The 144,179-nt window shown below is 37.9% G+C and overlaps 1 protein-coding gene across 1 annotated transcript; it reads left to right on the forward strand.

Moving 5' to 3' along the window:
* Positions 1–3,082: 3,082 nt before the first annotated feature.
* Positions 3,083–120,498, forward strand: LOC149207448 (uncharacterized). The gene is made up of 7 exons (XM_089398042.1): positions 3,083–3,244; positions 3,437–3,792; positions 3,919–3,993; positions 4,549–4,743; positions 4,834–4,969; positions 5,180–5,962; positions 120,229–120,498. Exons 1-7 carry the CDS (start codon positions 3,083–3,085, stop codon positions 120,496–120,498), a joined length of 1,977 nt encoding a protein of 658 aa, XP_089254168.1.
* Positions 120,499–144,179: the final 23,681 nt, after the last annotated feature.

Genomic DNA, 144,179 nt, shown 5'->3' on the forward strand with positions numbered 1-144,179 from the left:
GTTTAATAGAAATAAGTGTCAGTTAGAAATTGATCTGTTAAATTAGGAAAGAAAAAAAACAAAGCTGTCCACAAGCAGAACTTGTAAATAATAACTAAACAGTTACTTAACAAACTATTTCTGTTCAACTGACAAATAGGGACAGTTCGAATTAACTGTAATCCCAACATATAAAAGAAGAGATGTAATACGAAAGCAGGGTTCTACAATTTCACGATATAAAATAAGAGAAACAGATCTATTTTTAAAAGTCGTTTATCTGTATACAAATATTGTCTGTCTGCTGAATGATAATTTTCTTTTCTGCATAATGAATCAAAACTAACAGTATTGACAACTAGAGGGAAGCCAAGGTGAGGTTACAGTGTTTTTTTTTGTATTCTCGAAAAACGAATATGATACAAAGAAATTAACTAACTGTAAAATTGCAAGCGGAAGATGACGTGAAGAAACTCAGTTTAATAAGAGTGTCACCACCAGAGGCTCGGGAATGAACAGAACCGCACACCAAATCAGAGAAGCAACCTACAGGAAAAGGTAATGCTCTCAAAACCAATGACTCCTCGTAATTCTTGTGTAATGAAGCAATAGCACAACTAGTTTTCATTTAACTCGACCCACATTTAATTACAATGTATAACTGTTGACAAACCCCCAAGTGTCGCGTCCAAGAATTGGACAAACCCTGGCCTAGGGTTTGAGAATAGAAACCTCAACATCCAATTGACAAACGAGTGACAGAACAGGTGACCGAGACCAAGAATATACAGGGAAACAACAACAGCGCCCGACAATAATAAACTACCAGACAAAAACTACAGAAAATTTCAAGAAACTAGCCGCATGTTGACAAGCATTGGAGAACCAGAGCCTACCGGAGTTTACGCCATCCTTTTAAGAACTAGAACCCCGAGAACCCACGAGCCCAGGTCGAACTGTGACCTATAAGAGCAACAACGCAATGTCACTATCTGTGCATTACCAATAAACTATCGAAATAGTTGCAAAATGAAAGGGTTTTGGTGCTAGTTACCTGCGCAAGTGGACCGAGTAGCCGAGAAGCAGAGCCAAGTCGAGCAACTGAGACAGAGACCAGATGAGCAACTCTGGCTAATACAAATTTCAACAGGGAAACTTAAATTGAAACAAGGAGGAAGAGAATACCTATTGGAAGCCGCCAAAACTTGGTGATTTGTCACCTGATAGCCGAGAGCAACGAAAAATAAATCAACTGAGCATAGAACAGTTATTATAGGCACCCATTAACCACAACGGAGTGACCAAACTAGAACAGAAGTAACAGCACGACAACGGTGACAGCACAACAAGAGTTGAAGACAGAACCAAGCAAGAACTCAAACTTCTTGACAATATCATGGTAAATAACAGTCGAACGAAACCCGAAGACTTACCGTGGGCGTTAACCAGCGAGCGTGCTAGCAGAAACGAGGAGGTATCAATCCATTGAAGTTTGGTGAACCCACAACCAGGTGAAGAGAGCTTACAGTCATAGAGCAGGCAAAGAACACATTCAAACCCTCACAGCAGTTGAAAAACAAAACCAAACCCTCTCGAATGATCAAAGAACCGGGATATTTTGCCTAAGAACGTGCGGAGGAGCCAGGCCCGAGGCACATCAAGTGGAGTTAAATGCGGCAGTAATTGCCCGCAGCTACAAACCAATACACATCACCAACTTTGCACGTGATCATCGGGAAAAGACCACCGTATTATGTGTTCGGCGACCGCCTATTAAACCCAAGTTACATAGAGTTGTGGGACCGTGAGGTTGGGTTACATCAGAGTGGTATCAGAGCTTTAAGCTGACTGAGGATATGGAAGTAGGATGACAAGGTCGTGGTCGAGGTGGCAGAGGTGTTCGCAGATTGGCAGATGAAGGGTTAAGAGAGGAGGTTAGAATTCTTGCTGCCCGTTTGGAGGCAGTAGAAGCAGGTAGATGGAGAGATCTAGAGTTAGGCAATGCTAGTGAAGAGGAAGTAGAAGAGGCAGCAGATGGACCGGAATGTGAATCCGCAGAAGTGAGATTGTTGAGATCTATTTTATTAGCAAGCAGTAAACCTACACCAGAACTCCCGACGTACGACGGCAGCCTGTCTATCGAGGTTTTGCTAGATTGGATTAGCGAGATGGACAAGTACTTTCTGTGCGAGGAAGTCAGCGAAGACTGTAGAGTCAAATTTGCAAAGACGAAACTGAAGGGACACGTAGCCCTATGGTGGGATAGTTTCCAAAACGAGAGGAGGAGATTGAATAAGGCACCGATCAAAACCTGGTCAAGTATGGTGGCCAAGTTGAAGGGCAGATTTCTACCAAGGGACTATCAGATTTCATTGCACAAGCAGGTGCAGAATATGAGATAGAAAGGACTGACGGTTAAAGAGTACACGGAGGAGTTCTATCGAGTGAATTTGCGGGCAGGATACACGGAGGATACAATAGAAAGAACAGCCAGGTATGTTAATGGGCTGAGGATGGATATTTTAGATGAAATAAGTATTTTATCTCCGAATAATATGGAGGAGGCATATCAAAGCGCAATAAAGGTTGAGGATAAAATTAATAGAAGGCAGAATGCCTGCAGAGGACGAGGGGCCAACAGAGGAAAAGGCCAGTCCTATGGTAGGGGCCGAACTACTAACAGCAATGAGGAAGCTAGCAGTCTGAAAACTTCTGGAACAATAGATAGAGGAGACAGTGCGAGAGGAGACAGATCGTCCTAGCACGGCAGAGGAAATGGTCGAGGCAGGGGGGCTAGTTATCAGTGCTATAGGTGTCATAAGTGGGGGCACTGCTCATTTGAGTGTCCAGAAGCAGAACCAACTGGACAACAGGGTGCGTATGTGGCGCAACCAGATGAAGCAGCAGCACTCCCTCAGGAGGGGAGAACGCTCCAGAGACGGGAGAAGCTTTGGTGCTGTATAAGGTGCTATTGAAACTAGACAAGGAGAATACTGAATAGACACAGCATAAAGCTCTGTTCAGGACGATCTGTAAGTCACTAGGTAAGTGTTCTAAACTAATAATTGACAGCGGAAGTACTGACAATTTAGTGTCCACAGAAATGGTGGAAAAGTTGGAGTTGAAACGCTCAAAGCATCCCAATCCGTATAGAGTTTCATGGCTGCAAAAGGGCCATCAATTGCTGGTGGATGAACAGAGCGAAGTCGAGTTTCAGATAGGCAAATACAAGGACAAAGTTGTCTGTGACATCATGCCAATGGATGTCTGTCACATATTGTTGGGCAGACCTTGGCAATTCGATAGAAAAGTGACCCATGATGGAGTGACGAACTGTTACAAATTCATGAAGGATGGAATCAAGCACACGCTTGTACCTATCAAAGAAGAAGAAGGAGCACCTGAGACAAGTGAAACCAAAGCATTGCTAGTGAGTGGGAAACAGTTTTTAAAACAGGTGGAGGATAGTAAGGTAGGTTATGCGATAGTAAGGAAAGCCAGGACAGTCCTGCTACATACAAAAATATTAGACTTACCCATAAAGATTCAACAAATGTTGGAGGAGTTTGCGGACATAGTTGTAGACGACTTTCCAGACAAGTTACCCCCCAAGCGAAGCATTAGTCATCACATTGACTTCATACTCGGAGCCAGCTTGCCGAATAAAGCGACATACCGAATGAGTCCCAAGGATAATGAAGAAATCAGGAAGCAAGTACAGGAGCTGTTGGACAAGGGTTTGATAAGGGAGAGCTTAAGCCCTTGTGCTGTTCCAACAGTTCTCGCTCCCAAGAAGGGAGGAGAGTGGCAGATGTGCACCGATTCAAGGGCCATCAATAAAATCACCATCCGGTACAGATTTCCACTACCACGGATGGATGATATGATGGATTGTTTAAGTGGGGCAGCTTATTTCTCGAAGATAGATTTAAAAAGCAGGTACCATCAGATTCGGATACGAGAGGGTGATGAATGGAAGACAGCCTTTAAGATCAATGAGGGGTTGTACGAATGGTTGGTCATGCCATTTGGGATAAGAAATGCACCTAGTACATTCATCAGGTTAATGAATGAGATGTTGAAGGAGTATATTGGGAAGTTCGTAATCGTTTACTTGGATGACATCCTTATTTTTAGCAGGACAAGAGAAGAACACCTACATCATGTGCGTAAGGTACTGGAAAAATTACAGCAGAACAAATTGCTGATAAAGTTGAAGAAATGTACTTTTCTGCAAAAGGAATTAATCTATTTGGGGTTTGTGGTAGCAGAAAATGAACTGAAGATGGATCCGGAGAAGGTGGCAGCGATAGTAAATTGGCCATCTCCGAAAAATCTGTTTGAGGTACGTAGCTTTCATGGATTGGCAAGTTTTTATAGGAAGTTTATCAAGAATTTCAGCAAAATTTGTGCACCCATGCTAGATACCATCAAAAAGGCCAGCCAACCTTTTCGGTGGACAGAAGCAGCAGAGTGAAGTTTCCAGTTGTTGAAGAGGAAGATTACTGAGAGGCCAATCCGACGGCTACCAGATTTACAGAAGTTGTTTCAAGTTTGTTGTGATGCTAGCGGGACAGCAATCGAGGCTGTGCTCAGTCAAGAAGACAAGCCTGTGGCATTCTTCAGCGAGAAGCTGAACGAGAGTAGGCAGAAATACTCTTCATATGATAAAGAGTTTTATGTTGTTGTACAGGCATTAAAACACTGGAGGCATTATTTATTGGGAAATGAATTCGTGCTGTTCTCGGATAATTCTGCACTACAGTATGTAATGCAGTAGCACAAACTCAACCACAAACACGCCAAATGGGTAGAGTACTTACAGAGTTTCAATTTCGTACTGAAGCACATTAGCGGGCAAGAAAATAAGGTCACAGACGCATTGAGTAGGAAAGCTCTACTTCTGCAGGAAAGCATTGTACAAGTGCTAGGTTTTGAGCACTTACAGGATCTATACCAGACAGATACAGATTTTAAGGAGGCCTATGAGGTGTGCCAAAACCCTTTAGTGAGAGACAATAGTCCTTGGTTGGACTACAATCTACAGGAAAAATTGTTGTTTAAGGGAGGACAGCTATGCATACCTGACTGCTCGATGAGGGAGAATATTATTCGTGAGAAACATAGCGGAGGTTTGGCCAGACATTTCGGCATGAATAAGACCCTCGAATAGCTTAGTCACTTTTATTTTTGGCCCAAGATGTGGCGAGATGTACAACGTTTTGTGGCCAAATGCAAAGTGCGCCAGTTGGCAAAGGGGCAGAGCCAGAACACAGGATTGTATGCACCATTACCTGTTCCAAGCAGACTGTGGGATTTAGTCAGTTTGGATTTCGTTTTAGGTCTACCAAAGACACAGCGAGGATATGATTCAGTAATGGTAGTGGTGGACAGGTTTTCAAAAATGGCACATTTTATACCTTGTCGAAAAACCAGTGACGCCACCCATGTGGCCCACTTATTTTTCAATGAAATTGTCAGGTTACATGGATTGCCTAAATCTATCCTTTCAGACAGGGACGTGAACTTCACGGGACACTTTTGGCGTACCTTATGGAAGAAAATGGACACACAGCTAAACTACAGTTCTGCATATCACCCGCAAACCAACGGGCAGACAGAAGTTGTGAACAGGAGTTTGGGAAACCTGTTATGCAGTTTAGTCAGGGAGAATTCACGGATGTGGGACCGGGTGCTAGCACAGGCAGAGTTTGCCTATAACAACTCGCCTAACCGCAGCACAGGTTTCAGTCCCTTTCAGATCCTGTATGGCATGCATCCACGCGGAGTGCACGAACTGCGGGACCTTGGATTACAGGAAAGGCGAAGTGCAGACAGGGAAGATTTCGCTAATGCGATGAGGGATTTGCATGAACAGGTAAAGATGAAGTTACAGGACAGCAGCATAAAGTACAAACAACAGCACAATTTGACGTGGGGGACGAAGTCCTTGCACATTTACGCAAAGAGCGTTTCCCCAAAGGTACGTACAATAAATTAAAATATAAAAAGATAGGTCCCTGTAAGATTCTTCGAAAATTTTCAGCGAATGCCTACGAGATACAGCTACCACCCGGAATAGGTATTTCACCTATCTTCAATGTAGCAAACCTGTTCCCGTACACGGCTGACCCAGAGGGAAAGGAAGAAGATGGAACCATGCAACCTACATGGCGTACCCAGGAAGACGAGGAAGCTTGGAAGAGACAGATGCCTTACGTTCAACCTCCCGAGATCGAAAGCATTCTCGACACTCAGGTGGTTAAACGAACTCGGCGGAAAGAGTATATGCAGTACCTGGTCAAGTGGAAGAACCGTCCCATCGAGGACAGTTCATGGCTTGACGCCAGGCAGATTGAACAGACAGGAACTTCCGTTGAGAAGCTCATGGACCGGAGCCATGATTTCTTTTTACCCCGGGAGCCTGATGCAGGAGCATCTAGCTCACCATGACCGGGTGAAGTCTCGCCAGGTTGGAAGGTTGACAAGTATCTGGAATGTTTTCTTTTATTTTCTAGTTTAAGAAGTCATAAGACAGATAGTCTGTTTATTTTATTTTAATTGCTAAAAGACAAATTTAAGTGTCGGTTAGGGCCATTATAAGTTTAATAGAAATAAGTGTCAGTTAGAAATTGATCTGTTAAATTAGGAAAGAAAAAAAACAAAACTGTCCACAAGCAGAACTTGTAAATAATAACTAAACAGTTACTTAACAAACTATTTCTGTTCAACTGACAAACAGGGACAGTTCAAATTAACTGTAATCCCAACATATAAAAGAAGAGATGTAATACAAAAGCAGGGTTCTGCAATTTCACGATATAAAATAAGAGAAACAGATCTATTTTTAAAAGTCGTTTATCTGTATACAAATATTGTCTGTCTGCTGAATGATAAAATTTTCTTTTTTGCATAACGAATCAAAACTAACAGTATTGACAACTAGGGGAAGCCACGGTGAGGTTACAGTGTTTTTTTTTTGTATTCTCAACAAATGAGCAGGCTACAAAGAAATTAACTGACTGTACAATTGCAAGTGGAAGATGACGTGAAGAAACTCAGTTTAATAGGAGTGTCACCACCAGAGGCTCGGGAATGAATAGAACCGCACACCAAATCAGAGAAGCAACCTACAGGACAATTTAATGCTCTCAAAACCAATGACTCCTCGTAATTCCTGTGTAATGAAGCAATAGCACAACCAGTTCTCATTTAAGTCGACCAACATTTAATTACAATGTATAACTGTTGACAAACCCCCAAGTGCCGCGTCCAAGAATTGGACAAACCCTGGCCTAGGGTTTGAGAATAGAAACCCCAACATCCAATCGACAAACGACTGACCAGAACAGGTGACCGAGACCAAGAATATACAGGGAAACAACAACAGCGCATGGCAATAATAAACGACCAGACAAAAACTACAGAAAAGTTCAAGAAACTAGTCGCATGTTGACAAGCATGGAGAACCAGAGCCTACCGGAGTTTACGCCATCCTTTTAAGAACTAGAACCCGGAGAACCCACGAGCCCAGGTCGAACTGTGACCTGCAAGAGCAACAGTGCAATCTCACTAAGTGTGCATTACCAATAAACCATCGAAACAGTTGCAAAATGAAAGGGTTTTGGTGCTAGTTACCTGCGCAAGTGGACTGAGTAGCCGAGAAGCAGAGCCAAGTCGAGCAACTGAGACAGAGACCAGAGGAGCAACTCTAGTTAATACAAATTTCAATAGGGAAACTTAAATTGAAACAAGGAGGAAGAGAATACCTATTGGAAGCCATCGAAACCTAGTGATTTGTCACCTGATAGCCGAGAGCGACGAAAAATAAATCAACCGAGCATAAAACAGTTATTACAGGCACCCATTAACCACAGCAGAGTGACCAAACCAGAACAGAAGTAACAACATGACAACGGTGACAGCACAACAAGAGTTGAAGACAGAACCAAGCAAGAACTCAAACTTCTTGACAATATCATGGTCAAGAACAGTCGAACGAAACCCAAAGACTTACCGTGGGCGTTAACCAGCGAGCGTGCTAGCAGAAACGAGGAGCTATCAATCCATTGAAGTTTGGTGAACCCACAACCAGGTGCAGAGAACTTACAGTCATAGAACAGGCAAAGAACACATTCAAACCCTCACAGCAGTCGAACAACAGAACCGAACCCTCTCGAATGATCAAAGAACCAGGATATTTTTCCTAAGAATACGCGGAGGAGCCAGGCCCGAGGCACATCGGGTGGAGTTAAATGCAGCAGTAATTGTCCGCAGCTACAAACCAATACACATCACCAACTTTGCACATGATCACCGGGAAAAGACCATCGTATTATGTGTCCCGTGACCGCCGATTAAACCCAAGTTACATAGAGTTGTGGGACCGTGAGGTTGGGTTACATCATGTTCTCCTTTTCCATGACGAGTCTCAAAGAAATTCCAACAATGTTTAATGTGGGTTTTCTTATGAAGATGACACAACCAAAAGAACAATCGTGAGGAATTGAATTGAATTGTGCATTCATCTCACCATATCCAATGTTCATTGAATTTTATTCCATGACCTTTCAATGAGTCGTAAATCTTATGAAAACAATGTTGTACAAAATTTATAAAAGTGATATTCTTTAATAACATGTCGATTCTCACTGGTGCTTTCTATATGATCAACATTTTATTTAGCATGTCTATATAGAACATGGAAAAGCATAAAGACATGGTGAGAATGATAATATTCACTTTGTATTTCATTTTTTACAACAAATGTGTAATTATCTTCAAAATCAACGGTTGATAAAATGGTCCTTGGTGGAAAAATTTCATAGGTTCGAATCGAAGGTCCTGCCATCAGACTCTATGCGAACGCTTAATGTAATAGATTTATTACACATAAAAGAATAAATTTATTATCTAATAGATTTAATATATTAGATTAATTATATTTTATGTAATAGATTTATTACAAAGATTTATGAAAATAATAGATTTTCTAGGTTATACATTTATTATGTTTTATGCAATCGATTTACTACATAGTTTTATGTAATTTTATGTAATTATATATTTATTACATAGTTTTATGTAAGTTTATTACACGAATTTATTTTACATAGATTTATTAAATCTAATGCATTCTATTGCATAAAAGAATATGCAAAACAATCACGACATTAAATTACATAATAGATTTTGTATGAAATTTATTTTATGTATTAAATACATTGCATTTTATATTAGATTTAGTATATTTTATGTAATAGAATACGCAGGAAAAAAATAGATTCATTATGTAATAGATTTATTATGCAATATGAAATATATTAATCATTTACCAATATGATTTATTTTATGCAATTACAAATATGATTTATTTTAAATAATTTTATATAATAGATTTAAAAATTTTATTTTATATGCTAAATACATATTTATTATATTTTATATAATAGATTTATATTTTAGTTATAGATTTATATTTATGTAATTAATATCTCAATTAATTTGAATTACTAAACATATTAATTAAATTCTTATGTGTAACATTTATAGTAGATTAATGACTATACATTAAATCACATAAATGTAACCTTTAAAACCATTATATATTAAAACAATGTTTTGCATTAAATCATTATCTTAAATTGCACATTATTATATAAAATTAATATACATTAAACTACACAATATTGTATTGATAACGTGTTAAAGACTAAAAAAAGACTATATTAAAATGATTGGAACCATTATAAGTTAAAACAATGTTTTCTATTAAATCAGTAATGTTTTGTATAAAATTAATGTATATTAAATTACAAATTATTATTATCAAATCAAAAAATGTATATCTTAATATCAAATTAGATATATCAAATTAAATGTACTAAATGCAAATTTATTATATTTTATGTAATAAATTTATTATACATATTATTTATCATGCAATAAATTTATTTTATATATATATATATATATATATATTTATTTTATATTTTATGTAATAAATTTATATTTTAATTACATGTTTATATTTATGTAAATAATACCTTAATTAATTTTAATTAATGAATATATTAATTAAATTACTATTTATAAAATTGATAGTAAACTAATCACTATACATTAAATCATAAAAAATACAGAGTAATGTGTAAGACCATTATATATTAAAATAATGTTTTACATCACATCATTATATATTATATTAAATTACAAATTAATATATAAAATTAATGTATTAAATAAAGTTTTTAGGTAGAAATTATATGAGATAATTTTTTGGTCAAAAAATTCTCCCATGTGATTTCTACCGAAAAACTTTGTTTAATTCATTATGGATCACAGACACTTAAATATAAAAATTAATATATGTTAAAATACACACTATTATATTGATGATTTTTTTAAAGACAAAATAATTTAATATATAAAATTAATGTATGTTAATTTATTTATTTTTGTAAGCGAGTGCGGGACCTTTACATTTTTTTCCAACATACAACATTATTCCAACATACAACATCAATCACCTCTTGGGTGGGGGGACCTTTACATTTTTTTCCAACATACAACATTATTCCAACATACAACATCAATCACCTCTGCAGGACTCGAACTTGGGTGGGGGGTGCAACAGCCATCCGCCCCTACCATTACATCATGCACGTCATGTGCTAATGTATGTTAAATTACACACTATTATATTGATGATTTTTTTTAAAGGCCACTATTATATAGATGATTTTTTTAAAGGCCAAAGAGCGACTACATTAAAACGATTTGGTCAAATTATAGGTTAAAAGGATGTTTTGTTAGTAAATCGCTAATATTTTGAAATACATTTATTACATAGATTTATATAATTAGTTTTAATCCACTCGTGTCAACTCTATAAAAAGTTAATAATGAATATAAATATTAAAAATTGTCATAGAAATTATTGATATTGATATTGATATTGATATTGATATTGATATTGATATTGATATTAATAATAATAATAATAATAATAATAATAATAATAATAATAATATTAATATTAATATTAATATTAATATTTGTGAATTCAATTTAGTCTTTTTAATCTACTAGTGTCAACTCTATAGAAAGTTAATAATAAATCTAAATATTTAAAATTGATATAGAAATTATTAATATTGATATGGATATTAATATTAATATTATTATAATTATTTCATATTTTAATATTAATATTGATATTATTGTTTAATATTAATATGAAACATCAGTAACAATATTAATATTATAAATTAATTAATATTAAACATCAATATCTTTGTGAATGTTAATTAATAATAAATATAGACATTAATGTTAAACTTAGAAATTTATATAAAAATAAATTATGCATTTATACATTAATGTGAACAATATCACTAAATATCAATATAAATATTTTTAATGAACGTTAAGCTTGATAACTTTAGGTTTATTTCGGTTCTACGATTTTCCATTAATATATTTGGTATTTATATATCATTTGATTGATGTAGCACTAGGTTATCGTTATTTTATAATGTGGGGTTTATAAGATTCAGTTTTTTAATATTAAAAAAATGGTTTAATGTTAATTAAACTATTAAATATCAAATGGTTTAATGTTAATATTTATATTGAAAAAAAAACTTGATATTAATATCAAAACAATTAATAATATAAATATTAACATTTATATTTTGATAGTATATAGTTCCAAATATTTAGATGTACTTCCAAGTCATATAATTCTTATAGTATTGTGTTCCAATTATATGGGTTTCCCATTATGATTCTAATATGAAACAGGAAAATTTAGCCTTTTTTGTTTTAGCCATTTGGAAAAAGTCATTTTTGTTTTTAGTCATTTGGAAAATTCCTTATACATTTAGATAAGTTTATACAGTTTGCAAAAGACCATATACACTTTTCATTTTTTTTTATGGTTGCCAAAAAATAACTTGTGCCTTTTTCATTCTTTTGTGTTTGTTTATATTATATATATGTTATGTTCCATGTTTATGGTTCCATAATAAATATGTTATTATTCATTTTATACATGTCATCTGAAGGCACAAGCAAGCATACAAGAAAATGAAATATCTCACTAGCATCATGTGACGGGTCTAATGAAAGTCATCATTTACATTATCAACAAAATAAGGACACAATAAATGAGCGTAGGAGATCTACATATCATAGAAGAGTGACTGAACCACTCTTCAAAATGATTTTCTAATTCCTCGTAAGCATCATACTATGGATTATATAATGGAAAGAACATTTCCCATTGATAGTTCATTGCTAGAATATGCTCATCATCAACATGATTTTGTTGTTCGATGATCTCATCACAATTTTCATAATATTGGGGAATATCTTGTAATCAGGAAGAACATCATGTCAATAAGATGCATTCAAATGTCCACCCTAACCCTTCTTCTTCTGCAATTTCATTTTAAGAGCAAGGCGAAAGTTTACAAAACATCCATGGTGGAGGCAATGATGACATTGCATGTGATTATTTCGATAATACTTTAATTGGCGATTTCTTTGATAATTTGGAGTCAGTTTCTCCAAACATAGGATCTTCCAATCCCCCTTCTCAAAGTAATGTTGTCCTTCTAAGAGAATGAGTCATCCCTGATAGCATTTCGTGTGGGACAATGAAGGTAACACAATGATATTTTGATTTTGGTTGCAATAGTGGTTGTTTTATTACATTCTTCTATTTACAATTTCTTTAATTAACTTACAAGGTATTTTCTTCTCTTAGAATAAGATACAACTCGTTTTAATAGACGCGTAGATATTGACTTCCCAAGTTTTTCATCTACTAATCTTGGAAGTGGAGATGAATCATGTCATAACCTTCCTCTGCATTCTCCTGGATAATCATATTAGAAAACTAATGTAAATGTTCAATGTATTTGAATTTTTTTTTCATTTTTTCATTTTTAGTTGGTTGGACATTCAATTTTACTGCATATTTTATATTATTTGAACATGACACAACTCATTTCAATAAAAGAATACAAATTAACTTTATAGATGTTTCATATACTCATGTTAGAAGTGAAGAGGAACCATCTCATAACATTCATCCACATCGCAAAAAAAAAGTAAATTTTGAATGCATTTGATATTTTTCTTATTTTTTCATTTATAGTTAGTTGGACATTGTATTTTGTAGCCTCTTATGGCAAAAACACAATTTCATCTGATCAGGTTGGAGAAATGGAATCCAAAACATCAAATTGTCAATCTAATCTAAATCTTCAATGTATTTGATTTGTTTTCCATTTTTGAATCTTTATTAGTTGGAAATTTAGTTCTATAATGTATTTTATTTTTTTGAAACAAGAAACAACTCATTTGAATAGAGGCATAAAAACTAACTCCCCAAATGCTCCATCAACTAATGCTAGAAGAGAAGAGAAACCATCTCATAACCTTCATCCACATCACTAAAAAAATGTAAATGTTGAACGCATTCAATATTTTTTCATTTTAATTTAGGACATGGTTTTTATAACCTTTTATGGTGAAAACATGATTTCATCTCATCAAGTTGGAGAAATAGAATCCAAAACATCAAATTGTCAAACTAATGTAAATGTTAAATGTATTTTATTTGTTTTCCATTTTTTAATCTTTATTGGTTAGACATTTAGTTTTATAATATATTGTACTTTGTTAAAATAGGGAACAAATCATTTGAATAGAGTCATAAAAGCTAACTCTTCAAATGTTTCGTCCATTGATGTTAGAAGCAAAGAGAAATCATATCATTGACTTGATCCACATCATGAAACAAATGTAATGTTGAATTCATTTGATTATTTTTTCATTTATAATTAGTTGGACATTGAATTTTAAAATATTTTATGAAAACCATAAATTTGGAAAGGCCCTATCATAGATCCATTCCACAAGTTTCAAATTTGGGAAGGGAATCTCATGTTGTTGAAGATGAAGTACATTTTAGAATAAATTTCAACATGGTTTGACAGATAGAGATCATATTCATTTTGATGAAAACATGATTGCAACGCAAAAAAAAGAATTGAGCAAAGATAGACAGATTGTCAGTTGTCTAAATGTGCCACATTTGGCAAGAATCATATCCCAGAATCTAGATTTTGAGAGATTCTAAAGGACTTTTTTATATACGATGGAAGAATGAGAGAGGTTACCATTATTTTCTTCGATATAATAACATGGATCCTCATGAGAAATGTCATATTTTAAGAGTTCTTACTCAAGTTGAAGAAATGTTAACAGCATGTGTGAATCCTATTTTACAAGTGACACATGCCTGAGGTGGGAAATATAAGTATAGCGGCCACACAATTAACTTTCCTTAAGATATTTCTACAACTGGACAAAGTCTTCCCAACATGTTGAAGATTTTAAATTTCTAATTATGAGGAGACATGCCGATCAGTGTAAATATTATAAATGTTATGTCATAATATCTCTAGTGATGGTTGCATTTCTTTTCAAAATCCAACATGATCAATATTATTGAGATGTTGTGATTGACTATGATTCAGTGAATTCTTTTCTCAAAAGATCAAAAAATGTCTTCTCAAGGATTAAATTTTATTATTATTATATTGAATAATTTGAGATCAGTGTAACTAATAATGAAGGGTTGTCTGCTTAGTGTTTTCCTTCTCATCCTTCTTCTTTTGTTTCTCACATACCAAATGAACAAAGAGAAGTGGAAGAAATTAGATTATTTCTTGATAATGTTGATTCTTCACCTGTTCAAGAAAAGGATTGGCCCAATATTGGACCCTCTCTAGTCAATGAATATAATATAGAGGGATTATTAGATATGGCATTCCCCATATTGTTCCCTAGTGGTGATGTTGATTGGTTGAAACCATATATTTGTAGTGTTGAACTTCATGAGTATGCATTGCATCTTATTAGATACTATGATCAGAGATTTGGAAGCCATCCTCGATTTTGATATTACCTATTGAACATGATAATGTAGCATCAGAGACAAGAAAATGTTCTACTTTTTGTAAAGAAGCATTTACATGATAACTCACTTACAACAATTGAAGAGTTGTGTCACCAATTTTATGATTTATGATATAATAAGTGGTTGAGAATCTTATGCGGTTTGGTTCTTATCTAAGAGGTATAAGGGCATATTGGACTAAGTGTCAAGCTGAATTCACTAACATGATTACTCAGTCAGGATGTCCATATTTATTTTTTTACTTTGAGTGCAGCTGACACAATGTGGCCAAAGTTGCATAACCTCATGCCCATACATTCACGTTCTCTTTCTTTAAATTAACATCGTATGAAAATTGAGAATTTTATCCAATACCCTCATATTGTTGCCACATTTTTTCACCATCGATTCAATATATTTCGAGAGGAAGTTATCCAAAAATATCCTTAAGCTAAAGACTTTTGGCAAAGGTTTGTGTTGTTGAATTTATTTTCTATCCTTTGTCAATTTTTTATTATGATTCTATTTATATTGCTTGTAGTAACTATATACTCATTTTCTTCATATATCAGTGGCAACACACAGGTTCAACACATATCCATGGTTTACTATGGTGACATACATCATCGCAACATAATGGTTCCACACAGCCTCAATGATGACCCCTGCCTTTTGAATACCAATAATATTTTCTCTTGTAATCCTCATAATGATTAGGAAGAAATGTTAAACTGTGTCCAAAGGCACACAAAGTGTTGTGTAGATTCTTATTTGTGCAAAAAGGGAACTATCCTCACATGTCACTACAATGGTCCATGTGATCTTTGTGATGAATCAAGATCGTTCATAGATGATCACGGAAGAAAAAAATACGAGCCAACAAAAAATGATGATAGGCTAAATTTACATAACGTTGACATTCTAACTATGTGGCATGCAAACGTTGATTTCCAACCAGTTCGCTCTCGGTATAATGTCTTGAAATAAATTGCTAATTATGCATAAAAAGCAGAAAAAAGGTTTGAAAGTATCATTATATATTAACTAGAATTTTAAATTCTATTGGCTCTATGGATCATGCTTTATGGGCATACATAAGTTTTCATGCAGAAACAATTATTGACCATGACATTGGAGCACAAGAAATATGCCATATGTTTCTTAAGTTACCTCTTGTTGTTTGTAGTCGGAAATTCGTTTCCTTACATTTTGCAAGAAAGGTTTTCAGGAAAATCTCAAGGGATGGCCTACAATTTTCATCTGAGAATACTTTTGTTCAACATTATCAGAAGAGACTTTTTTTTCCTTAAACACGTACCTTTTATAGAAACAAAAATATCTTGGAAATTTCATAGCAAGCGTAAACAAGATTCATAGAAACCTAAAGATGTTCATGCTATTGTTCGATTTTGGACACGGTTTTATTCTATATCTAGTGAGGCTTCACATAAATTCAAAACCTTTTGCTATACCAAATTTGTGTGAAGCCTCACTAGGAATAGAATAAAAACATGGCCAAACTCGAAAAATAGCATGAAAGGCATAATAATAATAAATTGGAGGAATTTAATGATTTCAACATATGCGTGTTATGGAAGGAGACCAAATTGTTGATTCAACCTCATATTGATCAAAATCCATCATTTGTCAACAATATTGAAGATGGAGAAGATAGTGATTTTTCTAATCAAGAAATTAATATCGAAGATGATTTTCAAGAATGGTATCTTTTCTCTCACTCGGTTCCACTAAATGATGTGAATGTTTCTAATCTTCACACCCTTTGGCAAAGGGAATTCGATATATCCTTTGACTGTAAAAGTACAACTATTTATGATGATGTTGGAGAAGAAGATATTAATTTAATAAGTGGTCGATAATCAAGGGATGATATTTTTGACCTTTCAAATAGAACATTTGCATCTCCAGATTAATTGGCACAAAAACAATGACTTGCTTTTGAAATCATTTTAAGGCACTTTGCTGAATTTGAGACTTGTGAATCTCTTCTTATGATTGTTCAAGGAACTGCAGGAACTGGGAAGTATTTACTTATCCATTGTATTTTTGAAGCTCTTTTTAATTTGTCAAGTAATGGAATAATTCCTTTGCTTCTTCAAGTAGTGATTTCCCCTGTAGTGGTTTCATATCTTTAAGCTAACTTTGTGTATGATGCAGTTGGTTATGTGGAGTATATATTTTATACACCTATGTCTAAGCCACCTCAGTTTCCAATGTTCATAACTTTTCTTTTTGATAAGTATGTTGGTGTTCCATTTTATGCAATAAATCCAAACATTGTACCTATCATACCAGTGATAAGAGGAAATCAAAAACAAATTCCTTTGAAGATGGCATGGGATCTTCAGTCCAAAAGTCACAAGGAATGATTTTAGAATGGTCATCAATTGTTATCAAGAATAAAGAGTAGTGAAGCTTAACCTTCACAACCATATCAAAAGTGAAATCAATAGATATTTTATGCATTACATGACCTTTCTCTTCTCAGTGTTATGCCAAGATGAAATATAGTGGATATGTTACAATTAGGAAGAAATAAGAGGAGCGATTGAAATCTATATTGCTATGACATGCAACTAATAATATTGTAATCTACTTATAGAATGCTTTTTGAATTTATTTTATTGTCATCTTTATTTACTTTTAATATAATAATGATTTTCACATATTAAATAGATTAATACATTCATGATATTCATAGTAATATTTGAGAAAATTGTTTCCATCGTTTTTCATGTTGTTCAACTTACTTTTATTTTTTAAGTGGTTATTGTTATTTTGTTTACAAAGAACCATTTAGACATAAAAAACTTGTTCTATGAGCCATTCATTACAAGTCGAGATTGAAGTCGATATCGCTATGACATGCAACTAATAATATCATGACCTATTTATAGATTTTTTTTTTTAATTTCTTTTATTTTCATCTTTAGTTACTTTTAATATAATAATGATTTTAATATATTGATGAGATGAACATCATATTCATTTTAATATTTGAGAATTTTTTTTACTATATTAATGAGATGAATACATTCATCATATTTATAGTAATCTTTGAGAAAGTTGTTTACATCGTTTTTCATGTTATTCAATTTACTTCTTTTTTATTAAGTTGCTATTGTTCTTTTGTTTACAATGAACCATTCAGACATAAACAACCAGTTATATGAGCCAATCTTTAAAAATCAATTTAACAATTGGTTCATATTGATATTAATATTGTGAATTCATATTATATCATGCAATAAAAAATTATGGGCTAAATTATATTAATATTAATATTTTTTTTGCTAAGGCAAGAGTGGATCCTTCTATTCAATTAAAAAAGGGAAATAGTGTACAATAGGCGACCTCAGCGGTAAGGCCCACCAATATGACAGGCCTACCCCAAAACATGGTCTCAAGACGACAAAGCAACCCAAGGACTCGGGCCCATCAAATCAAACAAGCAGTCCAAACCTGACCGTTGGATCTTGTGTTGCAGATCCAGCGGATGAAAAACACATCGGGTGGCCAACAAGCACACCTGTTAACAAAAAAATCGGACCCGAAGAACCCAATGTACCATAATCTATAATCCAATCAGGTCCGATATTGACTTATCTTCCGATCACTTTAACCACCCGAAATCCACCGTTTGCGCGTGATCCCGGAGAAGTCAAGTGAACAGCACGAAACATAACCATTGTTGTGGACCCACCAACATGCACGCCAAATCCTGGCCGTAGATTAGCCTCGCTAGATCCAACGGTTCAGGATCATATCGCGTGGACTAAAAGCGCCGATAGTTAGCGCGCGATGAAGGCGGTAATTCCTCCCCGCCCTTAGCCACGTGTCGCATGGTGAGTGGAATCACTCCCAATTGAGAAAAACCACTTTTGGCTTGATGAGCACGCGATATACTGGAAACCACTTCAAGGGCCATAAAGCTATTTACAGGGATAAACTTTGGGGTTTTGCGTTCACCGCGGAAATCTGGGCTCCGATGCAAGGGCCAAAGGGAGATGAAGATCCCTCCATCCATCCGACCCCCTGAGACATCTGGATTGCTGATACCTGAGGTAATGAGGCCGACATAGACCTGCATCCTCAAAAGGATCTCACTTATATCAAAACACTTCATGAAGAAACCAGATCAGCTGGACCCCGTCTCTGTGGCTCTGCGTCATCATGTACTGTCTCTCGAATTTTCCTGATACTGTTGTCGGTCGCTGAGGGCCCTGGATGTGCATCCCTCCTTCAACCTGTCATCCGTTAAGTCCTCCCACCAGCAGCATAAATCGATATGCTTGTTTCAGACCCCCTCATTGGCCAGCCAGTCCGCAACTTTGTTGGCTTCCCTACGAACATGCACCAACCTGAGGGTTCTCAGCAATCTTAGGTGTGCTTGAATTCTTTGATAGACTTGCAGAAGTCTCCAGTGTTCTGAGATTTTCTCAGGAGTAGCGCCAACATTTATCCTTTTCACTGAGTTAATGACTAATTCTGAATCTGCCTCAATGATGACGTTTTGAATGTTGTACTTGAGCAGTATTTCTAGGCATGATTCCATCGCCATGAGCTCAGCCATATTGTTGGTAGCTTTGCCTAGATAGTTGTGGAAGATGACTTGTATGTTTCCTTCCTCATTCCTCAAGACCCCTCCATAACCAGCTTCTCCTGGATTCCCTTTTGAAGCCCCGTCTATGTTGAATTTTAAGAAGCCCTGAGAAGGGGGTTGCCAAGAAGACTTTTCTACTAAAGTTATCTTGCTAATCTGCATAGGACCCTGAGGGTTAATAACCCTGAGCTCCAACTTCTCCAAAATTCTGGCCTCTCTTTGTCCAATGGGTTTACCTGTAGCTGCACCTCCTAGGATATGAACAGTTTCTTTGATTTGTTTAAGGACTAGCTTGAGGATGTTGCTCACCGGACTTGCTTTCTCCTTGAAAATCCTATTGTTGCGCTCCTTCCAGACATTCCAAATTAGGAATCCTAGGGTTAGCATCCAGGCGGAGTTTAGGATCTCATTATCCGAGAAATTTTTCCTCCAATTCTTCAAAGTAGTGATGATGTCATTAACATCTCTATCTATCTGCTCAAAGACTTCTCTAACCCAATTCCAAAGTGTTGTGGTGAAAGTGCATCTATTCAGGAGATGATTTGTAGTTTCTTCCTGTTGGCTACATAAGTGACATCTTGAGGGGCCAACAAAGCCTCTTTTTCTGAGATTATCCCATGTCAGAATCTTGCCCTGGTGAACCAGCCATTTGAACAATTTGACTTTCATCCAGTGAGGATTTTCCCATATTTCTTTCCACATTTTATCTGTGTTTGATAGGTTCAACCCTGCATCTATCCTTTTGGCCTCCTTGAGGTTGAAGAGACCTGCCTTGTTCTTTCCCCATCTCAGTTGATCATTCAAGTTTGAATTTAAGATTTGTCTCTTGTCTAAAAGACCTTTAAGGGCTATAGCTTGAGTATGCAGCATTCCCATTCCTCTGTAATCTGGAAGTTTCCATGTTCTCCATTTCCCATTGTTCCTTGATTGGTCCCAGTAGTCACTTACCCATCTCAATCCTTTGTTGATGGTATCAGTGTGAATGTCTTCTAATTCTTCACTTCGGAGATTGTCCTCCTGCTGCCAATTATCCTCCCAGAACCAAGCCAGGTTTCCATTTCTGATCTCCCAGAAACTGTGATTTTGGACTAGGGCCCTGTTCTCCCATGCCCTATTCCAAATTGCAGAACCTTTTACTTGTCCTGTCATTCTGATTAGATTCTTCTCCTACCATTCGCTAGCATATTTTTGCTTCCAAAGTTTTTCCCAGGGGGCTTGTATTTCTTTTAGCCATCTCCACCAGATTTTGGCACCAAGAACTCTATTAAGAATTCCTGGGTCATGAAGACCCAGGCCACCATGGGACTTAGGTTTGCACACTCTGTCCCATGCCACCAGGGCCCATTTCTTCTTTTCTTCACCTTTACCCCAAAGAAAGTCTCTCTGAATGTTTCTTATATTAGTAACTACAACAGTTGGTGCTGGGATGGCAGATAGCATATAGATAGGGATACGTAGGAGCACAGTTTTAGTGAGAATCAGTCTCCCTGCTAGATTTAGTGCTCTATTTGTCCATTTTCTAATCTTTTCTTTTAGTTTATTAAGTACAGGTTCCCAGATATCTTTGTGAAGCGGTTTGTCAGTGAGAGGAACTCCCAGGTACTTCATAGGTAGTGACTCCCTTTGAAAGCCTAAAATTATGGAAATATTTCTTTGAATTGAAATATCCGTATTGAAAAAGATAATTTTAGATTTAGTAAGACTTACCTCTAAGCCTACTACCCTGGAAAACTCATTCAGAATATGTTTGAATGCTTTGGCTTCCCTGATAGTGGGTGTGCCTTGAAGCATGGTATCATCCACAAATTGCTGATGTGTCACAATGTCCCAACCTTAAGTGAGCCTCAGACCCTGAAGCCTCCCTTCCTCCTTAGCAGCTCTGATAGCTCTCCCTAACCCTTCCATCATTAGAATGAAAAGGAAAGGAGAAAGAGGATCTCCTTGCCTGAGACCTCTAGAAGGCTTGAAAGTTCTTGAAGGAGAGCCATTGAGAAGGATTGAACAGTTGGCGGTGGTTACTAGCGCCATAACCCATTTAATCCAATTGTGATCAAAGCCATAGGCTTTTAATATTTCTCTTATGTATGACCAGCTAAGCTTGTCATAGGCCTTTGCTATGTCCAGCTGCATAATCATTCCTACCTGTTTGTTGGTAATGAGTGAATGAACCATTTCATGAGCTGGAATTATATTATCTAAAATTTGTATTCCTTCCACATAGCCCATTTGCTCCTCTCACACAAGGATTGGGAGGAGAGGTTTGAGGCGGTTGGCAATGACTTTGGATATAATTTTGTATATCACATTACATAAAGCTATAGATCTAAATCTGTCTCGAGAGGTGGCCTTTTCCTGTTTAGGGATTAAGGCTATTCGTTGAGTTCCTTTAAGACTGTCTTACATCTTCGAGAGTCTTCCACTACCTCCAGGATGTCCTGTTTCATTATCCTCCAACCAGCTTTGAAAAAATCTACATTAAAGCCATCCGGGCCTAGTGTTTTCCCATTTTTCATCTCTTTCACGGCTTCCTCTATTTCTTCCTCTGTTACTGGTCCGTTTAGGTCGAAATTATCTTCTCTAGTAACAAACTGAGGGATGTACTGAGTAAACCATTTCATGCATTGGTATCTGTCTTCCGAGGTTTCCTCAGCAATTTTCTAAAAATGCTGGAGTAGAACCTTCTCCATCTCTTCATGAGTGTTTCTCTCTATTCCATGCTGGTCTGTGTTAGAGTCGGTCTTGTCAGTCCTCCGTCAGAGATCAAAACTCTTTCTTGCATTTCATTTTTAGGTGTCTCATTCCATTCACTCAGCTGCATTCCGCTAGGGGCATGCCATAATCCGACGGAAAAGGTCTTGTTAGTCAATTCCCCTCATGTCTTGCACCTGCTGGCTCAAGTCTTTTGTCAAGGTTCACTAAAGTCCATGACAATCAATGTTCGGTCTTTTAATGGACAAGAGTCATTTTCAGTCATTAGGTCTAGGGATTAGTCAATTTCGTCTTCAACCATGTCCAATAAAGCCATGCAGGCCAGAGGGAGGCCCTTACAAAGTTATGATTCAAAGAGTTTCATCGTCATGTTGACAGATTACGACTGTTCTTCAAAACTCTATTTTGAAGAAAAGTCAAACAGTTTGTCATTTGTGATAATCTTAAAAAAAAAAGTCTCCAGTTGATTTCTTCAGGTGTAGTCATGGTTTCCTTGGCCAAATGCCATGACGTGCGACCCCTGCAAAAGTGCCAAAAATTTTCATTATTTTGGCCAAAAATTCAAAGGGAAAAGTGAAATTCAATGTTGCATTAAATCAGTGAAAAGTGTCAAAATGAAACATTATCAAAGTGGGTTTTGAAGAAGCAAAAATTAAACCCATGACTCCAAGATCTTTATATACAAGTTTCCACAAGCAACCAAATCATTGTGCACACCAAGGTCATAGAGAAACATAGCAAAGTGATTGAGAGTGCAAAGCACGCGTTTGTAGTGAGTTTGGAGTTGTTTTCAGGAGCACGGTGCACACACAGAGGGGTGCGGTGCACATAGGGAGTACAGCGCACAGAGCGCGACCCTGCAGTGCAAAGTTAACATGAGCTCGATGCATATACAGAGCATGGCGCACACCCACAAAAGCCCTGATTTGTGCCAAACTTGCAACAAATCTCTTTGAAACCCTTCAAATCGACAGGTAGGGTCTATATCTTGGCTTTCTCATCAAATTTTGTGAACATATGGTGGTTCATGGCTATGTATAATTGCAATAAAAAACGCCTAAACCCTACCTCTTGAAAGCATCAAAGCCATTGCTCTAGTGTTGAAAACTTGTTGCGTTGATGCCAAGGCTCCTCTTTCACCTCTCATTTTTTCACTCCTTTCCATTGTTCCCTTCCCCCCTACCCCATTTTTCCCTATTTTCCCTACCCTAAAACATTACTAAACCCACATTCCCTATCCCTCCACTCATTGGTCAATGTAATTCCCAAAAACCCTACCCTATAAAATCCCCAAACCCTCCTACATATCCCTAACAAAATTTCCCCCCATAACCCCTATTCCCATCATACTATTCCCCTTCGTAACACTCCCTTTTGCATTGTTCCCATTGGTGGCAGAACTTACAACAACACCTAGTTTCACTACCATCATCAAGGGGCAGTCCAAGCACAGTCCATAAACAACAGTCATGGCATATGAGGATTCATCAGAGTATGAGGTGGAAACTCAAAGTGATTCAGCCTTGGAAGAACAAGCTCCCCGGAGACATCATAAAAGTGGAAAACATGTTAGGGATGAGCCAAACACCCTCACAGAATTGCAGGCATGCCCTCTTGCTATGTCATGTTTCCAACACCTATCATGTTTTGAGTTTTGTCAAAGAGTGGCCAATGTTCAAGTTCATCATGAGTTGGCCCATCTTTTTGTGCTTCACCTACATGGAGATCACTCTATCTTGGTCGCAGTCACCTTCACACTGACACCCGAAACTGTCTCATTAGCAACTGGCATACCGAATGTTGGAGAACCATGGCACAAGAAATAGAAGGTTGATTCGTAGCATTATGAGCCTTACATTAAGGCCAGTTGCTTGAGGTAGCTCACGAGAGTCTTTCCATTCCGATATTTGAAAGATGAATATGCTCCACTCATGAGGTTGATCATGAAGTACTTCAGCTGTGAGGGGAGGTTCTCTCATTTATATGCCTATCACATCAGGTTGCTCATGCACTTTACCAGGGTACGGATGATGAACATCCCATATTTTATTTGCAGTAACATAGAGAGGATGAACACCTTCATGCAGCACAAGACCCCTCAGCAGCAACTTAACGGTGTTTATCACTTTTCTCTTATTAAGACTTTGGTAGCTGGGATTGCAGGGCATTACTTGGGATGATTTCATCTTCCGTGACCTCTTCAGCACTTCACAGGTATTATCAGAGGTTAAGCATGAGGGTGAACCTTCTCGTCGGTATGAGTGCCATGAGACTGCTAGTGTGCCAGTTTTCATCACATATCAGAAAGGCACCAAACGTATGTTTGCAGTGGCAAAGCAAGTGTTATCTCCACCCGGGGTGGAAGGAGCCTCGCTTCCTCCATGTCAGGCGGAAAGAGTCGATTGTGCGGACACAACCAACCTCCCTAGGAGCCTAAGACTCTCTAGTGACAAACAAGACAAATAAGATCTATCCTTCTCTAAACATGCATTATGATATGAGATATCAAGTGTTTTGTTCTTACCATTGTCCAAACGTCGTTGTAGAAGTCCAAGCTTTGTTGATCTGGATGAGCTCCTCCTTTTCTCCAAAACCTGCAATCACCAACAGCCAAACCATTAAATAGCACCTGATTATAACATAAAACAAAGCATATTCAACATGTACACCAAGGAGTACATGAAATAACTCATAAACAACAAGTTATTGAGAAGAATTGACTCATTTGCATTAATAGGTAACAAAAAGAACAAATACAACTGAGCCTTGGTGTTGTACAAGTCCTTCCCAGGGTCCATCAAGAGTTCTCCTTTACTTTGACAAAGCACACCCACTTCCAAATAGAACAAGCAAAGATGGCAATCTCTCCTCACAAGCTTCTCAATGGGAGTCCTAATTCCTGCAGCATTTACCCTTAGAAAATGTATAGCTTCAACCTCTCCTCCTTCTGGCCCAATGCCTGTATTTATAGTGCTCAAGAGGAGGTTAATCAGGTCCACCATCAATGGGATAATCCCCTCTTTGGGTGGGATAGCTCCCTTATTGATGGGATAAGTTCCTCTTTGATAGGAGTGCATGAACCATCTGGAGGTGCCCAATACACGTCGAACAACCTTCTAGAATGCTCTAGAAAGGACCACAAGTAACTTTTTAAAGATGAAACTTGCGCATTCTAACCTTTACAGGGGGACGCACCTGTCCCTTTACATACAGAGCGTCCAAAGACACAGCTTTTGTGAACATTGGGAGCGTCCCCGCAGGTAAGGTTGAGAGAACCTGCGTCCCCAGAGATAAATACATTTATACAATACTTTCTCTCTTTTTTGGAGTTTGACATGGAGAGCAGAGGCATAAGACTTGCCTAAGAGGGTAGCATGACTGTTGATTGAGCCATACTAACTGTAAATAGTCATGGTGACATTTTTTAGTGTAACAGATTGCCCCCTAAAGTGCGAAGCCTGGAATAGATTAGGGTTTATAATATCTAGGAAGGGTGAAGCGCTTTATCATTTCAAGGATTATCCCGTGGAGAGCCTGGTCAGAACCTGCAATTTTCAACACAAAATACATGTATAAGATTATATCATCACTGAGGTAGGCATTCCCATACTCAGATTAAAACTTTAACTAACAGACTAACTACTCTGATACAGGAATGATCTTGCAGTACATCACAATCATAGACTTTTTTAGACACAGTATGGGCGCAGCCATCCGTTTATGATTAGTCTACTTAGATAATGAATACAAAACTCGTCGCAGCCTGGATGGTGGAAACTAGATCCAGGGTCTTCATTTCTACTTCCCGAATTGGTACGATTCTAACCATGCGAATAAATGAGTTGATAAGGAATTTAGACTTCTGTGATCCATAACATTGTTTAGATAATCTTCGGCAAAATCACATAACCAATCTTTTGTCGACGCGTTTCGAACCAACCAGTGTGGTTCATCGTCAGGACAAGTTGAAGAACCAATCCGGTTTAGCTGATTAAATAGAGTGTGCAGAGATTCCAACGGCTAATTTGACCTAATGCTCTTGGTCAAACCAATAATTCAATTATTAACATTTCTATAAATAGCCAAAACAGGTAAATATGTTAATTATATATAAGATCATACAATATCCATATTTATTATTTAAATATAATGGTCATAAGTTTGTTAAAAAAACTATAATTATTATTATTCTAGTAATATTACTTAAGGATAAATAAATGTTACTCATAGAATATAGTTATCTTAGGTAAAATATACCATTTTATTATTTATTATTTAAATATGATGGTCCATTCAAGAATAATATGTTTATTAATATATAGCTGTAATTCAAACCTCTAAATAGGTAAATTTGTTAATTATATCTAAGATTACAATCATTGAATAATCTAATATCCATGTTTATTATTTAAGTATAATAATCTATAATTGTTATTATTCTAATAATATTTAAATGTAAATAAATGTTACCATTTTATTACTTATTATTTAAGTATAATGGCCATTCGAAAAATAATAATATACGTTTATTAATAAATCATATATATTTAATAATTCATAATTCTAATATTATTAAAAACAAACAAATGGAATTCTTAATAAATATTATAATTATTAGAATAAAATAATGTTCATGTTTATTAATACCAGAATAACTAATATTATTGTCATATCATATATATATTTATTTATACTACTATCTAATTATCTTTTAAACTTAATGGTCATTTGGTAAACTAGGTCTCCTTTAATATTTAAATTACTGATTTATATTTATTAAATACTCAATATATACTCAATAATCTGTTATTCCATTATTAAAGTTAATTATGTCATTAGGTAAATATAATATTACTATAAGGTTTAAAAGGGGTTTTTTATTAAGACATTAGTAAAGGAAGCATATTTAATCAGAATAATGGAACCAAAAAATCTAATCCAATAATAATGTATCCAATAGTATCATAAGCGGGACAAGGTTAATATCCTGAAACTTACTAGGACTAATCTGCCAAAAACGAAACTAAAGGAGGGGAAAGACGGAAACCCTAAGACTAAACACAAGGGGAATGAGGAGGCTAGGAAGACAAGGCTGGAACCCAACAGCTGCTAATCTTCCAGCCATCATCCCTATTAAGATTATTCGGCCTTTTTTCAATCTCCAGGGCCTCTCTAAACTTGCGATGGTGAAACTGCGCAACTTTGGCAATGACTTGAGCCTCCTCTATACACACATGATGCATAGTCTTCCCCGCATGTTCAGCCAGGGCGGAGGACTTGGTCCTACCATGTCTCAAGTCAGCCGAATGCTCACTAATCCGTTGATTGATAGAGCGACCAGTCTCACCAATATAAGGGGTCCCACAGGAACAGGGAATGACATAGACGCCCTTCATGTCCTTAGGGTCAATCGGGTCTTTCACAGACCTGAGGGAGCCACGGATAGTGTTGAGAGGTCTAAAACTAGCGGGCACATCGTACCTCCTCAGAATTCTCGCAATCCTGTCCGTGGTCCCCTGGATGTAAGGAAGGTTCACACCCATGATATGATCTTTAGGAACCTTTTGGATTGAAGGCTCCTTCTTGGCCCTGAGGAAGGCTCTACGACCGAGGTGCCTACTGTAACCATTCTTCTCAAAGACATCTAGGAGATGAGCCTTTTCTGTTTCCAGGCTCTCCTCATCCGAAATTCTTACAGCACGGGTGGCGAGCGTGCTAAGAACCCCTAACTTCTGAGCGGGGAAATGATGCGAAGAAGCATGCAAGTATTGCTCAGTATGCGTCTTCTTTCTAAACACCTGATGAGAAAAGGAACCATCCACCTTCTTAGAGATGAGAACATCCAAGAACGGAAGACAACCATTATCTTCTTTTTCCATCGTGAATTTAATGGCGGCGGATTGGTTATTGAGGTGACTAAAGAAACGATCCAGCTCGACGGGACCATGGGACCAGACAACACCAGTGTCATCAACGAATCTTTTCCAAAGCTTTGGTAAGAGACGAGAGGAGGCCAAAGCCTTAGACTCAAAATCCTCCATGAAGAGATTGGCGACGACAGGGGACAAGGGGGAGCCCATGGCAACTCCGCAAGTCTGCTCATAGAATTCTCCCTCGAAGCTGAAAAAGGTAGAGGTAAGGCACAACTCAACTAACTTAGCCGTATCAGGGTCGGTTAGCTTATTAATAACGCTCATGGCCTCATTAATAGGAATACAAGTATAAAGAGAGACCACGTCAAAACTCACCAGAATGTCCTCGGGCTCAAGTTTAATTCTCTTAAGATCCTCAATAAAAGAAGCTGAGTCTTTAACAAAGGACTCAGTCTGCCCAACCAAGGGTCTTAACTTTGCAGCGAGAAACTTGGCCAGGAGGTAAGTCGGACCACCGATGGTATTGACAATGGGTCTCAAGGGGACCCCATCCTTATGGATTTTAGGAAGACCATATATCCTAGGAGTGATGGGGTTTCCCTCAATAAGCTTCTGGGCAAGAGGAATCGTGGAATTACACGACTTTATCGCAAGAGCGACCGCTCTGGAAACTTTTTTGAGGGGATTTTTAGAAAGCTTCTTATAACTCCCACTATTACAAAGATGGTCAAGCATCTTATTTCTGTAATCCTTCCTATCCAGGATAACGGCAGCCCCACCTTTGTCAGCTTTTAAGACCACGACGTCACGATTTTCGTTCAAGCTCTTCAGAGCTTCAAACTCGGCCTTGCTGATATTGCTACGGGGAGGCTTAGCCCTCCTCAGGGTAACGGCACAATCCTGCCTGATCGTGTCTTTAATCTTATCAGGAAGGTTCTTAATGCCAAATTCCACATCGCAAATGATGTCTTCAATCGGGATTTTTCTGGGTGCTAAGGCAAAATTAAGACCTTTCCCTAAAAGACTAAAAACCGCAGGCGGAAAAGAAAAACTCGACAAATTTACTACCTTATTGCCCTGAGGGGGGGAACTTGAATTACCCACCGACAAAACTCTACGATCAAGGTTAACATTCCTATTTACCACACTATTACAACGACTCTTATTATTATTATAAACCTTATCATCTACAATTATATTATTGCTTTTACGTATTACATATTTATTCTCACGATTGTTTATAATCATATTATCATTACCTTTATTTATACTATCATTATCATTACCTTTGTTTATAATAATATCGAGCTTATCGTTATCACAATCATTTTTATAGAAATGTTAATAATTGAATTATTGGTTTGACCAAGAGCATTAGGTCAAATTAGCCGTTGGAATATAGCCGTTGGAATCTCTGCACACTCTATTTAATCAGTTAAACCGGATTGGTTCTTCAACTTGTCCTGACGATGAACCACACTGGTTGGTTCAAAACGCGTCGACAAAAGATTGGTTATGTGATTTTGCCGAAGATTATCTAAAAAATGAGTTGATGTCGAACATGGTAGAAACCACTTGATTACCAGTCAATGATGTAAACTGTTAACAAGCGTGAGAGAGACCACCAGTAATGTCAATGGTTCTCAAAGTACCCAGTACAATCCATGAGATGTGAATGAATGAGTTGATGTCGAACATTTCACGGAATCCTTCGGTCAAAAGTCAATGATGTAAACTGACGTCAAAGGCGAGAAACCTGCCATTGATGCATGCAGACTTCAAGGTACTGACGATTTCTAAGTCATCTCTCTAGATAATGTGCTGATGTCGATAGAAAGCGACCCGTTGCAGGCAAGCCTGCAACACGAAATCATTGTTCAAGTTGAAGAAATGTTGCTGTAAGGACTGACTCAGGGATGGTCAAATGGATGACAAGTATTTTGTAGATGAAAGTTTTGCTTGCAGACCTCTTGAACACATAACGACACGACAGATGGCTTGGTGACGAATAACTCAAAGTTAATCCCGGAACCCGGCTGAAGACTTTCAAAGTGGTTTGATCAACTGTGAGGTAAAAGATTTCCCAACCCAGGTGAATGAAAAGTGTCGTGTTCAAGAGTGGTAATAAAGTTTCTTTTGAGACAAAAGGTAACAAACAGGTTCATTCTTCTCTCTTTTCCCCCACCATTTCTGGCAAGTACCTCTTTATTTTTAACAAGCTTGAGGAGGATAACATATGCTTGATTATAAGCTCATCCTTCGGATGAGTCCAACCTAGTTTTGATTCGAACCCTAGGAAGGAGTGGTTCGTTCCTGTTTTTAATTGAACAGGTCCTTTACTGTGAAATGTTTAACGAGCCCAGTATAGGAGAAACTCGGTGTTTTTCAATTTTAGAGAGTCTGAAAAACTTAAGAAGACTCCAAGTTGAACTTTTTCGTAGATTTGTGTCCCTCAAGCCCGAAAAAGTATAAAATAATACCTGGGGGAACCGCTTGATCTTGCGACCAAGGAGTACTTTCATAATTAGTGCCACTGACCTGAAAAGTAAAAAGCGATCAAGGACACGTCGTTTTATTTCCTTATCGAGTTTGAAACGACAAAAACCCGGCAATCTTTTCCTGATTTTACGGTCAGAAAAGAACTATAAGGGGACCGTCTTTTAATTCCGTTTTAACGAGTGTAAAAGAAACGCTCGGCAATCTTTTCATATTTTAGGAGTCAGAAAAGGGCTTAAAAGATGACTCTGATATTTTGGTTCGTGAAAAATGACAATTTTCCCTCTAAATCCCTTTGTCCTGCACAAAAGCAACACATTACTCATACCTGTTTAAGATAGGCAAAAATACATCGAAAAACATCTTTTCATGGTAAAAAATGAACAAATTCATCCAAAAAACCTATAAAAAGACTTTTTACCATGTCATTTTTACCATTTTACTGTTGAGGTTGAAAAAAGGGCTTTTGGCAAGAAACTTCCCGTGGTCGCTGCGGAAAATCCGACCGTCAGAATCGAACGCCGTCTCTTCCAGGTATTTTACAACATCCTACTCTTCATTTCTATCCGATTAAAATTGTTTTTTAGGTTTTAGTTTTGTTTTTTGGGAGGGTTTAGGTTTCAAAATGCGCTCCTCGGTGGACGCAGGTGCCCTTCGGGTGACCTGCGTCCCCCGACTTTTTCCTATACAGGAAAATGGTCGGGGGACGCAGCCCACCTTCAGGCCAGCTGCGTCCTGACGCCATGTGTTCCAAACGCGGGGTGCGTCCTCCGTGGAACGCGGAATTTGAAACCCCAATCCTCACAAATAACCATTCAAATTTCCCCAAATTAATTCTAATCATTATTTGTTGGTGTGTAGGGAACTCACCATGCTGGATTGGAGAGAAAGAGAGCACGAAGAGGTTGATGAAGCTGCAATAGAACACCAACCTTCCATGGATGCCCTAAAAGCATGCGGGTTATACAAATACTGGGCCATACCGGGCATGAGGGCTCAGGTAAGATTCTTAGAATGGCTGGTTGAGAGATGGAACGTTCAAGAACAATGCTTTTACATCGAAGGGCACCAGCTCGAGATAGAGCCCTCTGATGTATACTTTCTCACTGGCTTGCCGAATAGAGGTGAGCAACTCAATCTAGCCGGGACTAGGCCGGGTGGCCAATCCCTTGTTAGTCTCCGGGAAGATTGGTGCACACCCAATTCACACCATGCGAAAGGCGTGGAAATCAAACACATCTCTCTGCGTGAACTCAAAGTTATTGCTTTCACGGTTACCAGAATTTGCGGCGCGGCCGCTTTGCACATTGCTTCTGGGTCCCAAATGCGGATGGAAATTGACTGTTACCAAGGCACCATTTTCAACTGGTGTGATGCTGTGTCGGCTAATATGAAGAGCCAACTGACTAAGGCAAAGAACGGACGACTGAAAACTTTTGGATATGGGCCTTTAGTCGTGGGCTTTGCCTTAGAGAGAGTTCCGATGCTGATCCCTCAGCAACTCACTGTTGATATCTTGGGTCCTCGGGAGCCAAAGCTGGTACGATGGGTTGTGGTGATGGCCCGGCATCCTGACGAGGGCGCGGCGGTTGTTCGATTCTCTGATAGTTACTTTCACTGGTTAGAGGACCAGGTTTTTTCGATTCAGGACTTTCCGTAAGCCGGAGTAGATTTTCGACATGATCCGGACATGGTTCTTCCATAGGGAGAACAATGGGATGACAGAGGTACTTTATTTTTCACAAGTTTTCAAATTATGTATTTTTTTCTTTTTTATATATATCGTCTCAAAACTGACAGTAAAATTTTCAAAATGCAGATGTTGGTCCACAGCGCCCAGCCAACCTCCGGCCTTTTGAGAGGAGACATCCAGTTGCACCGGTACCGGCCCCACAGGACGCGGCTGCAGAGGTACTAGCTGAGTTGGAGCATGATCTAGAGCGTCTGACGGCAGATATGCCTGAGACTACTATGGATGACATTCCTATCAGACTTCAGCGCTTTGTAGTCGCAGTCCCTGGACCGTTTAGGAGATTTTTGCGTAAGGTAGCCCGTGCAATGGTGTCGTATAGGGAGCACCACCAGTGATTGACTAGTCACTTTTGTAGACACATATGACACTTTTGGCTTTTTATACTTATCATTTTTGCCGATCATAAGGTGTTTTTCAACCTATGATCAAAAACGATGTATATTTTTTGACACACTCCTATCTATATATATATCACTATTACCGGCTTATCTTGTTTAACATATGTGATGAAATGTTTTTAAATTTACTTGCATGATTATTGTAAATGTATGTCCAACATTCGAGAAGCAATTGCATCTGCTAATGTATTCAAAGACCTTGGAATATGCTGATATTCAATGTAATCAAATTCACGTTCCAAGAGACGCACTCTCAAAAACAACCTTAATAACACAGGATTTCTAATGGCATAAACTCTATTAAGCTGTAATACAACGAGTTCAGAATCTAACCTCACTATCAAACGTCAAATTCCAAATGAAATAGATTCAGATAATAATTCAACCACTGCACTGTATTCTGCAATGTTGTTCGTTGTTTGACCGAGGCTTACCCCATGCATAGAAACTAACTCGTCAGAGGGTGAATAGATAACCCAAGCTGCGGAAGAGATATTCCGTGTACTACGACAAGCACCATCAGCAAATCCAATGTATGTTTGGAGAGGCGTCGACATCTGCAATATCAAGAGTAAAACCAAGATAAGCCAGAATACCGACGAAAAACACACTCTCTAAGCTAAGCACACTGACTAAACTAACAAACATGCTAGCTAAAAAGAAAATCTAACCTATCTAAAAATTTCTCCATACCCACCATTTAAGCATAATACCTCTTTAGGTAAAGTCCATTTCTGGGTTTACCCAAAGAGTCCCCATCAAAATCAACCAGCTCATAAGCCCCTTTTGCTAGCTTTCGCTTTACAATGTAGGGTCCATGCCACATAGGAACGAATTTTCCAGCACCTAGCTTATCGTTAGCTTGATCATATAATAGTACTAGGTCTCCCTCCGAAAAACTTCGAGGGGTCACATTTCTATCATACTGAGCTTTCATTCGCTTCGCGTGAGTCTCGATAGCCAATGTAGCGTCACGTCGAGTCTCATCTAATTTAGCCAAGTACAATAAACGTTTCTCCTCTTCGGAAGTAGCTGGAAGTAATTCGACAGCCATTTGAAGTGATGGGATTTCGCATTCAATGGGTAACATAGCTTCCAAGCCATAAACTAGCTGGAAAGGAGTGAACCCTGTTGAATTTTTCACTGAGGTTCGGTATGCCCATAGCGCTGAAAATAACATGTTGTGCCAATTCGACCGATGAACACCAATGGTTCGTCGGATCATGATAACCAAAACTTTGTTGATAGACTCAACCAAACCGTTGGCTTGCGGATAATAAGGAGTAGAGCTATTGTGGCGCAAACCAAGCTGGCTTGTAAGCTCAGTCATCATGGTGTTTCGAAAATGGCTCCCATGGTCAGTAATGATTGCTTGTGGGACACCAAACCTAGTTATGATATGATTGAATACGAAAACTGCAGCTGTTTTGCCGCTTGCGTCGAATGTAGGCATCGCCTCGGCCCATTTCAATTGCATCTGCTAATGTATTCAAAGACCTTGGAATATGCTGATATTCAATGTAATCAAATTCACGTTCCAAGAGACGCACTCTCAAAAACAACCTTAATAACACAGGATTTCTAATGGCATAAACTCTATTAAGCTATAATACAACAAGTTCGGAATCTAACCTCACTATCAAACGTTGAATTCCAAATGAAATAGATTCGGATAATAATTCAACCACTGCACTGTATTCTGCAATGTTGTTCGTTGTTTGACCGAGGCTTACCCCATGCATAGAAACTAACTCGTCAGAGGGTGAATAGATAACCCAAGCTGCGGAAGAGATATTCCATGTACTACGACAAGCACCATCAGCAAATCCAATGTATGTTTCGAGAGGCGTCGGCATGTGCAATATCAAGAGTAAAACCAAGATAAGCCAGAATAACGACGAAAAACACACTCTCTAAGCTAAGCACACTGACTAAACTAACAAACACGCTAGCTAGAAAGAAAATCTAACCTATCTAAAAATTTCTCCATACCCACCATTTAAGCATAATACCTCTTTAGGTAAAGTCCATTTCTGGGTTTACCCAAAGAGTCCCCATCAAAATCAACCAGCTCATAAGCCCCTTTTGCTAGCTTTCGCTTTACAATGTAGGGTCCATGCCACATAGGAACGAATTTTCCAGCATCTAGCTTATCGTTAGCTTGATCATATAATAGTACTAGGTCTCCCTCCGAAAAACTTCGAGGGGTCACATTTCTATCATACTGAGCTTTCATTCGCTTCGCGTGAGTCTCGATAGCCAATGTAGCGTCATGTCGAGTCTCATCTAATTTAGCCAAGTACAATAAACGTTTCTCCTCTTCGGAAGTAGCTGGAAGTAATTCGACAGCCATTTGAAGTGATGGGATTTCGCATTCAATGGGTAACACAGCTTCCAAGCCATAAACTAGCTGGAAAGGAGTGAATCCTGTTGAATTTTTCACTGAGGTTTGGTATGCCCATAGCACTGAAAATAACATGTTGTGCCAATTCGACCGATGAACACCAATGGTTCGTCGGATCATGATAACCAAAACTTTGTTGATAGACTCAACCAAACCGTTGGCTTGCGGATAATAAGGAGTAGAGCTATCGTGGCGCAAACCAAGCTGGCTTGTAAGCTCAGTCATCATGGTGTTTCGAAAATGGCTCCCATGGTCAGTAATGATTGCTTGTGGGACACCAAACCTAGTTATGATATGATTGAATACGAAAACTGCAGCTGTTTTGCCACTTGCGTCGAATGTAGGCATCGCCTCGGCCCATTTAGTAAAATAATCAACCGCGAGGATGATATACGCATGCCCCCCGGCCGAGTGAGGGTTACAAGTAATAAAGTCGATACCCCATTTGGCGAATGGACCAACGGCAATTATAGGGTGGAGAGGAGCAGGTGGAGTGCGCATCTTGCGATCAAACACTTGACAGTTGTGGCACTTCCTGACGGCAATGATACAATCTTTAAACATAGACGGCCAGAAATAGCCAGCGCGCAACACCTTCTGAGCTGTGGCATACCCAGACATATGACCGCCACATGCTCCAGAGTGACAATCATTCAAAACTCTCTCAGCCTCTTCGTGAGTTAAACAACGTCGAAAAACTAAGTCTGCCCCCCGGCGATAAAGTGTATCTACAATAATTTTGTATTGCTGGGATTGAAACCGAATTTTTCGGCGTTCTGCTTTGGAAGCTTCAGGCCGAAAGGTTTGGGTTTGGAGATAGATGATTATATCCCCGTACCACGGATCTAAAGTACTGATAAGAAACAAAGATTCGTCCGCAATGGACTCCTCTGCCACAGTCTCTGTGTCAGCATGCGGGAAATAACACATCAATTCCGCAAAAACTAATGATTTCTTAGACTTGGACTTCTCGAACTCCAAGTCGAACTCTTGCAGGATAACAATCCATTTAGAGTACTTGCCCCCTAGCAGTTGTTTTGTCAAAATATAAATCATAGGGTTGCAATTCGAAATAACTGTAGTTTTACGGAGAAGAATGTAGTGACGGAAACACTGGACAGCTTGAACGGCTGCCAGGGCCAATTTCTCCACATGTGAATATTTTAACTCAGTGGGATTTAAGGTCCTACTAAGATAATATATCACATGTTTCGCTCCGAATTCATCTTCTTGAACTAACACCATTCCAATGGTGGAATGCGAAGCTGCGAGGTATAAGAAGTAGTCCTGGTTGTAGTTGGGAGGATGCAACAACGGTGCATGGGTCAACGCGTGTTTAAGTGCATCAAAAGATTGTTGAGCAATCTCGTCCCAAAAGAATTATGCGTTCTGTTTCAACAACCGTGTAAAACCTTTAGTGACCTCGGCATAGTTTGGGATGAATCGGCGTAAAAAATTTGCTTTCCCTTGCAAACTTTGGAGTTGGCGCAAACTCGAAGGAGGAGGCAATTTGATGATAGCTTCGACCTTCGAGGGATCGACGCGAATGCCGGTTTTTGAAACAACAAATCCCAGCAATCGACCTGTTTCTATACAGAAAACACACTTGTGGGGATTCAACCCAATTCGATAATGCCTACACCTCATAAAGATTGCTCGTAGGTGGACAAGGTGATCAGCTCGATGTAAAGAATGAGCAGGCAAATCATCGAGATACGGTTGCACAATGTGCTTGATGTCGTGAAATGCATAAGACATCGCCCGTTGAAAAGTGGCTCCAACATTCTTAAGCCCAAAAGGTAATTTGCAATAAGAAAATGTCCCCCATGGACAAATGAATGCCGTTTTTGGTTGGTCGGCAGGTAGAATATTGATTTGATTATAGCCCGAAAAACCATCCATAAAGGAAAACATTTCACTTCCGGCACAATCATCAATAATTTGATCGATATAAGGTGTAGGATAGTTGTCTTTTGGACAAGCTCGATTAATATCCCTATAGTCGATACAGATTCTTATTGTTCCTTGTTTCTTGTTGACCGGAACAATATTCGATACCCAATCCGTTAACGGGATTGGATATATGAAACCTGCTTTCAACAGCTTTTCGACTTCTGCTTTAATCGCAGCCGCTTTTCGAGGGTGAATCTGACGCAACCGTTGCCGGACGGGTTTAGCATCCGGGTAGTTCTTTATTTCATGAACAACAATGGCAGGATCGATTCCCGGAATTTCCTCGTAAGACCAGGCAAACACATCGCGGAATTCTTGGAATAGGGCCTTGTAAGTTTGGATTTCATCTTCTGTACAAGCGGCACCTATATGAATGTTTTCCTCAATTCCGGACTTCACTGAAATATCAATGGGAATAGTACGAGAAATATTCCCTAAATTCAACTCTGAATCAGAATGTTTCGTTGGATCCTGAGTGTCTTTGACATATTCAGCGGTAAAGATAGATGAAAGATCATTTTCAAATGCATCATCCTTAGGTAAAAACAAAGATCTGTGATGGAGATCCTCACACGGTAGATCGTCTACACTTAGGATTTCGCGAAGTTGTTCGTCAGATGACACGACTTCGGGAAACGCTATCCGTTCTAAGGTTGAGGTGAAAAGTGATTCTTCACTGACCACATTCATTTGGTCGATTTCGGTTGAACGTGAGTCGGTAAAAGACATGACAGCTTCATAAGCAATTTCATATGGACTCAAAGGCATAGCTTCACCGAATGAGTCTATCTCAAAGTCAGATGGGACAATCCAAGGATCATCATAAATAATGTTTTCTGATGTAATCATATGAATTGTTGCAAATGAAGGGTCTGCGTTGATTGGAGGGAAAGGAAAAGTTCCCAGTAAACCGGAATCTTTAACTAAACCTACACCAACGTCCCTATAAGGGATTGTCGTCTTACCGACATGCTGGATACTCTCTGAAGAGGCTGGGATGGATGAAAAGTATGCCAGCTGATCAATAGTCACGATCTTACCGTCATATGGAAACTTAATTACTCTGAAGACCGATGAAACGACCACTGTCATAGCATATGACTAACTTCAACCCAAAAGAAGGTTGTAGTCTAGAGGGGCATCAACCACTTCCACATCTAGACTAATGGTCTTACCTTCTACCCCTATAGGCAATTCTTGTAGAATACTAAACGGACGGAACCCACGGCCATCAAAGGCCTTAAGTATGGTGGGGGATTGGTTCAACGAAGGAGAACCAAGGGATCTCCAACATTGAATCGACATAATACAGGTAGAGGCTCCCTCATCAATCACAGTCCGATGAATAGGTCTGTTTTTGACTATCACTGGAATTTGGAAAGCCATTTGATGGGGGAGACGTGGTGTACTATTTTCTAGATCAAAGATTATCAGGTTCGGGTCCTGAACATCGACAGCTCCGATAGCCGACAAAAGTAATTTTCGTTGTGCTAGGCATGATTGCAGCACTTCTAATGCTGACATTGCTGAGGGTGAAACAGCCAAGTCCTCAACAATGTTGTAATTCTGGGCTGCTCTCGCATGTGGATTGAAAGCAGACCTTCGAAGTACACCCTTGGCGGGCGGCTTAATTACTAAGTTCGGGTTAGGTTTTTCGATCTGTAGTGGATCGGAACCAGGAGCTGAGGTTGATGGGATAGAATGAGAAGATTCTGCTTCTTTACCATCAACAGGAGCCTTACTACCATAATCTTGCGATCGAGTCGCAATCCTCACATGAGACATCATCAAAATGGGTTCTTCACTGGCATTCGAAGAAGAACCTATCATCTTATTCTCCTGCTCCGGAAATGGATTTTTTAACACAGCAGGAGTGGGAGAACCTTTGACTATTTTCACAACCTCGGCCCGATGAGGGCAATCTCTCGTAAAATGATCCTCTTCACAAATAAGACAAGGATATCGAGGTTTGCGCTTTTCGTCATTGGTTTCCGACTTTTCAGTTTTCTCCTTCGGAGCCTTGTCTGCTTTAGCCTTCTTCTTTCCTTTCTTCTTTTCACCGTTTTTTGATTTGGCTGTAGATGACTCTACAGCGTGAATATCGGCGGTAAGTTCAGGAGAAGACTCTCCTGTCGGAGAATCAGACAAAGTGATAATTGGAGTAGTTGAAGCCTTGGAAGACTTCTTCTTGCTATTTGTATTCACGATACCAATCATACCATCAGTGGCATGAGATCCCGAAGGAGCAGCAGCGATTTGATTCGACTTTGGAAGATCCGGAATCTTCTCGTGTAACGTACCCGACTGAGTGTAAACTAAGTCAAGGTATTGTGCCTGAGCAATGACTTGCTCCTCAGTAACTACTCCGGCCTTAGCTACATCTTCAGTAATCTTCGGTAATAATGATTTGACAAACCATTCAGCTAAGATTTGGTCCGGGATAAAAACTTTCACTAATCGCCTTCGACGTCTCCACTCATGAATGTGATCAGAAATATACGTGGACGTTGACTGTTTTAGTGAAGTTAATAACTCCGTGTCGTTATCGTATCTGACCGGCAACTGAAAGTGAGTTAAGAACGAGGTAGCTAACTGGCTAAAGTTGTAAAAAGAGGCCTGTGGTAACTCAATGTACCACTTGGCTGCGAGACCAATGAGTGTACACTGGAAAAGACGTAAGCGGATCGAATCATCCGAGATAGAATTTGAAGCACACCAGAGGTGGTAAGTCATCACGTGATTGGACGGATCCTCTCCAGACTTACCTTCAAACTTGGGTATATCACTGGGCAACTTATTTGGCATTGGCGGCCAGAACTGAAGATATTGAATTGGATCGTTTGTTAGGCGCGTCAAGTCTGGTAAATCCAAAGTTGCGATAAACGGTAACTGCCGGTTAGGATCTCTAAAACTCTGGGTCACAATACCAGCCCCAGGAGGAGGATATCCAGGATAACTAGGAACAGGAGTCGCATTTGGGATATTATATCCTCCTGGAAAACCAGGATTAACCGGACCGTACTGGGGTTGTTGATGTTGTTGATAAGTGTACCCAGGATACGGTTGATACTGGTAAACCGGTTGTTGGACAGCTTGCCCATGTTGGTACTGTCCCTGGTACGGAGGTTGAACAAATTGAGGTTGAGTAGTAACAACCGTACTTATACCAGGCTGACCTACAGGCATCTGGACCGTGGTTTGAATCGTAGATCCAGACAACGGTAAAGATGTCTGAGGGGTTGTTACACTAAAAAATGTCACCTTGACTACTTACAGTTAGTATGGCTCAAATCAGCAGTCATGCTACCCTCTTAGGCAAGTCTCATGCCTCTGTTATCCATCTCAAACTCAAAGAAGAGAGAAAGTCTTGTAAAAACTATGTTTATCTCTGGGGTCGCAGGTTCTCTCAAGCCTTACCTGCGGGGACGCTGACCATGTTCATAAAATCTGCGTCCATGGACGCTCTGTATGTTAAGGGACAGGTGCGTCCTTCTGTAAAAGGCAAAATGCGCAAGTTTCATCTTAAAAACGTTACTTGTGGTTACTTCTAGAACATTCTAGAGGTCGGTTTGATGATTTGGATGCGCCTCCAGTTGGTTCATGTATCTCTATTAAGGGGGAACTTATCCCATCAATAAGGGAGCTATCCCACCCAAAGAGGGGGATGATCCCATTGATGGTGGACCTGAATAACCTCTTTACAGCACTATAAATAAAGGCATTGAGCCAGAAGGAGGAGAGGTTGAAGCTATACATTTTCTTTGGGTAAATGCTGCAGGATTTAGGTCTTCCATTAGAGCATTTGTGAGGAGAGATTGTCTTCACTTGATTCTACTTGGGAGAGGGTGAGCTTTGTCAAAGTAGAGGAAAACCCTTGATGGACCCTGGGAGGAACTTGCACAACACCAAGGCCAGGTTGTAAGAGTTTCTTTGTTTCGTTATTAATACAAACTGGTTTATTTTTCTCAATAGCTTGTGTTAATGAGTTATTTCATGTGTTCCTTGGTCTGCATGTTGAATATATGTTTTATTATATGAAATGCAAGTGCTTGGTAATTGTTTGATTGTCTGTGGTTGCAGGAATTGACTTGAAGGAGGAGCTCATCCGGATCGTCAAGAACGAACTTCAACAACAGCATTTTGGAATAAGGTAAGCCTAAACACTTGTAGTTTTCATATTGTAAAAGGTGTATTTAGAGAAAGATCGCTCCATTTTGTCTTGTTTGTCATTAGAATGTCTTAGACTTCTAGGAAGGTCAGCTGTGTCCGCACCCTTGACCAATTCCGTGTGACAAATTGGCGACTCCGTGTGACAAATTGAGGTTGTTACTACTCAACCTCAATTTGTTCAACCTCCGTACCAGGGACAGTATCAACCTGGGCAAGCTGCCCAACAACCGGTTTACCAGTATCAACCGTATCCTGGGTACACTTATCAACAACCTCAGCAACCCCAGTACGGTCCGGTTAATCCTGGTTTTCCAGGAGGATATAATATCCCAAATGCGACTCCTGTTCCTAGCTATCCTGGATATCCTCCTCCTGGGGCTGGTATTGTGACTCAGAGTTTTAGAGATCCTAACCGGCAGTTACCGTTTATTGCGACTTTAGATTTACCCGACTTGACGCGCCTAACAAACGATCCAATTCAATATCTTCAGTTCTGGCCGCCAATGCCAAATAAGTTGCCCAGCGATATACCCAAGTTCGAAGGTAAGCCTGGAGAGGATCCGTCTAATCATGTGATGACTTACCACCTCTGGTGTGCATCAAATTCCATCTTAGATGATTCCATCCGCTTACGTCTTTTCCAGCGTACACTCATTGGTCTCGCGGCCAAGTGGTACATTGAGTTACCACGGGCCTCTTTTTACAACTTTAGTCAGTTAGCTACGTCGTTCTTAACTCATTTTCAGTTACCAGTCAGATACGATAATGGTACAGAATTATTAACTTCGCTAAAACAATCGACATCCACGTACATTTCTGATCACATTCATGAGTGGAGACGTCGGAGAAGATTAGTGAAAGTTTTTATCCCGGACCAAATCTTAGCTGAATGGTTTGTCAAATCATTATTACCAAGAATTACTGAAGATGTAGCTAAGGCCGGAGTAGTTACTGAGGAGCAAGTCATTGCTTAGGCGCAATACCTTGACTTAGTTTACACTCAGTCAGGTACGTTACACGAGAAAATTCCGGACCTTCCAAAGTCAAACCAAATCGCTGCTGCTCCTTCGGGATCTCATGCCGCTGATGGTATGATTGGTATCGTGACTACGAAGAGTAAGAAGAAGTCTTCCAAGGCTTCAAATACTCCAATTATCACTTTGCCTGATTCTCCGACAGGAGAGTCTTCTCCTCCTGAACTTACCGCCGACATTCACGCTGTAGAGTCATCTACGGCCAAATCAAAAAACGGTGGAAAGAAGAAAGGAAAGAAGAAGGCCAAAGCAGACAAGGCTCCAAAGGAGAAAACGGAAAAGTCGGAAATCAATGACGAAAAACGCAAACCTCGATATCCTTGTCTTATTTGTGAAGAAGATCATTTTACGAGAGATTGCCCTCATCGGGCCGAGGTAGTGAAAATAGTCAAAGGTTCTCCCACTCCTGCTGTGTTAAAAAATCCATTTCCAGAGCAGGAAAATAAGATGATAGGTTCTTCTTCGAATGCCAGTGAAGAACCCATTTTGATGATGTCTCATGTTAGGATTGCGACTCGATCGCAAGATTATGGTAGTAAGGCTCCTATTGATGGTAAGGAAGCAGAATCTTCTCACTCTAACCCATCAACCTCAGCTCCTGGTTCTGATCCACTACAGATCGAAAAACCTAACCCAGACTTAGTGATTAAGCCGCCCGCCAAGGGTGTACTTCGAAGGTCTGCTTTCAATCCACATGCGAGAGCAGCCCAGAATTACAACATTGTTGAGGACTTAGCTGTTTCACCCTCAGCAATGTCGGCATTAGAAGTGTTGCAATCATGTCCAGCACAACGAAAATTGCTTTTGTCGGCTATCGGAGCTGTCGATGTTCAGGACCCGAACCTAATGATCTTTGATCTAGAAAATAGTACACCACGTCTCCCCCATCAAATGGCTTTCCAAATTCCAGTGATAGTCAAAAACAGGCCTATTCATCGGACTGTGATTGATGAGGGAGCTTCTACGTGTATTATGTCGATTCAATGTTGGAGATCGCTTGGTTCTCCTTCGTTGAACCAATCCCCCACCATCCTTAAGGCCTTTGATGGCCGTGGGTTCCGTCCGTTTGGTATTCTACAAGAATTGCCTATAGGGGTCGAAGGTAAAACCGTTAGTCTGGATGTGGAAGTGGTTGATGCCCCTCTAGACTACAACCTTCTTTTGGGTCGAAGTTGGTCATATGCTATGACAGCGGTCGTTTCATCGGTCTTCAGAGTCATTAAGTTTCCACATAACGGTAAGATCGTGACTATTGATCAGCTGACATACTTTTCATCCGATCCAGCCTCTTTAGAGAGTATTCAACATGTTGGTAAAACGACAATCCCTTATAGGGACATTGGTGTAGGTTTAGTTAAGGATTCCGGTTTACTGGGAACTTTTCCTCTCCCTCCACTCAATGCAGACCCTTCGTTTGCAACGATTCATATGATCACGTCAGAAAACATTATTTATGATGATCCTTGGTATGTTCCCTCTGACTCTGAGCTAGACTCACTCGGTGATGTTATGCCGTTGAGTCCGTATGAGATTGCTTATGAAGCTCTTATGTCTTTTACCGATTTTCATTCAACCGAAACCGACCAAATGAATGTGGTCAGTGAAGAGTCATTTTTCACCTCACCCTTAGAACGGATAACGTTTCCCGAAGAAGTGTCATCTGACGAACAACTTCGCGAAATCCTAAGTGTAGATGATCTACCATGGGAAGATCTCCATCATAGATCTTCGTTTTTACCTAAGGATGATGCATTTGAAAACGATTTTTCATCTATCTTTACCTCTGAATATGTCAAAGACGCTCAGGATCCAACGAAACATTCTGATTCAGAGCTGAATTTAGGGAATATTTCTCGTACCATTCCCATTGATATTTCAGTGAAACCCGGAATCGAGGAGAACATTCATATAGGTGCCGCATGTACTGAAGCAGAAATCCAAACTTACAAGGCCCTATTCCAAGAATTCCGCGACGTGTTTGCCTGGTCTTACGAGGAAATGCCAGGAATTGATCCTGCCATTGTTATTCATGAAATAAAGACCTACCCGGATGCAAAACCCATTCGGCAACGGTTGCGTCAGATTCACCCTCGAAAAGTGGCCGCGATTAAAGCAGAAGTCGAAAAGTTGTTGAAAGCAGGTTTCATTTATCCGATCCCGTTAACGGATTGGGTATCGAATATTGTTCCCGTCAATAAAAAACAAGGAACAATAAGAATCTGTATCGACTATAGGGATATCAATCGAGCTTGTCCAAAAGACAACTATCCTACGCCTTATATCGATCAAATTATTGATGATTGTGCCGTAAGTGAGATGTTTTCCTTCATGGATGGTTTCTCAGGCTATAATCAAATCAATATTCTACCTGCCGATCAACCAAAAACGGCATTCATTTGTCCATGGGGGACATTTGCTTATTGCAAATTACCTTTTGGACTTAAGAATGCCGGGGCCACTTTTCAACGGGCGATGTCTTATGCATTTCATGATATCAAGCACATTGTGCAACCCTATCTCGATGATTTGCCTGCTCATTCTTTACATCGAGCTGATCACCTTGTCCACCTACGAGCAATCTTTATGAGGTGTAGGCATTATCGAATTCGGTTGAATCCCCACAAGTGTGTTTTCTGTATAGAAACAGGTCGATTGCTGGGATTTGTTGTTTCAAAAGCCGGCATTCGCGTCGATCCCTCGAAAGTCGAGGCTATCATCAAATTGCCTCCTCCTTCGAGTTTGCGCCAACTCCAAAGTTTGCAAGGGAAAGCGAACTTTTTACGCCGATTCATCCCAAACTACGCCGAGGTCACTAAAGGTTTTACACGGTTGTTGAAACAGAACGCACAATTCTTTTGGGACGAGATTGCCCAACAATCTTTTGATGCACTTAAACACGCGTTGACCCATGCACCGTTATTGCATCCTCCCAACTACAACCAGGACTACTTCTTATACCTCGCAGCTTCGCATTCCACCATTGGAATGGTGTTAGTTCAAGAAGATGAATTCAAAGCAAAGCATGTGATATATTATCTTAGTAGAACCTTAAATCCCACTGAGTTAAAATATTCGCATGTGGAGAAATTGGCCCTGGCAGCCGTTCAAGCTGTCCAGCGTTTTCGTCACTACATTCTTCTTCGCAAAACTACGGTTATTTCGGATTGCAACCCTATGATTTATATTTTGACAAAACAACTGCTAGGGGGCAAGTACTCTAAATGGATTGTTATCCTGCAAGAGTTCGACTTGGAGTTCGAGAAGTCCAAGTCTAAGAAATCTTTAGTTTTTGCGGAATTGATGTGTGATTTCCCGAGTGCTGACACAGAGACTGTGGCAGAGGAGTCCATTGCGGACGAATCTTTGTTTCTTATTAGCACTTTAGATCCGTGGTATGGGGATATAATCATCTATCTCCAAACCCAAACCTTTCGGCCTGAAGCTTCCAAGGAAGACCGTCGAAAAATTCGGTTTCGATCCCAGCAATACAAAATTATTGGAGATACACTTTATCGCCGGGGGCAGACTTAGTTTTTCGACGTTGTTTAACTCACGACGAGGCTGAGAGAGTTTTGAATGATTGTCACTCTGGAGCATGTGGCGGTCATATGTCTGGGTATGCCACAGCTCAGAAGGTGTTGCGCGCTGGCTATTTCTGGCCGTCTATGTTTAAAGATTGTATCCTTGCCGTCAGAACATGCCACAACTGTCAAGTGTTTGATCGAAAGATGCGCGCTCCACCTGCTCCTCTCCACCCTATAATTGCCGCTGGTCCATTCGCCAAATGGGGCATTGACTTTATTACTTGTAACCCTCACTCGGCTGGGGGGCATGCGTATATCATCCTCGCGGTTGATTATTTTACAAAATGGGCCGAGGCGATGCCTACATTCGACGCAAGCGGCAAGACAGCTGCAGTTTTCGTATTCAATCATATCATAACTAGGTTTGGTGTCCCACAAGCAATCATTACTGACCATGGGAGCCATTTTCGAAACGTCATGATGACTGAGCTTACAAGCCAGCTTGGTTTGCGCCACGATAGCTCTACTCCTTATTATCCGCAAGCCAACGGTTTGGTTGAGTCAATCAACAAAGTTCTAGTCATCATGATTCGACGGATCATTGGTATCCATCGAACGAATTGGCATAACATGTTATTTTCGGCGCTATGGGCATATCGAACTTCAGTGAAAAATTCAACAGGTTTCACCCCTTTCCAGCTAGTTTATGGCTTAGAAGCTGTGTTACCTATTGAATGCGAAATCCCATCACTTCAAATGGCTGTCGAATTACTTCCAGCTACTTCCGAAGAGGAGAAACGGTTATTATACTTGGCTAAATTAGATGAGACTCGACGTGACGCTACTTTAGCTATCGAGACTCACGCGAAACGAATGAAAGCTCAGTATGATAAAAATGTAACCCCTCGAAGTTTTTCGGAAGGAGACCTAGTACTATTATATGATCAAGCTAACGATAAACTAGGTGCCGGAAAATTCGTTCCCATGTGGCATGGGCCCTACATTGTAAAGCGAAAGCTAGCAAAAGGGGCTTATGAGTTAGTTGATTTTGATGGGGACTCTTTGGGTAAACCCAGAAATGGACTTTACCTAAAGAGGTATTATGCTTAAAATGATGGGTATGGAGAAATTTTTAGATAGGTTAGATTTCCTTTCTAGCTAGCAAGTGTGTTAGTTTAGTCAGTGTGCTTAGCTTAGCAAGTGTGGTTTTTCGTCATTATTCTGGCTTATCTTGGTTTTACTCTTGATATTGTAGATGTCGACGCCTCTCCAAACATACATTGGATTTGCTGATGGTGCTTGTCGTAATACACGGAATATCTCTTCCGCAGCTTGGGTTATCTATTCGCCCTCTGACGAGTTAGTTTCTATGCATGGGGTAAGCCTCGGTCAAACAACGAATAACATTGCAGAATACAGCGCAGTGGTTGAATTATTATCCGAATCTATTTCATTTGGAATTCGACGTTTGATAGTGAGGTTAGATTCTGAACTTGTTGTATTACAGCTTAATAGAGTTTATGCCATTAGAAATCCTGTGTTATTAAGGTTGTTTTTGAGAGTGCGTCTCTTGGAACGTGAATTTGATTACATTGAATATCAACATATTCCAAGGTCTTTGAATACATTAGCAGATGCAATTGCTTCTCGAATGTTGGACAGACATTTATAATAATCATGCAAGTAAATTTAAAAACATTTCATCATACATGTTAAACAAGATAAGCCGGTAATAGTGATTTATATATAGGTAGAAGTGTGTCAAAAATATATACATCGTCTTCGATCATAGGTTTAAAACACCTTATGATCGGCAAAATGATAGTGCAAAAAGTCAAAATGTCACATGTGACTACAAAAGTGACTAGTCAATCACTGGTGGTGCTCTCTGTACGACACCACTGCGCGGGCTACCTTACGCAAAAATCTCCTAAACGATCCAGGGACCGCGACTACGAAGCGCTGAAGCCTGATAGGAATGTCATCCATAGTAGTCTCAGGTATATCTGCCGTGAGACGCTCTAGATCATGCTCCAACTCAGCTAGTACGTCTGCAGCCGCGTCCTGTGGGGCCGGTACCGGTGCAGCTGGATGTAGTCTATCATAAGGCCGGAGGTTGGCTGGACGCTGTGGACCAACATCTGCATTTTGAAAAAGTTTACTATTAGTTTTGAGACGATATATATAAAAAATATAAAAAATACATAACTAGAAAACTTGTGAAAATAAAAAGTACCTCTGTCGTCCCATTGTTCTCCCTGTGGAAGAACCATGTCCGGATCACCTCTGAAATCCATTCCGGCATAAGGAAAGTCCTGTATCGAAAAAACCTGGTCCTCTAACCAGTGAAAGTAACTATCTGAGAATCGAACCACCGCTGCGCCCTCGTCAGGATGCCGGGCCATCACCGCAACCCATCGTATCAGCTTTGGCTGCTGAGGACCCAACGTATCAACAGTGAGTTGCTGAGGGATCAGCATTGGAACTCTCTCCAAAGCAAAGCTCACGACTAGAGGCCCATATCCAAAAGTCTTTAGTCGTCCGTTCTTTGCCTTGGTCAGTTGGCTCTTCATATGAGCCGACACAGCTTCACACCAGTTGAAAATGGTGCCTTGGTAACAGTCAATTGCCATCCGCATTTGGGATCCGGAAGCAATATGTAAAGCGGCCGCGCCCAAATTCTGGTAACCGTGAACGCTATGACTTTGAGTTCCGGTAGAATGATGTGTTTTATCTCTATGCCTTTCGAATGGTGAGCCCCAGGTGTGCACCACTCGTCACGGAGACTATCAAGGGATTGGCCACCCGGCCTAGTCCCCGCAAGACTAAGGTGCTCACCTCTGTTCGGCAAGCCAGTGAGAAAGTATACATCCGAGGGCTCTATCTCGAGCTGGTGCCCTCCTATGTAAAAGCATTGTTCTTGGACGTTCCATCGCTCAACCAGCCATTCCAAGAATCTTACCTGGCCCCTCATGCCCGGTATGGTCCAATATTTGTATAATCCGCATGCTCTTAGGGCATCCAGAGAAGGTTGGTGATTTATTGCAGCTTCATCTTCCTCTACATGCTCTCTTTCTCTCCAGTCTAACATGATTAATACCCTGCACATCAAAAATAGTAATTAGAAATTGATTTGGGAATTTTTGGTGGTTTTTTGAGAGAGTTGGGGTTTTGAAATGCGCACTTCTCGGAGGACGCACCCCGTCTTTGTAACACAGGGCGCCCGGACGCAGCTGGCCTGAAGGCGGGCTGCGTCTTCCGACCATTTTCCCGTATGAGAAAAAGTCGGGGGACGCAGGTCACCCGAAGGGCACCTGCGTCCGCCGAGAGGCGCATTCCAAAACCAAAACCCCCCCAAAAAATAAAACTAAGACCTAAAAATTAATTCTAAACGGATAGAAATGCAGAGTAGGATGTGTAAAATACCTGGATGAAACGGCGTTCGATTCCAACGGTCAGATTTTCCGCAGCGACCACGGGAAGTTTCTTGTCAAAAGCTCCTTTTTCAACCTCCAAAGTCAAACGGTAAAAATGACATGGTAAAAGGTCTTTTTATAGGTTTTTTGGATGAATTAGTTCATTTTTTACCATGAAAAGGTATTTCTCGATGTATTTTTGCCTATTTTAAACAGGTATGAGTAATATGTTGCTTTTGTACAGGACAAAGGGATCTCGAGGGAAATTGTAATTTTTTCACAAACAAAAAATCAGAGTCATCTTTTAAGCCCTTTTCTGACTCCTAAAAAATGAAAAGATCGCCGAGCGTTTCTTTTACACTCGTTAAAACGGAATTAAAAGACGGTCCCCTTTTAGCTCTTTTCTGACCGCAAAATCAGGAAAAGATTGCCGGGTTTTTGTTGTTTCGAACTCGATAAGGAAATAAAACGACGTGTCCTTGATCGCTTTTTACTTTTCAGGTCAACGACACTATTATGAAAGTACTCCTTGGTCGCAAGATCAAGCGGTTCCCCCAGGTATTATTTTATACTTTTTCGGGCTTGAGGGACACAAATATACGAAAAAGTTCAACGTGGAGTCTCCTTTAGTTTTTTCAGACTCTCTAAAATTGAAAAACGCCGAGTTTCTCCTATACTGGGCTCGTTAAACTTTTACAGTAGAGGACCTGTTCAATTACAAACAGGAACGAACCACTCCTTCCTAGGGTTCGAATTTAAACTAGGTTGGACTCATCCGAAGGATGAGCTTATAATCAAGCATATGTTATCCTCCTCAAGCTTGTTAAAAATAAAGAGGTACTTGCCAGAAATGGTGGGGGAAAAGAGAGAAAAATGAACTTGTTTGTCACCTTTTGTCTCAGAAGAAACTTTATTACCGCTCTTGAACACGACACTTTTCATTCACCTGGGTTGGGAAATCTTTCACCTCACAGTTGACCAAATCACTTTGAAAATCTTTAACCGGGTTTCAGGGATTAACTTTGAGTTATTCGTCACCAAGCCATCTGTTGTGTCGTTATGTGTTCAAGAGGTCTGCAAGCAAAACTTTCATCTGCAAAATACTTGTCATCCATTTGACCATCCCTGAGTCAGTCCTTACAGCAACATTTCTTCAACTTGAACAATGATTTCGTGTTGCGGGCTTGCCTGCAACAGGTCGCTTTCTATCGACATCGACGCATTATCTAGAAAGATGACTTAGGAATCGACAGTACCTTGAAGTCTGCATGCATCAATGGCAGGTTTCTCGCCTTTGACGTCAGTTTACATCATTGACTTTCGATCAAAGGATTCCGTGAAGTGTTCGACATCAAAACATCTATTCACATTTCACGGGTTGTGCTTGGTACTTTGAGAACCATTGACATTACTGGTGGTTTCTCTCACGCTTGTTAACAGTTTACGTCATTGACTGGTAATCAAGTGGTTTCTACCATGTTCGACATCGAATCATTTAATCACATGGTTAGAATCGTACCAATTCGGGAAGTAGAAGAGAAGACCCTGGATCTAGTTTCTACCATCCAGGCTGCGAGGAGTTTTGTATTCATTATCTGTGTAGACTAATCATAAACAGATGGCTGCGTCCATACTGTGTCTACAAAAGTCTATTAAAATGATGTACTGCAAGATCATTCCTGTATCAGAATAGTTAGTCCATTAGTTAAAGTTTTGAATCTGAGTATGGGAATGCCTACCTCAGTGATGATATAATCTTATCCATGTATTTTGTGTTGAAAATTGCAGGTTCCAACCAGGCCATCCACAAGACAATCCTTGAAATGATAAAGCGCTTCACCCTTCCTAGAATTACAAAACCCTACTCTATTCCAGGCTTCGCACTTTAGGGGGCAATCTGTTACACTAAAAAATGTCACCTTGACTACTTACAGTTAGTATGGCTCAAATCAGCAGTCATGCTACCCTCTTAGGCAAGTCTCATGCCTCTGTTATCCATCTCAAACTCAAAGAAGAGAGAAAGTCTTGTAAAAACTATGTTTATCTCTGGGGTCGCAGGTTCTCTCAAGCCTTACCTGCGGGGACGCTGACCATGTTCATAAAATCTGCGTCCATGGACGCTCTGTATGTTAAGGGACAGGTGCGTCCTTCTGTAAAAGGCAAAATGCGCAAGTTTCATCTTAAAAAAGTTACTTGTGGTTACTTCTAGAACATTCTAGAGGTCGGTTTGATGATTTGGATGCGCCTCCAGTTGGTTCATGTATCTCTATTAAGGGGGAACTTATCCCATCAATAAGGGAGCTATCCCACCCAAAGAGGGGGATGATCCCATTGATGGTGGACCTGAATAACCTCTTTACAGCACTATAAATAAAGGCATTGAGCCAGAAGGAGGAGAGGTTGAAGCTATACATTTTCTTTGGGTAAATGCTGCAGGATTTAGGTCTTCCATTAGAGCCTTTGTGAGGAGAGATTGTCTTCACTTGATTCTACTTGGGAGAGGGTGAGCTTTGTCAAAGTAGAGGAAAACCCTTGATGGACCCTGGGAGGAACTTGCACAACACCAAGGCCAGGTTGTAAGAGTTTCTTTGTTTCGTTATTAATACAAACTGGTTTATTTTTCTCAATAGCTTGTGTTAATGAGTTATTTCATGTGTTCCTTGGTCTGCATGTTGAATATATGTTTTATTATATGAAATGCAAGTGCTTGGTAATTGTTTGATTGTCTGTGGTTGCAGGAATTGACTTGAAGGAGGAGCTCATCCGGATCGTCAAGAACGAACTTCAACAACAGCATTTTGGAATAAGGTAAGCCTAAACACTTGTAGTTTTCATATTGTAAAAGGTGTATTTAGAGAAAGATCGCTCCATTTTGTCTTGTTTGTCATTATAATGTCTTAGACTTCTAGGAAGGTCAGCTGTGTCCGCACCCTTGACCAATTCCGTGTGACAGGGGTGGTAACAGGGACAGTAGAAACTGGAGCCGTCGATACTCCAGAAGTAAGTATGGTATATGTGGCGGTAGTTGTAGCAGCCGTTTGAGATGGAGTGCTAGGTGCAATGGGCGGCTGAGTAACTACCGAAGTTACAGAAGTTTGAACATTTGACTGGACAGGTTGCGGTTGCTGGGGTGGACCAGAAACTACGGGTTGTCCAGCTTGAGGAACCATCTGTATACTTGGCTGCAACACCTGTTGACCCTGTGATGGATCCCACACTAACATTCCAGGGTATTGACCCGTAACAGGTTGAGGATACTGAGATCCGTAACCGGATTGAGGGTAGGATTGATAATTGTAAGGTGCAGTTCCCATACTTGGAACATATGACTGACCTTGAGGCGGTTGATAACCTTGACTCGAGTATTGACCTTGAGGTTGATAACCTTGAGGTAAATACTGATACTGGGGTTGACCTTGACCTTGAGGTTGGTACCCTTGAGGTTGATAACCTTGGGGTTGATACCCTTGAGGTTGCCATCCTTGAGGTTGCCATCCTTGAGGTTGATATTGATACTGAGGTTGACCCTGGGGTACATATTGAGGCTAGGGTTGACCTTGAGGCACGTATTGCACCATAGGTACATACTGACTTTGAGGTTGCCCCCCAGACCTGATTTGTGTACCTTGAGGTTGCCCCCCAGGCGTTAACTGCGGTTGCCCCCCAGGCGGTAATTGGCCACCTTGAGGTTTGGAAACGGGAACTGAACCTGACATCATGTAAATGTCTCCTACACCCAATGGTATATTACCACTGTTTCCATCAAATAACCCATGATCAACGGGTTGAGGAGATGCCCCTGCAAAGGTACCAGAAAGTGATTGATACCCAGTGGGAACAGAAGGACCGCCGTGTAAGAAAGATTCAGGACTTTGAGTAAACATGGACGACTGACCAGACATATTTACAGGAGTATAAATACCTCCCGGTGGAAAAGGAGTACGAGGTGTAGAAAAACCTACCCCTGAGTTGTCTAAAAAATTGGTTAACGCAAGGTACCAAGAAGTACTTCTAGGAGGACTGTAAAAGATGGATTCACGCTCCCTTAGATCAATAGTAAGTTGACCTTCAAGGTTAGAGACACCTATTTCCTCTTCTGGAGCAAGTTCTTCTATAGCAATCAAACCAGTAGGAAGATTTTCGGTGATAATTCTTTCTATTCTCGGTGAATCTGGAACACTAGAAGTTGGAGTAACAGGTTCAGATATTTCAGGTTCTTCGCCTGTATCACTAGTAGACAAAAAACTACCAACAAGCTCAGAAACTGTAACAACTTCGGGATTATAACCTGTCTCTAAACTTTGGTAATCTGGATGGACTACCAAGGAAGATTCTCCTTCTTCAGGTGAACCTGCTCTACTGCCACTAGGAGGAGTTACAAGGACCTTCAACCCTTCCGGAATGTCTTCAGGAGATTCACCCTGTCATTTATGGAGTTTTCTTAACAAATCTATTCCGGTAACAATCTCAGGAGACTTGCCCCGAAGTCTACGGGACTGTCTCGGTAATTCCGCCACAGCTAAAAACTTTTAACTACTACACACGAAAACAAAGTAAAATTTCAAATCAAACCACCTAAAGTCTCTAAAGAACCAAACAAATTTGAATCACACGCCTACAGAATCTAGGGCGTCAAACCAAACACAAACAGTAGCCTTCCAGACCGAAAGCGCTAGTTGGTGATGAAACCCAACATCGCCGGATTCAGTACAGAAGTGGCGGGTGGAACAGTTACCCCGACAACCTGCTTAATGAATAGACTAGACCAAGTTCCTCCACTTTAACCGCCTTGAGTGAAGTGAACCCCCCAGAAAATCCAAGTGAGTATAACCGACGTCTGCTCCAGGTACAGTGGGATCTTCCCTCCACCGTCACCTCAGTAGAATCCTAAAGATAATGGTCACTAAGGTTACCAACCGCAACAAATGCACCTGGGGGAACAGTCTAAACTCCGACAGCACGCAAGGGCAGAGTATCAAGCTCAATCCCCTTGCCGGCTCCTTGACAATAATCCAAGGTTTACCGACAAGTGACCCCTGGCTCCTCGACAATGGTTAATCCGAGGTTTACCGTTTGTAATCCGTGCGTGTCTGGCGTCTTTCCCAACGAGGGGGGATTGATCCCCTCACTGGTTCGGACACGAGCTCGTGCTTCTCCTTTAAGAGGAGCTTTCCCAGAGTACAAATGAGACAATTGGATTTAATCTATCACAAGATAAGCTACTTGTTTGGTTTTGTTGTCTTGGAGAGTTAATTACTCACCTACTCCAAGACACTAGCCTGATCTAAATTGGTGCTTCAGAGCCCTAGTAAATAAAAGTTACTACGTCGATTTTACTTGAAGCGTTAATTTTATGGTTTTTCTTTAAAGACAAAGGTAGCGGAAGTGAAACCAATGGTGTGTAGACTCGACTCAAACCACTACAAAGATGCACCTAAGATGATTTACGCTACTTTTCCTTTTTCAATGAAATTCTTAACTAAGAGAGTTGAGAGAATGCAAATTTTAAAGTAAACAACTTTCTTAATAAAGACAATCAAAGAAACAATGCTCTTTTCTTTTCAAGCATACAAACATGACCACTCGTTACGTGCACGAAAAACTCTTTTTCTTTCAAATCTTTTCAAAGCTACTTGAAACAAAACTTTTCAAAGGAGATATTTTTGTATTTTCTCTTTTAATAAAGCATATAAATCTATTGTAACGAAAATCAATCTTAAAAGCTATAAAAACTATGAAAACTTGACTCACAAGCAAATCAAAAAGGAAATTACTCTAAGCAAACCTAACAAGGCAAAAGCTTACAAAGATGATTCTAGGACGTTTTACTTGACCAAAATCAAATCAAGGACTAGCTAATGCAGAATCAAAAGACTAGTCAAAACAAAACTCAAATCTTTTTGTTCTTTTGTAAAATGGAATTCAAGACTTAATCAACAAGTACTTCGAAATTCGCCAACGAGACAACTCAATGGTAAGTTGCTCACACAGGTAGACTTTGTGACAGGTCTGACTTCTAAGAATGTTGACAAAACCAGAGAGATCTAAGGCTTGACAACTTCTACCGCCAAAGTCACTACAAGACCTACTCAAAAATCAAACCCTAGGGCTTAAACTTCTTTGAAATCCACTAAAACACTCAATGCTATAGAAACAAGTTCAGGTGAAGATTTTTGACAAGGGACTAATGAATCTGGGCAGTAAAAACTAAGAAAAAACAAAATCTAAGAGTAAAAAAGCAAAAAATGGAGTTTTCTCAAATTTTAGCAGGGGGACGCAGGCGACCCGTTAGAACAGGTGCGGGCCCGCTCTGTGCACACAGTAACAGTGCGTCCAGGGACGCACTGTGCAATACTCAGAGGGTGCGTCCTACTGCAAAAATCAAGAAAAACTAAAAGGATTCTAACTCTAAGCTAACCCACCCAAAGACAAAGTCACAGAGCCAAAAACCAGAAAAATAAACTAATTTTCTCAGAGCAAAGTTCATACAAAGGAAAAGACTTTTCACATTAATGGAATCCCCAGTATGGTCGCCAATTTGTCAGGCGGAAAGAGTCGATTGTGCGGACACAACCAACCTCCCTAGGAGCCTAAGACTCTCTAGTGACAAACAAGACAAATAAGATCTATCCTTCTCTAAACATGCATTATGATATGAGATATCAAGTGTTTTGTTCTTACCTTTGTCCAAACGCCGTTGTAGAAGTCCAAGCTTTGTTGATCTGGATGAGCTCCTCCTTTTCTCCAAAACCTGCAATCACCAACAGCCAAACCATTAAAGAGCACCTGATTATAACATAAAACAAAGCATATTCAACATGTACACCAAGGAGTACATGAAATAACTCATAAACAACAAGTTATTGAGAAGAATGGACTCATTTGCATTAATAGGTAACAAAAAGAACAAATACAACCTGAGCCTTGGTGTTGTACAAGTCCTTCCCAGGGTCCATCAAGAGTTCTCCTTTACTTTGACAAAGCACACCCACTTCCAAATAGAACAAGAAAAGATGGCAATCTCTCCTCACAAGCTTCTAAATGGGAGTCCTAATTCCTGCAGCATTTACCCTTAGAAAATGTATAGCTTCAACCTCTCCTCCTTCTGGCCCAATGCCTGTATTTATAGTGCTCAAGAGGAGGTTAATCAGGTCCACCATCAATGGGATAATCCCCTCTTTGGGTGGGATAGCTCCCTTATTGATGGGATAAGTTCCTCTTTGATAGGAGTGCATGAACCATCTGGAGGCGCCCAATACACGTCGAACAACCTTCTAGAATGCTCTAGAAATGACCACAAGTAACTTTTTAAAGATGAAACTTGCGCATTCTAACCTTTACAGGGGGACGCACCTGTCCCTTTACATACAGAGCGTCCAAAGATGCAGCTTTTGTGAACATTGGGAGCGTCCCCGCAGGTAAGGTTGAGAGAACCTGCATCCCCAGAGATAAATACATTTATACAAGACTTTCTCTCTTTTTTGGAGTTTGACATGGAGAGCAGAGGCATAAGACTTGCCTAAGAGGGTAGCATGACTGTTGATTGAGCCATACTAACTGTAAATAGTCATGGTGACATTTTTTAGTGTAACACTCCATCAGCATCACAGGAACAGGACAAAGACGATGAGCCAATGCATGGTGAGGGGCCTTCAGGTGAGCCATAAGGTTAACGAGAGACCAAATTTGTTCTCCTTCATGATGATGAGACAGATACAGAACCGACAAATGCACAGCTTAAAGAGATCATCGAGGAGCAGCAAGCAGAGATTCAAGCATTGTCCCTTGATTCAGAAAGAGCTAAAAGGAACATAAAATATCTGGAGCAGAGGAACAAACAGCTGGAGGATCAGCAAGCAATCATGGAGCTACAAAACATTCGTGAGCATCGCCAAGCTGCACAAAGGAGAAGAGTTGAGCTCACGTCATTGGAGCAAGAGATTAATGAGGATCAGGAGGCCAATCTCGAGAGAGTTAACATGCACTTGGAGAGGCTACTCGACAAGGCCGACAAGGACCATGCCTTGTTGAGACACATGGCTTTCCACTACATGGCGCGAAACAAAGCGTGCAAGGCCCGAATTAGGAATTTGAAGGCGAAATTGAGGAAGGCAATCAAGAAGCAAAAGAGGCAAAGGGAGCTCGATAAACTTCAGATATTGGCTGAAGCCTCTTTGGCCTAGCATAACACTTGATAAGGAAGCTCTAGCCTAAATTTCAAGAAATTTGGGGCAATTTTGGTCACATGGCAAATTTTTTGTCACAACACAGGTTTTTTCCCCTGTGCGTCGCGCCACTGGCGCGGCGCTTAGGATTGGGAGCTGCAAATCATAAATGGTTTGCATTTTTGGATTCAGCATGAAGAATCATGACTGCTGGTGCATGGACAAGAATTTTGGGCAAGTTTTGAGTCCCCAGGAGGTCAAAAAATGACCTCTCTGCCCCTATTTTGACACACAGGAAGTAGTCTTGGGAGAATGAAGTTTTGGAGGGGCAAATTAGCACCAAATTCAGAAATTCCACTTGGGTTGGAAAGTAGACAGGTAGGTCTTTCCAACAAGCAAACTTGGGCACAATTTGGACTCCAGAGGTACCTCAAAATCGACTCCAAAGTGGCGTGGCACATACGCATATAGAGAAAAAGGCCAAAATCACTTCCGCTCCACGAAATTTCAATTCGCGACTTTCTCCAAGTGGGCCCACTCATTTACACTATATTTTTCTCATCAACTAACGCAATGTTTAAAAAGTATTTTCACTAAAGGTGGGCTCCTATCCAAGTGGCAAAAGAAGGCGAGCAGTCACCCAAGCCATCTGTCATTTCTGTAACACTACATCTGTAACTAATGGTTGGCTTTCCATCTCCAGTTTGTAATCATTTGAAAAACTCCCCAACTGTGGGTAATTCTATTTCCCATTGGCATAGTCTATTTATTGTATGCAACACTATTTGCAAAGGGTTTGAATTTCTGGGAAACTGTGGGAGAGACACCCAGGCACTATACATTTTGACAGAGAATTAATGAAAGATTGCAGCTTTGGTTCATGAGATTCCTGTGGCGTGAGTTTAGAAAATGTATCTTCTTTATGTTTCATATGTATTTCGTTATGTTTCATATTTTCATTCATATTCATTTCCAGTGAAAGCTTTCTAAGTAAAAAAGGTAGAATTCAGTGCACTGCTCTGCCTTGGGATAGTTTTCACGTTCTATGTTTTCTTCTGTTGAAAAGAATTCATGTATTTATGCCCTTTTCACACTCTTAAATAATCTCTCCACCTCATATTATTTTGAAATTTAATTGCTAGACTTTCCGCCTATCTTGCCTCACGAAATAATCTGCGTCTTTCAGTTAAGTTCTCTGCTCATGTTTTTCCTTCGCCCCACACATCCCAGAAAACTCAGTCATTCATCAAAATACCTCTATCACATTTTTTTACTAGCCTAAATAAATATTCATTATAAGTCATCTCAGATCCTATTGTTTATTTTTCACTGAGCATGACCCGGAGGGAGCCCTCTCCTGTTCTGGTAGGGCTAGCTACCAGACTGAGCGTGGTTTGTGGTTACCCTGAACTTTGCCTTCATTCAGCCTAAGGTAAATTTAGGTGCTAACATAGTGGTGACTCCACTGGGGATGAAATTCTTTGTTTGTTAGTCTTCTCCGTTGCATAAACGGCAGGCTTAACCTACGAACACCCCATACTTCTGATAATTCTAAGCTTCCGGATGATAAGTTTAGGATTTGATAGGCTGAGTAAGTTGTTCATGTCCTTCTGATTTTTTCGAAAATAGAACGCTGGCTTCGAGATGATATACCAGAGCCAATCCAGATCCAGATCGTCCTCATATCTACGAAAACCCTAGTTTGATTCCAAGACTCCTTTGTCAAGAGAGCTCTATTACTCCCATGTTCAAATCCCATTCATGTCCTGACATTTTGAGTATCTTGAAGAGCTTGAGTTTGACGAACGGTTTGAAATATCATTGTTCGAGACCAAATCCGGAAGGGCTGTTGACTGAACTGTCCCCAATCCACAGTTTCTTGTAGACCTAGAAACTGAAAGGACTAACCGGTCAATTGACAATTATATTGCGACAGCTTCAAACTGAAATTGTTAATTCCCTACAAACTGCACACACTCATCCAACACCTTCAAGACCAAATCCACCAAGAGTGATGGCCGCCCGTTTTGCACCTCTTGTGCTGCCTCAAGTTCTAGATGATATGCCCGCAGATTATCAAAGAAAAATCCCTTTGTTTGAAGGTGCCCCTCACAGCGTTACCGCTCAGCAACATGTGGACAGAATGTTAGATTTCTATGACCTTCATGAGATTGATGCAGAAAATGTAGCAATGAGACTCTTTGTATAGACATTTGCAGGTGAAGTTAGGAAATGGTTCAGAGGTTTTCCAGTTGCACGTATCGCTACCTTGGCCGAACTGGAAAGACAATTTTTAGACCGCTGGGAAGTGAAAAAGAATCCTCTTCAAATTCTTGCTGAGTATGAGCAGATCAAACGAAACGTTGGTGAGTCAGTCCAAGACTAATGCATTAGATTCAATTCCGTTTATAATGAAATTCCTGATCATCTAAGGCCACCTGTGGGACTAGCTATGATGAAATTTCCGGATGGTTTTGATGCTGACATGGCTTATCAATTGAGAGAAAGAGAGCCGGCCATGATGGAAGACATGCAGAAAATCGTGTTCAGCGTTGAAGCAAATCTGATGTCCAAGAGAGCTAGAGCAAAAGCAGAAAAGAAGGTCACAGTCAAGGAAGAGTCTTCTTTGATGGATCAATTACTCAAGAAGGTAGAGCAGATGCTTGAAAGGGTGAAACTCGACAAACCTAAGCCACAAGTTAGAAATCCTAACTTCCGTGGCTAGCAGCAACCACAATATAGGATAAGGTAGAGAGATCAACGAGCCCAAGATCAAACAGCACAGCAGCCAATACAGCCACCTCTTCAGCAAAATTTTGTGAATGGACCCGACTCTGATAAGGAAGGAAAGGTAATAAGGGAAGAGAACCACTTCTTTACTCCAGATGATCTGCCTACTTACATTACTGAAGAGGAGGAGTGTGCGGAGAGTTCAGCTGCACACAAAGACGCAGATTTCATTCTAGCAAGTGACACTATTTTAGAAGAAGAATCAGAGGAGTATCAAAGGGGGTATATGAATGCTCTGTCCACTCAGCAGCGGAAATATTCACTTAGAAACAGAGAGGTGCCAGTTAACCCAATTCAGAAGAGGAAGGAAGTTTCGGCATCAAAGAATGATTCGTCAGTTGCACAAAAGAAAGGCAAAGAAGCACTTGGACCTGACAACAACAATTCACCATCAGCAGAAAAATCAAATCAGCAAATTGTATCGAGAGAAAAGGAAAGGAAAGAGGTCCCGGTCAAAGAGGTAGAAAAGACTTCCGCTTTTAGTTTAGAAAATGAAATCTATAAATTGAAGGTATCCATTCCCTTGACTGAAATAATGAAGAACATCAGTTATAGAGGGCAAGTTTCTAAGATTTTAAACTGTGATCCAATGTCTGATATGGTGAATGTCAAAGATGGTCAACCCGAAACGATTTTTGGGCCAGCATTGAATGGTGAGTCTCTTGAGAATGATGTGCCACCTTTTTATATCAGTTTAAGATTGCATGATTTTGTGTTACACAATGCCATGTTCGATTCCAGAGCTTCTCACAATCTCATGCCCAAGGCTATCATGGATAAGCTAGGTTTGGACGTCACCCGGAAATACCATGATCTCTATTCATTTGATTCCAACAGAGTAAGATGTATCGGGCTCATCAAAGACTTGGTTGTAAGTTTGGATCAGATCCCAGTGAAGAATGTCCTAATGGATATTATAGTAGCGGATATTCCTCCCAGGTTCGGTATTCTTCTTCCCAGGTCTTGGGCAGCAAAATTGAAAGGGACACTACAACTACATTTCTCCTATGCAACAATTCCGGTGTTTGGCCAGATGAGAAAAATGTATCGGGAACAAAAAATGAAATACATGATTACAAGCAAGGAGAAACCCGTTAATCATCCAATTAATTATGTACATACAGATCTAGAGTCTTTTGTTTTGTATTCAGATAGTTTTAATGATGTAGATAGATAGCTAGTAGAAGTAGAAAGTATTCCAGAAATAGTAGAAAACTTCAGAGAAGTTTTGAAGAAAGAAGGACGAGAACAGCAAAACATCATTGAGAAATCAGCTGAAGATGATGGACAGCAAGTAGGAAAAACAAAGCCAGTAGAATTTTGGCACTTAGAAGATGAGGAAGAAGGTTTGTGAACCATGGATTTCGACAGTGCAGTGGGAAATGATGGTGCTGGCATTGGTATTTGGGTACACAGTCCTTTCTCCGCCCCGAACAACGTGCCTAGTAATGTGCGGGTATGCTCTTACAAATTAGCTTTTGATTGTTCAAACAATGAGGCAGAGTATGAAGCACTGATTGTTGGCCTAAAGATTCTAAGAAAGCTGAATGCTAAGAGGATTGCAGTATATGGCGACTCCGAATTGGTGATCAAGCAGGTCAGAGGCGAATATCAAGCAAAGCATCCTCGGATGCGGGCTTATCGGAATGCAGTTCTAGACATCCTGAAATTATTTTCAGAATATACCTTGACATGTGTGCCTCGTGTTCAAAACAGCATTACTGATGCTCTTGCTAAGGCAGCTAGTAGTTTGAAGATTCCAATGAACTCCAGTAATAAATTTGAAATCCATGTCAAACATCATCCGACTGTCCCCGACAATCAGAGGTATTGGAAAGTCTTCCGAGATGATGAGGAGATTGATGATTTTCTGCAAAACAAAGGTAAGTTCAAAGAGACCTCGATTGATGAAGAAAATGATGATGGCAAAGAAGAGATGCAGATCAATCAAATGGACGTATTACAGCTGAACGATAACATCATTCCTAGAGGCTTGATACCATTAGAAGAACTCTTTGATCAAGATGACGTAGCCCGCAAACCAACGTGGCAACCAACAGAGAAGGGTGTTGAAGAGGTCAATATCAGAACAGCTGCTAATTCTAAAATGATAAAACTATCTAAAGCTTTTCCACAAAAGATGAAAGCCAAATATATCAGTTTGATGTCTTCATTTGCTGACATGTTTGCTTGGGACTATTCTGATTTGAAGACATTCGATACCAATATAATTCAGTACATTATACCCATTAAGCCCAATCAGAAACCTTTTAGACAGAAGTTGAGAAGGCTAAATCCAAAATTGCTGCCATCAATTGAAAAGGAGATAAACAGGTTGTACAAATCAGGAATCATCGTTCCCATCAGATTTTCGGATTGGATCTCCAATTTGGTGCCCGTGCATAAGAAAACAGGTGAGATTCGCTTGTGCATTGATTTTAGGAATCTCAATAAAGTTTCGTTGAAAGATAACTATCTGCTGCCCAAAATGGATCATATACTTCAGCGAGTAGTTGGGGCATCTCGTATGTCACTACTTGATGGTTATTCTGGGTATAACCAAATTTCAGTTCATGAAGATGACCGAGACAAAACAGAATTCACTACTCCATGGGGAACTTTTCATTACGCTAAAATGCCTTTCGGTTTGAAGAACGCAGGTGCCACCTTTCAGTGGGCAATGGACTTGTCTTTCGCAAATGAGAAGGATGTCTTTTTGGTTGTATACCTTGACGATCTAACGGTGTTTTCCAAATCCGATGAAGAACACATGTATCATCTAAAAACGGTCTTTCAAAAGTGCAAAAAATATGGTCTATCGCTGAATCCAAAAAAGAGCTTGTTTGCCATGGAGGAGGGAAAACCACTTGGGCACATTATCTCAAAAGATGGCATTCGTATCGATCCTGCACGTGTGCAAGCAATTCCACAAATTGATCTACCCCGGAATAAGAAGGAGATTCAGTCTTTCAATGGTAAAATGAATTTTTTACGCCGCTTTGTACCTAACCTTGCTAAGCACCTAAGAGAGATCACAAACATGTTTAAGAAGGACAGCCAAGTGAAGTGGACGAATGAGGCTGTAAAATCATTCAATTTAGTCAAATTGGCTCTTTCCTCAGCTCCAGTTCTAAAATGCCTTTCTTCTGAAGGAAATGAACGGGGAAGATTGTACAGGAGAGCCGATCAATGGTTCGCTGCTCAAGCAGTACCACTTCTGAGTTGTTTCTACTGTTTCCACTGTCACTGCAAATAGCATTTTGTTTCAGTTTGATTTGAGTTTGTCAACTTAGTCTTCAAGACATTTCAATATCAAATTTGAGTCAGTTTTTTTGGTCATTTTAGTTTCATAAATGAGTCAGAGTCTTGTGTCATTTTTCAAAATAATGACTCCATAGCCCAATGGACGAAGGCACTATCTAGCTCTTCCAGAGATCTATTGTTCTTGGCACCTCCAAGGAGCTACCATCCCCCATTGGAGCCAATGCTAGAGTCAGTCTTGTTAGTCCTTCGTCAGAGATCAAAACTCTTTCTTGCATTTCATTTTTAGGTGTCTCACTCCATTCACTCAGCTGCATTCCGCTAGGGGCATGCCATAATCTGACAGAAAAGGTCTTGTTAGTCAGTTCCCCTCATGTCCGGCACCTGCTGGCTCAAGTCTTTTGTCAAGGTTCACTAAAGTCCATGATAGTCAATGTTCGGTCTTTTAATGGACAAGAGTCATTTTCAGTCATTAGGTCTAGGGATTAGTAAATTTGGTCTTCAACCATGTCCAATAAAGCCATGCAGGCCAGAGGGAAGCCCTTACAAAGTTATAAATCAAAGAGTTTCATCGTCATGTTGACAGATTACGACTGTTCTTCAAAACTCTGTTTTGAAGAAAAGTCAAACAGTGTGTCATTTGTGATAATCTTAAAAAAAAAAAAAAAATCTCCAGTTGATTTCTTCAGGTGTAGTCATGGTTTCCTTAGCCAAATGCCATGTCATGCGACCCCTGCAAAAGTGCCAAAAATTTTATCATTTTGGCCAAAAATTCAAAGGGAAAAGTGAAATTCAGTGTTGCATTAAATCATTGAAAAGTGTCAAAATGAAACATTATCAAAGTGGGTTTTGAAGAAGCAAAAATTAAACCCATGACTCCAAGATCTTTATATACAAGTTTCCACAAGCAACCAAATCATTGTGCACACCAAGGTCATAGAGAAACATAGCAAAGTGATTGAGAGTGCAAAGCACGCGTTTGGAGTGAGTTTGGAGTCGTTTTCAGGAGCGCGGCGCACACACAGAGGGGCGTAGCGCACATAGGGAGCACGACGCATAGAGCGCAACCCCGCAGTGTAAAGTTAACACGGGCGCGACGCATATACCGAGCGCAGCGCACTGGGTTTGTTGCGCGGTGCACACCCACAAAGGCCCCGATTTGTGCCAAACTTGCAACAAATCTCTTTGAAACCCTTCAAATCGACAGGTAGGGTCTATATCTTGGCTTGCTCATCAAATTTTGTGAACATATGGTGGTTCATGGCTATGTATAATTGCAATAAAAAATGCCTAAACCCTACCTCTTGAAAGCATCAAAGCCATTGCTCTAGGGTTGAAAACTTGTTGTGTTGATGCCAAGGCTCCTCTTTCACCTCTCATTTTTTCACTCCTTTCCATTGTTCCCTTCCCCCCTATCCCATTTTTCCCTATTTTCCCTACCCTAAAACATTACTAAACCCACATTCCCTATCCCTCCACTCATTGGTCAATGTAAACCCCAAAAACCCTACCCTATAAAATCCCCAAACCCTCCTACATATCCCTAACAAAATTTCCCCCCATAACCCCTATTCCCATCATATTATTCCCCTTCCTAACACTCCCTTTTGCATTGTTCCCCTTGGTGGTATATCTTACAACAACACCTAGTTTCACTACCATCATCCAGGGGCAGTCCAAGCATAGTCCACAAACAACAGTCATGGCATCTGAGGATTCATCGGAGTATGAGGTGGAAACTCAAAGTTATTTAGTCTCGGAAGAACAGGCTCCCCGGAGACATCATAAAAGTGGAAAAAATGTTAGGGATGAGCCAAACACCCTCACAGAATTGCAGGCATTCCCTCTTGCTATGTCATGTTTCCAACACCTATCATGTTTTGAGTTTTTTCAAAGAGCGGCCAGTGTTCAAGTTCATCATGACTTGGCCCATCTTTTTGTGCTTCACCTACATGGAGATCACTCTATCTTGGCCGGGGTCACCTTCACACTGACACCTGAAACTGTCTCATTAGCAACCGGTATACCGAGTGTTGGAGAACCATGGCACAAGAAATAGAAGGTTGATCGGCAGCATTATGAGCCTTACATTAAGGACAGTTGCTTGAGGCAACTCACAAGAGTCTTTCCATTCTGATATTTGAAAGATGAATATGCTCCACTCATGAGGTTTATCATGAAGTACTTCAACTGTGAAGGGAGGTTCTCTCATCTATATGCCTATCACATCAGGTTGCTCATGCACTTTACCAGGGTACGGATGATGAACATCCCATATTTCATTTGCAGGAACATAGAGAGGATGAACACCTTCATGCAGCACAAGACCCCTCAGCAGCAACTTAACAATGTTTATCACTTTGCTCTTATTAAGATTTTGGTGGTTCATCAGCTGGGATTGCAGGGCATTACTTGGGATGATTTCATCTCCTGTGACCTCTTCAGCACTTCACAGGTATTATCAGAGGTTAAGCATGAGGGTGAACCTTCTCATCGGTATGAGCGCCATGAGACTGCTAGTGTGCCGGTTTTCATCACATATCAGAAAGGCACCAGACGTTTGTTTGCAGCGGCAAAGCGAGTGTTATCTCCACTCGGGGTGGAAGGGGCCTCGCTTCCTCCATCAGCATCACAGGAACAAGACAAAGGCAAGGATCCAATGCATGGTGAGGGGCCTTCAGGTGAGCCATCAGGTGAATGAGAGACCGAATTCATTCTCCTTCATGATGATGAGATAGATACAGAACCGACAAATGCACAGCTTAAAGAGATCATCTAGGAGCAACAAGAAGAGATTCAAGCCTTGTCCCTTAATTTAGAAAGATCCCAATGGAACATGAAATATCTGGAGCAGAGGAACAAACAGCTCGAGGATCAGAAAGCGATCATGGAGCTACAAAACATTCGTGAGCATCGCCAAGCTACACAAAGGAGAAGAGTTGAGCTCACCTCATTGGAGCAAGAGATTAATGAGGATCGGGAGGCCAATCTCGAGAGAGTTAACATGCCCTTGGAGAGGCTACTCGAAAAGGCCGACAAGGACCATGCCTTGTTGAGACACATGGCTTTCCACTACATGGCGCGAAACAAAGCGTGCAAGGCCCGAATCAGGAATTTGAAGGCGAAATTGAGGAAGGCAATCAAGAAGCAAAAGAGGCAAAGGGAGCTCGATCAACTTCAGATATTGGCCGAAGACTCTTTGGCCCAGCATAACACTTGATAAGGAAGCTCCAGCCCAAATTTCAAGAAATTTGGGGCAATTTTTGTCACATGGAAAATTTTTGGTCACAACACAGGTTTTTTTTCCCTGTGCGCTGCGCCACTGGCACGGCGCTTAGGATTGGGAGCTCCAAATCACAAATGGTTTGCATTTTTTGATTTATCATGAGAAATCATGACTCTTGGTGCATGGAAAGGAAGTTTGGGCAAGTTTTGAGTCCCCAGGGGGTCAAAAACATTCAAAAAATGACCTCTCTGCCCCTATTTTGACACACAGAAAGCAATCTTAGGAGAATGAAGTTTTGGAGGGGAAAATGAGCACCAAATTTAGAAATTCCACTTGTGTTGGAAAGTAGACAGGTAGGGCTTTCCAAAAAACACATTTGGGCATAATTTGGACTCCAATAGGTACCTCAAAATCGCCTCCAAAGTGGCACAACGCATATAGCTTTTGGCACGACGCATATAGAGAAAAAGGCCAAAATCACTTCCGCTCCGCGAAATTTCGATTCACGACTTTCTCCAAGTGAGCCCGCTCATTTACACTATATTTTTCTTGGCAACTAAGGCAATGTTTAAAAACGATTTTCACTAAAGGTGGGCTCCTATCCAAGTGGCAAAAGAAGGCGAGCAGTCACCCAAGCCATTTGTCATTTCTGTAACACTACACTTGTAACTAATGGTTGGCTTTCCATCTCCAGTTTGTAATCATTTGAAAAACTCCCCAACTGTGGGTCGTTCTATTTCCCATTGGCATAGTCTATTTATTGTATGTAACACTATTTGCAAAGGGTTGTAATATCTAGGAAACTATGGGAGAGACACCCAGTCACTGTACATTTTGACAGAGAATTAATGAAAGATTGCAACTCTGGTTCATGAGATTCCTGTGGCATGAGTTTAGCAAATGTATCTTCTTTATGTTTCATATGTATTTCGTTATGTTTCATATTTTCATTCATATTCATTTCCAGTGAAAGCTTTCTAAGTAAAAAAGGTAGAATTCAGTGCACTGCTCTGCCTTGGGATAGTTTTCACGTTCTATGTTTTCTTCTGTTGAAAAGGATTCATGTATGTATGCCCTTTTCACACTCTTAAACAATCTCTCCACCTCATATTATTTCGAAATTTAATTGCTAGACTTTCCGCCTGTCTTGCCTCACGAAATAATCTGCGTCTTTGAGTTAAGTTCTCTGCTCATGTTGTTCCTTGGCCCCACACATCCCAGAAAACTCAGTCATTCATCAAAATACCTCTGTCACATTTGTTTACTAGCCTAAATCAATATTCATTGTAAGTCATCTCAAATCCTATTGTTTATTTTTCACTGAGCGTGACTCGGAGAGAGCCCTCTCCTGTTCTGGTAGGGCTAGATACCAGACTGAGCGTGGTTTGTGGTTACCCTAAACTTTGCCTTCATTCAACCTAAGGTAAATTTAGGTGCTAACAGTCTGTAAGTTTCACAATTCTATTTTTGTTTCTGTGAGCTATGGTGGATCTGTGGAAGAATTTGGTGTTTCTCTCCCCTTCTTTAATCCATTGTACTCTGGATTTCTATCTCTAGAATATTTCCTCTTGAAGACATATATTGTCCCACTCCTTCTGAAGTGACTCTGCCATCTCTTTCCTTTCTTCTGTATAGCCTTTAGTTATAAGAATCTGGTTGATTTCCTTTAGTTTCTTTTCCACATCTTCCTTAGCTTTGAAGATGTTACCAAATTCTTTTTTATTCCATTCTTTGAGTCTGCCTTTAATGTGTTTGAGCCTGCTGTGTAGAAGGAACATTTTTGTACCTTGCAGGTGAAGCTCTTCCTTCCACCATTCTTCAATGTTTTTGAGGAAATCTGAATGTGTGAGCCAAGCATTCTCAAATCTGAAGGGGGTGTTCCTTGGTTTGCCAAATGGGGAAGCTTCCAATTGGATAGGCCAGTGATCTGAACCTCTGAAAGGTAGAATGAGTGCAGAAAAGTTGCCTCCCTTGAGAAGAAGTTCCTCTGAAACAATAAATCTGTCTAGTTTTGAGGCTACTTGGGTAGATCCCCCTCTTTTGTTATTCCAAGTGAAGATTCCATTGCTTGTTTCCATGTCAACCAATTTCATATTGGTGATGAAGTTCTGGAAGGAAACTGAGTCTCTACCAAGTGTTCTAGTTCCTCCATTCTTCTCCATCAGTGATTTTGTTATGTTAAAGTCACCTCCATGTATCTAGGGTAGAGCTGGGTATCTCTTCTTCACATCCTCCAGTGTTGTGAGGAGTTGAAGTTTGTCCTCCATTGGCTGCGGTCCATAGACATTGGTGATCATGTAACATTGTCTATCTCCCACCGGTTGGAAAATCAGTGAAAGGTGATGTCTGGATGCCTCCGCATCAATCACACCAAATTCCAGTGGATCCCATAGAGTGAGAATGCCACCAGCAGATTTATTTTCTTTAACTTCAAGGTATTCATATCTATTTAACCATTTGCTATGTTTTTCACTGATCCTCTCCACAGAGCATTTTGTTTCCTGTATGAATACTATGTCAGGTTTTTCCTCTTTGATCCTTTTACCTAGATTCCTCTGTTTTCTTCTGCTCCCTAGTCCTCTAATGTTCCAGGTTGTGATTTTCATTGAGGTGGGGTTTTAAAGGAGTAACTGGAAAGGTCTTTCATCCTTCCTGAGTCAATCATGAGTTTTCCGCACTCCAGTAGTATTTTTTTCTACCTTTTTCTTCCCCTCCTCTTGCCTGGATTCTTTGTTAGTTTTCCTGTGATTAATCCTATTGAGGAAGACCCTTTGTTTTCCTGGTTGTCATGTCCTCTTTTGACTCCTACAGCTGTTTGGTGTGACTTGTTAAGGAATATCTATTGGACCTTGTCCACATCCTCCTGAGGGATGGAGTTTATTCCCAGGTTCCCTCCCTGTTCTAGAAACTTTTCCAGCTCTAGGTTTTCCCTTTCTAGGATCTCCTGTAAATCTTGATCCTTTGTGCCACTTTCACTTTGAGACATTTCCTGGTCTTTTTCTATTTCCATGGTACTCAAAGGATCCATTGTGTGTTCATTCTGTTCCTGCGTGAACTCCATGCTGGTCCCTCTTCCTTTCCCTTTTGCTGTCTTCTTCTCTGTACTCTCTTGATCCCCTCCATCTGCCTCTTTTTCTCCTAAGATCTCAAACCTGTTGTAACTTTTTGTTTTATCATTCCCAATAGGGTTCTTATGTGCTTTCCTTCCCCCTCCTTTTCCTCTTCCTTCTACTTTGGTAAAACCTGTCTGGTCTTTCCCTTTGCTAGTATTTAGGTTTTCCTCCCTTCTATTAAGAGGACAGTCTCTGGATAGGTGCCCATGCTCATGACATTTGTGACATCTGAACGGGATATGTTCATAGTCCACTGTTTGAACCCATTCCTCGTCATAGACTTCTAGGATGACCTCATCCAGAAGGGCTCCTGATAGGTCCATCTCCACACATATGCGGGCATAGGATGTATATTTTCCCCTTAGAGTTGCCTCTGAGATTTTTAAGAAATGACCTAATTTATTGCCTATAGCTTTTAAAGACTCTGGCATCCAATAATCTAAAGGTAAGGAGTATAGTCTAATCCATACCGGTACCGAAGTGAAGGTTTCTCGTTCTGGCATGAAGTTCATTGTCCATGGCCGCATATAGAGTCCAGCAGCTGCAAAGAAGTATGGTCCTCCCTCAAAAATCTTGTCTCTATCTTCCATGTTCGTAAACACCACAGTAAAAAAGCCTTTGGATCCAAGATGTATATTTAACTCCCCCTTTGGTTTCCAGTTGTATTTTATCCAGGTGTACAATGCTTTCTCTGATGGCTAGATCCCCATAAATTTACATATGATGGCATAGTTTGCCATGTGATCCCTGTGCGCTTGCAGAGCTGGATCATTCAGAATAACTCGAGGTTTAGTTGTGGTTTTAGGTTTACAGGGCCCCATCTTGTCTCTGTTCTCTGTTCCCTGACCTCTGTCTTCCTCTTTTTCCTCTTGACACTCTTCTTCGTGGGCCCCTTGATCTGCATGGGTTTTGCTGCCTTCCGCCTTCTGAGTTTCAGTGTTTTTTGTCTTGTTCTCCAAGGATTGTGTAGGTTTATTCTTTTTCCCTCCTCTTCCTCTGTTTGCTACCATATTGTTGTAGGAGGGAGCGGAGCTCCCTCCTCCCTGTGTCTCCATGGGTGCCTGTTGCCCTCCTTCCCTTGCTTAGTGAAACCCTAGCACCAGAGTTCCTCCCTCCATCATATTAATATTAATATTACTAATAGTATCCAATATTAATGAAAACTTTAGCCACCATACCGAAAAATGGCAATATTAATATTGGTAATTAGTATGCGTATTAATGTGTATTAATTAATATTTATATTAATATTAATGTCAATGATGTTTAATATTAATGTTAAACAAATATTGGGTCTATACATTAATATGAACATTACATTAAACATCAATGTCAATATTTTGATTGATGATTAGGTTTAATTACTTTAGATTTATTTAAATTTGATGACATCATGTTTATATTTGTAGATATTTTTATATCATTTGGTTCATGTAGCATTAGGTTATTTTATAGAAAGAGGTTTATAAGATTAAGTTTTTTAATATTAATAAAAATGAGTTTAATGTTAATATTTATTGAACAAAAACATTGATATTAATATTAATATAAATAGTAACATTAGTTTAAATATAAATATAGGCTTAATAACATTAATAGTATTTGATTTTAAACATTAAGTTTACAAAATCGCGAATTTTTGTTGACTATTGTAATAAGGGTCATAATACTCATTTCATTTTATCACTCATTTCATATGTACAATATGTATTTCTAATGAGGTTTATATTTGTAGAATTTTTTATATCTTTTCATGTAGCATTAGGTTATTTTATAGCATGAGGTTTATAAGGATAATTTTTTTAACATTAATGAAAATGGCGTATTATGTTTTATGTGTATATATCTATATATGTGTATGTTTAGGTGTTTGTGCATGTATGCATTAATTTTGATTTTGTCGTTTTGTCTTTCAAATGAAGATATGAAGAATAAGAATTTCACCTATTATGCCAAATCTGTGAACAATATTGTTGGAGCGATAAGTTTTATTTCGTAACTTTAAAAGAAGTTTGATTGAAAACATGGCTTCCATCTTTCTTTTATTGATGAGCATCTTCGTGTGCTAGATGAAATGAAAACATATGTAAAATACTTGTTGCATGTGCACCAAAGGGAGTATGGGAGGAAAACAATAAGGGATTGGTTGGAAAGTGTCAAGTATCGTGATCATTATCATGTTGATTTGAATTGGTGTTACTTTTGTCATCGGTCTGGTTGTGTTTTGGAAGAGGCTTTTTGATGAATGGATTTCAAATGAGTATTTCAAGTTTAATTTGGTAGTGGAATTATTTGATGTAAATACAACAAAAAATATATGTTGATTTCAATGTTCTTTGTCTGGTTGCATTTTTGGTGAAATTTATATTTTTCTCATTGTTGTTGTTATCTAGAAAACTATATATCTCTAGTCTTAAAATGCCTTATTGTGTTGTTCTTATTTAAATCCAATGTGTTCAATTTAGATGTATTTTTTACTTTCTTCTTTTGACTTTGTGTTCTCTCAAAATACATATTGCTAAATTTTTTGCATTTATGTTCCTTTTCTCCAATGGCGGTGTTACTATTTTATTTTTTTCTCTTGGATTTGTAATTGTTTGGGTTTTTTGTATGCTTCCCTTTGATGTTTTTGTGTCTTTCATAAATGAAAATATTATTGAAGTTTATAATATTAATGTCGTGCTTTCATGTTCTTCTTGTTTATATCAATAATCTTGATATTTATACTATTAATATATTCATGTAATGATATTAATGTATTTATGCTTTAAAATTTATTAATTGTTTATAATGTATTGATATAAATGTGTTATTATTAATGCGTTGATGGTTTGTCATGTTTTAATGGTTTATATTGTATTATTATTAGTGTATTCATATTAATTTTTTGTATTGGTGTCTTAATGGTTACAAATGTGGTTCTTATATTGATTGTGCTTTATGTTTATTAATATTGTTTTGTATTATTACATTATTTACATTTATAATATTGATGCTAGGGCTTTAGGAGTTTAAAAAATTTAATATGACATATATTCTCTGATTTTGAAAACCAACCACCGTGATCCTTGTTGACGTTATAACAAAGATTGTCTTGATATGAAAACCATAATCAACCATGGTGAATCATGGTCAACCCTGGTACAATGTTGCACTGTAACAAATATTATATCAATATGAAAATAAATGGCAGTTAAGCATGGCTCATGATGTTTATTTTTATATTTATATTATTTAACTTGGGGTTTAAACAACTTGGGTTTATAATATTAGTCCATTATGGTTAATATTATTCCCTTCGGTTTATAATCTCTTGGGTTTTTTAGTATTTATCTGTTGGCTTTATTAGTGCCTTGGGTTGATAATATCAATCCCTTTTTTTATTAATCTAAGGGTTCATATTCCTAAGGTTTATAATATTAATCCTTAGATGCAATATAAATCCCTTAGGTTTATAATGATGGTGAATGCTTAGGTTTATAAATCACCTGGGTTTAAAATGATGGGTGCAATATCAATTTCTTTTGTTTATTTATCTAAGGGTTCGATTTCCTAGGGTATAATATTATTCATAGGGTTTATAATATTAATCCTACAGTTTAATATAAATATGATGTGTTTATAGTCTTGTTCAACCATGGTCCAATCTCACATTGTGACAAAGATTATCTCAATATGACAATCAACCATTGTGAACCATGGTCAAATATCACATTGTGACAAACATTGTATCAATATAAATATGAACCATGGTTCATTGTCACATTATGACAAGGATTATCTCAATATGAAAATAAACCATAGCCAACCATTGTCAATCATCGTCAACCAAATTCGATCATGGTTTACCATGGTCGAATGTCACGTTATGGCAAAGATTGTCTCAATATGAAAATAAACCATGGCCAACCATTTTCATACTTAGTCCAATATGACATTGTGACAAATATTGTCTCAATGATTAAATCAACCATAGTAAACCATGTTTATTTCAGAGTTTATAGTATTTATTTAAGGGTTTATATAATTAGACTTTATAATATTAATCGCTTAGGTTTAATATTATTCCCTTGGGTTTATAAACCCTTGTTTTTTAATATTAATCCCTTGGGTTTATTATTTCCTTGGGTTTGTAATATCAATCCATTGGGTTTATTGATCTAAGGGTTCATATTCCAAGGGTATAAATTATTCATAGGTTTTATAATATTAACCCTTGGGTTTAATATAAATCCCTTGTGTTTATAATCATGGTCAACCATGGTCCAACATCACATTGTGACAAATATTTTGTCAATATGAAAATAAACCATGGTGGAACGTCACATTGTGACAAAGGTTGTCTCAATATGAAAATGGGTCATGGTCAACTATGTTTATTTTAGGGTTTATTAGTTCCTTGGGTTTATAATATCAATAATCCCTTGAGTTTAAAATATTAATTTTTAGGTTTTATTAATTACTTGGGTTTTTAATATTAGTTTGTTGGGTTTATTGATTTCTTGGGTTTATTAATCCCTTGTGTTTATAATATTAGTTAATCATTTGTATTTAAAATATTAATGCCTTGGGTTTATTGATCCCTTGTGTTTATAATATTAATAATCCCTTGGGTTATTAAACCCCAATATTAAGTGTTAAATATTAGTCTTGGGGTTTAATATTAATCCCTTGTTTTCTAATTCTTTGGGTTGGTAATATTAATCCCTTGGGTTTTTAATATTAATAATTGGTTGGGCTTATTATACCCTAATATTAAGGGTTAAATATTAGTCCTAGGTTTTAATATTAATTTGATAGGTTTATAATGATTATCTCTTTAGTTTATTAATTCGTTGGGTTTATAATATTAACAATCCCTAAGCTTTAGTGATCATTTGAGTTTATAATATTAGTAATCATGTGATTTTATCAATCCTTAGTGTTTAAAATATTAATTCCTAGGCTTTATTAATCTCTTATGTTTTTAATATTGATCCATTGGGCTTGTTGACCCCTTAGGTTTGTTGACACCTAATCATCAGGATTGGGTGAACAAAATGTAAATAAATAAATAAGTAATGTGAATAGTCATCAAGAGATGAAGTGAACAGTCTCTCCCTCATGTATATAATGAAGACCAACCTGAATGAATAAACATACGAATCATTTTTGCTTTGAGGAGTTACTACCTGGTCTGACATGGTACAGAGCTAGCACCTTTTTTTTAGTTTCCCTCTTCTTTGTAACTCCCTCCTGCATATTCTGCTTATATTCAGCCCATGTTCTGCAGGCTGACATCTCTGTCAAATCCCTATGAAATCTCATTCATTGTTTAATGTATTCGTTGAAGTGCATTACCTCTTGAAGGAGTCGATTCGTTGCATTGGAGCTGTTTGTTGCATCAAACGCACTGAAGCCATAGGTGTTGCAGTGTATGGTACTGTTTATGCTAGCCAGCCTCCCTCCACGCTGGTATAACAGCACTCCAAGTTCAATCCATTTATGAAAATCTTGATAAACACTGATAAATACGCTGCTTGTATCAACGCTGTTTTGGAATGCTGATATGATTAATACCATATGTTGAACGCTGCCCATATATATTAGTCTGTTGTATTTAAGTTGCTGGCAAATTTCATGTAACTGGAATATTGCTTGCTGGCTAATTTTATGGTGAATATGCTTTGATGGCAACCCGGAGGTCGTGTGTTCCATCCACGGTATGAATTAATGTTGGATTCATAATTTCTGCCCTGAATTCTTCTCATGAAGTGTGGATTTCTTCTTATGATGCGCTGGTCCGACCTGTCTTGAAGAAAAATGGTGAACTGTTGGGCTAGTTAACACTATCTCTTTGTGTTGAATGTATACGCTGCTCCATATATACGTTGTTGAATGTATATGTTGCTCATGGTATTTTTTTTAACGTTGGTCTGCTCCATATATACACTGTTGACATGGTATACGCCGCTCCTTGGAATAAGCACTGTACACAGGCCGTTTTGGGACTTTAAACACTTTATTCAAAGCCAGATAAGTCCGTTGGGAGGAGGAAGGTCTTTGTAAAACGTAGAATTTTCTGCAACCTGAATGAAACATGTGTTAGGTACGATAATGAATGTGTGCGCTAATATATTTTTGCCAGAGTGAAAGATAAACACGATGTAGTTGATTTACATTGGCTTGTTAGTGTAGTTTTTGTAGCAGCGACTGCTGTGAGGAGCTATAGGATGAAATGTCAGTGCCCATACTGGGCAAGCAGACAACAAAATTTGGCGTTTTCTTGCTTCCTATACAGTGGAGAATAGGGTGTGGGATAGAGATTTAGAACAGAGTTTTGACACTGATGAATGTAAAACAGGGTGCTGATTGGCTTTGCATTATTGTTTAACAATCTGCACTAAGAGTCAAAAGTTTTTAAATTGAATTTTTTTTGGTAAAAAATACCACCAGAAGTACAATTTTACTGTATATTGGCAGAAGTATTTTTCTATCAGCAGAAGTATATTTTTACAGTACTCATTTTTTTACAGTACAATATTTTTTAATGCATTCAATCATATCTTCTTATAAAGAGGTTGTGTACCTCGCTCATAAAGAAAAGAATCTTGCCCAAGATTCTTCCAGAGGAAGATATTTCAGAGGTGGGGGGGCAGACATTCTCAAGGAGAAAAGGCAGATTTGCACTACATTCGCTGCAAAAGGAATGGATCACATGATGCCCCTACATGCAAGCTACCAAGGGACAAAAGTGGGCAAAAAAGAAACCAACAGAAAGGTAAAACTGATGATACAGACAAAGGTAAAGCACCTGAATCTGCTCACTATGTTGTGGAATAATGTAATATTGGAGTAAATGAAGATTTATTTAATGCTTCACTTACTTCTTGGAAAAATGATTGGTTGCTTGATTCAGGAGCAACCTGCCACATGACTCATAGAACAGATTTTTTTGAAGATTTCACTGACAATGTTGATGGAGCAATATACTTTGCAGACCAATCAAAAATCAAGCCATCATGGCTTGGCATAATCAGGCTTAAACTGCCTGGTCTTCCAGACTTTCTTCTGCATCATGTTCTATATCTCCCACAGCTCAAGAGAAACTTGTTGTCCTTGGTCCACATCTACCAGCAAGGTCACTCCATTCATATGTTTGATGGCAAGCTTGAGATAAGAAAAGCATCTAACCACTCACTTGTCATTAGGGGAATAGAAGAAGAAAGGCTTCTCAAGCTGCAAGGAACCTCTGCTCGTGCACAACATTTCTCATACAATTCTCATCATGAAGAAGGTACACTTCCATCAAGTTTATTATGGCATGCTAGATTTGGACATTTGAACTATGACAGTCTCCGCTTGTTGAAGAAAAATGGTGTTGCTGGTTTGCCTACAATTCCTAGGAAATTTCAGCAATGTGATGCTTATATTCTAGGAAAGCATAGCAAACAGTCTTTTCATGATTCACATTCAAGAGCACATAGAAAACTTGAACTCATTCATTCAGATTTATGTGGTCCAATGCCTGTTCCTTCTGCAAATGGAAATAAATATATGATGACATTTATTGATGACTACACCAGAATGTGTTGGGTTTATTTATTGAAGAACAAATCTGATGCTTTTCAAACATTCAAGAATTTTCATAGATGGATTGAAAATGATGCACAATCTCATATTGGGTCTATTCGCACTGATAATGGAAAAGAGTACACATCAAATGAATTTGAAAACTATCTTCGCCAACATGGAATCAAACATCAAACAACTGTGCCTTATAATCCCCAACATAATGGTGTAGCTGAAAGAATGAATAGGACAATTTTAAATATGGTACGATCCAGGTTCTTGTTCAAAAATGTAAAGATAATGTTTTGGGTTGACGTTGTTCTATGTTCTGCATATATAAAGAATAGATGTCCATCTAATGCTATTAGAAACAAGACTCCTTATGAAATGTGGTATGGACATGTTCCTTCGGTAAAGCATCTCAGGGTCTTTGGTTCCACCTATTATGCCTTGATACCAAAGGTACATAGAAACAAACTTGGTGCTAGAAGTCGTAAGTGTATCTTCTTGGGGTATTCAAACACCTCCAAAGAATACCGTCTCTATGATGAAGTAAATAAAATGTTTGTTGTATCTAGAGATGTAATTTTTCTTGAATCATCCAAAACTGACAATGTTGTTGAGCGGCAACTTGATCGCTTGGATAGATTCGCAAAAGCAAAATCATTTCAAGAATTTGATAATCAGATTCCACATCTTGAAGGGGGGATTCCTATACTAGATTAACATGTGGAATCTTCTTCTGAAGAACACTCTCCCCCGCATGAAACTCCAACAATAGATGATGCTTTAAGTGATGTGATTGATAGAATTGGGAGACTCAATCTTGATTCAATCCCAACTCAATCAACAGAGTAGCCTGGACCATCTGAGAAAGGTCCCCCAAAGTTGCTGCAAAAGACACTTGAAAGTGTTCATACTGATGAGGTTGGAAAGACAGGAACTCGAAATTCAAACCGGAAAAATGGAGGTGATGTATATGACTCTAATTCACCTATTGATATGGATGTTTCTTATGATTGTGAATTGAACTTGTCTACAGATTTTGAACCAACTTCCTTCAAAGAAGCTGCTTCTCATGATGAATGGAAAGAAGCGATGCAAAAGGAGTATGATGGCCTCATAAAGAACGGCACTTGGAATCTGGTTGATCCTCCATTAGGAACCAAACCAATTGGCTGCAAGTGGGTCTACAAGAACAAGTATAAAGCTGATGGCTCACTTGACAAGCACAAAGCTAGGCTTGTGGCAAAAGTTTTGCACAGAAGGAATGGGTCGATTATGAGGAGACTTTTTCCCCCACAGCAAAATGGGCTACCATCCGGACACTCTTTGCACTAGCAGCTCAGAACAGCTGGAAACTCCATCCAATGGATGTAAAAACTGCTTTCTTAAATGGAGATCTAAAAGAGAATGTTTTTATGTATAAGCCTGAAGGATTTACTGTGAAAGGACATGAACATAAAGTATGCAAACTTGTGAAGTCCTTGTATGGCCTCAAATAAGCACCACGAGCCTAGTATCAAAAACTTGTTGAAAATAATACTGAGAGGGGGGGGTGAATCAGTATTATCTAATTCTTTTAATAAATCTTCCTTATTTGTTCTTTGAATTATTTTTGCATGTCAGTACCATAGAAAAACAGATAGTCACACCAAAGAACACAAGATGTAAGGTGGAAACCCAATGTGGGTGAAAACCACCTGCTGCAATATGTCTCTATCTTCTTTCAAATTAGAAACTTCTTTTACAATGGTTTTGTACTGGTGCAGTCCTTTACCAGTACGCAGGCTGCAACCTGCAGAGAGCTACAACTCTCTCTCTCTCGTTTTCAAGTCTCTCCTGGAAGGGAGCTACAACCCCCTACTTCTTTTCATAAAGCATCAAATGATCATCAAGTACATAAAAGTTACAGTCCACTACAGTTATCAGATTAGCAATAACAGAACTAACCCAGAACACCTTATCAACAGAAAAATTCAACAACAGAACATCTTAAGACAGATACGCAGTTTTCCCTTCTGTGGCCTGCGTCGCTACGCAGTTCACCTTCTCCTTTCCTGCGTATACCCGCAGAGATCCTTCCGCCGCACTGCATGCCCACGCACTGTTCCTTCAACTGCACTGCGTACTATTACTGCAGGTACGCACCCAGAGACATTATCGTGTCGCGTACTGTTACTGCAGGTACGCACCCAGAAATACTATCGCGCCGCGTACTTTTACTATGCGTACGCACCTGAACCTTAGTCGCTCTGCGTACCCACGCAGCTCTCCTTCTTCTGCTCTGCCTACCCACACAGGTCTCCTGTTTCTGCTCTGCGTACCCACGCAGATCTCCTGTTTCTGCTCTGCGTACCCACGCAGCTCTTCTGTTAAACACCTGCGTACTTCTGATTAGGGCCGAATAGGCAGTCCACCAGAGTGGCACAGTTGCTCAGATCTGTTCATGCGCTCGAGAGATCACCCTTCACAGATTCACCTTCAACTTCCCTTTCATATAGATCAAGCTTTTAAGACCATAACCCAATATTTCAGATCTAAAGATATTCAATTGCAAAAGATGCTTAGCCAAGTGATCTCCTTTGCTTTATATAAGTAAGCTCCTCCTAAAATCATGGAACAATACCACGAGCCAAAACCGTAATAACACAAATACCGTCGGCTAAAAAACATAAGAAACCCCACGTGTGCTTTTCTCTGCCTTGAAATGAGTGCACTGGGGGTACGCACCTCCTGAACGGCTGGCCTGCGTATCTGGACGCGGTCCCTGCATGGTGTACCTGCGGGTACGCACCTTCTGAACTGATTTCCTGCGTACTTCTTAATTTTCATCATATTGAGAGCCTTGCCACGGGAGTTGCCATCAAGTACAACATCTGTAATATATTAGCCATACCAGAAACATAATGCCAACAATCTCCCCCTTTGGACTTGATGGCAACCTTACAATCTTCAGCTTCATTCTCCCCCTTTGACATCAAGGGCAAAGGGGTATGCTCCCCCTAAGAACATGCTCCCCCTGAATATGAACCAGATCTGCAACAAAGAACCATAATCCACCATGAAAGAGATAGAGACATATTGCAGCTATTTCCAAGATCTCCTTCTGAACATCCTCCATAATGCCAACAATGCATTATATGCTCCCCCTGAACCTGTACCATCAATCAGAAAAGATTCAACAATAAGATGATGCATCAACAACCCCCAGCTTTTGCCTGAGGTATTCAAAAGTGTCCCTGGGCAATGGTTTGGTGAGAATATCAGCAACTTGTTCCTTAGAAGGAACATACTCCAACTTGACCTTCTATTCAAGTAATTGTTCCCGGAGAAAATGGTACTTGATTGGTATGTGCTTGGTTTTTGAATGCATAACAGGATTCTTTGAGATGTTGATTGCACTTGTGTTATCACATAAGATGGGGATTGGTGGTGTACAAGTGATTTGAAAATCCTGCAAAGTCTGCATCATCCAAAGGAGTTGGGTGCAACAAGATGCAACAGCAACATATTCCGCTTCAGCTGTAGACAAGGCAATTGAACTCTGTTTCTTGCTGAACCAAGATACCAGTCTGGAACCCATAAAGAACGCACCACCACTTGTGCTTTTCCTGTCATCCACGCTTCCGGCCCAATCTGCATCTGTATAAGCATGAAGTGTAAGATCTGTATCTATAGGATACCATAAGCCATAATTTTGAGTCCCTTGAAGATATTTGAAAATTCTCTTCACTGCCTGAAGATGAGTCTCCTTCGGATTTGCCTGAAATCTTCCAACTATTCCAACTGCATGCATGATGTCCAGTCGGGTACCTGTCAAATAAAGTAAACTTCCAATCATAGATCTGTAGGTTGGTTGATGTACTGCTGCAGATTCATCATTTGCACTGAGGCTACATCCTGTGACCATGGGTGTACATACTGGTTTTGCATCTTCCATACCATATTTCTTCAAAATCTGTTTGAGATACTTGGTTTGAGATAAAAAGATTCCTTCTTCCTTTTGTTGGATTTGCAAACCAAGGAAATATGTCAGTTCTCCTAGCAAGGACATTTCAAATTCTTTCTGCATGACCAAGGCAAAGCTTTGACTCACAGCTTCTTCATTTCTCCCAAAAATAATGTCATCTACATACACAACAAGTATTAGCAATTTGTCATTTTCAACTTTTATATAATGATTGCTATCTGCTGATCCTTTTGAAAAACCTTGTTGATGAAGATATTTGTCCAAACGGTAGTACCAAGCCCTTGGATCTTGTTTGAGACCATAGAGAGCCTTTTTCAATCTACATACAAGATTTGGATCATTTCCAAGAATGAATCCATCTGGCTGTTCAATGTATACTTCTTCTTCCAAGTCTCCATTTAGAAAAGCTGATTTCACGTCCATTTGAAATACTTTGAAGTTTTGAAAACTTGAGAGAGCAAGGAACATTCAGATGGCCTCAAGTCTTGCAACAGGAGCAAAGGTTTCTTCAAAGTCTATTCCTTCTTGCTGCGCATACCCTTTACAAACAAGTCTGGCCTTGTTTCTAATTACTTCTCCATTTTCATTCAATTTGTTTTTGAAGACCCATTTTGTTCCGATAACATTCTTATCCTTTGGTCTAGGAACCAGCTCCCAAGTGTTGTTCTTTTCGATTTGCTCAAGTTCTTCATCCATTGATTTCACCCAACATTCATCTTTGCATGCCTCTTTCACATTTTGTGGTTCAGTGGAGGAAAGTAATGCCAAATAGCTTGAGGCTTCTGCAACTGTTCTTCTTGTTTGTACACCTGCTTCTTTCTGCCCCACAATCTGAGATTCTGGATGATTCTTCTGAACATATCTGGATGGGGTTTTCTCTTCTATTCTTGTATGCTCCTCTGGTTCTTCTTGAGGTTCTTCTTCTTCATCATTCTGTCTTTGAGAGTAGCCTTCATCTTCTCCGATGTCTTCATGATGAACTTGCCTAGGAATGTATCCCTTCTCATCAACCACTACATCAATGCTGTCAACAATTCTGCCAAGTCTTTTATTGTAGCATTTGTATGCTTTGCTATGTGGAGAGTAACCAAGAAGAATGCCTTCATCTGCTCTAGGTTCAAGTTTGCCAAGCTGCTCATCAGTATTCTTGATATAGCATTTGCTCCCAAAGATTTTGAAGTGCTTTACCGAAGGAGTCTTACCACTCCAGAGCTCATGAGGAGTTTGAGTGCTGTTCACCCTGACATTTGTTTTGTTGAGAATAACAACCGCAGCATGTGCAGATTCACCCCAGAAAGTTGCGGGAGTTCCTGATTCATCAAGCATAGCACGAGCCATTTGTTGGACTGTTCTGTTCATTCTTTCCACAACTCCATTTTGCTGAGGAGTTCTAGCTGTAGAGAATTCTCTTCTTATCCCATGTTCTTCACAGAAATCGAAAAATTCATTTGAGGTAAACTCCCCACCTCTGTCGGATCTGAGGCACTTAATTTTGTGACCTGATTCATTTTCAACCAAAGCTTTGAAGGATTTGAATTTTTCGAATGCTTCATCTTTGTGCTTCATAAGTCCTAGCCAGACAAACCTGGAGAAATCGTCAATGAATAATATCAAGTATTCTTCTCCTCTAGGTGTTCTTTTCCTGAATGGACCGCATGTATCTGTATGTACTAGCTCAAGAGGCATGCTAGCTGATCCTTCCTTCTCTGGAAAGTTAGTTCTGGTTTGTTTTCCAAACTGACATGATTTGCATATGGTGTTGTCAGGAATTTTGATATCTGGAAGATCGCAAACTGCCTGATATTTGCATGCTTTCCTTATTTGTGAAAAGCTTAGATGCCCCAACCTCCGATGCCATAACCAGTGCTCATCATCCTTGCTCAGATAGCATTGTTGTTGTCCTTCTTCAAATATGTACAGATTATTTGGAGTTCTTTTGCCTTTGATCATTGTTTTACCTGTATCAAGATCACGAACAAGACATCCATTTGATCTGAATATAACCTCGGTTCTTTGATCACACATCTGGCTGACACTTAGAAGATTATGCTTCAATCCATCAACATACAAAACATTTCCAGCCTTGACCTTTTCTTTTAACTGAGCAATGCCCTTTCCTTTTATAGTTGCAGGAGTATCATTTCCAAAAGAGACTTTCTTTCCCTTTTCTAGAGCAGAATAAGACTCAAGTTTTTCTTTATCACCTGTCATATGCTTCGAACATCCACTGTCAATGTACCATAGATTTTCCTGTCCCTCTGCATAAAATGCTATCCCACATCTTTCTGTTTGAGGTTCCTTTATTCTCCATGTTTTGGTGCTTGAGGCTTGTTCCTTTTTCTGCTGAAACCTGCTCCTGCATTCAGAGTCTTCATGACCAAAGTTATTGCAAATAGAACATTCAACTTCATTTTCAAGAACCGAAAAGTTGTTATAGGTCCTTTTTGTAATCCCTGTCATACTTCTTTGTTTTTGAGCTTCCCTAGTCATGATCGTTTTATATGCAACACATTGAGCTGCTTTGTGACCAAAGTTATGGCAAGAAAAGCATTGTCCATTGAAGAAACTTCTGCGGTTATCGAATCTACCAGCCAACTGATTGTAATTTCTATTTTCATCTATTCTTGAACCAAATTGAGAAGATTTTACCTGTGGCTGGTTGTAGCTTTTGTTCACCCTTAAGATGGATTGCCCCTGATAGTTTCTGTTTGTAATTCGTCCCTGCTTTACCTGATGATCTTCATTGTACTTTTGCTCATTTCTTCTTGCTGCATCAAGATAACTTTTTGAGGTGGATGCTTGAGAAGTTTCTCCATTATAGCCCAGACCTGTCTTGTTTAGTGGAGACCGCTGCACATTGATAATCTCATCCAAAGTTTCAGATCCTTTGACAAACTTGAGATTAATAGCTTTTGTTTTCTCAATTTCTTTTCTAAGACCAACAATTTCACCTTCTAATTTTTCAAGATGTTTTTCCTTTTCATCAATTTGAAATTGTAGAGTATCAATGTCATGTTCTTTTCTTCTATACATCTCTTGAGTCTAGTAATTTCATCATAAAGGTTATCCACATCTATAGCATCCATATAATCATCATCTTCAAATGCCATTAGCAACTTATATTCATTACCTTGTTCATCTTCATCACTATTTGATAGACCATCACTATCTTCATGAGTGTAGTAGCTTTTCTTATTTGCATTCTATTTCTTGTTCCATCTAGCAGGTTCCTTTCCTTTATCCTTATAAGGACATTTTGCAGCATAATGACCTACTCTTCCACAAGCAAAGCATTTAAAAGGTAACTTACCTCTGAATCCTTCCAGAACCCCTTTGAAGATTTCTGACAAAATTTGATTCTTCTTCCTCTTCTTCTGGGACGTGGCTCGCTTCATAATAATCTCCTTTGCCTGATGCCTTGAAAGCAGCTTCTCTTCTGTCTGATGGACCTCCCTTTCTCATTTCAGAAGCAGTTAGAATTCCATGTAGCTGGGACATAGTAAGAATTTGAAGATTTTCCTTTTCTTCTATTGCAGATACTTTAGATTCAAACTTGGGGGACAATGATCTTAGGACCTTTTCAACCACAATAGCCTCTTTTATTTCTTCACCCAAATTTTTCATACAATTAACAACCTCATCTACCCAAAGAAAATAGTTAGCCACACTTTCATCATTATACATTTTGAGAGTCTCATACTGAATTCTGAGAGTTTGAAGTTTAGCACGCTTTACCTGTTCGTCTCCTTCATAGCTCGTGACAATTTTGTCCCATATCTCTTTTGCGGATTTATAGTGCATTACCTTCATGAATTCTGATTGAGATATACATCCTAACAGAGTACTGACTGCTTTCGCATTTGTTTCATACTTCTTTTTCTCAGCTGCATCTGTAGGAGTAGCTGAAGGAAAAGCATAGCCTATCTCTACGATGTCCCAAACTTCTGTACCAAGAGATTGAAGATAGGCAGTAACTCTTACCTTCCAATAATTGAAGTTTGTCCCATCAAAAACCGGTGGCCTGATTGATGCTTCTCTCTCGTAGTTGCTCATGATGAACGATCTACCTTCAAGTGATGAAGCTTCTCTGAAGGACCTGCTCTGATACCAATTGTTGAAAATAATACTGAGAGGGGGGGGGTGAATCAATATTATCTAATTCTTTTAATAAATCTTCCTTATTTGTTCTTTGAATTATTTTTGCATGTCAGTACCATAGAAAAACAGATGGTCACACCAAAGAACACAAGATTTAAGGTGGAAACCCAATGTGGGTGAAAACCACCTGCTGCAATATGTCTCTATCTTCTTTCAAATTAGAAACTTCTTTTACAATGGTTTTGTACTGGTGCAGTCCTTTACCAGTATGCAGGCTGCAACCTGCAGAGAGCTACAACTCTCTCTCTCTCGTTTTCCAGTCTCTCCTGGAAGGGAGCTACAACCCCCTACTTCTTTTCATAAAGCATCAAATGATCATCAAGTACATAAAAGTTACAGTCCACTACAGTTATCAGATTAGCAATAACAAAACTAACCCAGAACACCTTATCAACAGAAAAATTCAATCAACAGAACATCTTAAGACAGATACGCAGTTTTCCCTTCTGTGGCCTACGTCGCTATGCAGTTCACCTTCTCCTTTCCTACGTATACCCGCAGAGATCCTTCCGCCACACTGCGTGCCCACGCACTATTCCTTCAACTGCACTGCGTACTATTACTGCAGGTATGCACCCAGAGACATTATCGCGCCGTGTACTGTTACTGCAGGTACGCACCCTGAAATACTATCGTGCCGTGTACTTTTACTATGCGTACGCACCTGAACCTTAGTCGCTCTGCGTACCCACGCAGCTCTCCTTCTTCTGCTCTGCCTACCCACGCAGGTCTCCTATTTCTGCTCTGCGTACCCACGCAGATCTCCTGTTTCTGTTCTGCGTACCCACGCAGCTCTTCTGTTAAACACCTGCGTACTTCTGATTAGGGCCGAATAGGCAGTCCACCAAAGTGGCACAGTTGCTCAGATCTGTTCATGCGCTCGAGAGATCACCCTTCACAGATTCGCCTTCAACTTCCCTTTCATATAGATCAAGCTTTTAAGACCATAACCCAATATTTCAGATCTAAAGATATTCAATTGCAAAAGATGCTTAGCCAAGTGATCTCCTTTGCTTTATATAGGCAAGCTCCTCCTAAAATCATGGAACAATACCACGAGCCAAAACCGTAATAACACAAATACCGTCGGCTAAAAAACATAAGAAACCCCACGTGTGCTTTTCTCTGCCTTGAAATGAGTGCACTGGGGGTACGCACCTCCTGAACGGCTGGCCTGCGTATCTGGACGCGGTCCCTGCATGGTGTACCTGTGGGTACGCACCTTCTGAACTGATTTCCTGCGTACTTCTTAATTTTCATCATATTGAGAGCCTTGCCACAGGAGTTGCCATCAAGTACAACATCTGTAACATATTAGCCATACCAGAAACATAATGCCAACAAAACTAACTGAGCATCTTCTGAAACTCAATTTCAAACATTATGATCTTGATGATACAGCTTTATTTGTCAAGAAAGTTGGAAAAACAGTTGTATGTCTTGTGGTATATGTAGATGATCTTTTGATGACAGGGAACAATGAAAGATACATTGCATCCATAAAGAAGGAATTGGGGAAAATTTTTGAAATGACTGATTTGGGCTATGTTCATTACTATCTTAGCATTGAAGTAACCCAACATCCGAAGTCCATATTTCTTTCTCAAAAGAAATACATTGGAGATTTGTTGAATAGGTTTGGCATGATAGAATGCAATCCTCTTACTACTCCAATGGAACAAAACTTAAATCTCACATCTATTGAAGGAAAAGAATTTGAGAATGCAACAAAGTATAGACAGCTTGTAGGAAGTCTCAACTACCTAACTACTACCAAACCAGACATTTCATTTGTTGTTGGAATCCTCTCCAGGTTTATGCAAAAACCTTGTGAGGGACATTGGTCTACTGCAAAAAGAGTTCTAAGGTACTTGAAGGGAACTCAAGACTTTGGAATCAAGTATACACAGGTGGACGACTTCAGCTTGATTGGATACTCTAATTCAGACTTCAATGGAGACACAGAAACTGGGGTATCTACTTCAGGGTATGTTATGAGTCTTGGATCAGGAGCCGTCTCCTGGAGATCACGCAAACAATCAGTTCCAACAGATTCCACAGCAGAAGCAGAATACGTGGCAGCAGCTGAAGCAACAAAAGAAATTGTGTGGCTCAAGAAAATTCTTGAAGATTTGTAGGTAAAACAAGTACAATGAACTCCACTCATGATTGACAATACCTCTACAATAAAGTTGGCCAAGAACCCAAAGTTCCATGATCGAACAAAGCACATCAATACTAAATATCATCTTATTCGACATCATGTTAAGGCCAAAACAATCCATCTCCGTCATTGTTCCACTAATGAGCAAATTGCAGACATCTTCACCAAAGCGCTTGGAAGAGGAAAACTTGAATGATTCAGAATGATGCTTGGACTCGCCAACATCCCTTCAGATTAAGGGGGGAATGTTGACACCTAATCATCAGGATTGGGTGAACAAAATGTAAATAAATAAATAAGTAATGTGAACAGTCATCGGGAGATGAAGTGAACAGTCTCTCCCTCATGTATATAATGAAGACCAACATGAATGAATAAACATACAAATCAGTTTTACTTTGAGGAGTTACTACCTAGTCTGACAAGGTTTTTAATATTTATCCCTTGGGTTCACTAATTCCTTAGGTTTACAATATCAAACCCTTAGGTTTATTAGTTCCATTCATTTATAACATTAATATTCCCTTGAGTTTATTAATCCCTTGAGTTTAAAATATTAATTTTTAGGGTTTATTAATCTATTGGGTTGTGACATTAGTTTGTTGGGTTTATTGATTCCTCAGGTTTATTAATCGCTTGGGTTTATTAATCATCTAGGCTTATAATATTAATAATCCCTTGGGTTCATTGATGCTTTATGTTTATAATATTAATAATTCCATGGGTTTGTTGATTCATTGGGTTTATAACATTGATCCCTTGAGTTTTTGTTATGAAACCAGCTCACAAAAAGATAGAAAAGATAGATAAATGCCTTAGAAATAAGCCTCTTCCAGGGGGAAACCTCCTTTACATTACACAAATGAACAATTCTTGGATAATACAAATGACAAGACCTCCTTTCTATATATAGGAGTCTAAGGGGTCATAATATAATTAGAGCCAACATAACAATAATACTGTAAGGGCACAATAATAACAAAAGAAGGCTTCTATGGGGCACAATAATAAAAATATGGGGACTACATGGGCACAACAATATAATAAGGGGGTTGTACTAATAACAATAAGGGGTTACATTAGTATTATAGGGACCTAACATGCCCCTCTCCTTCAAAAAGTGTTGTCCTCAATGCTTTAGTAGTTCTTGATGCTTATGTATAAAATTCTTGTCCTCCCATGTGGAATCTTCAGTGGGTAAGTTCTTCCAATTGATGAGATACTCTGAAATGGATTGATTTCGTATTTGTTGGGTTCTTTTTTCTCTGACTGCTCCAGGTTCCAATATGATTTTTCCTTCCTCGTCAAGTTCTAGCAATATTGTTTGAACTGGGATCTTCTGCAACTTTTGAATGAGTTGACACACTTCTTCATCCTTCTTCCATTCATCCATTGCTTCATTTATACAATCTGGATGGATAATAGAAATAGCACAAAAAAATGCTTGCACATCCTCATCCTTTCTTGAGAGTGCATTTGCAACAACATTTTGCTTCCCTTTTTTGTAGATGATTTCAGAGTCATAACCTAACATATTTGTGACCCATTTTTTATGTTCTTCTAAAGATAACCTTTATTCTAAAAAGTATTTAAGACTATCATGTTCCTTTTTTACCTTGAAGTGTCTTCCCATTAGGTAAGGTCGCCATTTCTTAAGTGCATGTAGTATCTCCAACATTTCCTTCTCATAAATATATTGCTTGAGATGTAGTCGTAAAAATACCCAATCGCCTACATCAAAACTTCTTTCATTGTGATGTTGATCTGCCTGTTGTTTCATTTGATTCTGCACCAAAGTGACATTATCCTTTAAAAGTTGGAGAACTTGTTGTTGATGCTCGATGTCATCTTTCACTGCTTGAACCTTTTTCTTTTTGATATGTCCTTCTATCTTGAGAGTTTGAGTAGTGGTAATTTCTTCTAATGCATTACAAGATATGGTTGGATTCATTTCTTGATGCTCGATGTGATCTTTCACTTCTTGAACATTATTCTTCTTGATATGTCCTTCAATCTTGATAGTTTGACGAGTGTTAATTCTGGCCAGTGAATTACAAGATATGGTCAGATTCATTTCTTCTTTCTCGATGTGATCTTTCACTTCTTGAACCTTTTTTGTCTTGATATGTCCTTCTATCTTGAGAGTTTGAGGAGTGGTAATTCTTGCCAATGCTTTACAAGATATGGTCAAATTCATTTCTTCTTTTTCTAGGGTTGGTTCCTGGTGTATATCCTCTTCTTTTGATGTTTCTTGATCCTTTTCTTCGTCCCCTTCACAATCAATGTAAAATAATTTCTTCTCAACACACTTATGACCTTTAACGTATTTGTTAGCACAATTGTAACAAAGCCCTTTTGTTCTTTTTTCTTCCAATTGTTGTGGTGTCAACCTTGTAGGTTGTGGTAGGCTAGGAGAAACAACACTTCCATATTTGTAGTTTTGAGGGGTAGACTTCCTTGTTTCCATAATTTTTCTTTCCACTTTTCTTGTTGACCTGAATTCTGTCTATAATGAATCAGTTTCCCAAAGACGAACCTCATGTTGAATGTTATCCTTTAAAGTACCTATGAAGACATCAATCCTTTCCTTCTCTAGAATATCATTTACCCTTATATTCAATTTTTAAAGTCCTCAATGTGCTCTACCATTGAAAACTTTTTTTTGAGATTTATCAATTGGCTAAAGAAGGTGTTTCTCTTTGTATCCTCATAATGTGCTATCATTTCGTCCATGAAAATTGACCACGTAACAAGTGGTTTACGAGAACAAAGCCCTTTATACCACAAAAATTGATCCAGTTCTAAATATGAATATGCAATACGTACCTTTTGTAACAATTTCACCTCATGTAGATCAAAATATTTCTCCATCTGTAGTATCCAATTTACCGGATCCTTGCCATCAAACTTCCTCATATCGTCTTTTCTTCATTTTAGGAGCTCAATCTTGAAATGAATTTAACTCTAAAATTTTAGATCTTCCAGTCCTGAAATCGTGACCTATAGTAGCCCTCTACATCCTCTTTCTAATGCCACCAGTTTGATCGAAATTGGATTCTCCAAGAAAGAGTTATGCACAATCTCCCAAGATGACCTGATTATATACCTTTTAAGAAGAGCGAACTTGTATGAAGTTCCACGTGTCACAGTTTTGACCTTCAGATCTAAAAAATATAAACAAGAAACTACAATCCATCGTCTTTATGTAACTTCTTATGAAATTTCAATCTGATGCTCAGAGAGACAGTTATGACAATTTTCCCCAAGTCACCTTTTTGGAATGTAATTCAGGAGTCTGCGAAAACCCTAACTTCCTCAGATCATATCTCCGCAAATTTGGCGAGAGAAGCTCTGAAATTCGGACCCGAATTTCAGAATAATTTCATCTCAAATGGGGTTTTTTTGTAGCTTCTGAAACATTGCAGAAAAAAAGTTATAGAGAAAATTCCACGATGACCTATTTGGAGCAGTGAAACTCTAGAATCTAAAGCTCTGATACCAAATGTTATGAAACCATCTCACAAAAATATAGAAAAGATAGATAAACACCTTAGAAATAAGTCTCTTCGAGGGGGAAACCTCCTTACATTACACAAATGAACAATTCTTAGATGATACAAATGACAAGACCTCCTTGCAATATATAGGAGTCTTAAGTGGTCATAATATAATAAGAGCCGACATAACATTAATAATGTAAGGGAACAATAATAACAATAGTGGGCTTATATGGGGCACAATAATAAGAATATGGGGACTACATGGACACAACAATATAATGAGGGGGTTGTACTAATAACAATAAGGGTTTACACTAGTAATACAGGGACCTAACAGTTTTCTAATTCTTTGGGTTGGTAATATTAATCCCTTAGATTTATTAAATCCCAATATTAAGGGTTAAATATTAGTCCTATAGTTTAATATTAATCCATGGTCCAATGTCACATTATGACAAAGATTGTCTCAATATGAAAATCAACCATGGTCAATCATTGTCAACCATCATCAACCATGGTCGATCATGGTCGAATGTCACATTGTGACAAAGATTGTCTCAATATGAAAATCAACCATGGCCATCCATGGTCATCCTTGGTCCAACGTCGCATTGTGACAAATATTGTCTCAATGTTTAAATCAACCATGGTCAACCATGTTTATTTCACAGTTTATAGTATTTATCTAAGGGTTTATATACTTAGGGTTTATAATATTAATCTCTTAGGTTTAATATTATTCCCTTGGGTTTATAAACCCTTGGATTTTTAGTATTAATCCCTTGGTTTTATTAGTTCGTTGGGTTTATAATATCAATAATCCCTTGGTTTTATTAATCCCTTGAGTTTAAAATATTAATTCTTAGGGTTTATTAATCGCTTGGGCTTTTAATATTAGTTTGCTCGGTTAATTGATTCCTTGGGTTTATTAATCATTTGTATTTATAATATTGATCTGTTGGGTTTATGATACTAATTATCCCTTGGGTTTATTTATCGTTTGTGTTTATAATACTAATAATTCCATGGGTTTGTTGATCCATTGGGTTTATAACATTAATCCCTTGAGTTTTCTAATTGTTTCGGTTGGTAATATTAATCCCTTGGGTTTATTAAACCCTAATATTAAGGGTTAATATTATTCCTAAGGTTTAATATTAATCCCTTAGGTTTATAATGTTTATCCCTTTAATTTATTAGCTTGCTAGGTTTATAATATTAACAATTCCCAGGGTTTATTGATTCCTTGGGTTTATAATATTAATAGTCATGTAGGTTTATCAATATTTTGGGTTTAAAATATTAATTGATGGGCTTAATTAATCCCTTCTATTTTTAATATTTATCCCTTGCGTTTTTTTATCCCTTAGTTTTATAATACTTTTCCCTTGGGTTTATAATATTAAATGTTTGGGTTTATTTGTTCATTAAGTTTATAATGTTAATAATTCATTTGGTTTGTCATTTAATCCCTTGGTTTTACTAATCCCTTGAGTTTAAAATATTAATTCCTAGGGTTTACTAGCGTTTTGGGTTATTAATATTAGTTTGTTAGGTTTATTGATTCCTTGGGTTTATTAATCATTTGTATTTATAACATTAATGCCTTAGGTTTATAATATTAATAATTCCTTGGGTTTATTGATCCCTTGTGTTTATAATATTAATAATCCCTTGGGTTTATAATAATAATAATCCACTGGGTTTATTAAACCCCAATATTAAGCGTTAAATATTAGTCCTAGGGTTTAATATTAATCCCTTTTTTTCTAATTCTTTGGGTTGGTAATATTAATCCCTTGGGTTTTTAATATTAATAATTGGTTGGGTTTATTAGACCCTAATATTAAGGGTTAAATATTAGTCCTAGGGTTTAATATTAATCCGTTAGGTTTATAATGTTTATCCCTTTAGTTTATTAATTCATTGGGTTTATAATATTAACAATCCCTAAGGTTTATTGATTGCTTGAGTTTATAATATTAATAATCATGTGATTTTATCAATCCTTTATGTTTAAAATATTAATTCCTAGGCTTTATTAATCTCTTATGTTTTTAATATTGATCCCTTAGGGTTGTTGATCCCTTAAGTTTTTAATATTTATCCCTTGGGTTTACTAATTCCTTGAGTTTATAATATTAAACCATTGGGTTTATTAGTTCCTTAGGTTTATAATATTAATAATCCCTTGGGTTTATTAATCCCTTGAGTTTAAAATATTAATTCTTAGGGTTTATTAATCTCTTGGGTTTTTTATATTAGTTTGTTAGGTTTATTCATTTTCGGTGTTTATTAATCTCTTGGGTTTATTAATCATTTTTATTTATAATATTAATCTGTTGGGTTTATAATATTAATAATCCCTTGGGTTTATTGATGCTTTGTGTTTATAATATTAATAATTCCTTGGGTTTGTTGATCCATTGGGTTTATAACATTGATCCCTTGAGTTTTCTAATTATTTGGGTTGGTAATATTAATCCCTTGGGTTTATTAAATCCCAATATTAAGGGTTAAATTTTAGTGCTGCAGTTTAATATTAACCCCTTAGGTTTATAATGTCTATCCCTTCAGTTTATTAACATGTTGGGTTTATAATATTAACAATCCTTAGGGTTTATTGATTCATTGGGTTTAAAATATTAATAGTTATGTGGGTTTTCAATCCTTTTGGTTGAAAAAAATTAATTCCTCAACTTATTAATCCATTATGTTCTTAATATTGATCCCATGAGGTTTTTTATTACATAGGTTTATAATATTTTTCCCTTGGGTTTACTAATTCTTTGGGTTTATAATTTAATCCCTTGGGTTTATTTATCCATGGAGTTTAAAATATTAATTCCTAGGGTTTATTAATCCATTCTATTTTTTATATTGGTCCTTGGGTTTCTTGATTCCTTATGTTTATAATAGTTATCCCTTGGGTTTGCTAGTTCATTTGGTTTATAATACAAATAATCCATTGGGTTTAAAATGATAGTTCCTAGTTTTCATTAATCCCACGTGTTTTTAATCTAATTCCTTGGGTTTGTTGATCCTTTATATTTATAATATTTATCCCTTGGTTTTACTAATTGATTTAATTTATAATGTTAAACACTTGAGTTTGTTAGACGTTTGAGTTTATAATATTAATAATCACGTGTGTTTATTAATCCCTTTAGTTTAGTTGATATTTTTAATTTACTTAAAGTAAATATATGAAAGATATTAACACTTATATTAAAAATATAAATATTATTGAAAATATTGGTAAGATATTTATAGTTATTATAAATATTAATAAAATACTACTATTATGTTATATTTGAATATAATTATTAATATATTAACAAAATTTAATAATAATAATAATAATAATATTATTATTATTATTATTTTATATATATATATATATATATATATATATATATATATATATATATATATATATATATATGTATATGTAGTATGCATATAGTTAATATTATTAATATACTCTAGGTAAATATATAAAATATACTCGAAATTATATTCATAAATATATAATAATTATTATGGTAAAAAACATATTATTAATAAGAACTAAGTGTTATTATTATTATGTTATATGTGAATTATCTTAAAGTTTTAAATAGAACTATTAATATATTAGCAAAATTTTATGTAACAACTAATATTATATTAATATAGAAAATAATGTTAACATAATAAGTATAATTATATAAATATAAAATACTATGGCTATTATTGTTTATATAATTAGAAATAATTAGAAATAGTTAGCCTTTAACAACATACACCTAAGAGTAATTAATGTGGTGGGTGGTGGATATACCTTATTGTCGTATATCAACCACATTGATAAATGTGGTTGTAAATCTATTTCATATACATCTATTGGCTTATATCAATCACATTCGTATATGTGGTTGTGCTAGTATTAAATTATGTTATTGGTCTCATTGGCATATAAATGATGGAAAATGAAGGTTTCAATATATATCAACTACCTTTATTGATGTAGTTGTGCTAGTTTGTAATTTTCAAGATTTGTAAAGTCAAGGCATAAGTGGAGATATAAATAGAGTTATGAAATTGAAAAAAAATTGGAAACTCTCTTAATTTCATCCATTATAATATTTTTAAATTAATAATGAATATTTATAATTTCTCATGGGAATTCTTCAAACCTTATTCTAAAATAGACCAAGCCTATCCACTCAATTAATTTTTAAATATTAAAATTAACTTTATTGGTATATAATATTTAATTTAATATAAATAAATTTGTAAGAGTTTAATAACTTTTAAAAGGTTATATAATATAAATTAATTAAAAGTAAAATTCACAAGAAGATTTTCTAGTACTAAAAGCATCACAATTAGATAAGGGGACAGGCAACGGATGAGTTACAACGATAGCAAAAAATACAATAAGCCTTGGAGGAGACATGCAACAGATGCATTACATCGACAACAGAAAATACATTAGACCTTGGAGATACCCCACCAGCCAGGTTGATGTGAAGATCTTCCATACTCCAAGGATGAATAGAACGTACTACATAGTTAAATATTGGATGAACCTTTTGCATGGTATAAAGTTGTTTGCAACTGGCCTTTCATTTAAAGATTATTTTATAGGATAATCTTCATAGGTGAATATAGGAAAGATTGTAGGACCATGTTCATAGGTGAAGCTAGGAAGGACATATAAGATTCTCACTTTACTATGCTAATGAAGAGTCAGCGACATGTCTATTTGTGGATTGTGTTTATTTGAGGAGGACTATGTGGTAACATTGTCCTTCGAGTCATTAGGAAAATGCCTTACAAATTGGAAAAAAATCCCAACCTTGGAGCATCTTTCCAGCCTTTCATGATTGCTTCTTTGAAATATATGATTACATTGGAATAAAAATATTTTTTATAGTCACCTCCCAAATATACCATAGATGGTGCACAAAACAAACAATGAAGGTACTCAACACATACAAAACAAACAATGAAGGTACTCAACACATACATTTTAAAAAGGAAGTATATAATTTCATTTGATCCCAAGATAGATACTTTAAAGCCTTGGGCCTAATTTGATGAATACAAAAGTCATGTTAGGGTTGTATGTCGAGCTAGAGGTGCATTTCACGTGAACAACCATCACACCTTCCTTCTTAGCCTCAGGTTTGTGCCTGGAACGAATAAAAAACATAATTAATTGGCCTTTGGCTCGTCCTTGACATTGTAATTAATATCTAGGAAGGTGACTGCTTACAAATATTTGGTGATTTTAGAGTGGTTATTGATTGTTTCTTTTGGATTGGTACATTACAAAACTTGGCACTAAATCTTTGGTGGCAAAGAATTCTCCAACTACATAAATTTTTTAAGGAGTTGGAGTTATCACATATCCACAAGGAACACAACATTGATGCAGACAAGAGATCAAAGGAAGCATTACTCCAACTTGTAGGACATTTACATATTATAGAAAAAATAATTGGGTTCGTTAGTGTGAATCCCAACAACATTTTCTCAAATTAAAGTTGTTGTAATCATTGGGACCTTGTCTTTTTTTTATGTTTGATTATTTTATGTGTTGGATCGATAAAATTTCATGGTTCTTGAGAGACTTTTGTGGAAAATTGTATTTGAACAGTAATTTGGATACTTTGAAAAAATAAGTATGAATTTTTTTTTCCATACTAAAAAAAAACTTTTGAATTAAGATAGACAATCCAATTATACTTTAAATTTTCTTTTTAATTGTGTCATATTGAAATTTTAATTAAATATCTCCATGGAACCCTACGTTGATATTGATCTCTTCCATTTATGCATGGATGACAAGGTTATCCCATCTTCGACTCAACCAACAAATGGTTTTCGGAGAGGGCTTCGTCCATCAGCCATAAGCACTCTACAACCCTTGCCACTTGTAAGGTTAGCGAGAAGAATAAAAACCACTTTGAAGCCTTCAACAGAATGAGCGATATGGGCTCTGCCATGTGAACTCCAAGAAGAATCTAGAGGAGTGGAAGGCAGATTCGCCAAAGGAGTGTTTGAAGAAAGTTATCCTGCCTCTAGATCTAACATACTTGGGAAATCCTTTTCTGTTGCAAAGCTCTTCCTTCCACCCTGATGATTTTATTTCCCTAACTCTTGTCAATTCCACGATCTTCCTAAGAACATTTTAAGGGGGTCCCTTTATTCTTAGGTCAAATCCACAGATCTCATCACCTGACTCATAGGAAGGATATAATATTGGATGGTAATCCCCTATGACAACATGTGGCTCCTACGTGGAGATAAGCAATTTCAGGGTCTAAGATCGTGTAATGAGTATGCAATAACCAAGGATGCATCCATTTACTTAGTGTCAGTTCTAAGAGGGGGAGCCAAAGGCTTGGGTGCATCCTCTTCCTCTCAACCGAAATCTTTTAACGATATCCACATGCTAAAACTCACATAGCTGATTCCCAAAGAGATCTAAGTGTCATCCTTCATTGTCAATCAAATAGAAAACATCCCAACTATTAAAGTGGGTCATATTTAATGACATTATTCTTTCATAGATTATGTAACCCATTTCATTATCTGTCAAGTTAATGTGTTATGGCCTACTAAATTTTCACTTCAGGAATGGGTACATCAGATCTTGTTCCCAAATACAAATATGTTCTTTTTTTCACAAAAGGTTTTTTTCGGGTTTATTTTAAATATATAAAGGATCATCAAAGGTTTTTCATAAAGGCCCTTGATTTTGGGGTTGTGATAGGCTTTTCTTCAAAACCTAGTTTGTTGAGTTTAATCCACTTTCTATGCCAACTACCATCAATTTGGGCAAGACTCGCAAATTTCTCCTCCATTTTCTTCATCCAGATATCTTGGTAGATGTGGGAAGCTCACTCGGTTGGTTCATTGAAGCAGACATAGAAAAGATCGAGAATGGTATAGTGAGCTTTGCTCAAATATGTGTTGAAATCGATCTTAGAAAATGGTTTCCGGACAAATCCTCCTTGAGTGGAGTGACATTATATTTTCCCACCTAATGCACTATGAAAGTACAACATTCCCGTGGAGGATTTGTAAACAACACAATCATCTTCAGAATGTATGTACCTCTTTTCAAGGGTGCTCTCCTCATTCAAATTCCGATAATAAGTCACCATGTTGGAAAGATCCAAATGTATCAAAAATTGGTACGACTTATTCAACTAGCAATCGAGAAAATATGCAACAACAAAAACTTCTATAGTTAAAGCGAGTCCTTCAACCTCATCACATTGACATGTAGGAACATATCAACACTTTGATGTTGAGATCCATCCTTCGAATGGAGATGAAAAAGATACAAATATGGCTATGGCTTCATCAATGAGCAGCCACAAACACTTTTATGAATGAGGTCACTCGAATAGTGACAAGGAAGCAACTAAAGTAGCAAAACCTTCAAGTTTGGAGTGAGACCAAGGAAATGCAATTATTGTCTCATTCGCATTTGTTCCTTGTAACTCCTGAGAATGAATTTATGTATGAAAGAAATAAGGAAAAAAGGACCCTCATTTAAATCCATGATGACTCCTAGTCCTTTTTTCTATGAAAGAAACAAAAGTATTGACATTTCCAATAGAATGATAGTTAGTTTTCATTTAAATTCAGGACAAATCTTCCCTTGATATTGGATATGTTTGATATTCTCCTCGAAATGGCCAAGATAAATCTCTCCTCAACATGTAATGGATTGATCATAAAATAATACAATTTCTTGATTTACAAAAAAAAAAGAAATTATTAATTAAATATAAAAATAAATTAAAAAAATAAAAAATAAAAAATAAAATTCACAAATTTATTTTAGAAGGTTAGATTTTTTCACTAAACTAATTATACAAATCTTTTTTATTTAAGCTATCCCATACAATTTAATAAAAATTTCCATTATTATCTAATTAATGTAAATTGTTTGCTTCAACCTTAACTTTAAAATTTTGAATAGAATAATACTTAATAAATTTTGTATATAAATTGTCATATTTACTGGTATAAATAATTTATTATTTATATTTATATTTATATTTATATAATTTTTAATATATATTAAATTTATATATAAAAATAATAATTTTTATTTTGTAATTTGTATATATATTACCCAAAAACAAATATATATATATACTTTTTATTATTACTTTTTCAATTATATAAATATTATACTATAGGTTTATTTTTTTATTATCTCAAATTAAAATGGTTAATTAAATATTTTAATAACAAAGTTATTTTGTCATCTAAAATCATTTCCTTTACCAAATATAAAATTATTCTTGGATAAGCAAAATCATATGGAACAATGCAACTTTCTTGTTATCATTTTTCAATTTATTTTTATTTATGTTTTTTTAAATTGATTTGTTAATTTAATAAAATTTGCCTTATCAATTATGGTATTTTCCACTCAACCAACTATAAAGGAATTCTGTTTTCATTCTCTCTATTGGAAACATTGAAACTCCCTTGTTGTTAGTGTTTAATTAAAAAAACAAAAAAATCAAATAAAATTTGATAATTAAATATCATAATAAAAAATTATTTTATTGTCTCTAGTCTTTTCCACATACAATAAAAGTATAAAGCTGGTTTGTGGTTCACTTCTTAATACAATAACAATGATGAGTATAAAATACTTTTAAGAATATTCAAAATCTCTTTTCCATAGGCAAGTAAGGTTGAACCAAAAAACATAGACACCAACCATGTCATGGGACAATGTGTAAGCATGATTACCTCATAATGGAAAATATGGGTCAAGGAAGAGAAGAGAGTTTGTCAAATCAATAAAATGAAGAAAAGTATCATAGGGAGAGAATGTACTGAAAGTTCATTAAAGACCAAATGTAAGTACGTAGGAATACGTAGAGGATCAAGCACATGATGAAATTGTGGCGTGATATAAATTAAAAGCTAACAATTAGTCTTGGATAGGTAAATCCCTTTGTTAACATCTCCAAAAGGATGGAGTTTAACAAGATTTCCCTCGTCTTATTTTCTTTATAATATTCTATAATAATATGTTAGTGTGCACTATGACCACACGATCTATACATCATTCATTTTCCCATGTATCTAATTAGCTTCAAATGTGTAGTTCACCTATTTAGCTATATGGCCTATACCTCCGAATTCAATAATTATATAACCATCCATCAAAATTTTATCCTTGATATGAATCCATTATTATATCAATAATATTGACATGATTTTCCTCTTGGTGAATTTCAAAAAGATGTATTTGTTTGTGTCTTACAAGAATAAAATGGTGAAATGGTCTCCTACACAAGCTTTAATTGTTCCCATTGATGCATTGATCGATTATCATATAAAGTAACATTGTTATCCCAAGAGAAATGAATTGGCCTTCAATTAAGTGCCAAATATAGTTTTTAGTATAACTATTTTTTTTGGAAGGAAAGACTCTGGAACCATGGTACTTCATTATAAGGAATGTATGTCTACTTCATTATAAGAAGGGGAAACTACTCATCAAATATAACTAGTTATTGTTTTTCCCAAGAACTAACTTTGTTTCCTTACGATGCTAACTCCTTTCACCTTATTTAGGTCTTTTGGGTAAATAAAGTATACTATTGCTCTTACCACAAGGTTTTTAGTTATGGTTTATAGGCTAACATAAAAATAAAGTGTCATCAAACATAGGCAACGTCCTATTTAGTTGGATTTTGCAAGTGAAGGTGGTTTTTAGGCCACGTCCTTAACTAACAGAACGATGTGTAATGACTACTTCAACTATGATGTATATAAATTTAGGTTTATGATGGGTTAGAAATTAACTTGTAGACTAACTCCTTTCACCTTATTTAGGCCTTTTGGGTAAAGAAAGTATATGATTGCTCTTACCACAAGGTTTTCAATTATCGTTTATAAGCTAACATAAAAATAAAGTGTCATCAAACATAGGCAACGTCTTATTTAGTTGGATTTTGGAGGTGAAGGTGGGTTTTCAAGCCACATCCTTAAGTAACAGAATGATGTGTAATGACCACTTCAACTATGATGTATATAAATTTAGGGTTATGATGGGTTAGAACTTAACGTGTAGAGGAATAATAAGAGGCAAAACCATTATAATGTGAGGTACACATGAAAGGTTGTCATCTCTCATGTGTTCAATATATAGCTTAAAGGTTTGTATCAAACTGTTCTTCAACGTTAGTGGTGAAGATACCTTTAATAGAGGGAATGTTGGAAAGGGGGTGAAAATTGTTGAGAATTACTATCCATGGTGTTCTTACAATATTTGGATAAAGAATATAATAAGGGATATAAGAAATTTCCTAAAATCCATAACAAATGAAATGAAAATCCAAGGTTTGAATATTACTTACTTCAAACCTCTACCAGAAAGAGCCCTAGAAAAATAAGGAAATATTGAATGTTTTCTTAAAAAAGTGTATAAATGATTAAACAAGGAAGGAATGAAGAGAAGTACGAAAAGGAAGGAATATAAAATAATGTAGTGTATGAAATTCAACAAAGTATTGTAATGAAAATCCTAGCACTCCTCCCATACTCCAAATGTTTGATTGATCACATTATTTTTTTTGTTGAAAGAATTCCTTAAGTTAGTCTTATATCCCTTTCATCATTCTCTCCAATCAACCATATATAATAACATCAGAACATACACAACGAAATATCCAACTCATTATGAGAAGTGTTCAGAAACAAAAAAGACAGAACTACATGCAGAGTCTAGGCATAACATCTATGTTACATGCAGATTTCATGTTTTCTATAGCCATTATAGCTACAGTTATTTCACTTACCATAATATAATTCCCATTCCTTAATGTCCTCTTGTCTCCCCTTCCATGACTACATCTCCCATTGTTATCATTCCCAATTCTTCTCACTTCCATTTTTATTTTACTCCCATATATTCCAACTATGAATTTTATTTTGACTATAATTATTGGTATGGGAATTTCAACTGTTGCTACAAATACTCAATTAAGAAGAACCCAAACCAATGCATTGAAAGATGGTTATATTGTTCATTTGTTACCTATTTTCTTAAAAAATAGGAAATTTAAGGGTTTAAGAAGGAATAGAAATGGGATAACAACCCTACATGATCATGGCATGATCAATTATAATGTCATGAAAATTATTTAGTAGGGAAGGTACCTTACTTGAATCAATACATGACAAGATTAGTAGTAGGGACACTATTGGATATGCAGTTATACTAAGAGTAGGGGGGTGAGGTGGGGAGCTGAATCAATACAAGAAAATTTTATACTTATTTAAACATTCATCAATCATAAGCAAACAATATCATATGGAATACAATATATAAATGAAAACGTTTTACAAAAAATATTTGTAGGCACCAAACTAATGATACGAACCTTATCAACACCAACCTAGTATTACAAACTTTACACGCACCGACCTACAAGTGACACTAATCTTCCATGCTACAATATTTGTAGGCACCAACCTGTAGGAGACACCAATCCACTATACTGCAAGATTTGTAAGCACCAAACAACATGAGACACCAATCCCCTCGGCTACATGATTTGTAGGCACTAAATTTACACAAGAAAGTAATCCCCTCTACTGCAATATTATAGGTACCAACCTAGAGAAGACACCAATCGTATTTACTACAATATTTGTGGGAACGAACCTATAAGAGACAATAATCCCCTCTTTTTCACGGTTTGTAGACACCGACCTAGAGGAAAGACCAATCCCCACTACTACAAATATTCATCGGAACCCACCTACTTCATTATGTTTAATTTCTACTCCTACCTTCACTAGGTCTATTAGCTACTTCTTCCAACACCATATATATTACCCACTTCTTCCATCACCAGGTCTTCTTTCTGCTTCTTCCTTCAGCAATTTTTCTTGCTACTTCTACCTTCACTAGGTTTATTAGCTAATTTTCCCTTCACTATGTCTACATTCTAATTCTTCCTCCACAAAGTATGCTTGCTACTTCTGCACTCACGAGGTATATTAGCTTCTTTTACTTTCACGAGGTTTACATGATACTTCTACCTTCACTAGATCCATTAACTACTTCTGCCTTCACAAAATTTACTGCTCCCAAAACTTGTTTTTTTGTGTCTCTTCCCAAGAAGAAACTTGTACTACATGCCATATATACAAATTTATAGATATCATTATGAGATATTTAACAAAATAACTTCTATAATTCTCCATGGATTGCTAAAAATTTCATTGTCTGAAAGGTCCTATAAAACCAATTATAGAAAAGATGAAAAGTGACATGTTTGAAGAATATTTGGGGAGAATTCAAAAACACTAACCTTCACAAGGCATATCAACAAAATTATAATGAAAGAAAGCCTAAAATTTCTGATGCATGTGCCTTGAGATCTCTCTCGAGCTTATCAATATTTCATAGTCTCAAACATCTCATAAAGAAAGTTATAATGAAAATTCCAAGCTAGATTGTTTGAAGAAGATTTTAGGAGCATTCAGGAAGCCTAACATCAATACAACATATCTCCGAAATTGTAGTAAAACAAAGTTAGAAATTTCTACCATTAGTACATAGATATATCTTCCTTATTGATCGGGATTTAAACAAGAACGCAACAAAATACAGAGATAACCAAAACACAGAGATGTAGCGGAAATAATACTTCATTTCATTAATGTAAGATACTGAAATATGCTTACAAACAGAAATGGAAATAAACGAGCTAGGGCGATGGTAGCTTATCTCTAAGAAGAGATGTGGCGGCTACATGCCTCTGAACTCTGTTACAATGAGGCTCGAAGGCCTATTTATTCTTGAGAAATAATGGAAAACCCTAAACATCCAAAAACCTAACCCTAGAAGATGAAACACCAAACCGTGGGCCTCGTTTGGGTAAATTAGTACATCAACTTTCCGGGGTCGTAACTTTGGCATACGATCTCTGTTTGATGCATAAAATAGCTCGTTAGAAGGATCTGTCCAAGCACTACAAATTTGGGAAGAGAAACATCAGTCCATGGACCCATATTTCTCCCAGATTTCCCAAAAAGCGTTGTTTAGGGCCTAAAAACGGCTCGGGAAGTTCAGGACCCGAAAAACTGCTAAAAATAGTAAATTGTGCTAAAATTAAGGAAACTGGAAAACTGAAAGAGACAGTTGTGGGGGTCCAAGTGGGATAAGTGGGTGGCCACCAACATCCACCTGGATCACTTATATCCTCAATATTTCACAATATTAAACATAACTAGACGAAATATATAGTGAAAATGGAAAGCTAACTTGTTTGAAGTAGAATTTAGGATCATTCATGAAGCCTAAATTCCTCAACTCATATGTATGAAATTATACTGAAACAAAGTGTTAAATTTAGACAATACATACCTATAGACTCTCTTCTGTACCTCTTCTAAATTTCACAGTTTGCAAAATCTCATAAATAAAGTTATATTAAGAATGCTAATATAACTTGTTTGAAGTAGATTTCAAGAGAATTCTCGAAGGCTTACATCCCTAAAGCAGATATTTAAAAGTATAGCTAACCAATGCTTGAAAACTTTACTATATGTACACAAAAATATTGCCTCCTTCATCTTCGAGTTTCATGGTTTGAAACATCCTAGAAGAAAAACTATAGCAAGAATTCCAATTTGTCACCTATTTGAAGGAGATTTTAGGAGCATTAAAACAATCATAAATTTCTTGAAGCATATCTCTAAAATTGCAAAGAGCCAAAATTTGAAATTTCTACCATATATACAGAAATATATTCCGTCTTTATCCTCCAAGCTTCAATTTTTAAAACACCCCAATAGAACAGTTTTAGTGAAAATGCCAAACTAACTATTTCACTCCAAAAATCATAGTTTGTTCTACCTTTAAGTCCACAAGAGTATTCCCTAAAATTTTTTGCACACTTCATATGTCTTATTCTCTTGGAAGGTATTCAAATGAACTAAAATATCCTTTATGTGTAGTTTATCTATGTTCATTTATGGGGATGACTTGTAAAACTACCTAGGTTGACGTGTACTTTTTGGTTGGGCCAACCTAATAGAATCTTTCATATCTCCTCATTCTTAAGGAGTTATAGGGAGTGGCATATATCATTGGAAATGTATCATAATAAGATTTTAAACCATGTATCCTATGGTTCCATTTGAGCTAGGTATTTAGACTAAAAAATTATTTTTAAGCTATGTATTTAGAGTAAAAATGTCTTGATAGAAGGGGTATCCAAACTAGACATCAAGAAAAAAACTCCGTATGCACACAATATTTCCAATAATATCCCCTAACTTTGACATTCTTGGTCCCCCCCTAAATTTGATATCAATGACAACATGATATTCAAAAATATCCCACTATCATGTCATTGATGAAAACCCCGAACATTTGTTCATTGCTACTATATAACTCCCCTTGTCTACAATTCTCTCTTCCCCCTCCCCCCTTGACATCAATTGCAAAAAGATACCCCCTCTATCTGCAACTTCTCCCTTTGTCTAAAACTTCTCCCTCTTTAACATCAAGGGATACGTCACTCACATACAACAATTTTGTCCTTTAACTTCATTTAGGACATATACATTCCTTGAGGTCCTTGTTGCTTTTATCACCAATCTGCCTAAACCTGCTTTTATTTCACATTCTTTAGAGTGAAATGTGAGATAATATCCTTGATCACACTTTTGAATTACAATTATAATATTTTGTTTCAGACCTTCAACATACAAGAAATTCGAAGTTTTAGTATTTCCATTATCAAGACTAATTATGCCCTTTCCATCTATCCTTGCTTATGCATTATCTTCATTGGTAACATTGCCTCCTTTTTCTTCTTTCGGAGTGAGAAATTTACCATAAACTACTATCATGTATTTTGAACAAACACTATCAATAAACCATTTTCTTTCGTTTTTTTAGCATATAGAACAAGTCCACATTCCCCCTATTTTTCTTTCTTCCTCTTCCATACATTTGTGTATTGTTCTCTATGCTTGGTAATATCTTCATCCTTTCTTTGCTTAGGAAACCTTATTGTGCTTATTGTACAGTCACATGATTTGTACCCATAGTTATTACAATTAGAACACTCAATATGATCCAATGGGGGAGAAAATTAGTTATATATTTTAACACAACCTTCATTATGACTTCTAATTTTGTTGTTCACGGAACCATTCTTTGAGGCCTTGTAAGATCCTTTATTTCTATTCATCAAGTAGTCATTTCTTAAATAGCTCTAAAATTTATTGCTTTATGACCAAAATTATTACAATCAAAGAAATAACAAAAAAAGAGGTTTTGATATTGACATGTGAACGGCCTTCCTCACTCTTTTGAGTTCATTCTTGTTGATCTTGTGAGAAAATCCAAGTCTCTACTAGTCTTCATCTCCTTTCATGATGCTTCGTTCATTATTGAAGGGATATTTAGAACATTGACATAGAGATAGGCTTCTACAATGTTCTCATAAATACTATGCTTTAATATCAATTCAGGGTAGTATTCTTTACAAAATTCTTAGCAAATTGATGCATTTTAGGATTTATGTATTCCCTAACTCAAAAAATGAGAACACTAATCCAAGTCTATAATTTCTCATATTTTAAAGAATAAAAATTCCTTATACCTTATTTTAAAATAAATAGACGAAGCCTATCCACTTAATTAATTAAATTATTTTAAATTTAAAGTATGTAATATTTAATTTAATATAAATAAATTTGTAAGAGTTTAACTTTTTAAAAAGTTATATAATATAAATAAATTAAGAGTGAAATTCACAAGAAGATGTGCTAGTACTAAAAGCATCACAATTAGACAAGGAGACAGACAACAAATGCGTAGCAGCTACCACAAAAAATAAGCGTAGTCTAATTAGCCAGAGGAGTTGCCCAGAAAGTGGTTATATTTAGAGAAAATCCAGCAAGGATTTTTGTAAATCCAAGTTATAGTTGTTAAACTTCAAAATTTTAGGTGTTCTAGAGGTTTTGATGGTGCTGAATCCATTTCCACCATCAAAAACACGATTCAAACACTGCCTCTACAAGATTTTTTGAAATTTTTTTGCCTGGATTCCCACCACTTTTGACCATCAAGACAATTCCTCTGCGTCGTTAGACAACTCCCCAAAACGTTAGACAACTCCCCAAAAAAATACTGTGAGCCTTGGAGGTACCCCACCAGTCAGGTGAACTTCAAGATCTGCCACACTCCAATGGCGAATAGCAAGTACTGCACATTGCTTTTCAAAGTGGATTCCACGTTCTGCAGTGACATACTTCCATCAACAGCGATGAACGTCGATGGTCTTTGATGAATACCACCCTTCTTCATGCGTTAAAACACATGCATCAGATTATTATATATTGTGAGGAAAACCTGTTCTTAGGCCTCTTAAAAGCATAGCGAAGCGCATGGAAATTCCGCATCTCGCATGGGCCCTGCGGAATATTTCCATCACCGTAGGCCACTGCGTGTGAAAAGAATAGCCAGCAGCCTGCAAATTCCACGTCACATGTGTGGCCGGGAATATTTTGATGTAATTACTTCCTTCAACCTCAATTTTCAAATTTTCTGACAGACTCCGGTACCGCCCGGAATATTTTATTATAAGTTACTTCCTTGAACGTCAATTTTCAAATTTTCTGACAGACTCGGGTATCGTTCTATTCACGTTGCTTTGACTCGGGTACCGTTTTCATCTTTGATTGGTTTATGTCAAATTTTCTGACAGACTCGGGTACCGCCCAGAATATTTTTATGTAAGTTACTTCCTTCAACGGCAATTTTCAAATTTTCTGACAGACTCGGGTACCGTTCTATTCACGTTGCTTTGACTCGTGTATCGTTTTCATCTTTGATTGTTTTATGTTGTCGATCAGTATAATGTCATTTTTCTTAACATACTTATCTCCGAAGTTTTAATTAAACAGTAATTTGGATATTTACTTTGAAATAACATGTATGCGATTTTTATTTTTTTTCATATAAAAAAATAAATCTCTTTAATGAAGATGGATAATGCAATTATATTTTAAATTTTCTTTTTAATTTTGTCATATTGAATTTTTTTTAATTAAATATCTCTATGGAACCCTACTGTTGATATTGATCTCTGCTTTTTGTGCATGCATGGCAAGGTTCTCATGTCTCCAAGTCAGTCCACCAAAATGCTTTTCAGGGCAACACAACAAAGGGCTTCCTCCATCAACCATAATCACTTTGCAACACTAACTTTTTTTGGAGTATGGAGAGAAGAATAAAAACCACATCGATGCCTGCCACGACATGAGCAGGTACGGGCTCCGCGATGTAAATGCCAAGAAGAATCTCGAGGAGTGGAAGGCAGAGTGGCCTAAGGAGCGTTTGAAGAAAGTTGTCCTACCTCTAGATGTGACAAACTTGGGAAGCCTTTTTTGTTGCAGAGCTCTTCCTTCCTCTATGATGAGGTTATTTCTTGAGCTCTAGTGAATTCCACGGTGTTCCTAAGAACATTATCGGGGGGTTCCCTTCGTGTTTAGGTCGAAGTCATAGATCTCATCACCTTAGTCGTATGAAGGATAGGAGATTGGATGGAAGTCCCATATGAAAACATTTGACTCCTACATGGAGGTAGGAAGTTTCAAGATCTAAGATCATTCATTGAGTATCCAATGAACAAGGATGCGTCAATTCACTAATTAGTTTCAATTCTAAGAGGGGGACTCAAAGGATGGGGTGCATTCTCTTCCTCTCAACCCAAATATTTTAAGGATACCCACAAGCCAAAACCCTCACAATAGATTCCCAAATGGATCTTAGTGTCAACCTTCATTGTGGATCAAACTGAAAACATCTCAACTATTAAAGTGGATCATCTTCAATCCAAGGACCCTTTCATGGATTATGAGAGCTATCCCATTCTCTGTGGAGTTAATAGGTTATGGCCTACCACACTGGAATGGGTACATCATACCTGGTTCCCAAATACAATTCTGTATTTTTTTTTCTCGAAAGGTTTTTTTCTAGTTTATTTTAAAGATCTGAAGGATCATCAAAATGCTTTTCATAAAGGGCCTTCATTTTGGGGTCTTGGTGGTCTTTTCTTCAAAACCTAGTTTGTTGAGTTTCATTAGCTTTTCATGCCGACTACAATCAATTTGGGCAAGACTCCCAAATTTTCTCCTGCATTTGCTTCATCTGAATATCTTATTTGATGTGGGAAACTCACTGGGTTGGCTCATTGAAGTTGACACAGAAAGGCTTGAGAATGGTATAGTGACCTTTGCTTGAATATGTGTTGAAATTGATCTTAGCAAATGGTTTCCACGCAAAACACTCCTCGAGTGCAGTGACATTATCTTTTCCCACCTAGTGGACACAACATTCCGATGTAGGATTTGTCAACAAACTGAACATCTTCATAACATCCGTCCCTCTTTTGAAGGGTGCTCTCCTCCTTCAAATTCTAAGAATAGGTCCCAAGGATGGAAAGATGGAGAAGTATCAAAAAGTGATAAGACTTGTTCAACTCGCAAGAGAGAAAATATGCAACAAGAAAAAACTTCTATAGTTAAAACTAGTCCTTTTGCCTCATCTCATCGACATGTAGGAACATCTCAACACTTTGATGTTCAGATACATCCCTCAAATGGAGATGCAAAAGAGACAAATATGGTTTTGGCTTCATCAATGATCAGTCACACGCACTTTAATGAATTAGGTCACTCACATAGTGACAAGGAAGTGGCTAAAGTAGCAGAACCTATAGGTTGCAATTATTGTCTTCTCCATATATGTTCCTCTTAACTCCTCAGAATCAAAAGTATTTGCATTGCCAATATTATGATAGTTAGCTTTGGTGTAAATTCATGACAACTTATATTATCCCTTGATATTGGATATGATTTACATTCTCATGGAAATGGCGGAGCGAAATTTCTCCTTGAACATGTAATGGATTGATGAGAAAGTAATACAATTTCTTAATTTACTAAAAAAAAGACATTGTTAATTAAATATGAAAAAATAAAATTTTTATTTTACAAAGCTTAGATCTTTTCACTAAACTAATTATACACATATTTTGACTTAAGCTATCCCATACATCTTGATAAGAATTTCCCTGATTTCCTAATTAATGTAAATTATTTCCTTAACCTTAACTTCAAATTTTCAAATAGAATAATTCTTTATAAATTTTGTATATAAATTATTACAATGCAACTCTCTTCTCCTAAGTTTTCAATTTAAAAAAAAAAAACAAAAAGCTCATTTTGTTGTGTAAAGTCATTTCCACAATATAAAAAGTATACTTTTTTTTTTGTGGTTCACTGTCCAATACACTAACATTGATTATTAGAAAATACTTTTATACAGGGAAGGTCGAACAATTAAAAACACAGACAACAACATCATCACGGGAAATTTGTGTGAAGATAATATGTAAGCATGCTTACATCATAACTGAACGGAAAATTTGTGCGAAAGCAATCGTTGCGTCATATAGATTAAAAATTACAATATGTTGTCTTGGATGGGTAAATCCCTTTGACATTACCATCTCCAAAGGGATGGCTTTTAACATGATTGGTCTTGCCTTATTTTATTTTATAAGATTCCATAACAATAGGTTAGTGTGCACTATGACCACACGAACTATAAATAATTATATTCCCTATTATAATCTCTAGTTCACCTATTTAGCTATGTGACCTATATCTACCACTTCAATAGTTATATAACCATCCCATCAAAATGTTATTCTCAATATGAATTCATTATTATATCAATGTTATTCACATGATTTTCTTCTTACCGAATCTCAAAAATGGAAATTCAAAAACATGTATTTACTTTGTCTCTTATAGGAATAAGCGATGAAATGGTCACCTACATAACTTTTGATTTTCGTATTGATGGATTGTCAAATAAGGTAGTAGTGTTATCCCAAGAGATGAATTGACCTTCAATTAAGTGTTGAATATAGTTTTTGGTATAACTAAATCTATTGGAAGGAAAGACTCTTCAACTATGTTACTTCGTTATAAGGAATAGACTTTTATTTTATTATAATAAGGGGAGAATACTCATCAAGTATAGCTATATATTGATCTCCGTAAGAACTAATTATGTTTCTTCACAATATTAACTATTTTCACTTTATTTAGGGTTTCTGGGTAAATAATGTATATGAATACTCTTACCAGAGGGTTTTTGGTTATGGTTTCTAGGCTAACGTAAAATTACAATGCCATCAAACATAAGCAACATCCTACTTAGTTGGATTTTGGAGGTGGTGGTGGTTTTTCAAACCACAACTTTAACTAACATAATGAAACTATGATGTATACAAATTTAGGGCTATGATGGGTCATAACTTCATGCTGCTTAGATGACTAATAGGAGGTCAAATTATTATAATGTGGGGTACACATGAAAGTCTGTCATGTCTCGTATATTCAAGATAGAGTTTAAAGATTTGTATCAAAATTCTAATCTAGACTATAGTTCTAAAGATGTCATTAATAGAAGGAATGATGGAAAAGGGATTAAAATTTCTTAGAATTACTATCCATGGTGTTCTTACCATATTTGGACAAAGACAATAAGGGATATAAGAAATTTCCAAAAAGGAAGAAAAATTGAAATGAAAAGCCCACATTTGAATATGACCTACTTTGAACCTCAACCAAAACGAACCCTAGAAAAATATGGAAATATTGAATGCTTTTTTAAACAAGTGTATAGATGACTAAGCAACGAGGGAATAAAAAAGAGGCGTAGGGAAAGGAAGGAGTATAAAATAATGTAGTGTATGAAATTCAACAAAGTAGTGTAATCAAAATCCTACCACTCTTCCCATATTCCCAATGTATAATTAATCCCATTATTTTTTTTGTTCAAAGTATTCCTTAGGTTAGTCGTATAGCCCTTTCACCATTGTCTCTAGTCAACCATCTATGATAACATGAAACATACACAATATAATCTACAACTCATTATGAGAAATGTTGAGAAACAAAGAAGAAAGAATTGCATGCACATGAGGAACGTCTACGTTACATGTGGGTTTCATATTTCTCTATAGCTATTACATCTACAACTATCTCGTTTACCATAATATCAACTCCCATTCCTTAATCTCCTGTTCTTTCCCCTTCCATGACTACATCTTCCATTCCTATCCTACCAATTTATTATCACTTCCATTCTTATTTTACTCTGAGATGCTCCCATTATGACTTCTATTTTGACTATAATTATTACTATGGGTATTTCGATTGTTGCTACAAATACTCAATTAAGAATAACCCCAACCAATGCATTTAAACATGGTTATATTTTTCATTAGGTACCTAGTTGCTTAAAAAATATGAAATACAAGGCTTTAGGAAGGAATGTAAATGGTATAATAACCCTAGAGAATCATGATATAATCCATTTCAATTTCATGTAAATTATTTAGCAAGAAAGGTACATTAGTTGAATCAATACATGGCAAGATTAGGAGTGGAGGGGACACTATTAGATTTACAATTATACTGAGCGCTGGGTGAGGGGGGTTGAATCAATATAAGATAAAATGTTACTTATTTAAACATTAATAAATCATAACAAAAAAATATCACATATGGAACACAAAATATAAATCAAAACTTATTTACAAAAATTCTCTGAAGGCGCCAACCTAATGATACAAACCTTGTAGACACCCACCTATTGTTACAAATTTTGTAGGCACCAACTTACAAGTGGCACCAATTTTCCATGTTGTAGTATTTATAGTCACCAACCTATAGGAGACACCAATCCCCTTTACTACAATATTTGTAGGCACCAACCTACATGAGACACCAATCCCCTCTGCTACAAGATTTGTAGTCACCAACCTTACAGGAGAAACTAATCCCTTCTACTAAAATATATGTAGGTGCCAACCTATAGAAGAAGCCAATTACATTTTCTACAATATTTGTCGGCATAGACGTATAGGAGACACCAATCCCCTCTATTGCAAGATTTGTAGACACCAACTCAGAGGAAAGACTAATTCCTACTATTGCAAATATTCATAGGAACCAACCTACTACACTAAGTCTACTTTCTACTTATACCTTCATTAGGTTTGTTAGCTACTTCTTCCTTCAACAAGTCTATTAGCTACTTATTCCTTCACCAACTTTTCTTGTTGCTTCTACCTTTAACATCTTTTCTTGCTACTTCTACCTTCACGAGTTCTATTAGTTGGTTTTTCCTTCACTAGGTCTGCATACTAATTCTACCTCCACTAGGTCTACTAGTTACTTCTTCCCTCAATGGGTCTGTTAGCTTCTTATGCCTTAACCTAGTTTACTCATTTCTTCTAAATTCACTAGATCTATTAGTTGCTTCTACCTTCACAAAGTTTAATTCTCTCACAAATTGTTATTTTCGGCCTCTTACCAAGAATGAACTTGTACAACTTGCCACATAGACAATTTTACAAATATTATTATGAAATTTTTAACTAATGAACTTTCGCATTTCTCCTTGGATTGCTAAAATTTTCATAGTCTGAAATGTCCCAAAACAAAAATTATAGCAAAAATGACAAACTCACCTATTTGAAGTAGATTCTAGGACCATTTAGAAACCCTAACTTCCACATGGAATATCATCTAAATTATAGTGAAGAAAAGCCTTTAAAGATTCTAATGTAGGTACCTAGAGATACTCTATTTAGATTCTCAAATTTTTATAGTCTGAAACATCTGAAAAAAGAAAAAAAAAGAAAAAAAAAAATTATATTGAAAATTCCAAGCTAACATGTTTGAAGTTGATTTGAGGAGCATTAACGAAGCCTAACATATTTAGAGAATATATCCAAAATTGTAGTAAACTAAAGTCAAAATTTTTTACCATTAGTACCTAGGTATCTCTTCTTTATCTCCTCAATATTTCACAATCTTAAACATTGCTAGATTAAATTTAAAGCGAAAATTGAAATATAACTTGTTTGATGTACACTTTAGGAGCATTAATGAATCCTAAATTCCTCATCCCATTTATACTAAATTCTAGTAAAACAAAGTCTAAAATTTCTACAAAAGGTACCTAGAGATATCTTCTCTATCTCCTTAATATTTCATTGTTTGAGAAATCTCATAAAGAAAGTTATATTGTGAATGCCAAGATAACACTTTTGAAGTAGATTTAAGGAGCATTCACGAAGCCTTACTTCCTTGGATCATAGCTTCAAAAGTATAGCTAACAAATGCTTGAAAACTTTATTACATGTACATGAAGATATTGCCTCCATCTTCAAGTCTCATGGTTTGAAACATCTCAAAAGAAAAACTATAGCAAGAATTTTAATTTGACCTATGTGAAGTAGATTGAGGAGCATTAAAAAAGCTTAAATTTCTCAAAGCATATCTCTAAAATTACAACGAGCCAAAATTTGAAATTTCTACCATAGATATACAAATATATCCCCTTTTTCTCCTCCAAGATTCATTTCCTAAAACACCCCAAAAGAAAAAATTTAGTGAAAATTCCAAAATGGCTCGTTCACTCCACAAATCACATATCGTTCCACCTTTAATGCATTTCATATCTGAGTTCCACCTTTTATTTCACACTCCATATCTATTATTTTCTTGGAAGGTATTCAAATGAACTAAAATATCCTTTATTTATAGTTTATCTATGTTCATTTATGGGGTTTACTTGTAAAACTCGCTAGGTTGGCCTATACTTTTTGGTTGGGCCAACTTGATATAATCTTTCATATCTTCCCATTCCTACGGACTTATAGGCAGTGGCAGATATCATTGGAAATACCTCAAAATAATATTTTAAACCATGTACACTATGATTCTATTTGAGCTAGATATTTAGAGTAAAATTGTCTTTCAAGAAGGGCGATCAAACTAGGCATTAAGAAAACATCCAGGTATCCACATAATATCTCCAACAAACTCCCCCTAACATTGACATTTTGGGTCTCCCCCTAACTTTGACATAAATTGCAACATGATATTAAACAATGCCCCCTTATGTCATTGATGAAAACCCCAAACATTTGTGAATTTCTTGTATATAACTCCCCTTGTCTACAATTCCCCAGCCATTACCCCCCCTCCGCCGTGCCCCTTTGATATTGACGAAAAAATGATACTCCCTATAGCTGCAACTTCTCGCTTCGTCTAAAACTTCTCCCTCTTTAACATCAAGGGCTACTACCCCTAAGATTGTGCTTTCCTTTACTCATATTTGGGAGAGACATCACTCCCATCCAACAATTTTGTCTTTTAACTTGATTCAGGACATATCAATTTCTTGAGGTCCTCATTTATTTTATCAACAATCTTCCTCAACATGCATTCCTTATTTCACATATTTTAGAATAAAATTTGTGTTAATATCCTTGATCACACATTTTTCTTACACATAGAAGATTGTGTTTTATACCTTCAACATAGAATATATTCTGAGTTTTAATCTTTCCATTATCAAGACTAATTGTGCCCTTTCCAACTATCCTTGTTGATGCATTATATCCATAGACAACATTGTCTCCATTTTCTTCTTTCAAAGTAAGAAATTTACCCTAATCTACTATCATGTATGCTTAACATCCACTATCAATAAACCGTTCTCCTTCTTTTCTTTCAGCATATAGAAAAAAATCGACATTCCCCTTTCTTTTCATTCTTCCTCTTCCATACCTCTATGCATTGTTTTCTATGCTTGGTAATATCTTCTTCCTTCATTACAAAACTTTATTGTGCTTATTATATAGTCACATGATTTTTACCCTTAAATATTACAATTGGAACATTCAGTATGATCCAATAAGGGAGAAAGTCAATTGTATCTTTTAACACCACCTCCATTATGACTTCTACTTTTATTGCTCACAAAACCATTCTTTGAGGCCTTGTAAAATCCTGTTGTAGTTGTTGCGTCACCCTCTGAATTTTGGTTTGTACCCAATTTCGATGCTTTCCTTGGTCATTTCATTGTTCTTGCAAACGCTAGAGCTCATTTCATGAGTTTTCTTATAGTGCTTTGGTCCCTTTAGCATGTTAGGTTAACTTTCATCTTTTGGCATGCTTAACTACTATACAATTTTTGTGAGCCTTTTCTAATGGTTTCAAAGGTCGGTATTATTTTATGTGAGTTGTTCCAACCATGTAAACATCTGTAGGACCCATACACAAATTCTTGAGCACTGTAGTAAAAGAAACTTGACACAGTTGCAATTGAAGACTCATGAGGCACACCTCCCTTGCTTTTTGAAGATACCATTACATACCTCTCTCGTGCTAGCATCTAAGGCCAAGGAAAACCTTTAAGGATTTGGAAACCGAGACTTTATACCGGATGGGACTCCTACACCAAGAAATGTGAGGTCTGATTGGGACTTCATACTTGGGGGATCCCATGAATGTTGGTGGGTCCAACACCATCAACATTTCTGGCGCTAAAGGGAGGGGTGTCAGTATTTTATTGCTGATAAACCCATCATTTCATCTCCTGGTCAAGGAGAAAACGTTCATTGCATGTCCCGTACTCGTGCTTCTGAAGTTGGTGACTTTTCTTAGCTCAAGTCAGAATGTGAAATTTCGTATGATCAAATTCAGGCCATCCACCCCATAACCCGTCAATTTTCAAAAGTTGTTGGATTGATTCCGAGATTAATCAATATTCTATATTTTCCAAATAAGAACAAGACCACCTCCACAGGAATAGTAGTTTCGAATGTTGAAGACGTGGTTCTTGCCACTCTTGAAGATTTAGCAGACTCTTCAGAAAGACAAGAAGAACATCCCCCCTTTCACGGCGGTGAGAGAGGCAACACTCTTCTCTCAGGCACAACTTTCAATGGGACAGGCAGAGAAGAAGAAGAGGAAGAAGAGCCATGAGACTTTGATAAAGAAGAAGAGGACAACAAAGAGGAAGATGTGGCAAACCAAAATATTGATTGTATGACTCAGGGCCTACTTTCACTTCCAGGTGTTCTACAGAAGATGCCAAGGCATTCAGAAAATATATTAACGAAGTATGACCCTGATAAGACAGTGAAGGTTGAAGACCATCTGAACAACTTTTACCAGCTTCAGCAAGCACTTGAGGTACATTAGGATGATTTTGCATGTATAATTTTCCCATGTAGCTTAGATAGTAGAGAAATAATATGGTATCATAGCCTTCCTCCAAACTCCATCCAGAATTGGATGGGATTTAAGAAGATTTTCCTTGAAAATTTTCCCGATGAAAAGACCCCGCAATGTTATTAAAAGAGCTTCGTAATCTTAAGATTGAGAAAAAGGAAAAATTAAAAAATTTCAACTAGAGGTTTAGTCGCATCTTGGAAAAACATTTGGAAGACACGAAATCTCATGACACCATCACCATAAATTACTAGACCTCTGCCTTGCCAGCAAGCATTGTGCAGTTTGTGAAGGGAACTTCGAAACAAACATAGACATAAAATTATGAAGAATCTATCACTGTCGAGAAGTACTTACACACTATTGCAGTCATCTTAGATGATGAACCAACAAAATACTCCAAGGACATGAGTAAGAGGTCTCAGCCTCTGTGAGAAAGGCTAAAGAGAAAGAACCATATGATTGAGAAAGCTTGACCCGTCTTGTCAAGTCTCTGACTAATGAAATGGAAAAGCTCAAGAAAAGTTTAAGAAATACCACCGTGAGTAGCAAGCCTCCCAAATTTAACTTGCTCAGAAGGCCTGCAACTTCTAGCAATAGGAGCAATCAACCAACAAAGTCTACACATCGTTCCAATGTCGTAATGAGCATTGAGAAGATGGGCACATATCAATATTGCACATTTCATAAAGAACACCATTCAAAGAAGACATTCCCATAGTGGAACCAAGCCATGAGCATGGTTGCTACGCAGCTTGTTGATTCAGTAATGCCTGAAGAGCAGACTGAGCCTACTGAAGAAAAGGAAGAAGCTACTATAATCAATGAAACTCCAAGTGTCGGGCATGCGGTGAACATGTTTAAATGTATACTCACAACCCAGAAGAGTATATCCGATAAGAAACCTATGAGTGACGGTCTGACCCATAAGTACAACAACCGGTATAACTTAAGAAGCCAAGGGCTTGCCACTACAATTGAGTTACCAAAGCAGAAATTTGAAGAGAATCTGTTAAGGAAAATCAACCCACTGGATAACTCAATGTAGAACACTCAGAGCAAGTCTGGGAAATTAGTCTCAATGAAAAGTGTTTCTGACAGTAGTAAGGATAAAACCATCACTTTGGAAATGACAAACGAAGTTACATCCCCAGACACGTCAACCAGTTTTCCCACTGTGGATTATAACATTGTTGATGACATGAAGAAAGTTTTTGTAAATATCTCAATGTTTGAACTAGAAAAGATCATGAGCCAGAGGGACATCCTTTTACGGGCACTTGGGTAGACCTCCACAGGTAATGCTACCTCTTCAGACAAGGGATCTATTAAGTGTCATGGATCTCCTGAATCTATACTCAATGCACTTACGATGGATGAAAACACACTCTACCCACCTTTCTTGTTAACTTTCAAAAATTTTAATTTCAATGTACACAATTTCTTGGTTGATTCTTGTGCATCAGTGATTGTAATACCATTATTTTTTGCCAAGAAAATAAATGCTAAATGGGATAAAACAAATGCATGGATTATTTAGATGGACAAGACTCATGTCTAGCAAAATGGTGAACTCAGAGAGGTCATCATTCTCTTATCATCTGATAGATGAGTTAACCAACGTATCATCATAGTGGTTTTGGACATTCTTGAAGCATATAGAGTATTGTTGAGCAGATACTGGTCTAGCAATCTACAAGGGTAATTTTCCATAGACTGGTCACACTTATGGCTTCCGTATAGGGGAAAAATAATCATATCTGGGTAGAATTAGAGAGATATATGAAACACAATGTCACTCCCTTGAACGTGCATAATGAACCAATGGTTTTCGCAAAATTAATCTTCGACAATTGTTGCCTTGAAACTCAACTAGGGCATTATCTTACACAACCATCCCCAGGTCCACCAGATACACAGTTGAACCTCCTTCCTTGTCCAACTGGTGATAATGAACATTGTACAATTAGTAGTAGTGGTAGTACTACTAGTATATTTCCCAATCCCTATACATATGATGTTTGCATTATGTGCTTCGACCCACTGTAGAGAAAGCATTTGATCTCTAACCACTTGGAATTTGAGTGCATCAACAATGTTACAGAGTACGAAGCACTCATATTGGGCTTGCAAAAGGACATTGACCTCAATGTTGCCATCCTAAGAATGGTAGGTGACTCATAAATTGTGATGCAACAGTTATGTAACACTATACATTGTGTCTCACCTCATATTAGAAGTTATCAACAACAGGTATGGCATCATATTTCACATTTCCAACCTTTTAACATTATTTTTGTTCCAATAATGCGTAACACAGCCATAGATGCATTAGAAAATGCTGTTACTAGGCTATGACCATTGAGGGATGATTTTCTATGAAATTATTTATAAGAATTTCGTTCACGATAATATCACTAATTTATGTGTTTTGATGATGACCAACATATACTGTTTTTCATGGAAAACGTTGACGTATTGAAAGACACAACGATCAATGAGGATGAGCAATGTGAGGTCTGATTGGGACGTCATACTTGGGGGATCCCCTGAATGTTGGTGGGTCCAACACCATCAACATTTCTGGTGCTAAAGGGAGGGGTGTCAGTATTTTATTGTTGATAAACCCACCAAACCCATCATTCCATCTCCTGGTCAAAGCAACAACGTTCATTGCATGTCTCGTACTCGTGCTTCTGAAGTTGGTGACTTTTCTTAGCTCAAGTCAGAATGTGAAATTTCGTATGATCAGATTTAGGCCATCCGCCCCATAACCCGTCAATTTTCAAAAGTTGTTGGATTGATTTCGAGATTAATCAGTATTCTATATTTTCCAAATAAGAACAAGACCACCTCCACAGGAATAGTAGTTTCGAATGTTGAAGACGTGGTTCTTGCCACTCTTGAAGATTTAGCAGACTCTTCGAAAAGACAAGAAGAACATCCCCTCTTTCACGGTGGTGAGAGAGGCAACATTCTTCTCTCGGGCACAACTTTCAATGGGACAGGCAGAGAAGAAGAAGAGGAAGAAGAGCCATCAGACTTTGATAAAGAAGAGGAGGACAACGAAGAGGAAGATGTGGCAAACCAAAATATGGATTCTATGACTTAGGGCCCACTTGCACTTCCAGGTGTTCTATAGAAGATGCTAAGGCATTCAGAAAATATATTGACGAAGTATGACCCTGATAAGACAGTGAAGGTTGAAGACCATCTGAAAAACTTTTACCAGCTTTAGCAAACACTTGAGGTACGTTAGGATGATTTTTCATGTATACCTTTCCCATGTAGCTTAGATAGTAGAGAAATAATATGGTATCATAGCCTTCCTCCAAGCTCCATCTAGAATTGGACGTGGTTTAAGAAGATATTCCTTGAAAATTTTCCTTATGAAAAGACCCCCGCCATGTTATTAAAAGAGCTTCATAATCTTAAGATTGAGAAAAAGGAAAAAGTAAAACATTTCAACCAGAGGTTCAATAGTATCTTGAAAAAAAATTCGGAAGACACAAAACCTCATGACTCCATCACCATAAATTACTACACCTCTTCCTTGCTAGCAAGCATTGTGTAGTTTGTGAAGCGAACTTCGAAACACACATAGACATAAAATTATGAAGAAGCTATCACTGTCGAGAAGTACTTACACACTATTGGAGTCATCTTAAATGATGAACCAACAAAAGACTCCAAGGACACAAGTAAGAGGTCTCAACCTCTGTGAGAAAGGCTAAAGAGAAAGAACCATATGATCGAGAAAGCTTGACCCGTCTTGTCAAGTCTTTGACTAATGAAATGGAAGAGCTCAGGAAAAGTTTAAGAAAGACCATCGTGAGTAGCAAGCCTCCCAAATTTAACTTTCTTAGAAGGCCTGCAAGTTCTGGCAGTAGGAGAAATCAACCGACAAAGTTTACGCATTGTTCCAATGTCTTAATGAACACTGAGAAGATCGGCACATATCAATATTGCACATTTCATCAAGAACATCATTCGAAGAAGACATTCCCATAGTGGAACCAAGCCATGAGCATGGTTGCTACGAAGATTATTGATTTAGTAATGGCTGAAGAGGAGACTGGGCCTCTTGAAGAAAACGAAGAAGCTACTATAGTCGATGAAACTCCAAGTGTCGGGCATGCGGTGAACATGTTTAAATGTATACTCACAACCTAGAAGAGTATATCCGATAAGAAACATATGAGTGACGGTCTGGCCCATAAGTACAACATCTGCTACAACTTGAGAAGCCAAGGGCCTACCACTACAATTGAGTTGCTGAAGCAAAAATTCGAAGAGAATCTGTTAAGGAAAATCAACCCACTGGATAACTCAAATTAGAACACTCAAAGCAAGTCTGGGAAATTAGTCTTAACGAAAAGTGTTTCCAACAGTAGTAAGGATAAAACCATCACTCTGGAAACGATAAACGAAGTTACATCCCCAGACACCTCGACCAATTTTCCCACTGTGGATTATAAAATTGTTCATGACATGAAGAAAGTTTTTGTAAATATCTCAATGTTTGAACTAGCAAAGATCATGAGCCAGCGGGACATCCTTCTACTGGCACTTGGGTAGACCTCCACGGGTAACACTACCTCTTCGGACAAGGGATCTAGTAAGAGTCATGGATCTCCTGAATCTGTACTCAATCCACTTACGATGGACGCAAACACACTTTTCCCACCTTTCTTGTTAACTTTCAAAATTTTTAATTCCAATGTACACAATTTCTTGGTTGATTCTGGTGCACCGGTGAATGTAATACCATTATCTGTTGCCAAGGAAATAAATCTCCAATGGGATAAAACAGATTCACAAATTATTTAGATGGACAAGACTCATGTCTAGGCAAATGGTGAACTTAGAGAGGTCATCATCCTCTTATCATCTGACAGGTGAGTTAACCAACGTATCATCATAGTGGTTGTGGACATTCTGGAAGCATATAGAGTATTTTTGAGCAGATACTGGTCTAGCAATCTACAAGGGTAATTTTCCATAGACTGGTCGCACTTATGGCTTCTGTATAGGGGAAAAACTAATCATATCTGCGTAGAATTAGAGAGATATATGAAACACAATGTCACTCCCTTGAACGTGCATAATGAACCAATGGTTTTCACCAAATTAATCTTCGACAATTGTTGCCTTGAAACTCAACAGGGCGTTATCTTACACAACCATCCCCAGATCCACCAGATACATAGTTGGACCTTCTTCCTTGTCTAACTGGTGCTAATGAACTTTGTACAATTAGTAGTAGTGGTAGTACTACTAGTATATTTCCCAATCCCTATACATATGATGTTTGTACTATGTGCTTCGACCCGCTATAGAGAAAGCATTTGATCTCTAACCACTTGGAATTTGAGTGCATCAACAATGTTACAGAGTACGAAGCACTCATATTGGGCTTGCAAAAGGACATTAAGCTCAATGTTTCCATCCTAAGAATGGTAGGCGACTCATAAATTGTGATGCAACAATTATGTAACACTATACATTGTGTCTCACCTCATCTTAGAAGTTATCAACAACAGGTGTAGCATCATATTTCACATTTCCAACCTTTTAACATTATTTTTGTTCCAATAATGTGTAACACAACCATAATGCATTAGAAAATGTTGTTACTAGGCTATCACCATTGAGGGATGATTTTTCTATGAAATTATTTATAAGAATTTCGTTCGTGATAATATCACTAATTTACGTGTTTTGATGATGACCAACAGATACTGTTTTTCATGGAAAATGTTGACGTATTGAAAGATGCAACGATCAATGAGGATGAGCATGAAAATGATTTGCAGGATCCAGCGAGTGTAAGTAAAGGAAACCTCATCCCCAAGGGTGTGCTATCATTGGAAAAGATGTATGAATTGCATAATCGATTCTGGGGACCTGTCAATGCCAAAAGCCACAGTTCCACGTTGTCGCATGAGCACATTAACTTGGGAACAAATAACAATCCGAAATATGTCAATATCGATACTTGTTGCACACCACAAGAGCAGAAAGCCTTTATCTGCTTATTCAAGGATTACCTTGATGTCTTTGCATGGATGTACGATGAACTCAAGAGATATGATAGGTGAATTATCCAACATGTGATACCGATTAAGGAAGGGGCCAAGCCATTCCAATAGAATCTAAGGAAAGTACATGCAACACTTGAGCCTCTTATTCAAAAATAGTTGAGAAAATTGTTGGATGCTCAGATCATATACATAGTGCAGCACTCAACGTGGGTGTAAAATTTTGTCCCGGTAAGGAAGAAGTTCGAGAAAATCCTCCCGTGCATAGATTTCTGAAATCTCAACCATGCCTTAGATAAAGACAACTACCCCACGCCTTCCATGGAACAAATATTACAAATAGTATCGAGGTTTGAAATGTGTTCTCTGTTATATGGATATTCGAGATATATCCAAGTTTTGGTTGTAGATCCTGACTGACTCAAGACCACATTCAGAATGATGTGGGTTATGTTTTCATTTAGAATAATTTTGTTTGGACTCATCAACACTAGTGAAACTTTCCAACTAGTTATGGACATCTCTTTCCGTGGACTCATTGGGTAGAGTGTATTGGTATATCTTGATAATGTAATGATGTTCTCCAAATAGAGGTTAGACCACATATGCCACTTAAAGGAGATTTTGAGCAATGTCACAAGTACTGGATATCCAAAAATCCCAATAAAAGTATGTTCATAGTGTTTGAGGGTAATATATTGGGCAACATCATCGCAAAGAGTGGGATTAAGGTAGACGCAGACAGTTTCAGGAAAATCATGTAGATTCCCTTCCGAGTGAATAAGAAAGCCATGAAGTCTTTCTTGGGGAAGATCAATTTCCTCTGTGAGTTCATCTCCGACTATGCCTAGATTGTCAAACTAATATAGGAGACGGTGAAGAAAAATAAAGTCTACAAATGTGATAAAATGCAAAAGGATGTGTTTTCCTGTATTAAGCAGGCTATAGTAGAAGCACCCAAATTGTATAGCCCACACTTCAATAAAGATGTCTTGATCTAGACTTTTTCTTCTAATACCTCTCTTATTGTTGTACTCACTCAGAAGGATGAATTCAATAATGAGTGGCCTATCTCCTTCGCGAGAACAAGTCTAGAAGGACCACAACTTAACTACCCCGCTGTGGACAGACAGCCTTATGGAGTGTACAAGGTGGTAAATAATTTTAGGCCCTATCTATTGAAGAACCATTGTGTTATATTTGTCCCACACCCAATAGTCAAGTCACTGGTTATTCAATAAGGGTTGGGTGAAAGGAGAGAAAACTGGATGACCGGGTTGCAAGAGTATGATCTAGAAATCAAGCCAGTTCACACAATCAAGGGACATGGTCTTTGCCAATTAGTAGTAGAATAAGTAAATGTGAAGGAGGAAGAAGAAGAGCTTTCAGGATGGGAGCAAGAAATTCATATGTATAACATTGAGCGAGCATTTTCTGCTACAAACATAAACTCTTGGTACATGGATGTGCACTAATACCTTGAGCATGACACAGTTCCCTCATAATTTTATGCATGAAAGAAGAGGGAACTATAAATTAAATCATTATTGTATCGGTTGCTACATGGGGTCCTATTCAGAAAGCACCACAACAGAGTATTTCTCAAGTGTTTGGAGGTGCATCATTCATAAAAGGTATTGAATGATCTCCATGATGGACTAGCCGGGGGACACTTTGCAGTCAACACTATAGCGCATAAGGTTATGTAGGCCAACTTTTACTGGCCCACATTATTCAAAGATGCTCATGCTTATGCTGGTAAGTGTCCGAATTGTCGAAAGTATGTTGGAAAAAACAAGAATTCAGCCACCCCGCTACAACCCATCACAATGGAAGAACCTTTTTGAACAGTGGGGCTTGGACAACATTGGGGAAATTTTCCCGCACTTGTCAAAGCAACACTACTACATCTTAACTACTAAATATTACTTCACACAGTGGATAGAAGAAATTCCACTCAAACGGGTGAATGAACAAGAATTCATCGACTTTCTACAACAAAACATCATTTCCAGGTTCGACGTTCCTAGTTCACATATTTTCGACAATGAAACATACTATTCATCATTAAGACTATTATTTTTCATTAGAAAATGGTGTCATATTGAAACATTCAATTAATTATTTTCCAGAGGGGAATGACCTTGCTTAATCCATGAACAAGAACCTTATTCGTATTATCAAAAAATAATATTCTCTAAACAATGAAACTGACACTCTTCTTTGGTCAATGCCTTATGGGTTGATCGAGTCACACCAAAACCTTCCCTGAAAACCTCCCCTCACTTCCTATTGTATGGAAAAGAAGCCATCCTCCTACCAAACATCTACTTTCCTGCTCTCCAGCTATCACAAGAATCCCAAGCCAAGCCATGTCTATTAGTTTAGCACAGGCTGAACACTCTTCATACATTATAGGAAGGTTGAAAGTGAAGGAAAATAGTTCACTTCACCAGAGTCATATCAAGAGGTGGTTAGACAATAAGTCTACAGGGAAAGAAAACTTTAGTGTGGGTGACTTAGTCTTAAAATGGGATACATTCCACGAGGACAAAGGAAAACATACTAAGTTTCAGTCCCTTTGGATTGGGTCATTCATCGTGCACAAAAATCTTGGCCAACAGTTATTGTCTACTATCAATTGACAGGAAGATTGACTCTCTCCCTGTCAATGGCCAAGACTTGAAACAGTATTTCCAATGAGAATCTGGGGTTGAGCCCTACACTATGTACATAGTATTCTCTTTTATTGATTGTTTGTTTGTTTGAATTTTCTTTTGGTCTTTGTTATATAAATAAGTGTTGTGCATGAATATGTTGTGGCTTCTAAGTATGTGTGTGGTTGAATTATAAAGAGTCTAGTGACACTTCAAAATTTGGATAATCTTATGTCTGTCTTCCTCATGTTGGTTGCATCTTTTGGTTGATGAAGTTCTGATAGAAAATACAATTTGTCCGTAAGGAGAGTTTTGGTCCAACCAAGAACCCATGTCTAGTTCAGAAACCCCATGCCTATACCCAATTTTTTCTTCTTTGGTGTTCTCAAGCTTATCCAACTAGTAGAAATGAAGAAGGGGAAAATCTAAACTAGAAAACCTAAATAAGAAGTATCTATATGCTTCTCTAAAGGAACAAACTCCTCTTCTCTCAATAAGTCAAGATCCCTTTTCCTCCCAAAATAAATAAGTGCCAATGCACATTTATCTTTAAATAAATAAATAAAGGGGAAATAAGAGAAAGGATTCCTACTTAGAGAGGTGAAGGAAGAAACTCCGCTAGGGTACTGTCCAAGCTCACTATATGTGGAACAATGTTTGTGTTCCTACGTGACTCCATGGGGGTACTGTCCAAACCTGCTGGTAGCGAAGGAACACCAGAGATGAAAAAGTCTACTCTAAAAATATTAAGCTAGCGAGCTACACTACCCTTCCCAACTCAAAAATTATGATTATGGTAAATCTTATGTTTTGTTCGAATGAGAAGGTATAGAGGGGACCATGAATTTTCATGGGGTAAGTGGGAAGGCCAAAGTAATCTGCACGATGAATCAATACTCCCTGAAAAAATTAACCAACACAAAGAAGCTAGAGTTTAACTAGTGTGTCGCCTAGTGTTGTAGTTGTTGTAACACCCTCCAAAATTTTGGCTAGGACCCAATTTGGGATCCTTCCTCGGTCTTTTCATTATTGTTGCAAATGCTAGAGCTCATTGCATGAGTGTTCTTGTAGTGCTTTGGTTCCTTTGGCTTGTTGGGTTAACAGTCATATTTTGGCATGCTTGACTGTCGTACAATGTTTGCGAGACATTTCCGATGGTTTCTAAGATCGGTCTTTGTGTATGTGAGTTTTTCCAACCATGTAAAAATTTGTCGCACCCATACACAAATTCTTGAGCACTGTTGAACAAGTGTCGTCATGGTAGTCCTAAATCCTATCTTAAGTGCCGCACTTGTTGTATATTATCATGAGGAAATCACATGGAGAGAAATGCTTTGTTTATGTGTTCTGATGATCTATGTATTCATTTCATCAAAGTATGCTAAGTGTGTGATCACAGTCAAAGTTCATCACCCATCCCACAGTTAGCCATTTTCAGAGAATCCTCCTGACTAAGCAACTTAGCTTCGCTGGGCCCCAGCTGAACTACGAATTGCGTAATCCCAACCCTCTAATATGTGAAATTGCTACTTGGAATTGCACAATGTGTAGTCCCTGTCCCCCAGGGTCGCTACTCTGCAAAATTCTTGAAACGAGCTCCCGATATTGACCCCCAGAACTATGTAGTTGAGTTTCCCAGTCTGCCTTGAACTACGCAGTTCACATCTTCAACCCTCAAGATTTTCCCTTGTCTTTTGGGAATGCACAGTGCAAAAAATACTAGACTCCCTTGACATCAAAAACTGTGAAAAATTTCCTCCTACTGTCCTTTCCCTCAACTGGACCCCACTGCCTCCAGAAACTATGTAGTTATGCCCTTCAAGCTTCTCTAAGTTACGTATTGTGTAGTCTCAGAGCCCAAGCTCTCCCCTTAACTGCTGGAACTATGCAATGTGCTCTCATTGAGACCATATCCCTAGTCTGTCACTTGTACTGGGCTCAGTTGATGGACAAGAATGTATCATCTTAGAGTAGGGGGCTTTTAGATTGATTTCATCCCATCATGAGTGAATTACAGGAACAGGTACACTATCATGTCATGGTGAGATGATCAAAAGGGAGAAGGTAGAGGGAAGCATGCCTAAATAATATCATGTAGTTGAACTCACGAGTGGATCAATCAAGAGAAAGCAAAGGAACACAAGTTTGCAAATTTCATCCAAGACTAAAGATCATTGAAGACTTTGCATTCCCAAGCCATGTGGAGGTGAAGAGAAAGGATATCCAAAAAGACATCTAGCACTCAACAGCAAAAATGACTTGACATTTCCACATCATCAAGTGGTCCATGTCAATAGTGTCATGTCATGTCATGTCATGAGTAGTCATATTCCACATCACTATCGTGGCCCATGTATATTGTAGTGAAATGTATTTGAAAGTTGAATTTCAAAGGACGCACATGGGATGTGAAGAGTCATGTAAGTTGAAAAGTCATAGGAAGTCAAACAGTCACTTGGGTAGTCTAAGAGTCACCCTTGGTTATATATACTGTCTCATTGTATGAGCAACAAAACTTTCACCTTGGCTCCTCCCGCAGGGCATTACAGAGATCAGTTAATTATTTGAGGAGCAAGGAGTGGCTCCAATGTCCCACTATTGGGGCTAGTGATGTACATTGTAAACATGTGTCTTTGAACATTTTCTTAATAACAGAAGCCTTTAAGGCCAATGCATTCTTCATTAATGAACTATGAATGTTTGTCAGACTATTCTGCGAATATCTTTATTTCATGTTTGCTTTCACACGTGCTAAGATAGTTGAACTATTTCGGTTATTTTAGTGCTTATCTCACTGGGAATGTGTTGTAATGGTGGCTATTATTGCCCCATCCTTGTGGACTATTATGTGATACACTAGAAAAATATTTATTCATTATTGGTTGTAATAGTCGTCACATCCGTTGTGGACTATTTTTCTGAATGTTAGATAGATCCTTCTAGTTCATGTGTGTATCTTCTTGGGTGTTTTACAGTAAAATGACCTTCTCATCGACGCGGAGGGGAAATACATGATGACTGAAGCAATGGCCAAGTTCACAAGCCTTGTTTTCAAGCTAATGCCGCCTATACACTGACAACTTGCTTTATAAAGCTTCTCAGCAAGCCTAAGGGTGCGTTAGTAACCTAAGTAACTCTACTTTTTACCTCAGGGACAGTGTTAGTGAACCTTAATGAGGATCTAAGGGTCAAATTAGTAGATTGACTAAGAAATATCCCTATATTCTCTCCTAAATCAACTCAAAAAAGCAAGGAAACATCAAAGTTCGACCTATTTGGGGGATTTCTAATCCTAATGGAGTATGAAAATGGGAAAGAGCTCAAAAGAATGTCAACATCATTGCTTTTACCTAAAAAAACTCATGGAGAAACTTGGCAACCCTAACTTTACATGCTACATAAGCAGACCTAGGGCTATTGTGAAAAAGGTGAGATCATTTGAAAGAATAGCTTACTTGATTGTCGAGCAGAGTCTTAGACTTAAGCATAAGAAGTTGGTAAGAAGGGAGAGAGAGAGAGGAGCTGGAGGGGTAAGAGAAGGATGATGCAACCAATGGTTGTAATCACTCTTTCGACATTAATATAGAAATACAGTTGTACTATCCACTCCATGATGTTGGTACTATAATTCATTTATATGTTTATTCAATGTCTTTTAGCATGAGTGGATTAGTTATGTGCAACTAGATGTATTTTATATGTTTATGCATTGATTATCAAGGTTTTATGCTATGATTAGGCTTGTCTTTTGTATGTGTAGGACTTGATATGGAGCTGGCTTAGGGGACTTCCGCCTAGCTGCATTGCGCTCTCCAGCAACTCCACACGAAGGCTCGAGGTAATGAGTATGTCCTGCTTTGATAGTTAGTTATTGAATATGGACATGCATGTATCTTTGTGACAGTTGCAGATAATCTTATAGTCTGCCAAGGGTCCCAGGAAGACCCTTGAGGGTTCCTTCATCTTCCATACATCGTGCATTAATCCCTATAGCAGAATTGGTGACTCCACTGGGGACTACACTTTAGCTCCTTGTTTTCTGAGAAATTTCCTAGATCTCTCCTTCTTCTAGACCTTCATGTACTTCATCATTCATTTTTTGACCACTCAGGACCTTGCAACACTCTTCTTTCATTGCTCAGCCCTGGATCTAATCCCCACAACCCTTTTTTGAAGTGTTTTCCCTCACTAACATAGGTTACCAGTGTAAACAGAGCTTTATAAAGCATTGTAGCTTCACAAACAGAGCGTTAGTGCCACCAGTAACTCTCTGTGGCCTCTAGCACAGAGTGTTAGTCACCCATTTTTTGATAAACAACAGTGTCTGTGACCTCAAAGGGTTGGGAAACTTGCTTCTGGACTGATAAGGGATCTATAGTTGTGTTTTGTTTGACTGATCTGTGTCCTAAACAAATTCTTTTCTTAAGAAAATAACTTTCCTTCTTAAAGTTTTTATTTTCATAAAAGAAAAAATCAAAATTTTTAATTGTTTTCTGCTTAGTTTGTTAGTTCTGCATTATTTGGTTTCAGTAGTTGTTAGTGAGCATTGAAAAGTTCTGTCGGTTATGCGAGTGTTTTATTGAGTAGGATGCATGGAATGAATATTGATGTATGAATGACTCTCCCTTTGTAGAAGCATCTTATTCATCGAAATTGAAAATTTACAAGCATTGTTTTTTGCATAATTTAAGTCAAAGTCCCATAAAAACTCATACGTCAACACCCCTACGGAAGACTCTAACAAAGTACACCTGAAATCTACCTAATAAAATCAATCAACAACTCTTTCTAGAGTAAACATACATTAGTTTAGGCTAGGATCTTGGGTTAGGCAATGTGAGTAAACTGCCCAAGATCATACACCAAAATTAGTATCATTAAAGAGAGAAATCCTTTTACACTCATAATATCGGGACCACTCCAGTAAAAGCAGAGCTAAATACGAGACAACATCAAACTATAAGTGAAGGCATCCTGCGTTTGCTTACATATCCTTTGGGTATTCTATGTATCGGGGATCCCTTCGGGGATATCAGAGCTGAGTCGGGGACTCAGGTATCCTGCCCACACAGCGTACTGTCTGCGACTATGTCCCCCTCAGTAGTGTCTATGATCTAAGGTATCCTTAGTGGCCATACTTTTAGGGACTAACACAAGGTGATTGGGGTGGGCTGCCCTGGTACATAACACAGATGGACCTACTCTGTCTTCAGTTTTTGGGAGGGTGCTCATCTTCACGAGAGTACTTGGCCCCTCAATCTGAGGTTCGAGCGAAGCTCTAGAGTAACCATAACTGTACATTTGGCCAGCTCTCTCTATTATTCATTGTGATACTAGGTTTCATCTCCAGTGATTGGTGCTTATCAGACAGGGTCATTTCCCTTTGCTTGTTGATTGATTTACTTAGTGTATTTTTTATTTTTTAGGTGCCAAAGTGTTATTATTGAGACTTTAATAAACATCACTGTAAAATTTACTGACAAAAATTATCGGCCACTGTGGCTACATCTGGCCCTCATCGTCAATCTAGACGATTGTTAGGACTTCCCCCACTCAATGTGGAGGATCCGCCAAGCTCTAATGACTCAGATTCCCCGTCTTCGAGAAATCGGTCTCCAAGATCTCACACAAAATCAGTTTGGACATCCGACAATTCAAGCTTACTAGAGGATTTCTTTACTAAAGGATTTCTTCCTCCATACAACCTTCCGATCATGAATCCATTGGGCCCACTCTTGGTTCCTGTTGCATCTGTACCTCCTTTGTCTTCAGTTAGAACACTTCCACCCATCCCGTCGACAAGTAATGGGTTATGGGACTTTTTGGACACTTTTGGTCCCCCACCACTTCCCCAGTTGACAATCAATACCACACCTTTGATGGCGAACCCTGCTATCCCATTTTTCCCAGGTTCAACCCCTATCATGACACCCTCCATGCATGGAACCCAGTCAATTCCGAGTTCCACCCCTTTAGTGTCAAACCCTGTACCTTCGACAAGTGCTACATATAGCGCTCCTTATAACGCTCAATATAGCACAGTTAGCGCGGGTCCCTTCAACCAATAATATGGTTGGCATACATTGTATAGTTCTAATCCCCAAATTCAAGTATCTGGGGGCACTCCCAATATGCAGATACAAGCTGGGAGCGTAACAGTTCCCCCTCCATTTTCAGGCATGCATGGTTAATCACTGATTGACATGAACACTCCTTATTCTAGTCAAGGACTTATAGTTAGTTCTGTGGCGAGCGAGAATCCTCAAGGAGGTTCCAATCAATCCATGGGGGAACCTGACTCACAACCTAAAATGAGTCAGGGGGGCACTACTTATCCTGGGGACACTTCTATCCCCCAGCCTAACAATCCCTGTGGAAATCCACATTACAATACCATACCCTAAGGCACCTACTATACCATGCAACCTGTGTATAATATTTGGAACAACACGATGGGAGGACTGCAAGGATCCTCAAGTCATATGTCATCGCCTTGGTCTGATTCGGGGGCATCACACACTCTTCCTTTCTTGGCAATGCTTAATATACCCCACGTGTACAAACTTACAAATGACCCCATCTATCATAACTTACTATGGCCACCAATCCCGCATAAAATACTGACCGAGATCCCTAAGTTCGAATGGAAACAAGGGGAGGATCCGGGTACACACATACCACCTATCATCTATGGTGTGTTTCTAACTCCATGGTGGATGATAGTATCTGATTACATCTTTTTCCCCGCACCATTATTGGCAACGCAACCAAGTGATACATAGAGTTACCATGCATGTCAATCAATACCTTTGATGCTCTAGCGATGGAATTCTTAAAGCACTTCCAGCTACCCATCCGCTATGAAACTGGGATGGAACTCCTCACTTCATCACATTAGGATACGGCCACCCACATCTCTGGTCATATACATGAATGGAGACGTAGGCAGAGGTTAGTCAAAGCTCCCCTCCCAGACTATCTCTTAGCGGATTGGTTTTGGAAGTCTCTACTCCCCCATGTCGCCTTAGGTGGTGTGGTCACAGAAGACCAAGCCATTTGTCATGCCCAGCACTTAGATATGATATATTCACAGTCTGGCACTCTATACGACGTAATTCCCAATGCCCCTCACAACTCCAATGCTCCTGCTACTCAGCAGCCCGGAGTGCACGCCGATGGGATTATCAGCGCAACCTCCGGGGCTACTGTAAAACAACTCAGCGGTCACATTTCCCAGATGTCAATGGACCCCTCTACCAAATTGACTGCTCTTCCTACCACCGCAATCAACTCTGTGCAGTCTACACAAAAACCCGGTGGTAAGAACAAGAAGAATAAGAAAAAGACCACTCCTTCTGAAGAGAAGTCAACAAAGCAACAAAACCCAAAGCAGAAGGCTGTTGTGCCCCCTGATGATGGAAAGGATAAACCCACCAGATTCCCTTGCAAAATCTATGTCAAAGACCACATGACCTATCGTTGCCCGCGTCTTCAGGAGTGCACAGATTTCATTGCTAAAAAGGATACTGGCAGGACCCCTGCTGTCCTGAATAATCCTTTCCCCACTCAGCAGCAGCAACACCTTATTGCAAACCAACCCCAACCCCTGCAAGGGGGAAATGGTGGTTCACAACATCCTTCAACTGGTGAAGGACCCTCTACCGTTTACACCTTTGAAATGGTAGATCTACAAACTAGAGCCAAATCTTATGGAGCTCCTATCGCTCATGTAGAGGAACCCTCCTCAAGTGAAAACCCATCACCACCTAACGATCTTCATATCGAAAGGCCAATTTCTGACCTTGTGATTCACCCCCCTAAAGGGGCACTTCGACACACAACGCACAATACATCTGCACATGTTGCCGAAAACTACAGCATTGTAGAAGACTTGGCACAAGCGTCGTCGGCTATGTCAACGCTCGAAGTATTAAAAACATGTCCAACACAAAGGAAAGCTCTACTTTCAGCCATTGGTGGTATCGACCCACATGATTCCGTGCTTGTGATTTTCGACATGGAAAAATGTAAACCTTCCCTTTCTCACCAGCTTGCATTTCAGGTGCAAATATTTTCAAAAGGTAAAGGTATACATATAACTATCATTGACGAAGGTGCTTCTACCTATGTAATGTCGGCTTCATGTTGGCTCGCTTTGGGTTCTCCAACCCTATCCCCACCGTCGAATTCCCTTAAAGCTTTCGACAACCAGACTTTCATCCCAAAAGGTTACCTTTCCGACTACCCCATCACTCTGAGTGGGAAAATGGTAATGGTGGATATTGAAGTTGTGGATCATAAACTCGACTATAATCTGCTTTTGGGTCGAACAATGAAAACTTTGCAACGGGAACTGATACTGTTACCTGTTTTGTAGAGATAGCAAAAAAGTGACCTGATTTTGAAAAGGGTTGATGTAGAACGAACATGTTTTTTTTAGAGCATAGTTTTTGGAAGGAATGTCATGGGAAGGATAGTTTTATGTACATTATGTTTTAGAATGGTAGTGATTTTCATGCTAATTTTAAAAAGTGAGTATTTTGCATCACCCCCTTTTTTTAAAGACCTGTTTTTTGGCTTTAAATTTTCTAATGTATAAAATGTAAATAATTATTTTGTAAATTTGATCATTTTTGAAGTGGTCGTTTTCTTCACATTTTCTTGTTTTTTATTTTAATTTTAAATTTTTTGTTAGTGAGGTTTTTATTGTTTTGCATTTTTAAATTAGGAGGTTGATATTTAGAATTTTCGATATTCTACATATTTATACATCCTTAATTAATTTTTCAATCCACATGAAATAATTATTTCTAGAAAACAATATTTTTTAACAATGGACATAAAAATAACCATTTTTAACATAAGTATAACTAAAAAACTACACGTTTTGATAATTTTTTGCTAGAATTGACATGTCAAAATCACAATTTTTATACGATAATTTTAACTAAAAATGGTTAAATAATAGCTTTTTTTATGAATTTCATGTCAAAAAAATAATAATAATCACTTTTTTTTTTCAAAAAATAATGAGTAACTTAAAAATCAATGCGAAAATCACATATTACAAATATTGAACGCATAACAACCCTAATTGAATGTTTATTCTTTTCATAAAATGTCAAAGTCAAAACATTGCAAAGCTTGATTTACAAGCATAACTTGAATTTAATCAACAATGTCACGTAATCCAAACTTTTTGTCCTCTAGAGTTTCATCATTGTCTTCTTCCACAATCTTTTCTGTTTCCTTTTGCTCATTTTCCTCTTCTAATGGGTCTTTGATGTTTGCGAATCTCCCAATGTATGTATTTCCAAACATTCCATGTAATGGTGGTTGGGGTTCCTTTGCCTTTTTTTCCACACGTGATTCACTAAAGTCCCCTTTTTTTAGCCCAATTTCTTGCATTGCATCTGGAAGAAATTGAAGAGCATTAATTCTTTGCTGAATGAAATTGCACTGTAATGGATCTTTCTCAATTGCAATGCAATTTCTTCCTTTTGGAAGGCAGCATGCTAGTGTTGTACCTAATTATCAAGAACAAAAGAAATAATGAAGTAAATTAGTACAATGACATATTAATTAAAAAAAGAACATATTGAAATTCAATTCCATATAACAAAACTTACCTGAGCCAAAAAATAAATCCAGAACCCAATCTCCTTCATTTGACTGTCGCAAAGACATGGCTAAATCGAGCTCCTAAATAACATTGGGTTACATTGTTTAAGTGCTCAAACAGCTCGATCAAGCGCTTAAAAAGGGCTCAATTGAGCAATCATTTTTTCCACCCAAATGTGCCATCTCTTGCCAAAAAGTGTAACCCAACTCCATGCTTTCACCCTTATAGATTATGAATTTCTAACAATCTATATCCTAATTATTATTATTATCCATTTTTAAGATCATAGCCAAGCCAGACACCAAATTGGTATATGAAACCCCCTTGTTTGTGGGATAAGAGACCCACCTCCATGCAACGATTTGATTATTGTCTACGAAGGCATACCTACTCTAACCCCTTCTGGTTTTTGAACCTATGACCTCTTAGGAGGAAACACATGTTCTTAACCATTAGGCACTTGATCTGAGATGCCTCATGTTTAACTCTAATGTTATAGGAGCATTTTCTCAAGAACTCTATCCAATAATTGGACCTCACACACTCTATTGACCTCTAATTTCAATTCTGTGGCATTTCAAAGTTTACCCTCCAAAACTCATTTAAAGCCATAAATCACACTTAATATTGGTTTACTATATTTGTGAAATTTCTAATTCTTTATAACTAATCATTTAGTTTGGGTTGTTGTTTCTAAAAGGGTATGGCCCAAAGCTTAATTATGTCCAATGTCACTTCATAATCTAATGATATGTAAGAAATATCTCTTCCACTTGAATTAATAAGACAATAGAAACCTCACATACTCAAAACAAACATATTGAAAACCAATTTGATTCAATACACTTAATCAAAACAAATAAAATCATTTTTCAAATAAATGACTTATTGAGTTCAGTTTTTCATATTGTACAACTGTACATCGATTGGCGTGTTTTTCATTTGATTTCATGGCGTACATTTTGCTAACAATGTTGACAAAATCCAATCCATTTAATGTTGACAAAATATGATCTATTTAATGAAGTAAAAAATTACAATAAAATTTTTGCCTTTTTGGAAATGAAGTTCTAAAACATCTTTAATCCATCTCTTTTACAGGGCATTGACAACAAACAAGCAGTTCACATCATAGGGCTCAACCAACATATTGTTGAGCATAGATGCTATTTTAGATTTGTTTTTCAACCTCTTCAATTTCTTGCAATGATAATATGAATGTGTTGTGCCTTGTTTTCATAAAAAGTTCACATCACAGGGCTAATGTAATTTGTCTTATTTTTTTTATCTATTGTAACAACGTAAATATCTATCTCTCTTTTTGTGTCTTCATATAATTATGTGTATCTCTATGCAAGAAAGAAACTATATAGGTACAAATAGAAAGTAAATAGTATATCTATCTTAAGAAACTAAATAGTATATCTATTTTAAGAGGAACATGATTATTCACAAATGAATGTACTATCTATTTGCGACGAACTTGATGATATATATTGTATTATCAAGATTCATTGTCTCGATTTTTGTTCGTAGTTAGTCACTTGATGACATATATTGTATTATCGAGATTCATTATCTCGATTTTTGTACGTAGTTAGTCTGTTTTATCCATGTCTCGATTTTTGTACTTAGTTGGCCTGTTCTATCCATGTTTATTTAATGTTTATATATGATATTGTTAAATTTATTTATTTAATTACAATAGTTTTTTCTTTTCTAACATATTTATATTGGTACACGCATATGTATGACTTTTTCGGGACATTAATCAAGAATTTCCATTGCAAATTTGTAAAAGAGAGATCTCAAATATAGTTTTTACTTCTCTATCCTAAAAACCATTGAAACATTATCTTTGTGAAATTCATTTGATCAACTGCAGACTCTATTAGAAAATATTAAACAGGATGCAAAACCATCTTTAAAGGAAAGCATAGATTTTAAGGTGTCACTAAAGCAAGGAAGTTGAAATATATATTTTGGGATATTATTATTCCTTATGGAAAATCCAAATTTGATTAGTCGTTGAAGTGGTTTTTTGAGACAGATTTTTCAACACTCCAACCAAGGAAGTAAAAGTCTTTTTGTAATATGATGGGTCTGATGGAAGCTGAATTTAATTGACTTATAAATATATTGCAAAGATTGTTGGATTCCAATAAACCAAAAATGTTACTCGAGGACTTTTTCTTTCTTTTTCAACGTTTTGGAATAGGAGAAGCATGCAACAAGGTGTCTGCTTTTGGCTACATGAATTGTATGTGATACAAATAACACAATGTTAAATGTTGTAGCGGAAGAAAGAAGTTTGAGTCTCGCTATGACTCTGTGAGCAATTTATGGAGCTTCTCAACGCTAAGGGCCTCCATAATGTTCTGAATAGTCTTTTGAAGAATTCAATACACGCGAAAAGGTTCTTGAATACTTTTTGGATTTGATACCTAGAGAAAATGTTGAAATGTAAATCACTCACTGTGAAAACTAATTTTCGCAGGTGACCCCAGGAATCATATTACAGTTGGTTATTGCAGTAAAACGGAGAAATTTTTTAAAAATCCGTGATATGGGGTTTTTCAGAAGGACCCAAATTGACTTCCACATGGCAATTTTATGGAAATTATGAATGGTTTCAGAGATTTCGCAGGTTCTTTCAATCTCGATTTTTGCAAAAACGCCGTACAAATGACTCAATTATGATGAATTCGATTTGTATTTTGACAATTTCCTCTCCGCAAGAGACTCAAAATCACTATTTTTAAATGGTGTCGTTGAATTCTTGGCGAATGAAGCATAATACCAACTTATTTCACTCTTCTTATGCAACTAATTAAGAATGCTCCAGGGTGAGACTTTGATGTTCAAAGAGTTTGTTGTGACGCTTTCGAATGGTTGAAATAAATTTCCATTGATGGGGAAGAAAACATTTTAAAGTCATGTGTGAAGTCACATTCTGCGCTGTTTGGGGTGATGCGTAGCAGATGGGGCGATTCTGAGAATCGCCGGGTGGTGGGGCGATTCTCAGAATCGTCCCGCCAAAACAAAATCACTATTTTTAAATGGTGTTGTTGAATTCTTGGCAAATGAAGCATAATACCAACTTATTTCACTCTTCTTATGCAACTAATTAAGAATGCTCTAGGGTGAGACTTTGATGTTCAAAGAGTTTGTTGTGACGCTTTCGAATGGTTGAAATAAATTTCCATTGATGGGGAAGAAAACATTTTAAAGTCATGTGTGAAGTCACAATTTGCGCTGTTTGGGGCGATGCATAGCAGATGGGGTGATTCTGAGAATCGGCGGGTGGTGGGGCAGTGGCGGGGCGATTCTGAGAATCGCCCCACCACCCGACGATTCTCAGAATCACCCCATCTGCTACGCATCGCCCCAAACAGCGCAGAATGTGACTTCAAACATGACTTTAAAATGTTTTCTTCCCCATCAATGGAAATTTATTTCAACCATTCGAAAGCGTCACAACAAACTCTTTGAAAACTAATTTTCGCAGGTGGCCCCAAGAATCATATTTCAGTTGGTTATTGCAGTAAAGCGAAGAAATTTTTTAAAAATCCGCGATATGGGGTTTTTCAGAAGGACCCAAATTGACTTCCACATGGCAATTTTATGGAAATTACGAATGGTTCCAGAGATTTCGTAGGTTCTTTCAATCTCAATTTTTGCAAAAACGCTGTACAAATGACTCAATTATGATGAATTCAATTTGTATTTTGACAAATTCCTCTCCGCAAGAGACTCAAAATCACTATTTTTAAATGGTGTCGTTGAATTATTGGCGAATGAAGCATAATACCAACTTATTTCACTCTTCTTATGCAACTAATTAAAAATGCTCCAGGGTGAGACTTTGATGTTCAAAGAGTTTGTTGTGACGCTTTCGAATGGTTGAAATAAATTTCCATTGATGGGGAAGAAAACATTTTAAAGTCATGTGTGAAGTCACATTCTGTGCTGTTTGGGGCGATTCTGAGAATCGCCGGGTGGTGGGGCGATTCTGAGAATCGCCCCGCCACCACGAATGGTGGCGGGGCGGCCGACGATTCTTAGAATCACCCCAAACAATGCTGAAGTCGAAGGCTACCATTCTTCCTGTGTTCTACAAAGTGGAGCCTTACGAGCTCCGGTGGACAGACAAAGATGGAGCATACGCTGAAGCCTTGCGTAGACATGAACAGAAAAAACATTCGACTCTCAAACTGGTGAAGAAAAGCCGCGCTACGATTCCAACACTATTCGAAGTTGGAGAATGGCTCTTTCTCATTCTGCAGAGATAAGCGGTTTCACGCTGGAGGGGTGCGCATCTCCCACAATCTTTTCCAATTCCGTGTTAGTTTTCAATTTGTTGGATTGATCAGTAAATCCTTACATAGTCATTTCACGCTGTTTCTTTATTTTCCTCTTTGAATAATGATCAGTAACGAGGAGCTCTTGAGTGTTAAAAAATGTTTCAAAACCACTGTTGTATGTCGCTAAATACCCAACTGGAGTGGAGGACAAATTACAAGATTTTGAAATGACAATGTTGAAGGAGCAGGAACAACCGGTGAATGCCAAGGTTGTGGGGATTGTAGGTTGTGGCGGTGCTGGAAAAACTACACTGGCCAAAGCATTCTTCAACCGTAAGAGATCCGCTTACAATGAATCCTCCTTTTTATTTGATGTTAAAGAGAAGTCAGAGAGAATGTCTGTAAATTATTTGCAGGCTACGCTCATTGAAGACTTAAACGTAGAAATATCAAAATTGAGAGTCCTGATGACACCAGAGCTCGTAAGGCTCCACTTTGTAGAACACAGGAAGAATGGTAGCCTTCGACTTCAGCATTGTTTGGGGCGATTCTGAGAATCGCCGGGTGGTGGGGCAATTCTCAGAATCACCTTGCCACCGCCCCACCACCATTGTTTGGTGGCAGGGTGGTGGCGGGGCGATTCTGAGAATCGCCCCACCACCTGGCGATTCTCAGAATCGCCCCAAACAATGCTAAAGTCGACTTCAGCATTGTTTGGGGCGATTTTGAGAATCGTCGGGTGGTGGGGCGATTCTCAGAATCGCCCCAAACAATGCTGAAGTCGAAGGCTACCATTCTTCCTGTGTTCTACAAAGTGGAGCCTTACGAGCTCTGGTGGACAGACAAAGATGGAGCATACGCTGAAGCCTTGCGTAGACATGAACAGAAAAAACATTCGACTCAGTAATATATACACGAATTCAGAAATGGTGCTAATCAGTAGTTTCCCATTTCGTAATATGAGGAATTTGCAACTTGTTGCAACCCACGAAGATGGTTTAGAACGCATATTGAAGAGGGTTCAGTCCCCACATCTCATATGGCTCCGCTGGTATGGATGTTCCTGCTTTTCCTTGCCTGACTGGATCCCGATGGAGAGTTTAAGAGTTTTAGAAGTGCAAGGCAGTAGATTGAACTTTCTATGGCCACAACAATCTCAAGTATGTGTGCGTTTATTCTTTTTTCGTTTAATTTCAATTTCAAGAGTACAATCATTGCATAAATAGATTATGTCTTATAGATGAAACTTCGACATTGCAGGGGCCTATTCAGTTGAGAGAGTTAAATCTCGAGGCTCCCCTCTCGGAGTTTCCAAAGTCTATAGGGCAGCTGGGGCACCTCGAATGGATTGCCATAAATGATAGAGGTTTATTCTTATCCACAGTCGAAGCTTTGCCCCAAGAATTTGGTCATCCGCGCTCTTTGAAATACTTAGTGTTAAAAGGGTTCTCAAGAATGATGTCGCTGCCTGATTCCTTCGGAAAATTAACAAATCTGAAGCACATCGATTTGGAAGGTACTTCCAGTTTGCAGATGCTTCCAAAGTCCTTTGGGGATTTAAATCGACTCAAACATCTATCTTTGGCACGGTGCTCCAGTTTGACCATCTCAAATGGAACACTTGGAAACATTACAACACTGGAATATTTAAATCTACAGTGCTGTAGCAATGTGAAAGAATTGCCTCCCCCAAATCGCACATCAACCGTCTTTGAAAACACTATTCATGGAATGCACATGCTTAAAAGAATTGCCATGCGGTATTGGAAACCTGTGCAATTTGGAATTGCTGCATATAGGTAACGATTCGCTGGAAGTACTGCCACCTTCGGTCTGTTACCTCGAGAGTCTGAAGGATTTATCAGTGCGCCATTCGCCCAAATTGAAATGCCTGCCCGATTCCATTGGACTGTTGACTCAGCTGACAGAGTTGATGTTAGAGGGATGTGGGATAGTATACTTACCGCGAGGACTTTTGAAGTTGAACAATCTCAGAGGTTTAACAGTACGGAATTGTCCGTTGGAGGAACTTCCATTTAGAACTGTTGACGGAGAAGCAGGAGGTCGAAGATCTTGGAATAAACTGGACTGCGCCAAGGACAAATGCATGCTTGGGCTTTGGCGGTTGTCCCTTAAGGGCACAAAAATATCCGAGGTAGCCTTTGCCGAAGGTGTTTGCCCAAACCTTGGTCTTCTGTACATTAATGGCTGTGAGGAATTAAGGCAAATACGAGGGCTTTGTGGTCTGTCCAAACTTGTTATTCTCCGCATCCAATCCTGTGTAAAAGTAGAGGATCTCGAAAGTCTTGAAACCTTGAGATCTTTGAGGGAGGTCAGAGTTAGAGGGTGTAGGAAACTCAAGATCATACAGGGATTGGCTCAGCTTAGAAAGCTTCAAATACTAGAGGTTAGTGGATCCGATGAGATAGTAGAGTTACCAGGTGTGGAACACTGCATGTCGTTGGAGTACTTGTTAATAATTGGTAAATTCACTTAGAGACCAGTAAATGTGAAATGAATAGCCAAATTGAAAGCTCAGGACACAACATTGATATATAAAGTAGATTCTATATAAGAGATTGTAGGAGCTTGTCACGTGCAATAGATTTGGATTATTGATCCGACCATTAATTCAATGGATGGTGTTTGACATGAAGAGATTGAAATATGTTACTCATGAAGTAGATGGTGGGATTGAAACAAAAAAAAAACATAGCACCATTGATGTTGATGTTATGGTTGAGAACATGTTGAATTTATACTTAGGAAAGAAAAATGATATTCTACCAAAAACATTAATGTGTTTTTTCCTCATAAACAACTTTGTTTGGCAAATAAAAATTTGGTTTTACTAGCATTTTTTTAAAAGTTTGAAAATTGATCCTAATTTTTTTTTTTTATCATTCTAGTATCATCACTTTTTTGTTTTGAAGCTATATTTTGCACGAAAATTTTGTAGTAAATTTCGTAGTCACTGCCATTTCTAAAACATATTCAAAATTGACCCCTAAAAAATAAAATCATCGTTCCAGTATACACACTTTTCGTTTTTAGCACTATTTTTGATGTTTTTTCGGTGTGTTTTGGCCAGAGTTCCCGTTTTGAGGTTATAGTTCCCGTTTCAAAGTTTACATTGTTGCCGTAGTTGGACTTATGCCATGAATTCCATTATGTCTTTAGTCTTTCGCATCATCCTATTTCCCTTGGATGGAAAGATAGTCACAGTGGACCAACTGTCCTTTTGCACCCCAGATTACTCCCCATTACCTAGCGGCTCTATACCCTTAGTGGGTGGTGTACCTAACTCTTACATCAGTATCGGTACCGGTCTATTGAAGGGCTCTTCCCTGATGGGTTGTTTCCCTCTTCTACTACCAGCGGTTCCATAGATGGTCAATATGGTTTCATCCATTCCTCACGAACCGACTGATCCTTGGATCCTACCGGCCCCTTCAGACATTGACACTTACGAAGAACAAATGTCACTGTCACCAGCTAAATTGGCCTACGAGGCCATTCAATCTGCATCCGAGTCTCCGGTCACTTTGGTCACGGCCAACGGTACCACTTCCCCTCCCATAAATGCTCCTTCTTTCGATCCCCTCAATCAGGTCCTACCTACGGATGAAGCTATTAGAGAGATCATGAGTTTAGAAGAGCGACCTTGGGAGGACTCGCACCATCGTGTTTCGATATCTGATTCGGACATGATGCCTCTTCAAATCCTATCATCTGACGCACCTGAAATCGTTTCCTCACCATATACGACTATCCAAATGTTGGAATCAGAAGGAAACATGGGAAATGTTTCAAAGACATTGCTCATCGATGTTTCAGTCAAGACAAGCATCGTGGAAAACATCCAAATTGAAGCCATTCGAAATCTTGAGGAAATTGCGAGCTTCACCTACCCTTTTAAGGATTTCCACGTTGTTTTCCCTTGGTCTTATGAGGAAATGCATGGCATAGACCCATCTATTTTTAAGCATGAGATCAAGAATTATCGAGCATTCTTTTTGTGGTATTTTTCTTGCTCGTTAATCTGAAAAATCCTTGAGTCTCCTTCTTCAGGCTCGTTAAACTACCATGAAGAAGATCAAGCATTCTTTTTATGGTATTTTTCTTGCTCGTTAATCTGAAAAATCCTTGAGTCTCCTTCTTCGGGCTCA

Source organism: Pinus tabuliformis, chromosome 1_2, assembly GCF_031772625.1.
Source record: "Pinus tabuliformis cultivar Carrire ecotype Pingquan chromosome 1_2, CPIR1, whole genome shotgun sequence".
NCBI lineage: Eukaryota > Viridiplantae > Streptophyta > Pinopsida > Pinales > Pinaceae > Pinus > Pinus tabuliformis.

Excerpts from the sequence above, each read along its gene's own strand:
- LOC149207448 (XM_089398042.1), top strand. The coding sequence starts at position 3,083 with ATGGTGGAAAAGTTGGAGTTGAAACGCTCAAAGCATCCCAATCCGTAT. Across the intron at positions 3,994-4,548 it reads AATGAGGGGTTGTACGAATG|CGGGACAGCAATCGAGGCTG; the intron begins GTTGGTCATGCC and ends TTGTGATGCTAG. Across the intron at positions 4,744-4,833 it reads TCGGATAATTCTGCACTACA|CGGGCAAGAAAATAAGGTCA; the intron begins GTATGTAATGCA and ends GAAGCACATTAG.